The sequence below is a fragment of the Globicephala melas genome, chromosome 8 (genome assembly GCF_963455315.2).
Source record: "Globicephala melas chromosome 8, mGloMel1.2, whole genome shotgun sequence".
In the NCBI taxonomy this organism is placed as follows: domain Eukaryota; kingdom Metazoa; phylum Chordata; class Mammalia; order Artiodactyla; family Delphinidae; genus Globicephala; species Globicephala melas.
In genome coordinates, this window is record NC_083321.1 from 97,929,706 (window position 1) to 98,040,457 (window position 110,752).

The window sequence follows — 110,752 nt, forward strand, 5'->3', positions numbered from 1 at the left end:
GCCATTTTCCAAAGTGTCTGCAAGGCCTCACACTCCCGTCTGCAGTATATGGGGGGGGGGGGGGTCTTTGCTCTCCCTCCTCTCCAACCCTGGGCGCTGTCAGATATTTTAACGCATGCCCAACTGGTGAGTATGGAGCTATATCCACGGTGGTCTTAATTTATCCGCTTCTGATTATTAACGAATTAAGCACCTTTTCAATCAACAACAGACAGTTATTGGCCACTGGGTTTCTTTTGGGACATTCCTGTTCAAGTCATTTGCCCATTCTTTAACTGGATTCTTTGCCTTCCTAACTTGTTCTTCACATTTCCTAGCAGTATGTGTTGCAAATATCTCTTCCCACTCGGTGCCCTGTCTTTCCTTGCATTACAACTTTGGAAAAGCCAGTGTGACCTGCGTGCAGCTTCTTCGAGAGCTCCCGGGGTCCTGGGAGCTCTCCCCTGGCCATCCTCATCACAACCGTTCCCACCGTCTCCACCAGAACAAGACTGGGCACCGAGTGATCGGGAGGCTGGAGCCTGGACCGCACCGGCCCCGCCCCCCGGTGCGGCCCCACCCACGGCCGTGCCGGCCGAGCCGCGCGGGGTGGGTCCTGTTGGCCCCGGTCTCCAGGGCAGCGCCGGGCGACGCGGGGCGGGACTGGGAGGCGCCGGGCAGCCGGGCTGCGGAGGCGCTGAGGATGAGGGCCCACCGGGGTCGCGGCAGCCAGGAGCACCGGGCAGGTGACAGGAGGGGTGGGCGGTGCGCCAGAGGAGGGGATTGGGAGGGGTGGGACTCGGAGTGGGGACGGCAGGAAACCTCTCGAGGAAACTGGATCTGGACGGGGCGAACTCAAAGGAGCCCGCGCCGGGGAGCACTTGGGACCGAGGCGGGAAGGGCAGACGGTGGCCGAGGCAGGGACGGGGCCCAGGTGGCCGGGATCTGGAAAGACTTTGGCGCCCAGACTCCCAGAACAGCCCTAGCGTGGGTTGATTAGACCGGTCCAGGGCATCAGAACCACCGGACCCATCACTTCCTGGGCCTTAAAATGCTCCTGGTTGCCCAGTCTTGTCCATCGGAGAAAAGAGGGGTGGAGAAAATAAACCCAACTCCCCTTTGGGCAGCTTCGGGCTTGTTCCAAAACAGGGCACCTTTTCCTCTACCACTCATCTTGGTAGGTGAGTCCTTAAAGCAGGGCTCCTTTTCACCTACAGAAGGAAATGTGTTTCTCCCAGTACTAATGGGCTAGGCCCAAGGTCTTGAAGGGACCCCTAGGGAATTAGCCGTTTCTTAGTGCCACCGGTTTATCCCTGTCTGTCTTATTTAGGAGATGCGTCAGCCCCTCTTGGTCAGAAATTTCAGTGAGAAACTTTGTGCCACTAGGCAGCCACATTCGCTACATTTAAAAGGCCCACTTTTAATTTATTTCAGCTATCAGCTTTTCCTACTTTAATCCCATGCTTTCATAAAGTCACACCTTCCACAGACGACCCAACTTGGATGGTATCTGCCTTTGCTCTCTTCATAATCTCCCAAACTTCATTAATGACAAAAATTATATCTTCTTCTATGGACATTTTTAATTGATTAACTCCAAGAAATCCTAGTCCATGTATGTAAAAGAGAAATTGAAGGGACTGAATTATTTCATGAAGGAGCAATTCCAAATTGAAATATAATGATTATTTTAAGTTTTCTTTAAGATCCCAAGTACAGTGACTTGAACTCTTAAAGTAAGACTGGTGTTTATTACAAACTGTTTCAGTTAAAATGTGTTAGTATTTGAGGGATTTGACACTTTCTAAAAATATCCTAAAAGCAACAGTTGATCTGCTTATCAAAATTAAAATAATACGGTAGAATGAAATTCGTATTTTTAAAATAAGAGAATTAATACAGCAAACTGGTCTGTGCAGTTTGACAATAATATGTTAGTCTACCAACAGGGGGAACTTTGAATTAAAAAGAAAACCATAGATATTTAAATATCAGATGTATTTAAGTATGAATGTTACCTTTGGTCTGTTTTGTTTGTTAAGGTGCTTTCCTCCAAGGAGTTGAGGATGTTCCTTGGAAATATTAGCAACAAGGTCAACTAGGACTAGCAAGAAGGTCGTGTTATTTAATTAAAGAGAGGATTTGCCCAAAGAACAAGAGAAAGCCATTGAAACAAATTTTACAGTAATCTCTGATGAGAAAGGTTGTTTCTGTTACCTGACCTACAGAAAAACAACAACAACAACAAAAAAAAACAGCATAAAGGCAGTGAGATGGAAGACAGAGCAAATAGAAATGCCAAGTAGAGATGAAAGGAAGCACATCCAAAAACATCATTTCCTTTCAATCCTATCTGAACTCAAAGCATCCTTTCCGTAAACTATCTCGTGGGTCTTTATGACAGCCCTTTGAGACAGGGAGGGCTCACTTGGAATCATACTCTTAAGCTAGTTACAAGGGACCCGAGCTGTTATTCAGGCCAATCTTTCACCCACCCAGCATTCCCCAGAACTGCATTCCATTCAGGTAGGTGGACACCCAGCCTCTGCTATGAATCACTGAATGGCAGAATTCACAAGGCCACCAAATCTTTTGTTGAACAGTTTTAATCATTATCATGGGTTTTTTGTTTTTTCCTCTGAGCTGAGGTTGATCTCTATGTAATGTCCACCTAAATTACACATTCCTACCTAACAGCAATCTGGATATCAAAAAATCTTCCAAATGATAGAGTCAGCCAATATAGGTTTAGGAGCAAAACAGCTTCCATCAGTTTTACAGTTCCAACTGTGGAAACCATACTCTACTTCTCTCCCCCTCCTTTATTTTCCAAAAGGCAGACCCTGAACCTGTTTTACTCTGTCCATAAATACTACTGAACATGGCATATTTATATCAGTGCCCTCGGTCTTGGAAATAAGGCATTGAAGTACTGTCCCTGATTAGCCATTTCGCTTTGTCCGGGCTTATCTGTAACAGGCCCTTGGAAGCTCAAAAAAGGAATCCAGTCATTTAATTTTCTCAATAAAGCTGCATTTGATTACTCAGACTGTTTATGAGCTCTACATCAGATGTGTTTCTGTAGAGAGAAAAACATAATAGTTTTTCCAATAGACCTTTCTCATACACACAAAAGGGGGCATACAAAAGCCTGCAGGTAATAACAAGTTTCTCTTACTTAATTTTTTGATTAACATTGGAATTAAAGAGATTTCAGTAGTCACAGAGTAACATAAATATAATTTTTTTAGGCAAATTCTTTTGCGAACCACGACTTTAAACATTCAGCCAGCTGCTGCCATCCACAAGAGTATCCCTGTTCATTTTTGTATTTTCTCAAGATGATTCATCGTAAATTAATTCCCAAGCGCTCTATTCTGTCTCCTGTTCATCACACCAACTTAAAGGTCCAGTCCACAGAGCCGCCTTTTAAGAAAGAAGACTTACATTTGATTTCAAGAGACTCCTTGGAATCTGATTCAGAAAGCGTCACTCAAGAGATCAAGTCCCCGTCTAAACTTGAAGACCAAATTCAGGACAACGACATGGAGCCTGACAGCTTAGAGGAGGAGAACTTGAGTGAGACGGAAGAGGAAGCAAGCAGAAAAGCAGCTCAGAGAAACCTCCATACCCAAGATGCTGGTGCGAAGAACAGGTAAGGAATTGGCTTGTGTAAGAAAACAGTGGGTTCCGAAAGGCATTGTTACATAATTACTGGTACTGTCCCAAGTGAAAGTTAGGACAGGCTCTCGGTTTTCGTTTTTTTGTTTTTTGTTTTTTTTTTATATTGGAGTATAGTTGATTTACAATGTTGTGTTAGTTTCAGGTGTACAACAAAGTGATTCAGTTATACATGTATCTGTTCTTTTTCAGATTCTTTTCTCATATAGGTTATTACAGAATATTGAGTAGTGTTCCCTGTACAGTAGGTCCTTGTTGATTATGTTTTATACATAGTAGGGTGTACATGTTAATCGCAATCTCCTAATTTATCCGTCTCCCCAGCCTTTCCCCTTTGATAACCATAAGTTTATTTTTTAAGTCTGTGAGTCTGTTTCTGGACAGGCTGTTGGAATGAGCACCTTTGTAGTGTGTGTGAGACAGGTCTCCAAGCAGCTAACCACAGCTCGGAGCCAAGATTTTTGTCACATTCATTTCTCTTTTTTAAAAAAACGCATAAGATGAGAATAGTTATTAATAATAAGGGCATTTGCCTTTCTTATGCTCATTTCCTGTCCATATTCCAAGTATCCCCACTGCTGTGACCTCACCCTGGAGAAATCCCCGAAAGCCTGGTCTAGCAAATACCATGACTTGGAGCCGGGTGGCCTTGAGTTGGTCCAGGCACTGCCGTTTAGTGTATAATTTGAAATAAGTCCCTTCAGTCTTTCTCATCTGTCAAATGAGCCAGCCTGCTTCTCTCACAGGATTGCCATCACTGTCAGTAGAGTACGTTCTGGGGGTAGAAGCCTACCTGAGCTAGGAGAGGTCTACCTTCCTGGGCTTATATAATCACATAAAGATTTAATTTCTAATAATCAGTACTTATGGGGTATTAACTTTAGGCTAGAAGCCACCAAAACATCTAAGAGGATTTAAATGAGTACAATCTTACTCAGTTTTCATGAAAATATAAATGATATGCTAGAGTACTGAAGTTAAAAGCTATTGATTAGACAGGGGTCTTGGGATGGTGGTAAAGTACAGAGCATCTGAAGCAGACCATATGGGTTGGAACTGTGCCGCTGACTAGCTGTGTGACCTTGGCCAAGCCCGATTAAACTCTCTGTGCCTCAGTTCCTCCTCAGTAAAAATGGGATAGTAATAATAGTTACCTCACAGACTTACAGTGAGGCTAAAGTAAGTCTATGTATACATATATAAAAAGTGCTTCAAACAGTGACTATAAGTTCTATATGTGTTAGATGTTTTTTTAATTAGGGTTAAAGTAAATTGAGGAAAGTTTATTGGAAGGCCTAGAACTTGGGCAGGGAGGGTTTTGGAGACTAGGTAAGATTTGGGAAAAAAAGAATAAAATTAGAATGAATGTGTGTGGCACATTGAGCCCCACTTGATGGCAGAGGATTTGTTCTGAGTGTAGGGAAAGTAGACAGAGGAGGGGCCTGCTGACGGGGACTGTCGTGGAGTGCCCCCAGCCCATGCCGCGCGTAGGACGTGGAACACAGAACTCAGATGACGTGTCCCAAGAATGCAGTCACAGCGAAGACTTGTGTGGAGCCAGAATGAGAGCCCAGCCCTGAGTCTTTTTCTTCGTCTTTCCCTCTTTCTCTCTTTCACTGGAAATGTCAAGTTGAATCGAGCTCATTTGCTCCTTAGGGGATCTCACAGCACAGTACAGTAAATCCCCTACATACGAACCTTCAAGTTGCAAACTTTCAAGGATGCGAATATATCATAACCCTATTACAGTACAGTACTCTACAGCCGATTGTGTTAGTTGGGCACCTAGGCTAACTTTGTTGGACTTAAGAACAAATTGGACTTAACGAACGCGCTCTTCGTACGTCCACTGTATAAGTGATAAATGCTATAACTGAGGTGCAGCCATAGAGCTGGGGGGCAAAAGAGGGGCTTAGGAAGGCTTTAACCAGCCAGCCGCCCCTGACTGGACTGGGTTGGGCCACCTGGAGGAGAAAATGCAGGTTCTTGGGGAGAGCAGTGAGATGAAGCAGTGTTCAAGGAAGATTATTCTGCAAGCTGGTGCATTATGAATTAGAGGGTAAAAACACAGTGGACAAAGAGACTACCAGATGGTAATAATTACAATGACAACAATAACAGTAATGACGTCTCTTTTGAAAGGCCATCTCTTTTGAAGAATTTCACTCAATTCTTCATTGTAATCGGGCAAGAAAGTGCTGCTATTCCCATTTTACAGATTAGGAAGATGAAGCTGGCAGAGATAAAGTCACCCAACGTCAGAGTGCTTTGTTATTGATGTTGAGGTGTTTTTTAAAATACTTTTTATTTTATTTATGTATTTTGGCTGCGCCGTGCGGCTTGCAGGATCTTAGTTCCCCGACCAGGGATTGAACCCCAGCCACAGCAGTGAAAGCACGAAAGCGCCGAGTCCTAAGCACTGGACCGCCAGGAAACTCCCTGAGTTTTTTTAATCAAGAAAAAATTCTAACCTACAGAAAAGTACAGAGAAAAATACCATCTCACCCTTATTGCCATGTTTGTTTCAGATATATATTTTAAAACATAAAATGCTAGATAGTTTCCTGGATCCCCTTCTCAAATCCATCCCCGTCTTCCTCTCAGAGATAACCAATACATCAATACATACTCTTTTTTTTTTTTTTTTTTTTTGACTGCGCCACACGTTATGGGGGATCTTAGTTCCCCGACCAGGGATCAAACCCTCGCCCCCTGCAGTGGAAGCACAGAGTCTTAATCACTGGACTGCCAGGGAAGTCCCAACCCACATATACTCTTATATGAGTGTATATCCTTCGTAGCAATCTTTTATTCATTTACTTCATAGGTAATTTATGAATTAATTACTTCATAGGTAATTCTTTATGTTTATAAAGAACTGATAGGACTTGGTGACAGTTTAGAACTGGGGTTGGAAGGAACAAGAAAAGGCACAGATTACTTTAAGGTTCTAACAACAATAGCATTTATAGAATGCTCGTCCCGAGCCCATCCCTGTGCCAAACGCTTTACATGTATCACCTCATTTAATCCTTACGGCAGCCTCAACAGGTGGACACTATAATGCTCCCATCTTGTAGACTGCAAATGAGGCTTAAAGAAACCAGTTACGTTATACCCATTTATTCCACCGGGTGGGTGGTGGAACAGAAAACTCCTGCAGTCCGACTCTATGCTTTAAACCAGGGGTCCCCAACCCCGGGGCCGCACAGCAGGAGGTGAGCGGCGGGCCAGCGAATGAAGCTTCATCTGCTGCCCCCCATCGCTCCCCATGATTCGCATTACCGCCTGAACCACACCCCTCCCCAACCCCCACCCCCGTCCATGGAAAAATTGTCTTCCACGAAACCGGTCCCTGGTGCCAAAAAGGCTGGGGACCTTTAAACCATGTTTGTATTGTAGCTCTAATCTAGGAGAGTCACAGTCTCCTAGGTAATAAATGGTACTTTTATTTACTACGGGGGTGGGAGGGGCATCGGAAAAGAAATATCTTTTGTGGTGGATAGGTATTCTTGTCTGTACTTTTACGATGAAGAAACCAAGGCAAAGGATCCATTACATACATGACCTCATTTCTCCAATGTCGAGTTTTTCCTCTTTGAGTGGGGCTCAGAGACCTGACTTTAACTTTGCTTTTGACCCAAGGACAATGTAAATACCTCTCAGTATATTTCAAAATAAAAAAACCATACTTACAAAGTCAAAAGCATCATTAGGGCCTTGGCCTTCTGATTCAGAGATCCTTAAATAATGGTATTTTCCTTGGACGGATTTGCCTTGGAAATCCTTAATGATAGACTATAATCCCCAGGGTTAGAATGGGTTACAGCCCTAGTCATTGCTTGGCTGTACAGTGCTTCATACATTGAACATTTACAGGACCAGTTCTGTACTACAAAGGAAAGCTGAACTGAAGCATGTAGCCAAGTAATGCCTAAAAACATCCTTCAGGCGAGTGTTTTGTTACTGGCCCCTTTTCTCTGCCTCACTTTAGCCTTGGAAACCTTTCTTAGGTGTATTGTTACTTGGATCTGAGTAGTTTACTAGCCATGAAATAGACAAATTGATCTCAGGCTCTCAGTATGAAATTCAAGAAGACTTTCATTTCTGTCAGGTAGATGGCATTCTGGGAATTGTAGTTCAAAATAATTAGTCAAAGCCTTGCCTTAAGACGGAAGAAGATCTCTTTCTTCTTGCTTTTATGGGCAACCGTTTTAAAAGCTGCCTGACAAAATCACTTGAGCCCTACTCTTGTGTTTTGATGTTACTAGAAGCTCCTCAAAGCAATTACTCCCTTGTTCCTCAGCAAAGTCAAGCCACAGTTCGATGTATATGGATTAGAGAAAACCTTTTACTTAATGGAAATTGGAGCAGCATTGACTGCAGTGAATGAATCAAGAGTGGAAAGAGGATCTTCATATGATAATCCTTCAACCCCACTCCAGAACTAGCCCCATGACACTCGGCACTCAGAAGAAAGAGATCAATGTAATTCCTAGAGCATTAGAGATAACCTCTTCAGCTCTGGGGCCTTCTGAAACCTCATATGTTAAAGAAAAAGAAAACCAGAAAGCAGCAGTACAGTAACTAGTATATGTGTTTGATAAGGTCTTATTTACAAAAATACTTCAATCTAATTAGCTACCATTTGTAGGACTATTTGCTTGATATATATTATCTCATTTATCCTTACAAGAGGCTCTTAGATATCGACATTATTATCCCCATTTTGCAGATTAGGAACCAAGGCTCTGAAAGTTGTGTAGGTGTACGTAGCCACTAAGTGGCAGAGCCAGAAATTTAACTGAATGAACTCTCTTTTAACATCAAGATCTGAGCCTCTAATTATAAGTATCTAGATAGGTGATCAAGGGCTGATCTGATAAAGGATTCAGTTTTGCTCTCTAGCAAAAATGAAAGGTGTAACGACTTCAATATGGACTAAACTGAGGCCAGATTAAAATATGCATGTAAAATTATAAATTTTAGTAAAGTAATACAAATGTATAAAGGATCCTGTGCCCTCAGAATACTATAAATATTAACGGCATTTTACTCTGGGCAGTAAGGTCATAGAGCCTGTATTCCTCAGCAGCTCTCCTGGGAAACGGAATGTTTTCATTCATTGAGATCTCTCTCATCACCTGGGAAGTGTAGCCTTCACAAAAGATCCCACGTTCTGTCTCATAAACCACCGTGTGCCAGAAATTACTGGGTGGGAGACAGGCACAGTAAGGTATTCTTAGTTGAACTGAATTTCAGAATTGTCTGAAGGTAAGAAAAGGACTCAGGAATAATCATCTTCATTTTTATGGTGGTATATAATTTTTCCTCTCAAACACTTTCATATATAGTTGACTCTTGAACAAAATGGATTTGAACTGAGCGGGTTCACTCATAGAAGGGTGTCTTTCAATAAATAGTACTGCAGTAGTAGAAAATCCACAATTGGTTGAATTAGCGGATGTGGATCCGTGGATACAGAGGGCCGGCTCTGGGACTTGAGCACCTGTGGAATTTGGTATCCCCTGCCTGTCCTGGACCCAGTCGCTCGCAGATACCAAGGGGCCACTGTATGTTGTTTCTGCTTAATAATACAAGAATCAAGTGAAATATTGAATGATGATTTCTAGGACTTCAGTAGCAGTATGGGATAAGCAAAACAGAAAGTGGGTAAAGGGAGACTTAGTAAAAACTAAAACTCAGTATTTTAATTTCCCCGACTGTTTTGTAGGACACATTGGATATATTTAAGCTGAGGGGAGATTACTTCCTCTCATAAGTGTTGTAGAGTTTTGTTTTGTTTTGTTTTTTTGCTCTGGTTGGGAGAGTAAATGTGACACTTGAGGCTAGATCTAATATTCTAGTATAACCAAGAACATTCTGAGAGCTTCCAGGAGTCAACTCTCATTCCTGTTAGTTTCTAGCAGCATTCATCCGTGTTGATTTATACTGTCTTGATTAGGTAGATTTTCAATTTAAGGCCATTGGCTGGCCAACCTCTTTCAAACACATTCTACTATATACCAAATTCTAGGTATTTGGGGATAGCTACTAGCGTTTTGGTAATTTATTTCTGATCACATGGGTATAGTCATAGCAGAGAGGTGACTTGTCTTGCTGTCTTTTTTTATATAAATTTATTTATTTTTGGCTGCATTGGGTCTTCGTTGCTGCGTGCGGGCTTTCTCTAGTTGCGGCGAGCGGGAGCTACTCTTCGTTGACGTGCCCAGGCTTCTCACTGTGGTGGCTTCAGTAGTTGTGGCACACAGGCTCAGTAGTTGTGGCACGCGGGCTCAGTAGCTGTGGCATGGGCTGTAGGTGTGCAGGCTCGGTAGTTGTGGTGCACAGGCTTCAGTAGTTGTGGCTCGCGGGCTCTAGAGCACAGGCTCAGTAGTTGTGGCGCACAGGCTTAGTTGCTCTGCGGCATGTGGGATCTTCCCAGACCAGGGCTCGAACCCTTGTCCCCTGCATTGGCAGGTGGATTCTTAACCACTGCGCCACCAGGGAAGTCCCATCATTGCTGTTTTATGCTCACTTGCTCACAAACTGTGCAGCAGTCAAACCCTGATGCACTCCTCAGAGCAGGCATGGTGCCATCGTGACAGACAAGCAGAGGAGGGAGTAAGGCGTGTGCCTGGGCATGAATTGTGTCTACCAGAGGCACAGTCCCCGCCAGAAATGCTAAAGCCACTGTGACTCCTGGGATTTTATTGCCCTCGGAGATGACCACGAGTTCCTTTCTAGCTTATTTCCAAATGGGGATGCATTACTGTGTTAAAATACGTAAATAAATAGTGAGTTTGAAACCTCAAAAAGTGTAATTTAAATTTACATCACCTGCAATCCTGCAGGTTTATCAAGAGGATTAGGAAGGTTGTAACCAAGTAACTAAGGAGATAGTTTAATTCACGACCTCCACTGTATTCCTCTGTTTCTACTCCCTGACAAATGTGGAAACGTAGAAATCTTTGGTTACTATAATTTTTTAATGGATTGAATTTAAAATAAATGTTTTTTTCCCCAACACTTACATACATTGCTGAGTTTCGCATGATAGGTCCAATTCAGTTTGAAAATTAGTGAATTCTGAGAGCTGTGAGGACTCTTAAAGGTCAGTCTATTCCTTATTGTAAAAGGAGACACCTGAGGCCTGGAGTGGATAACAGATTCACCCAAGTTCACACAGTGGCAAAATCTGGACCAGGACCCAGGTGTCAAGACCTGTCTAGTGCTTTTTCCCATGAAGTCACAGCTACCTGGAAATTCTGTTGCTGTAAATATCTGGCATTTAAAATACAAGAGACTCTATCTAAAGACAGTGTATGCACCTGGAGATGTTGTAAATCTGGGTCCCTGGCTCTTAGCCATTGTTTCTGGAGAATGAAAAGAATATCCAAGCCTTCCACAGAAAACGTCTGGCTTGAGCACTGTAAACTCTCACTGAACGAGGGGAATCATGTTTCTAAATAGGTTCTGTGTCATACAGCATTTCCCTTGTGAAGATGCAGCCTTTGTTTCACATAAGATAATCTTAATTAGAAACGAGGTACTAGAATTTTACATTGCAATTACTAACACGCCCTCTTAAGATAATTTATTTTCATTTAACACTCAGATTGTCCTTGAATCAAGACTGGCACTAATAAGAACTTGGGGCAAATATCTGGTTATTTTGCAGCCATAAACCTGTTGTCAAAAAGAAAAAAAAAGGGACTTTAGTTGGACTTATCTAAACTCTATAATTGCGGTAAATAAAATTCACCAGCTAACAATCCAGTCCCTTCACTTGAGTGTGTTTCTAAAGACAGTCTTTGGCCTTCGGTTCATTAAACTACCTTTCTTCTATTAAGATGTTTAATATTTTTAGCAGAATAAATGCCTGCATTAAATGAAATTTTCTGGGCTGTAAATAGCCTCCCCAAAGCATTTCAATACACTTGTGGAACCATTTTATTTCATACTTGCAAAAGTGATTTTTTAATCCTTTGGATTTATTTACTTAAAAGCTGTTGATAAAAAGATTAAGATGAACACAGAACTCAGAAATCCTTGGAAACAATTGTCAGTTTTATAGCTCCTTAAAGAAGCATTAAAAACTTTACACTTAAAAATAAAAAACACAAAAAACACAAAAAACACTTTACACTTAAACAGAAATTGAATTTGCTGTTCATATGCATAAAAGATTTAATGGCATATAAATTGGGAATAATTGTTCTGTTTAAAAGGATTAAATTAAACCTAAATCAATAATAACATGTGCAGTTTCAATTTAACTGCCTACTTAAAGTGGCAAATAAATAACTGCTAAATGATTAATAGCAATGCTTTTATTCACCTCCTCGACAGGCAAAATGGCCAGTTATTGAATATTTTCCTGTGAGTGCAAAGGATGTTCATTGTACTAGAAACATGCTCTAATTTTAGTAATTTTTTGATTGAATACTAAACTGAATATGAGGCTCTTCGTCAAATGGAGATTTGATTTTATTTGGACTGAAGTTGTCCCAGTCATGCTCAAATATGGTCCATTAGAGCCAGCAGATAGGATGGCATATGCATATGAAACCACCCTCCCCTTCCTCTCTGCATCCATTTCTAACCTGGGCATCTGAACGGCAGACCTGGCATCTGTTGTCTGAACAGCAACAAAAGCACTGTATACTCATTGTCTGTATAACCTTCCTATCAAATGGGGAGGAAATGAGGTATGTGTTTTGTGTGCACAAGATTACTGATGAAGGAGCACTTCACACTCATTTTGTTCCAGTGTGTTGACCTGGACCACACAACACAATTGAGCTTCTCCGCACACAAGCTCAGAACAATGGGGTTCTTTAGTATCATGTTCTATTTCAACCATTAGATTTGTTTCTGTGAAGTATTACAGCTTTCCATGCTCGATAGTTTGCAAAACATAAACTCCCATTTGTCTCAACACATGGTTTCCATCAGAAAGGGAAGAAAGGGGGATGTTTTAAGATAATCATGGCAGGTGTACACGGTACAGTGTCATTAAAGCTCTTAGAAGAGCCACACTTTCCGATTCTCATCTTGTAAATACACATTATTAGAGTGTCTCTTCAAACGATCGGTTCAAAAGCATCTTTCGCAGCCAGAGCAGCTCATTATGTCTGATTTGTTTCAAACCCTTCTGTATTTTCCAGGTTTCACTTAAAATGTCCGTCTTCCCCAGGGCGTGTGAGATTGCTTCCGCGGGCATCTAAGCATGGCAATTTGTCGAGGCTGGAAATTACGGCTCTTTCTGAAGGTCTAAAGTAATTGAATTCTCCCAGTTTTATCTTCCTCATCATCTTCCAGCAGTTCTTAAAATATCTCATCATGTGGAAACACTGACATTTCTTAATCCCATTTCCTAAATTATAGTTCAAACAGATTCTCCATGCTGCCTAGGTCGTGGTAAAAAAAAAAAATTGGATTTTTAAAGATAAGTATTCATTCTTTCAGGCCACTAAGGTCCCACTTAGTGCGTCACGAGACAACTTTGTGTCCTGGAAATAACTTAAGCCCTAGGGAGAGAAGAATCCCTTGAGATCCATCAGGAGGAAGCATAGTACACACCAGTGTTGTGTCCTGGTGACAGAACACAACACACAGCAAGCAAAGACCAGTGATGGAGCTCGTTGGCATGTGCTTTTATAACCGGCCCTTCCTGGGACCTTCCTTACTCCATGCCAAGAACATAGTTCTAAACACATATACGTATATATATGTGCTTAATACTCTCAACGACTATGAGGTAGGCACTATGATTTTTTTTTTAGGTAGGTACTATTATTATCCTCATTTTATTGATGAGGAGCTGAAGCACAGAAAAGAACAATAACTTGCCCACACTCCCACGGTAACTGGTGGCACCAGGAATTGAGCACAGGCAGTCTGATTCTAGGACCCTCGTCCTTTGACTTTCTACGGTACCATTTCTCAGAACCAAAATATTCCATATCATTTATTCCATGAGACTGAGGGGTGTCTATAGCCCTGACTGTGGACATCATGCCATCATCAACTAATGCTAGTTAAGTCTGGTGACCAGTGTGAGTGCCAGTCTTCTTAGTATAACTGCAGAGACGGAAGTCAGAGACTCCATTTCCTTCCATCATCAAAGACTACCTAGTTGTTAAAAAGAGTGGGCATTCCTCGCTTATCGACTCTTGTGAGTTCATCATAGGATCACAGAACAAGAGAGTTGGAATGAACTTTGAGATATCATCTAGCAGTTGGATCTGGAAATAAGAGGTCAACATATTTTCATTGATAAACAAGGTCTGTCCTCCTAGTTTAAATGCCCATAACATTCTGTACTTCTGTACTGTTGGTGCATAAGATCCGTCCGCCTGTCTTCCTCACTCAGCAGCCAGTCCATCCGCCTGTTTCTGTTTCCCTCACCGCTCACCTCCAGTGCCTAGGACTTGGGGAGCCACTCAGTACATATTTGTTGACTGGCCAACTGACTGACCGATCGATTCACTAACTCCCCTAAGGCAGGCCCTGCAACAACACCTGCTTCACCACCACCTCCGGGATTGGCTGTGTGATACAGGGCGAGTTACTGGACAGGAGCCAGATCCCAGGGCCAACTGCCAGGGTCTATATCCTGGCTGCACCACGTATTAGCTCTGTGACCTTGGAAAAGTGACAGAAGCCTGTTTCTTCATCTATTAAATGGGCATAATAATAGTACCTCCCCATAGGGTTGCCATAAGGAGAAAACTAGAGATTCACTGTAAGCCTTCCCTAGATCAGCACATAGTAAGTAGTGTGTGCTATGTGCTATCTTCCCAAAGCCAGCACTCTACAACCCACCCAGAAAAGCAGCAAGACAGTGGGCTCCAATAACGTGTGTTACTTTTAAAGGTTGCCAACCCCTGCTCTAAATAGTGCAGAGGACAGGGCTACCTGTTCTAAAACTTTGCCCCCAAAAACCATATGGCCTCTGTACATAATCCTTTCCAAAAACCTCACTTTGCCTATCCAAAAGTATTTGTCTTACTATAACATCTTTGCTAATTAAATGATTTTTACTTAATTAAATAAATCCAAACTCTCAAGTTAATGTAGTTAAGCCAAACCCCTCACAGAGTTTACAAAGCCCTTCAAGATTTCACCTCTGCTTAACCCTGAGTTCTAATCCTCCCACCTTCCCTTTTTTTTTTATTTTTATTTTTTTTTTCTGTACCCGGGCCTCTCACTGTTGTGGCCTCTCCCGCTGCGGAGCGCAGGCTCCAGACACACAGGCTCAGCGGCCATGGCTCACGGGCCCAGCCGCTCCGCGGCATGTGGGATCTTCCCGGACCGGGGCACGAACCCGTGTCCCCTGCATCGGCAGGCGGACTCTCAACCACTGCACTACCAGGGAAGCCCCCACCTTCCCTTTTATCCACGTAGAATTTGTTCTTTGAAAGCCCCACGTTCTCTTTCCCCTCCATTCCTTTTTACGTGTTGTTTCCTCAGCCTGGCTTACACTTCCTGCCCTTCTTAGCCTTCGGTCTCAGCTAAGCCGTCACTTCCTTCAGAAAGCTGCCCTTTCCCCCAAGATGGGATTGGATGTCCCTCCTGAGCCCTGATGGCCACTCATCACTCTAATCACAAATAGCTCATTTCCTGGTCTGTATCCCCCACTAGGCTGTGGGCTCACCACTGTATCCCCCTAACTTAGTATGTGCTCAATAAATACAGAATCAGTGAACGAGCAAATGCATGAGGAAAGTTAAATTCTGTCAAATCAAGTGAATGAATGAACGAGGAGAGTTAGGCTCACATTTTCCTTTCAATATATCATAGATATGGGAAATGGCATGTTTCTTCATTTCAAAAAATCTTTATATCTTTATTTACTTGAAGATGTACTTTCATCTTTTCTTCCCCATCTAAACAACCACTGCTGAACCTTATACTTAAAGCAGCACAAGATAAGCCCTAAAATCATTCACTGATTTGGTCCAATGCAGGAAGTTTTTCTGCATGTTTAGATTCTAATTTACTGTTGTTGGTTTTTTTTTAATATCTAAATAAAAATAAAATAAATATCTAATGCCCAGTTATTGATGGAAGCATCACTTGTTGCCTCTTCTGCCCATAGCACAGGGTAGAGGTTAGGGAAGGAAGGATAACCCTCTGTCCCTGCTGCCCAGGACCTTAACCAGGTGAGAAGATGCGGTTGCCATAGTGAAAAGTGAAATAAGCACAAATACAGAACATGAAGTAAGCTATATTGTCTCATTTTGATTTTATGCAACCTTGAGAAATAAACAGAACAAATATAATTGATCCCTACTTACAGATGACAGAAACCAGCTCGGAGGTGACATGATTTGCCAGCTGATGCACAGATAGGTAGTGGCAAACCCAGAACTTAAGCCCAGGTCTGTCCAGTCCCAAATCTAGATTATGCCCTGCTGGCCCCCTCCCTGCCCCTGGGACACTACATGCCCAGTGACCCTTGGAGCCAAGTGAAAGGCAGGGCCCCAAACTCCTGTAAGTTCACATGAGGGGACATCACACGGAGAAACCTCCTCAAAGCCTCAGAGGCAGGCAGCCCTGTGGAGTTTCGGGAGCGGGGAGTTGCACGGTTTGATGTCAATTTCCTCACAAACGCGGACCATCTCCATTCAGGCACTTTGCTGGAGGAGAATATCATTTTTCTTCCCTTGGTGGAAAAGGAAGAGAAGGCTATCCCAAGAAGTCTTCTGTCTTAATATGCAAACTAAAAATTCAAAGTGACAAGGGGAATTCCCTGGCAGTCCAGCGGTTAGGACTCAGCGCTTTCACTGCCGTGGCCCGGGTTCAATCCCCAGTCGGGGAACTAAGATCCCATCCCGCAAGCCTCGCAGCGCAGCCAAAAAAAAAAAAAAAAAAGACACTAAAAATTCAAAGTGACAATTAAGCAAGACATAGGAGTTGGGGCTTTCTGCTCTAGTTTTTGCTTTACATCAAATCAAAGAACTCTAGGTCCACATTAAGAAGACGAAATTAACATTAGGGGCACCATTAGTTTGTTTACCCAGCATAAAATTATGTCCTCTATAAACGGGAATATCAAATAGCATAAAAAGCCCAGATGATTTACATTTTCTTTTTGATTAGAGGATTGCATCTACTGTACCAAGGAAGGAAAATCTCTCCCATTTAGCTTTTGAAGATCAAAGCAGCCATTAAATATGCCATATTACCAGCGTTTTTTTTTTCTTTTTTGGTTAAGACTAGGAGGTACTTTGCAAATTGTGATCGTCATAGAGAAAAGGGAGGACTTTATTTGGGGTCATATGTACTGATGACAGACCAGTTCACTCCCCTCGGGCTGGACCCTGTGCTTAACCTTTTATTCAGATAGGGCTGTCTACAGCTTAAAGCTCACACTGACCTGTCTACTGAGTTTTGTGTACATAGACTTGACCAAGAGAGTACAAACTGAGAGCTTTCAGAGGCACCATCTGATTCCAAAAGTTAGGGGTCTTTCTGTAGCACATTTGATAAAATCTACAAAGACGAAATGAAGTCACAAGTAAAAATCACTGATACAGGAGGATGAACCTATGTAGGTATTCAGTTGGGATAAGTCTTGCTTTCCTCCCACGAATGGCTCAGACTGAGTCGTTGTTCAGGCAACAGTCGAATTTCCCTTCCCAGATAAACAGCTACATGTGTAGATCACTAGCTAAGTGTGAAATCCATTTTATCTTCAGCAGCTTGGTACTTATTCAACTTATGGTGTGTCTTAAGTAACAGCATTCTTTGCATCAAGGCCATTTACTGGTTTAACATTATAGACATTTGTTTTCCAGCATATATAAATTAACCATCCCCCATTTTTTTAAAATCACTGAATTGTACACTTGATTTTTTTAAATTTTAAAAATAAATTTATTTATTTATTTTTGGCTGCGTTGGATCTTCGTTGCTGTGCACAGGCTTTGTCTAGTTGCAGCCAGTGGGGGTTACTCTTCATTGGGGTGCAGGGGCTTCTCATTGCGGTGGCTTCTCTTGTTGTGGGGCACGGGCTTTAGGTATGTGGGCTCAGTAGCTGTGGCTCGCGGGCTCTAGAGCACAGGCTCAGTAGTTGTGGCGCACGGGCTTAGTTGCTCTGCAGCACGTGGGATCTTCCCGGACCAGGACTCGAACCCGTGTCCCCTGCATTGGCAGGCAGATTCATAACCACTGCACCACCAAGGAAGTCCCCATCCCCCATTTTGATTCCATATTTCAATGAACTTAGATAATTATGACTTTTTGCCCTTATGTGTAGTGTGTAGGTCTAATTTGAGCCTGGGATGTGTCTTTCCCATGTAGATGGTAAAAGGAAAATTGTAGGAGAAAGATGGAGATTGATTTTGAATAAGATGATCAGCTAAAGAGAACGAGTAAATCTGTTTGGATAAAGGACTTGACATTTCTTTTCTGCTTTGGGCAGTCAACAACCCATAGAAGACAAATACTCAGACCTGCGCTATGACCCAAATTGGAAGAGGAAAAAAGAGGAGGGGAAGTTGTTGGCTGTGGAAGCACTGCCAGAGTCTGTGGACAGCTCTGCAGAAAATCTGACTTTGAATCCACTTTACCCTTCCAAGGAGACTTCGATGGAACTCTCAGGGGGGAAAGGTGAACAGAAGAAGAGCCCACCGAGCACAGCCTCCTTACTTGGGAGTGAATTTTTAAGCCCAAACTACGAACATGGTGCCCATCGCAGCGGGCCATTTTCAGTGCTGAGCAGCAGTGACCCGGAGGAGAAGTCCAGCAACCTCTCTCAGTACTTGAAGAGTTCAAGTTCACAGAGTGAGGTATTCCTGCCGGGATCACACGGCCCTCGGCGAAGGAAGTCCAAACAGTATTTTGTGGAAAAAAACAAACTGACTTTGGGATTACGCACTCCGAAAACGGACTCTTATCTTCAACTTCACAATAAAAAAAGGCGGGAAACTCACCCAGAACAGGTATGTAGCAGCTACCTAAAAATCCCTTCTGAGCACTAGACTGGAATTTGCCTTTGTTTGAAACGGCTAGGTATCACTTCCTCTGGGATGGTGACGTCATTGTAACCACCTGGCTGAGTAAAATGAACTCCGTGTCCCTCGCCCCTCTTTGAAGAATCAAGGGAATTATCCCACAAAGTCTTAAGAGCAAAATAAAAGCCGTCAATGGCTTACAGTGCTGTAATTCAATTATTATATTCAAAATGTTTCTATTCAAGGAACCGTAGAATTTTCTTTTTAACTGTATGCTCCATTAGATAAAATACAGGGCTGAGAGTTTGATTCCCTATGTTAGTTGCCTTGTTCCCACTAAGGCACTGGTTTTCAACCCTATTAAATTCCTCCAGTACATTGGAGGTGCAATGACACACTCATATCAATAACAGCAGCTCACTTACAGAAGTGATTCTCAACTTAGATTCTGTGTACATATTGGGTGGTGGTGCAAGGAGGGCAGGATACAACATGAGTATTTTTCTTTTATTATCCAGTCGATCCTATTATCTTTCTATTATCTTTCCAACTTCCATTGATAATCACTGTACCGTCTTTTATCCTGTGCAAATGATGTGATACCATTACAAACTTTAGTCTCCCCATCTATAAAATTGGAATAATAATAAGTGCCGTCCCTTTCTCATCTGATCGTTTTGAGGGTATATTCTATCCCAGATGATGGATTCAAAACCTGTTGGAAGGGGGCTTCCCTGGTGGCACAGTGGTTGAGAGTCCGCCTGCCGATGCAGGGGACACGGGTTCGTGCCCCGGTCTGCGAAGTTCCCACATGCCGCGGAGCGGCTGGGCCCGTGAGACATGGCCGCTGAGCCTGCGCGTCCGGAGCCTGTGCTCCTCAACGGGAAAAGCCACACCAGTAAGAGGCCCGCCTACCGCAAAAAAAAAAAAACCTCAAAAACAAAACAAAACAAAACAAAACAAAAACCTGTTGGAGGACTTCCCTGGTGGTCCAGTGGTTAAGACACCCCGCTTCCACTGCAGGGGGCACAGGTTCGATCCCTGGTGGGGGAACTAAGATCCTGCATGCTGTGCGGCACGGCCAAAAAACAGAAAAAAAAAAAAAAAGCCTGTTGGAGCCAGTAAACTTAGTTCTATTTCATGGGTGCACATAAAGATCACATCTGCCCACTTCCTAGTTGACATGTTCGTGAACATGGGAAAACTGGCTGGATCAGTGCATCCACCACCCTTATTGAGGAGACAACTTGAAATTCATCACCCACTAATGTGGGATCATTTTCAAATATGAAGGAGAGGTTATTACATTAAATAGGCATGCCCTTAGACCTCCCCCAAATTCAAACTGATGCTGTGTAGAGTACTCTCACCTGTTCTAACCTGTAAGTATTTCCTGATAGAACAAGAGGGGTGAGGTGGGTGAACATTTGTGATTTTTTCTTCTTAACTGAGAAACTCCTTATATGGTCTTAAAAGATTATGTCACATCCTTGCCTTTGTAACTAATAATAAAGGAATGGGTGTGTATATTTAGTTGATTATCAAAATGAATACTTAGCTGACTTCAAACAGAATTTTTAACATTTTTGACTCAGTTTTAGTTGTTAATGTACTTTTCCATAAAACTTCTGTGAAATTTTGAATTTTGCTTGGTTGCTCATTTTAAAATATAAATTCTGTGAAAAATGTTTATAGCCAATAATTTCTCCTAGACTAGGGCAATATTTTTCCTTTATTTTTAAATGTGTTCTCAAAAGAGAAGAGGCAAATAGTGAGGCCAAAAAAATTAGTTATATCTCTCATAATAAAAGTGAAAAAAGATTTACTATAAACTCTTTAATTGATTTTGTAATTGCTAATTTTTCTTAATAGTTATAACTTAATTTACAAACAATATCATGGTGTGTTGCCAGTGATTCCATAGCATAATTTTCTTCTCATTATGCCAAGGAGGAAACTTTGAAGCATTTTAGGCTTGCCCAGTCTTTAAGCTTGTGAATTATTCTTTGAAGTGGCCATTGACCTTGTCCACCACTTTCTCCAGGTTCAAATGTTTAAGGGCTGATTGCTAATTATATCCAAAATTGTTTCTTCACCATTTTCCAACCTATATTTCCTTCATTTTACTCCTATTCTTTTAAAAAAGAATACAAATTAGTTTGACCTTACAATGATAGAATGATAGGTATAACTTGTTTATTGAATTATAGTCAATAAACAAGTGTTTATTTCAAATCATTTCAAATCATGTGTTCCCTTCAAATCATTATTTATATATGCAGTATGTACAGGTTTTTCTACCAGTGCAGATTATATGTCCCCTGATGGGCAAGAACTATGCACCGTATTTATTTTTAATCTTCATGGTAATTAGCCTAACACATTGTAAGGGCTCAGTAAGTACATGGGAAATGCAACGCATCTGTCTTCCATCACCTCCAAACTATTTACCATCTCCTTCTCTTTACTGTGATTTGAAGTTTATGTGGGAGAAACGGTGTTTCTAGAGCAGTGGTTTGAAATTCTGGCTGGATATTAGATTCATCAGAGAAAAAAACCCAAAGTGATTCTCAGCTCTACCCAGACCAGTTTACATATCTGGGTGAGATCCCAAGCATTAGTTTTTTTTTTTAAAGATCCTCAAGCGGTTCTAACATGAAGCCAGGTTTGAGAAGCATTGCTCCAGACTAGAGCAGTGGCTTTTGTCCTTGGCTTCACATTGGAATCACCTGGAAAATGAAAAGAATACTGGTTCCTTGGCCTGCAGCCCTGAAACTCTAATTTAAGTCATCTGGGGTACACTGTAAGCATGGGGAGCTTTCAAAGCTCCCCAGGTATTCCTCGTGTTTCATTAAGACTGATCTAGAGCAGTGATTCTCAAACATCAGAATCATTGGGAGGGCATGTTCCTGGACCTAACCCAAGGATTTCTGATTCAGTAGGGGTAGGGTAGGGCCCAGGGATTTGAATTTTCTACATGGTTCCAGGGGACGCCACTTCTGCTACCAGGCCAACACTTTAAGAACCACTGATCCTTTTTTCCCTCAAACTTTAAGATACTCATGAATGCCCTGAGGATCTCGTTAAAATACAGATTTTGATCCAGTAAATCTGGGGTGAGACTCAAGAGTCTGCATTTCTATCAAGCTCCCAGGTGATGCCAAGGCTGTTGGTGCTTGGACCACACAGAAAGAACATAAAGGGTTTTTCAGAAACCTACAGGAACAACTGTGTAAGTCAGTACCCATTGACCCTTGATGTTTGCAATGGCGGATCGGATTATTGTGTTGATTTGGGGGGTGGGAGGTAAGAAGTTGGGGTGGCAGGTTTGGAGGCTGTTTTATATTAAGCAGCATCCACCTGGAAGGTTTTCATATTTGAAAGTCCGTTTTCCCCGACTCATTTCTTTGAAAGAGATGACAAATACCTTAAAACTAGAAATACTGAAAGGATAAATGACCTCTGTTGTTCAATAAATGAATAAATGTCAATTACCATTACATGGCCAAGAAAACCCAGCTTTTTAATATATCATTTTGTTGCAAGCCTCCATGCCCAGTTGAATCAGACAGGGTCTTAAGCAGTGTATTGTATTTGGGAAGATTTGAAAGTCTAAGAAGTTCACAACATCCCGGTAAAAAATGTGAACCTTTTAAAAAAAATAAAACTTGAAAAGTTCACATTAAAAAAAACAGGCAAGAATAATAAAGCAGGGATTTCCCTGGTGGCGCAGTGGTTAAGAATCTGCCTGCTAATGCAGGGGACATGGGTTCGAGCCCTGGTCCGGGAAGATCCCACATGCTGCGGAGCAACTAAGCCCATATGCCACAACTACTAAGCCTGGGCTCTAGAGCCCGTGAGTCACAACTACTGAGCCTGCATGCCACAACTACTGAGCCCGCATGCCACAACTGCTGAGCCCACATGCCACAACTACTGAAGCCCACTTGCCTAGAGCCCATGCTCTACAACAAGAGAAGCCACTGCAATGAGAAACCCGCACACCACAAGGAAGAGTAACCCCCACTCGCTGCGACTAGAGAAAGCCCACGTGCAGAAATGAAGACCCAATGCAGCCAAAAATAAATAAAATAAATTTTTAAAAAAAAGAATGATAAAGCAAACTCCGGAAATTAAGAGTCATGAGAGAATCTAGCCCCACTAGATAATAGAGTATATTTTAAGCCTCAGTAATTAAATAGTAGGGTAATATTTAATGTATGAACAGAAAAATAGAAGAACAGAATAGAAAGTCTAGAAATAGAACCAAATTAGTGTGAGAATATATGATCTGATATTGTGATTTGATAAAGGTAGGACCCGATTTGAGGTCCAAAATCTACAAAAGACTGATAGATTTGACTACAGTTGACCCTTGGACAACATGGGTTTGATCTGTACAGGTCCACTTATTTGTGGATTATTTAAAAATACATACTACAGTACTACACGATCTTTAGTTGGTTGAATTCACAAATACAGAACTACAGATATGGAGGGCTGACTGTAAAGTTATACATAGATTTTCAACTGCTTGGAGGGTCAGTGCCCCTAACCCCCACTTTGTTTGAGGGTCAACTATACATAAATATCAAAAGCTTCTGCAAGAAAAAAGGCATAAGAAAGCCAAAATACAAAGAACTAGAAAAAATATTTCTAATTCATATCACAGCCAAAACACTAATAGCTCTAATATATAAAGAGCTCCTCAAAATCAATAAGAAAAAGACCAATATCCCAATATAAAAATTCACAAAAGATATGAATAGATAATTCACAGAAAAGTTAATACATATGGCTATTAAACATACGAAAAGATATCCAACTTTGGTCATTATAAGAGAAATCCAAATTAATACTACATTGGAATTCCATTTTTCATCTATAATTAAACCAACAAAATTCCCAGTTTTTGCCCAGTTTACCTCTGGGCAAAAAAGTATAGTCAAGCTGATGAGAGAATAAATTGGATTAACTAGTATGGGGGACAATCTGTTAATATCTACTTAAAATACAAATACTACATACACTCCTTGAGAAAGCAAAGCATAATGGCCAAGAGTATAGGCTTTCAAGCCAGGTTGGTTGACACTGACACCTGCTAGCCATCTGACCTTGGGCAGGTTGCTTAACCTCTCTGTGCCTCAGTAACCTCATCTTTAAAATGGAGATAATACTAGTACCTTCCTCAAAGGATTATTAAGAAGATTAAATGAGTTAACATATGGAGAGTGCTTAAATCAATGCCTGGCTTATAGCGAGCACTATATACATGTTAGTAATTATTATTTTTTAAATCGACCCAACATCTTGCACTCCCAGGAATGTATCCTAGTTATATGTGTGCAGTTTTGAAATAACCCTTGAACAAAATCATTCATTTCGTCCTCATTTCTAATAGCAAAAGATTAGAAAGTACCCAGATGTCTATCATTTGGGGAATGTGTAATAAATTATAGTATATTCATATAACAGAGTACACTGTAGCTATTAAAAAAAAAAAGAGATGTTCTTCATGAACCATTATGGATGGACAACCTATCAGGATTTATTATTACTAAAAGAGAAGCTAAAGTTGTATAAAAGTGTATACAGGGGCTTCCCTGGTGGCCCAGTGGTTGAGAGTCCACCTGCCGATGTAGGGGACATGGGTTCGTGCCCCGGTCCGGGAAGATCCCACGTGCCGCGGAGTGGCTGGGCCCATGAGCCATGGCTGCTGAGCCTGCGCATCCGGAGCCTGTGCTCCGCAACGGGAGAGGCCACAACAGTGAGAGGCCCGCGTACCGCAAAAAAAAAAAAAAAACTGCATTGAGGTACCACCTCACCCTGGTCAGAATGGCCATCACTAAAAAGTCTACAAATAGCAAATGCTAGAGAGAGTGTGGAGAAAAGGGAACCCTCCTACACTTTTGGTGGGAATGTAAGTTGGTGCAGCCACTGTGGAAAACAGTATGGAGGTTCCTCAGAAAACTAAAACAGAATTTCCATATGTTCCAGCAATCCCACTCCTGGGCATATATCCAGACAAAACTATAATTCAAAAAGATACATGCACCCCTACTTTCACAGCAGCACTATTCACAATAGCCAAGACACGGAAACAATCTTCATCGACAGATGAATGGATAAGGAAGAGGTAATACATATATACAGTGAAATACTGCTCAGCCGTAAAAAAGAACAAAATAATGCCACATTTGCCTCAACATGATGCAACTAGAGATTATCATACTAAGTGAAGTAACCCAAAAAGAGAAAGACAAATACCATATGATATCACTTATACGTGAAATCTAAAATGTGACACAAATGAACTTATTTACGGAAACAGACTCACAGACACAGCAAACAAACTTATGGTTACCAAAGGGGAAAGGGGGTGGGAGAGGGATAAATTAGGAGTTTAGGATTAGCAGATACCAACTACTATATATAAAATAAACAACAAGGTCCTACTGTACAGCACAGGGAACTATTGGATTGGCCAAAAGGTTTGTTCTGTGTTTTCTGTAAGATGGCTCTAGTAGGGCTTCCCTGGTGGCGCAGTGGTTGAGAGTCCGCCTGCCGATGCAGGGGACACAGGTTCTTGCCCCGGTGCGGGAAGATCCCACATGCCGCGGAGCGGCTGGGCCCGTGAGCCATGGCCACTGAGCCTGCGCGTCCGGAGCCTGTGCTCCGCAACGGGAGCGGCCCCAACAGTGAGAGGCCCGTGTACCGCCAAAAAAAAAAAAAACTAGTGAGAAAAGATACATAGGTGGCTAATTGTAAGAGGCCGGAGGGGGAGCAGGTGGAGCAAAACTTTTCACTTTATACCTTTCCATATCTCTTATTTTTGAACCATGCCTATGTGTTTAGAATATACAGTGTTTTGTAGGAACCCTGGTAACTTTACACCCCCCTGATTGCTCAGGGTCACCTGAATTGCACTTTTGCTTGAAAATAATGGCTCAGAGTAGAACCACTAATTTTTAAATTCAATTTCTCCACAATCATTTCACCATTTTTCATAGACCTGTTAATCTCACATTAAAATGCACTGGAAAAATCACGTTTGAATACATTACAAGATCTTAGTCACATGATGTGTGAGGCAAGGAACTGATGTAAAAACCAACACACGCTAGACGGCACCTAAGTATCACAGTCAGCCAATAACTTCGCTGGTGAATATTCAGTGCTACTTTTATTTATGATTTGTTTCATAAACATAAGTATTTGTCTGAAACTCACTAGACTTTGAGTCAATTTATGATCTACCATTAAAGGAAACTGTCTCTTCAACAATCAGCTACCTTTTTTTGTTGTTTTTGGCTGCGTTTGGGCCTTCATTGCTGTGTGCAGGCTTTCTCTAGTTGTGGTGAGCGGGGTCAACTCTTCATTGCGCGGGCTTCTCATTGCGGTGGCTTCTCTTGTTGCAGAGTACGGGCTCTAGGCATGCGGGCTTCAGTAGCTGTGGCACGTGGTCTCAATAGTTGTGGTTCGTGGCTCTAGAGCACAGGCTCAGTAGTTGTGGCGCATGGGCTTAGTTGCTCCGTGGCACGTGGGATCTTCCTGGACCAGGGCTCGAACCTGTGTCCCCTGCATTGGCAGGCAGATTCTTATCCACTGTGCCACCAGGGAAGTCCTGAGCTACCTTTCTATCTTGATTCTAATGTGACTTTGAAGGCTGATGAAGGCGAAATTTAGTACAGGCTCAGAAAGGAGCAGTAAGCTTCATACATGTTATTCTGGTTTTTTCCTTGAAATTTCTTAAAGAAATCACAGATACTTTGCAGTGTGCATATAGAAAGGTTATTCAACTAGCTATGGCCTTCTAAACAATGTAAAGTCCTATATAGAATCCACTACCCATTCTGAGCATCAGCACATCTTTGAGACCGTTGCTGAGGCAGCAGGTAACTCAGCCAACAAGCATTTATTGAGCAACAGTGTGTGCTAGGTACTCTTCTTAGTGCTAGGGATGTAACAGAAAACAAGACATGAAGAGCCCGGCCTGCAAGGGACCTACATCCAGTCAGGTGACAGGAAACATGTAACAACTTCAGGAAGGGATAAACAACTCAAAGGATACTGAATCAACTTTCTTTAATAAAGTAATGAGCAGGGTGTAACTGGGATGTTTAGCGAGGTACTTGGGGAAGGGCTCTCTGAGGAGATATCATTCAAGTTGAAACGTGAATGGACGAAAAAGAAAAGACTGTGTAAGCTCTGGGACCTCAGCCTTGGAAGCAGCATTCTCTCCTAGGGGGCAACACAATATAGTGGGAGAAGAGATGAAATTGAAACAGAACACTGGTTTGGGAGTCAGACTATCATGGGTTAAATGCTGGCTTTTCCGTGTACTAGGTGGTACCACCAACTAGATATTTGAGCAAGTGACTCTTCAAACCTTATCTTCTTCGTCTATTGTATGGGGTCCATTTCTGCCTTGGAGGGCTACTGGAAGAGCTTATACAAAGCTCCTGACACGTGGCAGACACTCAGTGAAGGGAAGCTGTTATTACCACTGGTCATTCCTTAAGCCACGAGAAAGGAATCCACCCCGGGAACAGGTTCTCCTAAACAGCTTTTTTTTTTTTTTTTTTCAGGCTACAGTGTCTCAAAATGAAAGGGACATGACTGCAGGTAGAATAAGAACAAAGTGTTGTCAAAAGAATAACATCTGTAGGCTCTTGCAGCCCATTCTATGATGTGACTCCCAAAAGACTGTACACAACGGGGGTGGACACACCTCACACTCACCATGCTGTCTCCTGAGGGTCCCCAGTCAATCAAACACTGCCCCATGGATTATAGGACCCTACAGTCTTGTACCCAACTTGTTGGCAATATTTCTTTAATAGTTGCCTTTGGTCTCAGTGGTATTTCAAATATTTACACTTGGTGATAAGGAACGTATGAATATTTGACACTTTGAAGTGCAATTTCACATCATAACTCTTTCAAATCTATCTTCTCCACTGCCTTCACAAATGTTCTTCTTAGATACAAATCTGATATCAATCTCCTGCTTAATGAGAGTCCCTGTTGATTTCAAGATAAAATTCTGACTCTCAGAGTGGTACTCGAGGCCCTTTGTGACCTGGCTCCTTCCTGCCATTTTAGCCTCATCCTTTGTCACTCCTCCCTTGCATCCTATGCTCCAGTCGTACTCTGGGGACTCACAGCTCCCAGAGCGCAGTATTTCCCCTGGGCCTCTGTCCAGGCTGACGGATCACTTTTCCCTGTCTCGTTTGCTTGGGAAAATCTCAGCCTCCTTCTGAGATTCAACTCAAAATCCCCTATCTTTATGAAGACTCTCTGAGTTCCTCCCTCATCCTTGAACACCCACCGTAGAATCCGTACCACCACACTGCACTATTTACTGTATGTGTCTGTATGTCTTTACATGACTCTGAGCTCCTAAAGGCTCATCTCTGAACTCCGAGAGCCTGGCATACAGTAAGCACTTTCTACATCTTTTATGAAGGAATGTGATTTTTAAATAGTTTTGGGGGGGTTCAGAATTTTACCACTTTCAAAATGAAAAAATAAAAAAGACTAGCGAGCTTGTGCTCTTGACTTAAATAATGGAATGTGGCATTGAAAGACCAGACTTGAGCCCCGTTATTATTAGAGCCAATTATTACCTTTGGTAAATACAAAAAAACCTTGCTGAGCTTTGTTTTTCCCCATCAGAGTGAGGTTACAAATGTTTGCCTTCTTCTACAGACCCAGGATTATTTAGATGCCCAAATAAGATGCTGTACGTGAACACTTTGCATAATCATATAGCCCTGTATAAATATATTTATTATTGAACATTTGATTTGAATTTAGCCTCCCATTGGATAAGATTAATATCGAAGTGATGTGACACTCTCCTTTTCCATGGTTTTAAATTTCATGGTTTGTGAAACTTTTGGTTGCCTATAAAATTAAACTTTACCTTTATTTAAATTATGATCATCTTTTTCTAATTATGTTTGGCTAGAAACACAGAATTCTTTTTTATAGAATTCCTCTAGTCTGATGGTGTTTTTGAGTCCCATATCTCATATTATACTCATTAAAAATATGCTTCTACAGAGTAGGTACTCTGGGTATGTTCATTGATTGACCTTTTGTTTTTATTTTGCCCTGTGCAACCACAACAAGAACACTTACTTATGACAGCATAATTTAAACTGAACTTTATGGTTTTTCAGTACAAGAAGTTTCTTAAGGCATCTTTCTTGTATGCACTATTCGGCACTTATTTATCTCATCTGTAGAGTGACACTTCACTAATTCGACATCACTGAGGAGGGATCCATGGAAAGAAAACTTTCCCCATAACTGAAGCACGCCCTTTCAAAAACCAGAACTTGAACAGAATTAATCCTGTCTAAGGATAGGTGTCCAAAATGTGCCTGGAGAACCTGATAATTCTGTGCTCTCTAACCCAGGCCATAGTGCACTGTTGTGCAGTAAAGCCGAGAGCTATGGTGACGGGAACCATCCTTTGCCTCTTTACCAAATTCCCCCAGATGCTACGATCCTGTGGTCATTTTATAAACTGCTGTCAGTGTATATGCTCTTCAGGAGCTTCTGGCCAAGTGGGAAGCAGACATGTAAACAGTCAGAACCAAGTGATAACTGCTGTCCTGGATACATGTCTGGCCCCAAAGGAACCCAGAAGAAGAAGTACCCAAGTCTGTCGGGGGAAGTCAGAGAGGGCTTCACGGAAGAGGCAGTCATTGAACTGATTCTTTAGGGAGAAGTAGAAAGTAACAGGTGGAGGTGGACAGCAAAGTTACCACAGGCAGAGAGAGCATATGGGATGGCGTGAGGGTGAGAAAGGACACTGTTTAAGTAGAGACCTGTGGGTACAGGGGGAAGCACTTTGGTGCTGGTCATGACCTGGCAGTTGGTCAGTCAATCAAGTGAAGTGGTTAACGCAGATGTGGCAAACGACGACCTTAAGTACTTTACTTTCACTTAAAGTATATAAACACGCATTAATTCACCAACCTTCTACTGAGGGGCTGGGCCTTCCTGCCAGCGTATATTCAGTGGACTACAGATTTGTATTATCTTTCTCACGTCAGTTTGAAACATCTATGGTGTTCACTTCCGATTTCTTTGTCTTTTTTTTTGCAGTACGCGGGCCTCTCCCTGCTGTGGCCTCTCCCCTTGCGGAGCATAGGCTCCGGACACGCAGGCTCAGCGGCCATGGCTCACGGGCCCAGCCGCTCCGCGGCATGTGGGATCTTCCCGGACCGGGGCACGAACCCACGTCCCCTGCATCGGCAGGCGGACTCTCAACCACTGTGCCACCAGGGAAGCCCCCGATTTCTTGAAAGCAACGTAAAAACTTAAAAAGTGTTTAGAAACGAGCTAAGATCATAATCTTTCTAGATTTTTGTGACTCCTCCCCTAGTCTTTTACAGACACCCCTCCCCAGTTATCTTTCCATTTGCTTTATTGGGTCATTCTAAATTATTTAACTTATTTTTTCATGGAAACAACTCTCTATTCACACTCAGATTTCTCCAGATGATCTAACTTTTAAAAAGGAAGTTCATAATTTTAACAACACGTACAATAGGAATAGACAGGTTTGAGAACACTCATAAAAGACTCTTGGTAAATATATAACTCAACTAGTGGAAATAGACATACCAAGGCATACCACAGAGTAGCTGACCAGCCATGAGCATTTGGCCCACTATCTTAAGAAAGAACTGGAGAGTGTTACTTAATCTAGCAAGTTAGTTAAGCAGAACTTCCGTGTCGTGCATGACTAGATCATGAGGATGGGCGTGTGCGTATTTAGGCTAGAGAAATGGGCATGGGCCTTTCATGGAGGCCCCTGTGTGTCATTTTAAAGCGGGGGCTCTCAGGATGTGGTCCCCGGACCAGCAGCATCAGAATCGCCTGGTAACTCATTAGAAATGAAAATTCTCAGGCCCCAGCCCAGATCTCCTGAGTCAGAAACTCTGGGGTGACGCCTTCACCTCTGTGTTTCAACAAGCCCGCTAACTGATTCTGATACATGCTCAAGTTTTAGCCTACTGTGCTGGAGAGTTAGGCCTTTCCTCTACATGACATGGAATCGCTGAAGGATTTTAGTAATGGAGCAGTTTGCATCCTGTGACCAACCAGAGGTCACACCTACAATATTCTGAGTTGTGTTAACGGGAAGTTCAGACACATTCCTAAAAATCTCTTTCACGTTCTTGAAAACAGCTGATTGCTTCGTTCCTTTGCATATAATTATTAAGAGCTTATTAGGTGTCAGGCATTGTCCTAAGTACTTGGAATACATCCGTGAACAAAGCAGACAAAAATCCCAGCCTTTGTGGGGCTAACTTTCTATTAGGAGGAGACAGACAATAGACGGAACAGATCATCAGCGTACTAGCAGGTGATGTAATGGTGAGGAGAGAAATGAAGCGCAGCAGAGGGAGAGGGGATGCTGGGAGCGGGGTTACAACTGTAAATAGATCACAGGGGAGGTGGGAGAAACCGCCAGGCAAATATTTGAAGAAAGGGCTTCCTTGGAAAAGGGAACAGCAAATGCCGAGGGCTGAAGTGCTGAAGGGCCATTGGGTCTGGGGCCGAACCAGCGAGGGAAAGAACAGAGATGGGATCCCAGCTTCCACCTTGTTTAGCTGACAGCCTCCAGGCTTTAATATAAACCACAGATCTAGCCAGATAAACGCTAGATTAGATGTGTTCTGATGTAAACGGAGCGTCCAGTGAGCAATGTAGATTGATCTTCTCACTCAGTAACATTTATTGAGCACATATGCACCAGGCACATCCAGAACCACCACGTAGCTCATGGGAGTAGCGCCTCCGGGGCCGAACAGTCCAGCACGGAGTCCCTACTTTTCCTGCCCTCATGGGACTTAACATCTAGAGGCGAGACAAACATAATGACCAGGGTGAAACTTGTCACACAAGGGAAAGGACAGAGCACTAAGGCCGTGAGCTCAGGTGCATCTGTTATAACCTCCTCCGGGGTATCAGGGAAGGCTAACTATATTTCAGCCAAGGCTAGAACAGCGAATGGGATTGGTCAGAATAAGTGAGGTAAAGGGGACTTTCCAGTCAAAGAATGGCCCTGTGTGTGTGGACCCAGAGCATGTGGCCCAGCAGCAGACCTGAAAAAGTACAGTCTAAAGCGAGCAGGGAGGGGAGGCTGAAGAGTAGAGGATGCAGGGCCTTATGAACCTTAAAAGGCAAGGGCAATGGAAAAGCATCAAAGGGTTTTAAAGTAGGGGACTGGCATAATTAGTCTGGAGTTGTTAAAAGCTCAAGTACCTTATCTGGAAAATGAATGTAAAAATAATATATCCAGAGGTGTCAGTGTCATCCATTTCTTCCCGAGCCCGTACGTGCTAAATACTGGTACATTACGAAGTGTTCTACAGGATGGAGACGGTGGCCAGGCAGAGCCAAAACATTTCAGGTTTCAGGTGTTTTGTCTCTAAATAGCTGAATAATTAATACAAATCCCCAGATAGTTCAAACAGCTGTCCTAAATCCCCGTGTTGGAGCCTGACCGTGGCAGGCTCTGTGGGTTGCCATGCCTCCACCTCTTCTGCTGGCCGTTTGTCAATACAGGGGGCAGTACCATTGATCTTAGCAGGTGCAGACTGACACAGAGCAAAGTGTATTAGAAATAGTACAGTTAAAACTGCAGATCACTCATTAGCCAAGTTAACAAAGAAACATCAACTGAGTCCGCTGATTACGCCCCAAAGAGAGGGATTCAATAACAGCTGTGTTGGAATGATGGCAAGCAAATGCCACATTTAGAAAATTAGGACTCTCTGGCCTATTTTAACGGGGATATACGCTCGTTGTTAACACCATCAAGGAATGAGAACAACAAGGAACCTAATAAATTAATGTGCGACTCCCCAGGACATCTAAACACAAGGTTATTAACAGAAAACAATAGAGGGGAAAAAAGGACCCGAACCTCCCGCGACTGCAGGACCACACAGTGATATTCTATTTAAACATGTTTCAGTGTGTGTCTCTGCGGACACACAGTGATTCACATACAGCTCTTGGAAAAGCATCAACTTTTTTTGTGGCGCTGATTCTCCAAGAACCTGATGAGTTTCTTTGAGAGAGAAGTAGCTGCCCAATCTAGCTCAGCTGTACTCGATCTGAGTTGCTCTCCTACATATAAACCCTCACTTCAAAGCCAGGGACATAATGTACAATTTTTTAATGGCTCTAGACCCAGGCACTCAGGCGCTCTGCTCTGCGCCTTACCTCAGTGTAAACACCTAATCAAGATTGCCTGCGCTCCGACAATAGCAGCAAATGCAATTCGAGAACCACAAGCCTTTGAAGTCCTCCAAGGAAAGGCCGGTTTTCTAGTCTGGGATAATGACATGCCATGATTGCTGTCTTTGTTGTATCTTTTCAGTGGAGAAGCAATTATGGCCCCAATTTAACAGAATAGACATTACACAGCTTATGATGCTCAAAATGCAATTTCATTTGATCATTTTCTGGATTTGATTGGTATTAATAGAATGGTTCACCAAGGAAAAAAAATAAATAGCTAGCAGAGGTTGTGTCCCATTCCACTTTCAAAGAGATAATGTAGAAGTATGTTTTACTCACTCAGAGACTCAGTGGAGTGATTCAGACACCAAGTTCTACCAAAACAGCCTGTGGATGGAAATATTATACATCCTATGTTCTCTGGGGAAGGAAGCGTAGGACAATGTATTTTTCATTTGTAAAATTTTTATCAGAGCTCCATAAGGGATCCCATCGTTGTTAATCAAACAATTAATATCACCAGTGAAAAACCAAATTAACTAAGTCCCCTTTACAAAAGCCGGCATCAGACCCCCTAGTGGCAGATCTAGGAATAAACCCAACTTCTCCCAGGCTCCAGCTTGTCCAAGACATTGCGTGTTTGAGGTTTAAAAAAGGATGATTTCCTCGCCTGCTTAGGCAGCCTATTTAGATTTTTTTTCCTGCCCCGACCTTCATTTCTCCTCCAGGATGGAGTTGATTTTTCTTTTAAATGAGTTGTGTATCTGTTTAACGTCATGGCAGTAAGGGACTGAAGCCTTTGAGCAAATGATGACAGAAGCTGTGAAATCTAATACTTTTACTGTCATCCCATGTTTCTGGAACCAGTGAGGGACTGAGAGATGGAAACATGAGAAGTGGTTCCTGACCTTGGGCATTTATAACATTTACAACTCCAAACTTTCCATCTCAGCACAAGTTAAACTGTTCCACAGTATTGCAAAGTTTTCCATTTGCAGAGTAGGTAATCACTCAAAACCTGTTCATTACTTCCGTTTGTCATTTAAAAATTGCCATGATCCAATAGTACATTTTGTACCTTGTATTAGCGGTGAGAATTCAAACATGGAAAAAGTTATATTTTCATTTTTTCCCATTTTCAGATCCTTTAAGTACTGAAACTTTCACACTATTTCCCTTATTTGTATATATTAGTAGGGCAGTTGTGATGGGGAGGCATTCAGGGAGAGAGGGGGTTACATCCAAAACAAAAGGAACAAATAGTCTTTCTTGTGTCAGAGAAGCCACCTTGAGTGGTAAGGAATGAGGTTATCTTCACTGTCAAATGCCTGCTTACTAGTTAATATTTAACAAGTATTTTTGCCTCTTTCTGCATTGAATACTAGTCTGCATAAAAAGTCAGCAGCAGAGGGAGAATTTAAACGCAGCCATAACAGATTCTAAACCCCATGCTCTTTCCAGCGTTCCACCTTGCTACTTCTCACACCACACAGTCCACCAGGGGAAATTTAACAAAACAAGTATCAAATCCTGAATCTAAATTTTAAAATTAAGGACATCAGTTTAGAAATGGGGAGACCAGCATCTTGCAGGTGACAAAGCAGGGTGGCCACAGGACCCCATATGAATAATCTTTCCCAGGAGGAATGACAAAGATATCTTGAGAAGTCTTCTATATAAGAGAAGGCTTGGGGAAGGCATCTTAGGTTCTACCAGTTTAGGGCTGTTTTCCGACAGAGGGATTGACTTATTCTACGTTATTTCAAAGGGCAGAGGGATAGAAATTACAGACAGACCTATCACTGCTCTTATAAGGAAGAGCCTTATAGCATTTAGGTTTCTGGAAGATGGAAAATAATGTTTATCACTGATACAACAGAGATTCAAAGGTCTAACATTTTACTCCAGGGAGTGTTTGAAAGGACCAGGTCTCCCACAGAAAGGAACTATTCACAAGCCACCTTGTTCCTTCTTCCTCCGTCAAGATCTTTAAACCTATACGAATAGTGACAAGCAGATAACTCCTGCCTGGAGAAGGGGCAAGTGATTAGGCAGTGAGGGGAGGAACGTCTACCAGGTGTACTGGATAGACGTTGTTGATGGAGGGTGTATTGGATAATTACCGCCAGAATCTTTGCCAACATTACTATGGCAGAACTTTAAGTTTGTTTCTGAAATGCTAGCTGGTGGCTAGAATTCCGTATAGCACAGAAGACAATCTAATTCCTTGACTTAAAACAGGTAGCTAATGAGAGCCTCCGTAATTTGGGGACCTAAATCCATCAATAATTTGAGGACCTAAATCCATCAATAATTTGGGGACTGAAATCCCACACAGCTGCCTTCATCACTGGCTCCCAAACCTGTCTTCAGGTTAGACCCACCTGGGGAGCTTTTAAAGTACGAGACTTATATCTGGGGCCACTCCCAGAGCTTCTGATTTAATTGATCTGGGATGGGACCAGAACATTAATTTTTAAAAGCTTCCTAGGTATTCTAATATCTATCTAAAGTTGAGCACCACTAACCTACATCATTCCAATTTATGGGGTGTCAAAACTACAAATTCTGCAAGTCAAAGATGATATTTCCAATAAGTGAGTTAATTTAGCAAAATCGCTAAATGTGCTGTCTCTGGAGTTAGACTGCCTGGCTCCTCTGCTTACTAGCTGTTGATTCTGGGCAAGTTACTTAACCTCTCTGTTCCTCAGTTTTGTCATTTGCAAAAAGGGGATAATAAAAGGTACATACCTGGTAAGACTGTTGTGAGAATTAACTAATGTATACGAAGTGCTTAGGACAGCTATCATGAGCATTCAATGTATATTAGTTATTTTTGTTGTTCTTATCATCATCTTGGGGTATAGTGTTATTTCATAATTTGTTTGGCATACTTAAACATTAGTTGCAGCATCCGGCTCAGATAACTGTTCGAAAATCAGGTCCCCTGAGTATGTATTGAGCATTTAAAGTATTGGGTTGGCCAAAAAATTCATTCGGGTTTTTCCCATACTCTTACGGAACGAATTTTTTGGCCAACCCAATAATTAGTAGTTTGACCTCAAAACACCAATTCTCACATCATCCCTGCAAGAGAAAACGTTGTTTATTCCCATTTTCCTTGGGAATAATCCAGATACCTAAGGACTGAGATGAATCCTTGAAATGAACTATAAATAAAATGTAACCCTGCAGGACCTCTTTCTAGAGTACAGACTCGAGCCCCATGGCCATAAGACTAAAATGAATCCAGTTAACGTGCTGTATGTTTTACCCCCTTAGATCTCCTACCCCGTCAGAGTAACTGACAAGACGTCTATTCAGAACACCAGAGAGATTGGAAATGTCGCTATCGACCCTGAAGACAAATGGCATCAAAAAGCCCAACAGCTAAAGGTCACCTGCTAGATTGAATTTTAAGTGTGTTTCAAGGGTTACTGCTGGATCTAAGTGATGTTTGTGACTGACATCTTATCACTTAAGGGTTTATTCTTATGCCTGAGAATAGCTACCTACCTTCTGATGGGTAAAAGACTGCCTTCTGCCCAGATGGGTCATTACTTGCTCAGCGAGCCAACCCTACCCACTTTCCCAACGTTCCGATTCCTAGAGAAAAATCATCATATCACTCTTCAAACATTCAGAGGAATGGCATGGAGAAAATACAGGCAGGAAAAAAAAAATCACAGTTCCAAAATATTGTCCAACACTGTGCTGCTCCCAAGTCTGTCTCCTTTTGGAGTTATCAGTCATACAGTATCCCTAGGTGATGGGGGATATGGTTCCTAAAAATGGGTGGGAATCCCCAGAGCCTCACTGAGCCCTCGTTTGCAGAACATAAACGCCTACTACCTAGTAATTTAGCGTGATGACATCCCTTTTTTTGGCCATGGGTTTACTACTTTGAAATCACAATATGGTTTCAGGGAAGATTTTTATGAAACCGTCCCCACTGATTGTTTTTCTAGAAGAATCAAGAAAAGTTCTAGCAGTTGATGTCTTCTTAATCCAGTGTATAGTGTTACATGGGGCGGTTGCTCTTGTACCGGGTTTTATACCTGCTTCATAAGGGATAAAGCCCTTTGAAATCACCCAGCCTGTAGGGCCTGTTGACGTCATTAGTTAAAACTATGTACAGCGGAAAAGTAAGAAGAAGAAGAAGAAAATTCATTCCAGTTTCAGAAAAGTTAGAAAAGAGGGACGGCTCAAATCATCTTTTTGCCTCTGCAGTAGCCTCCAGGCTACTCTTAGAGTTGCCAAAAAAAAAACAGAAAGAAAGAAAGAAATGAAAACAGCCATTCACCTGAAGCTTCCTGAAAGCTGATGCCAGGGAGGCCACACCCAGAGGTTGGGAGGATGGGGACAAATGTCTCCTAGAAGTGGACCCAGAGGACAGGGTCTCCTACCAGACCTGATGGAGAGCCTAGGCAGCTCGGCCAACAGGATCGAGGGGACAAAGGAAACGCCTTAAGGCTTGTTACCTGTTGTGGGTAAAGGACTGGGCCAGAAGACAGGGAGCTCTGGCCCCTGACCTGCCATTTACTCAATGCGTGACTTGGGCAAATCTCAGCTTCCCCCGAGCCTTAAGTTTCTTTTTTCTTAAACGAAGCATTGGCCGAAATGAACTACAAGGTTCATCCCAGCTGCAAAATGCTATAAATCTATGATCCTTTATCTCTAGTTACTTAAATTACTATAGGAAACACAGTTGAAGCATGTAGGATCCTTGCAAACGCTAGCTTTCACACTTGTCACTAGGAGTCTCGGCCAATGATAAAATAATCAAGGTCAAATCACGGTGCTTAACGCATGGCATGGCCCTAGGCAGAGACAGTAAAAAACTTCGTACAGAAGAAACTCAGAAGAAAGCAAAAAGGATACTGTTTCATCTCTGAGGGTACAAGACTCATTTGTTTCTAACCCACTCCTGAGTAAAGGCAATAAGGAGCAAAGCATCTTAAGATTGTTGCATCTAAAATGACAGCAAGACCGAGCAGCCCAAGGGATGTTTCCCTTTCTTTATTCGGAAAGGATTTGTTAGGTGTTCGCTGCGCGTCCTGCATGCTGGCGGGTCACTCAGTATACAAACCTCCAGGCTGACTTTTTTTCTCCTCTTCAACTACCCACCTCGGGTGGCTTCTCTGTGGTCCCCCTCCTGCCTCTCCCACCCCTGTCCTGGTGTGCCTGTGGCTAGAACCACTCCGCCAGGGTTTAATCCTATTCGGCCATTGTCTCATTAGCTGTTGCCTGTGTTTCTTTTGTACCAACTACACGATAAGCTCCTTGAACCTTAGCATTGTATTCCTCTCCACCTCCTAGCACATTGCTTTACCCAAAGCTGATCTCAATATTTAATGGTTGATTAAAAAACCATTTAAAGGTCATTTAGTGAATCTCAAGTGAAAATGGGCCTCATTTGAAATCTTTTTCTTGAAAGATGATTTTCAAAGAATCTGCATATCCCTCAGTAAACTTACTCTAACAATGAGTAACTCACTACTAAGAGATACCTTTACGTGAAATCAAAATAATTCAGACAACAAATATTTATTGAGTACCTACTATATTCCAACCACCAGCTTTTAGGTGACTAGCCCAAAAGACATGTTTTTTTTTTTTAAAAAAACTCTTCAGAAAAGTAAATAAAACTTGACAAAAGATCCTTTTAAAAAAAAAAAAAAAGATTCCTACCCTCAAGGAGCTTAAAACTTTTGGTAGTGGGAAGACAGTTATGTAATCATTATAATGCAGTGATATAAAAGTAGGTAAAATTTAATTCTTTCTTTTAGTGTAACTAAAAGAGCACCTAATTCTGCCCTAAAAAGACAGGAAAAGCTTCCTGAAAAGAGATAGCACCTGAGCTGCCCCTAGAAGGATGAGTCAAAATACGCCAAGCAGACGAATGGGAGCAGAGGTGTAAAAATGCAGGGCAATCTAGCGTGTCCTGAGTATTACCCGGAGTTCAGTAGCTAAAGGGCAAAGCATGAGGGACACAGGGCTGGCCAGGTCAGCGAGGGGCCATGAAAGGCTTTTTATGCCAATCAAAAGATTTTCAATTTTATCCTACGGAGAGCAGGAAGCCATTGGCAAATTGTAAGCAGGTTAATGACATCATTGGGCTTGCATGTTAACACACTGCCAAGGTCTGAAGAATAGACTGGAAGAGAATAATAGAGATTGCAGAGACAGCGAAACCAGTCAGGCGACTTCTGCTGTAATTTCTGCAAGAGATGATGAGAGAACTGGAAAGGTGGCAGCATTTGCTCTGTTTGCCCCACACTCCACATGCCATCAGTTCACTTTGCCGGACGGTGGGTATATCTTTTTCCACTGGCTGGACTGAACTCCTGTCAGGTTAGGACAGCACCTGATCCCCCTCAGCCCCTGCCTTGAGGTGGTCAGGAAGTGGAATGAACAAACTTAGCAATTGCTTAAATAAAGGTGAATGTGGGAGAGAGAAAGAGAATAGTTTCTGAGTGTCTGATTAGTGGCACCAACACCACTGAGCAAGAAAAGGAGGGCTTTGGTTCTGGGAATGAAAGAGGGCTGCGTGAGGCCAGCAGTGGGCCTGACGTTGAGTTAGGAGGTGTCTGTAGGGAGGAGGACCTAGAACTCAGGAGAGACATCTGAGTTAGCCTGTATACATTTGCATCATAAGAATTCCCTGGTGGGTTACAGCCATGGGAATTGCTGAGCTGCCCCAGGAATTGTAGGTAGTGGGAGAAGAAAGGAAGGTCAAGAACAGGGCCCTGGAGAAATTGGTAAGAATATTTTAAGGGAGAGCAGAGGTAGAGAAGGTAAAAGATTACAAAGGGATTGCCAGAGAGGCAGAAAGCTGGCCAGGATAAAACAGTGTCATGGAACCTGAGACATGAAAACTTCAAGGAAGGGAAATCAGTGAACAGGGTTCAACTCTGCAGAGAAGACAAGTAAAAAGGTTCCACGAAAAGGGAGTGATGTATGCAACTCATATATGCAAGTTGCAAATGATTCAGACAAACTAAGTAATGATGATACAAACAATAATACTATAAATGATAGAATGTAGATCTGTTTCTCTACAAATGGAGAGTGGGAGATCTACAGAAAGAGAGAGAATGAAGAAATGCGGCTAAATGTTAAAAAGTGGTGGATCAGTGAGGATATTTGGGGGTTCTCTGTGCTATTCTTGCCATTTTTCTGTAAGTTTGAAATAACTGTGTAAGTTTGAAAAAATAGAAAGTTAAAGAAGATGGTACCATAGGATTTAGCACTCAAAGGTCATTGGTGGCCTGAGCAAAGCAGTTTCAGTGAGAATAAGGGCTCTCCTGCAGGGTACAGAGGTCAGGATGAGAGCTGGGGAAATGAAGACCAGCCTACATTTTAAGATGCCTGGCTGTGGATTAAGAGATGAGGTTTAACCAGAGAATGAGATCAAGTAAGGGATTGGTTTCATTTTTTTTTTTTAATAGAAGAGGTTTAAATACATTTATATGCTGAAAGGATCAGAAACTGGAGATAGAGGACAAGAAAAGAAAGGGTGATATGCTGGAAACAAGGTCCCTGGACCATTTAAGCCTGTGTGTTTTCACTTTAAAAATACTGAGAATTCAGAGCTCCCACCGCAGGAGCTTCAGCCCAACCCTGGGTTCATGAACCAAGATCCCACGAGCCTCCTGGGGCAGCCAAAAAAAATAAAATAAAATAAATAACAAAGTAAAAAATAAAATTACACTAGGAAACGAACAGATATGTTAGGAAGAATATAAAAATAAAGATGAATCAACGACCGGAAGGTACAACAATATCACAATAGTAAAAAAGAAGAAGAGAAAAAAAAAAAAAAAGGGTGGGGGGGAAGGCCCTGGCTGTGGAGGGTGGGGCCTAAGAAAGGGTGAGGTTTGGGCAGTGGGTGGGGCAAAATGCTCAGCACCCACAGGGCTGAAAAAGGCCCTGGGGGCTGTGGAGGGTGGGGCTTAGGCTCAAGGAACAGAAGGGGCCCAGGGTGCCCTCCACCCCTGGTCTCAGAGGGCAGGGGACCTCACCTGGGAGCCTAGCAGGCTTCCTGGGCTTGAATGGGCAGGGCAAACGCCCTCCTCTCCTCTCCTGCTCCTCCGTCTGGGAGGGCCCCTCCTGCCTGCCTCTCCTGATCTCCCTGTCCCCCCTCCTATGCCCGCAAGGAGCTATGCAGCCTGGAGAGGGCTTTGGAGAGCAGGGGATCGGCCTGGGAGGTCAGCAGGCTCCCCAGGCCCGAGTGGGCTGGGCAATTGCCCTCTGCTTCTCTCCTGCTCAGCTCCTCCCGGAGGGCCCCTCCCACCTGCCCCTCCTGATCTCCCAGGCCTCCCTCTTATGAGCCACTGAACTAACAGAGAAACTTAGACCCCAGGGAATATTCATCGGAGTGAGGTCTGACAGAGTTCCTCATCTCAGCACCAAGACTCAGCTCTATGCAATAGCCTACAAACCCCCATGTTGGAAGCCTCAGGCCAAACAACCAGTAAGACAGGAACACAATCACACTCATTAAAAAAAAAAAAAGAGACGGCAAAAAAAATATGTCACAGATGAAGGAGCAAGGTAAAAACCTACAAGACCAAATAAATGAAGAGGAAATAGGCAATCTACCAGAAAAAGAATTCAGAGTAATGATAGTAAAGATGATCCAGAATCTCAGAAACAGAATGGAGGCACGGACTGAGAAAATACAAGAAATGTTTAACAAAGATCTTAGAAGAATTAAAGAACAAACAACAGAGATGAACAACATAATAACTGAAATGAAAAATACACTAGAAGGAATCAATAACAGAATAACTGAAGCAGAAGAATGAATAAGTGAGCTGGAAGACAAAATGGTGGAAATAACTGCCAAGGAGCAGAATAAAGAAAAAAGAATGAAAAGAGCTGAAGACATTCTCAGAGACCTCTGGGGCAACACTAAGTGCACCAACATTCAAATTATAGGGGTCCCAGAAGAAGAAGAGAAAAAGAAAGGGACTGAGAAAATATTTGAAAAGATTATAGTTGAAAACTTCCCTAACATGGGAAAGGAAACAGTCACCCAAGTCTAGGAAGCATAGAGAGTCCCATATAGGATAAACCCTAGGAAAAACACACCAAGACACATATTAATCAAACGAACAAAAATTAAATTCAAAGAAAAAATATTAAAAGCAGCAAGGGAAAACCAAAAAATAACATACAAAGGAATCCCCATAAGGTTATCATCTGATTTTTCAGTGGAAACTCTGCAGGCCAGAAGGGAGTGGCAGGATATACTTAAAGCAATAAAAGGAAAAAAACCTACAACCAAAATTACTCTACCAAGCAAGGATCTCATTCAGATTCAATGGAGAAGTCAAAAACTTTTCAGAGAAGCAAAAGCTAAGAGAATTCAGCACCACAAAAACACCTTTACAACAAATGCTAAAGAAACTCCTCTAAGCAGGAAACCCAAGAGAAGAAAAAGACCCACCAAAAAAACCCCAAAACAATTAAGAAAATGTTAATAGAAACATACATATCAATAATAACCTTGAATGTAAATGGATTAAATGCCCCAACCAAAAGACACAGACTGGCTGAATGGAAACAAAAACAAGACCATATTATGCTGTCTTCAAGAGACCCACTTCAGACCTAGGGACACATACAGACTGAAAGTGAAGGGATGGAAAAAGATATTCCATGCAAATGGAAATCAAAAGAAAGCTGGAATAGCATTACTCATATCAGATAAAATAGATTTTAACATAAAGACTGTTACCAGAGATAAGGAGGGACACTACATAGTGATCAAAGGGTCAATCCAAGAAGAAGATATAACAATTATAAATGTTTATGCACCCAACATAGGAGCACCTCAATACATAAGGCAAATACTAACAACCATGAAAGGAGAAATCGACAATAACACAATAATAGTAGGGGACTTTAACACCCCACTTACACCAATGGACAGATCATGCAAACAGAAAATAAATAAGGAAGCACAAGCTTTAAAGGACACAATAGACCAGATATATCTAATTGATATTTATAGAACATTCCACCCAAAAGTGGCAGAATACACTTTCTTCTCAAGTGCACATGGAACATTCTCCAGGATAGATCACACCTTGGGTCACAAATCAAGCCTCAGAAAATTTAAGAAAACTGAAATTGTATCAAGCATCTTTTCTGACCACAACAACACTAAGAGATTGGAAATCAATTACAGGAAAAAAAACTGTAAAAAACACAAATACATGGAAGCTAAACAGTGTGCTACTAAATAACCAAGAGATCACTGAAGAACTCAAAGAAGAAATTTAAAAATACATAGAAACAAATGACAATGAAAACACGATGACCCAAAACCTATGGGACGCAGCAAAAGCAGTTCTAAGAGGGAAGTTTATAGCAATAAAATCTCACCTCAAGAAACAAGAAAATTCTCAAATAAACAATCTAACCCTAAACTTAAAACAATAGAGAAAGAAGAACAAAGAAAACCCAAAGTCAGTAGAAGGAAAGAAATCATAAAGATCAGAGCAGAAGTAAATGAAATAGAAACAAAGAAAACAATAGCAAAGATCAATAAAACTAAAAACTGGTTCTTTGAGAAGATAAACAAAATTGATAAACCCTTAGCCAGACTCATCAAGAAAAAAAGGGAGAGGACACAAATCAATAAAATTAGAAACGAAAAAGGAGAAATCACAACTGACACTGCAGAAGTACAAAGGATTATAAGAGACTACTACAAACAACTATATGCCAATAAAATGGACAACCATGAAGAAATGGAAAAATTCTTGGAAGGGTACAATTTTCCAAGACTGAACTAGGAAGAATTAAAAAATATAAACAGACCTATCACAAAATGAAATTGAAACTGTTATTAAAAATCTTCCAGCAAACAAAAGTCCAGGACCAGATGGCTTCGCAGGTGAATTCTATCAAACATTTAGAGAAGAGTTAAGACCGATCCTTCTCAAACTCTTCCAAAAAACTGCAGAGGGAGAAACACTCCCAAACTCATTCTACGCAGCCACCATTACCCTGATACCAAAACCAGAAAAAGATATCACAAAAAAAGAAAATTATAGACCAATATCACTGATGAACATAGATGCAAAAATCCTGAACAAAATACTAGCAAACAGAATCCAACAGCATATTAAAAGGATCATACACCATGATCAAGTGGGATTTATCCAGGGATGCAAGGATTCTTCAATATATGCAAATCAATCAATGTGATACATCACATTAACAAATTAAGGAATAAAAACCATACGATCATCTCAATAGATGCAGAAAAAGCTTTCAACAAAATTCAATACCCATTTATGATATTAAAAAAAGCTCCAGAAAATGGGCATAGAGGGAACCTACCTTAACATAATAAAGGCCATATATGACAAACCCACAGCAAGCATCATACTCAATGGTGAAAAACTGAAAGCATTTCCACTAAGATCAGGAACAAGACAAGGATGTCCACTCTTACCACTCTTATTCAACATAGTTTTGGAAGTCCTAGCCACGGCAATCAGAGAAGAAAAATAAATAAAAGGAATACAAATTGGAAAAGAAGAAGTAAAACTGTCACTGTTTACTGATGACATGATACTATACATAGAAAATCCTAAAGATGCCACCAGAAAACTACTAGAACTAATCAATGAATTTGGTAAGGTTGCAGGATACAAAATTGATGCACAGAAGTCTCTGGCGTTCCTATACACCAACAACGAAAAATCAGAAAGAGAAATTAAGGAAACACTCCCATTTACCATTGTAACAAAAAGAATAAAATACCTAGGAATAAACCTGCCTAAGGAGGTGAAAGACTTGTACTCAGAAAACTATAAAACACTGATGGAAGAAATCAAAGATGACATAAACAGGTGGAGAAATATACCATGTTCTTGGATTGCAAGAATCAATATCGTGAAGATGACTATACTACCCAAAGCAATCTATAGATTTAATGCAATCCCTAACAAACTACCAATGGCATTCTTCACAGAATTAGAACAAAAAATTTTACAATTCGTATGGAAACAAAAAAGACCCCAAATAGCCAAAGCAATCTTGAGAAAGAAAAATGGAGCTGGAGGAGTCAGGCTCCCTGACTTCAAACTATACCACAAAGCTACAGTAATCAAGACAGTATGGTACTGGCACAAAAACAGAAATATAGATCAATGGAACAGGATAGAAAGCCCAGAGATAAACCCACACACATATGGTCACCTAATTTATGGCAAAGGAGGCAAGAACGTACAATGGAGAAAAGAAAGCCTCTTCAATAAGCAGTGCTGGGAAAACTGGACAGCTACAAGTAAAAGAATGAAATTAGAACACTACCTAACACCATACACAAAAATAAACTACAACTGGAGGAAAACATACGAAAAACACTCTTACATAAACCACAGCAAGATCTTTTTTTGACCCACCTCCTCGAGTAACGGAAATAAAAACAAAAATAAACAAATAGGACTTAATTAAACTTAAAAGCTTTTGCACAGCAAAGGAAACCATAAACGAGACAAAAAGACAACCTTCAGAATGGGAGAAAATATTTGCAAATGAAACAACAGACAAAGGATTAATCTCCAAAAAATACAAACAGCTCATGGAGCTCAATATTAAAAAAACAAACAATCCAGTTAAAAATTGGGCAGAAGGGCTTCCCTAGTGGCGCAGTGGTTGAGAATCTGCCTGCCAATGCAGGGGACATGGGTTCGAGCCCTGGTCTGGGAAGATCCCACATGCCGCGGAGCAACCAGGCCCGTGAGCCACAACTACAGAGCCTGCGCGTCTGTAGCCTGTGCTCTGCAACAAGAGAGGCCGCGACAGTGAGCGGCCCGCGCACTGCGATGAAGAGTGGCCCCCACTTGCCGCAACTAGAGAAAGCCCTCACACAGAAACGAAGACCCAACACAGCCAAAAATAAATAAATAAATTGATTTTTAAAAAAAGGGCGGAAGACCTAAATAGACATTTCACCAAGGAAGACATACAGATGGCCAAGAGGCACATGAAAAGATGCTCAACATCACTAATTATTAGAGAAATGCAAATCAAAACTACAATGACGTGTCACCTCACGCTGGTCAGAATGGCACACCAGTCAGAATGGCCATTATCAAAAAATCTAGAAAGAATAAATGCTGGAAAGGGTGTGGTGAAAAGGGAACCCTCCTGCACTGTTGGTGGGAATGTAAATTGATACAACCACTATGGAAAACAGAATGGAGGTTCCTTAAAAAACTAAAAATAGAACTACCAGACAACCCAGCAATCCCACTACTGGGCATATGCCCTGAGAAAACCATAATTCAAAAAGAAACATGCACCACAGTGTTTACTGCAGCACTATTTACAATAGCCAGGACATGGAAGCAACCTAAGTGTCCATCAACAGATGAATGGATAAAGAAGATGTGGCACATATATACAATGCAATATTACTCAGCCATAAAAAGAAACGAAATTGAGTTATTTGTAAGTGAGGTAGAAGGACCTAGAGTCTGTCATACAGAGTGAAGTCAGTCAGAAAGAGAAAAACAAATACCGTATGCTAACACATATATATGGAATCTGAAAAAAAAATGGTACTGATGAACCTAGTTGCAGGGCAGGAATAACGAGATAGACATAGAAAATGGACTTGATGATGTGGGATGGGAGGGTGAAGCTGGGGCGAAGTGAGAGTAGCATCGACATACATACACTACCGAATGTAAAATAGTTGGCTGGTGGGAAGCAGCGGCATAGCACAGGGAGATTGGCTCGGTGCTTTGCGATGACCTAGAGGGGTGGGATAGGGAGGGTGGGAGGGAGGCTCAAGAGGGAGGGGACATGGGGACATGCGCATGCATATGGCTGATTCGCTTTGTTGTACAACAGAAACGAACACAGTATTGTGAAATAATTATACTCCCATAAAGATCTATTTTAAAAAAATACTGAGAATTGATGGTCATCCTCATCATTTTCTATTTAAGTGCCGTACACATGCCTAAGATTCTTACTTCAAGCCAAGCAATCCGTCGTCACTTTACCTGTCCACATAGGTCTTGCCCTGAATCGCTTTGTGCTCTCCTGTGAACCTTCACAGATTTTCCAAATCCCATTTCCACTGTGTGCTCAGAACCAGACACAGTACTGAGCTAAGGGTCAGACCCTTGCTGGCCAGTGCAAGAGGGTACACTCCCACCAGCAGAAGATCCTTCCCAGGAAAGGAGCATGCTGTCAGTGGGAAAGAAGAAAGTTCCCCAAATACATGAGTCTTCAAAAGGATGAAACAGGATGTTTCCTTTCTTGCCTCTAAATAAAATAACTCTTGCCGCTCTAGACAAGGAAAAGAAACGATAGCGCAAAAGATATGCAGCGTCTTTGACTTATCTATGTCAGCATCCTTGTGACCACATCCTAAGTGATCTTCCCACCTTTCCAAAGAGCTATTCATTTGGTTTTCCTCCAGCACTATCACCAGAGCTATGCCGCTTTTATTCACCTGAGCACAGAGTCCTTCTATACTAGCACTGAATATTAGAGCTACTGTGTTCTCTAAATTTTATTAATATTATCGAATGGAATGTATAACCCAGACTCAGAGAATGTGTGTTTTGTTGTTAGTAAACACAAAAGAAACTTCAGAGCTAATCTTGGAGCGCAGGCACAACCTCAGGACTCCAGGGTCGATCAGGGTGACTAAGAACAAGAACGGCTTTTGTTTTAAAGCAGATTAACATTTTGGCTGACATCAAAGCATGCATTCTCCCCTCTGCTTAGGTCATGTAAACGGAAAAAGTCGTGAAAGAGAAATAGCCAGATGCTGCCTGTCTCAGGGTTGGGGGCAGACTTCCCTTGGATGGCACAGTATGAAGGAGCATTAATAACTGAGCACAGATCTTACTGAGAAATTACCACCCCAGCATTAGGCATCAGGAGCCCCCGGTGCTAACGCTGCAGCCAAAGGACTCTGCTTTGTGTGTGCTGGGAAAACCTACTGCCATTAAGCAGTTATTCTGAGTGCTTGGTCCGGACTGATTGTGAGTGTTGGTAACAAAAGAACCCCAGTGAGAGGGGGATGAAATAGAGGATTTCGGTGCTGACGGAGATTAAATAGCCTGAGAATGGCTTTGTATATTAACTTCAGGGAACTAGGGTCTTGCCACCTAAAGAGTGACACCTGATGCCTCAATTGTAGGTAATAAACCTTTAGTAAACCTCAGATCTCAAGTAGGCTGCTCGGAAGGTGAGAGGGATCGCATCAAGCCCATAAACGTCTTTCTTTCTGGAGACTGAAATGCCGTCTCTGGGCACTTACATTTACGTGAACAGTGGATTTAACACTCGAGGCAAATGAAGTTTCTCATGAAATGATGAGTCCTTGGCCTTGTTGACAAAGCACCCTGTGAAGAGCACTACTGTCATCTGAATTGTCGGCTGCAAATGTATAACAGGATTAAGACCAAGCGGTAACCCAAGATTTTGGGTCTGGTACCCCAGGAAAGAACACTCTTGATAGGTTTTCTTGGTGGAAATGAGAGAGACAGAGCTGGACAAGTACAGTCATATGGCAGCAGAAAAAGAGTTCCTGGTCACTTATTTTTCTAGCAATTAAAAGGCTGAACAGGCATGGTTGGACTTAGAGATGATCATACTAAGTGAAATAAGTCAGAAAGAGAAAGACAGACACCACATGATATCACTTATACGTGGAATCTAAAATATAACACAAGTGAACTTATGCACGAAAGAGAAATAGACCCAAAGACATAGAGAACAGACTTGTGGTTGCCAACGGGAAGGAGAAGTGGGGGAGGGATGAACTGGGAGTTTGGGATGAGCAGATGCAAACCATTATATATAGGACGGATAAATAACAAGGTCCTACTGTATAGCACAGGGAGCTATATTCAATATCCTGTGATACACCATAATGGAAAAGAATAGACAAGAAGAATGTATATATGTGTTAACCTGAGTCACTTGTCTGTACAACAGAAATTAACACAACATTGTAAATCAACTATCCTTCAATTTAAAAGAAGGCTGAACAAATATTGAAAAGAATGACATTATCAGCATTAATAAATATCTCTAGGTCATAGCAAAGAGGGATCTTTTTTGACCTTCAAGAACAGTGATGACAGCCATGAAAAGAGCCGCTGTGTTTCATGGACACACCTACAAGAGTGTAGATAACAATGTTCTTCTGGATCCACTACAAGGAAGGATGCTCTTGGGCTGTCTGTTGGCAGCGCCGCCTTGCCCACATTTCTCCCATGCAGCTCAATATATTGCATGAAAAGAAGGACCCTTCTTAATTGAAATACAGACAGAAAAGGAAGTATTTTCTTTTCTGGAGCACCACAGGTAAAAACTTAAAGTTTAGAGGAGCTACTAAGAACCTGGCCAATCCTCCAAAAAGTTCAAATTCTAAGGAGAACTTACTCTACATTTTGAATTATAAGTCATTCTTACTTGAAAATCTGACATAAGAAGTCATATTGTGTATTACTGTTTTAAATTGAATAATCTCAACCTTATCGTTATAATGAGATTTCATGAGAAGTAGAATACCAGTAAATATTATACAGGAGCAGGATGAGCCTTAGCAATTATATCAGAAAAGTGAAATAAAAGTTGAACTATCCTTAAAACAATTTGAGCAAAAACATGATTTATTCAAGTTTTTTTCTCAAATGATCTGGGTAACTTGCATTTTTCGATTAACGTTGCATAGATACAGGCCACAGAGGCTTTTTATACGTGTGTTCAGCAAGGACGAATTATGTTGCAGTTATATAACACACTGAGGCATATGGTCCTCGGACTGTTTTCAGTAAGCATTTAATCATTCTTTCCAAAGGCCTCTTAACTCAGCTAGTTTTTCACAAAGTAATGAGCGCTTTATTCCTCGGGGAATATGTCTAAATGGCTTAGCACAATATAGTTACATAGTGCATCTATTATACCAGGAGTACATTTTGTTGTTATAAGACTTTGGAAAGCATAAAGACTGCTCTGAAATTGAAATATTTCCCCCAGATGTTTGATTGCCTAAGTACAGGCTATATTAAGGAACAGAAGCAAAACAACCCTTGTGGTTTCACAGATGTCCTATCACCGCACAGACTCTTTTATAATCCTCTGAATAAAATCTAATTTGTTTCATCTGGTGAAGAGATCATTTCTAGCTTCTGACCTATGTGAGTAAGAAGATCTGATAATCTGAATTGTATTTTGTATTAAACTTGTACTTGGTGGGCAAAGCAAATTGTTGATGTTCTTTCTGGATAATATTTTTAAAAATATTCATCTTAGTTAAGATAAACTTGCATATTTTGATGTTGATTCGCCCTTCCTTTGTATGCAGCTCTTTAGAGGTAAAGCTGCTTTTTTCCCCCATTTGGTAATACTTCATCTTACAACATTTTAAGTCAAAGACTTGCCCTTAATATAATGCCCATTCTAAGCTATTTCTTTCTAGAAAATTCATAACCTGAAACTGCCAGGAGGAACCACTCAGCTAATCACCCTTTCATTGCCCGAAATGAGGAAAGGACCCTCTGTTCTCCTTCTTTAGCTCTTTTCAATTCTGTGGTCACCTTCCTAGAAGTCTTAACTCCCAGTTTGAGAAACACTAAAATTGGTGAAGAGTGTCAATCTTTTAACTTTATATTAACTAAAAATATCTTTTTAGGATTACCAGGAACACTGGTCTCAATTTGAAAATGCAAAATCAATCAATGGACCCAGAGGTCAATCTTCAGAAACAACCAATGGCCAGCAACCTTCCAGAAGACCAGCCAAGCACAAGATTCAAAAACAGCATGAACACCGGCATGGCCCAAAGTCTTTGGTGACTGAAGAGCTGGTTGTCAGTCAAGGAAACCAGAATAATGCTTCCAGACAGCAGCAAACCCCAACTAAGCCTATACCTACGACAGTGAAACAGGAAACAGTCGTGGTTATGAATGCCCCAGACAATGATTTACAATACTCAGGTATACCGAGAAGCCAGGAACCCAAAGTAACCTCCAATAAATATGCTCCACCACACCAGGCTTCTGACAAGGTGTTATATAGAAATTCTACCAGGTGTCACTCCATGATGAACGTTAATACGGAAAGAGGACGCAAAGACCAAGAAGAGAAAAGATTTTCAAATCAGCAGCTACACATCGACACTCTTTCCAATACGGACTTGAACTATCTTCATGAACTGAATAAGAAGCACGCATCCCTTAGCCAGAAAGGCTCTCAGTCTGTTTCTAACATAAATGATAATGGATCCACTGAAAATAAGAAGCAACCCAAACGGACTTATACAGAAACAAAGTATAAGGACTTAGAAATATTATGGTAAGAATTTCCTGTTCTCAAGTGGTTTTCTAGAGTAATGAGAGGCTGCTAGAGAAAGACAGGACGGGGAGGACGGGGTGGAGGGGCGGGGGCTGTTCATGGCGATGGTCAGGCAAGAGGAAAAATTCTCCTAACGACGTTCTTGCCTTTGATTTCTGCAGAAAATAGTCCACTTTTGATGTATTTCTTCTTCCCTGTCTCCTCTACTTTTTTCACTGTCGTTAAACCAGAGGTTGGAGGGAGAAGGGCAGAGGGACCCAGTCAAAAAAGATCAGTACATTTTGAGGGTCGCAAGTAATGCTCAGAGGGAACAAATTCTCTCCAGCTCTGTAATGGTCTATCCTAAGAAAATAATCTAAAATACAGGAAAAAAACACTTGGGTATAAAAATATCATTTACAACCATATGATATTACTTATATGAGAAATCTAAAATATGGCCCAAATGACCCTATCTACAAAACAGAAACAGAATCACGGACATAGAGAACAGACTTGTGGTTACCAAGGGGGAGGACGGGGAGGGAGAGGGATGGACCAGGAATTCGGGGTTGGTAGATGCAAACTATTACATTTAGGATGGATAAACAACAGGTCCTACTGTATAGCACAGGGAACTGTATTCAGTATCCTGTGATAAACCACAATGGAAAAGAATACAAAAAAAGAATGTCTATATGTGGATAACTGAGTCACTTTGCTGTACAGCAGAGATTGTCACAGCATTGTACATCAGCTACACTTCAATAAAAAATATATATATATCATTTACAGAAATGACAACAATAATTGAATAGGAAATGTTTAGATTAATTATAATATTTAATATCATGTAACCATTAAAAACCATGTTTATGAGGAAATTCTTCTATAAAGAGAAAATAGTACAGTGCAAAAATTACACCTAAGGAGTATGAGCTCTATCTACTCTGTCAAAATGTGCAGAGAAGACGAAAAATGCACCAAAATGTCAATAGTGGTTATTTCTGGCAAGAGAGATTGGGATTATTTTTAATTTCTTCTTTATATTTTCTGAGTTGTCCAAGTTCCCTACAGTGTAGATGCATTACTTCTACAATTAGAAGAAAGAAAAGCTATTTTTAAAATCGGGGTATTTCTTGATATCATTCAGTCAAATGTGTTTATTACATACCTGATAGGGCTGAATATAGGACTAAAAAGCTATAAAAGATACAAAAGTAGTATGATGCATGGGAACCTTCAAGGAGCTTATTTTCAAAGTAGGGAGACAGTTTGACACACATGAATTAATGAGAAGACATTTAAGTGCTCCACGTGGAGGTATGGAATGTACAATTAATAAGATTCAGAATTTGCTTCCTAGAAGAGATAGTGATAGATAGATAGCAGGCATTCTCATCTTTTTTTCCTGACTTTAGAGGGAGTGAGTCTAACATTTTTGCCATTAAAAATATTTAATTTTTAGTAGTTAGGGAGATAAATAGGAAATGACCTCCTATTCCTATTTTTTTCCTGCAAAGAACTTCTATCATAAATAGATATTTAATGTTATCAAATTCTCTGCATCAATTGAAAATTTTTCTCTTTGAATCCTTTATGTGGCTAAATGTGTTAACAGATTTTCTAACATTCCATCGTCCTTTTATTCCTAGGACTAACCCAACTTGTCACACGATTTTAATATATTGCTTGATTTGATTTGTTAACACTGTTTAGGATTTAACATTCACATGCAGGAAGTGAGACTGGCTTAAAATTCTCCAATCTGCCATTGGCCCCCGCCTGGATGTGTTATCAAGATTATACCAGCCTTAAAATAATTCCCCCATTTTATATCCTCTGGGAGACTTCATGTACAACTGGAACTGCTTCTTGAAGATTTCATAGAATTTTCCAGTAAAACTATTTAGTTCTCATGTGTTTTTTTGTTCGGCTTTTCTTTTGTTGTTATTTGTGGGCAGATATTAAACTTTAAACTACTTACTTTTTTTGTGATACTCATATATTTGTATTAATTTCTACTATGTTAATTTGTCCTAGCCACCCTACTTTTTCCAATACATATTGTCTTTATTTTTTTAATACTGTCTGTTGAACTGATAGAACTTTCTGCTACTTCTTCCCTCTACTGATTTGGAAATGCATATTCTCTTTCTATTCTCTTTTTTTTTAAACTTACATTATTAACTAGTCTAGTGTTAAAATTTCTATTCTCCTGCAGACATACTCAAATCATTGGATTGTTGTAATCCAATCACCCTTTGTGTCATACATATTATTTTTAGCCAGCATCTTATAGCTCTAAAACTAATCATTGTTTTATTATTGTTGTATAGAGTCAGTGCTGTTTTAGATTTAACCAGTTGTTTATTATCGTCTTTGCCTCCCATTCTTTTTTCCATTTTACTCTTTCTTCCTGAAGTAGATCCTTTAGAAGTTCTTTCAGCAAGTACATTTCACTGGTAAATTTACCGGAAATTCCTTTACTTTCCTCTCTATCTTAAATTATGTTTAACTTGATAAAGAATTAACCTCTTTGAAAACATTGTTTTTCTATTTCCTGGCTTCTCTATTTCTTCAAAAAGTCTTTTATCAGTGTAATTATCATTCTTTTTGTCTTTGTCTTTGTTTCTCTTCTTGGTTTTGAGGTCTCTGTTTTTGGTGTTCTGAAGCTTTGCTGTGATGTATCTAGGTTTGAAATTTGTAATCCTGCTTGTGATTTTTCTGGGATTCCTAAATCTGAGTGTTCATTTCTTTCATAAATTCTGGAAAATTATCACCCATTTTTCCTTTGAATATTATGTCTCCCAAATTTGCTCTCATTTTCCTTCAGGAACACCAAGTAGATGTATATTTGATTCTCTTATTCTAGACTCTGTGTCTTTTTAACTGTTTCTTATTTCCATCTCTTATCCCTCTATGCCTCTTTCTGAGAAATTTCCTCTAAGTTTCTAAGTCTCTTCAGCCCCAATATGCTCTTTGGTGTATCCACTGAGTTGTAAATTTCAGTAATGGTGTTTTTCATGTCTAGGAGTTCTACATGGTTCTGATTAAAACCTTCCTGTTATTTTTTCAGAATATATTTCTCGGGGTTTTGATTTCTTCTTTCATGTCTTTAATCATTATAAACATGCTTCCTTATGAACGCTGTCTAATATTCAATTACCTTAAGTTCTTAGAAATCTACTACTGCTTTGTGTGTGTATCTGCTCATTCTCATACTTGGTAGGTTATTTACTCACATGTTCTAGGATTTTGGATTGTGAACTTATGTTTATCCATCTTCTCTGTAGACACCTAGGCAGGCTTGGGTGGGAATGTATCCTTCCAGAGAACTTGCTTCTGCCAGATACTACAGAGGTATCCTTCCTCTAGGATCACTTTATGTTAATTTCTTGGTGTTGGATTTCCATGATTATGTGGGGAAGGTAAATTTGAACCCCAAATGTTGTCCCGTAGATATTCACAGGGAATTTTTTTCCTAGCTCAGAGCCTACATTAAGACAGATAGTCTTGCTTTGTTGTTTCCCAAGGTTGGTGAATGAGTTTTTCACTAATTTGCCTTTTTATTGAGGGTGTAGCTCTTCAAGGGTTACATACAGCCTTCACACAGGCATCTCAGTTCTGATTCTCTGCCCAACACAGAGCCAAGATCTCACATATCCCATACCAGTGTTGAATGGTGAAACTCAAGCACTTAGGTCCAAACTCCCTCAAAGAAAGCCATAGCTTCATCTTATCTAAATCTGCTTTAGTTTTAGTTTCTGTTTAGTTTGTGGTCTCTGAAGATTCCCTGTCTCTCTTACAAATCCAACTATCTAATTAAAAGGGCATTTGTTTAATTTAATCCAACCTGTCCAGGTATTTTGTGGTGGGAATGCCTTTGAGTTTTCAGAATGATGTTTTTTCTATTCTGAATGCACTAAATGAAAGTTCTAAGTAAGAGCTAGAATATCCTAAAGAAAAAATAGAGGATATTAAGAAATTAATGTATTTATGAAAAGATTAAGCTAAAGAACATTAATTTGATTGGGGGAGTGATAAATACATCAAATTAATGGTTCATAAAGACTTCTATGCTAAAAGTCTTATGTATCTAGGTTTCATTAACAGATTTGTGCTTTTTTTTTTCCTTTAAGGAAGTTCCATTCTTCCTCTGAGAGCCAACCTGCTAGTGCCTCTCCAGACTCCCGGCTCACCCAGACAATGGAGCAGCATCAGCAAGCGCTGATGCATCTGACTGAGGTGCATCCCCACGAAGGGGCCTTACCCGGCGTCACGCTTCCACCCATACCGTCAAGGGTGGAAAGTGAATCCCAGCTCAGTCCAGAGAGAAGCCAAAGAAACCAAGTGAAAATTAGCCGTAGCAATTCTGAAGGCTATCTGTTTCAACTGGAAAAGGGGAAGAAGCATAGGAAAAGAAGCAGCATTAAGGTAATAAAAGCATCTTACTTACTTAACCTTTTATTTTGATAATACACAGGGACCTTGATTTTCATTCTCCTTATCACAGGCCTGGAATAGGGGTGCTGCTGCCCCTCCTTCTTCCTCTAGTCCCCACCCCTTCTCAGCCTTCATCTCACCTCAGCTCCTGCAGTAAAACACCCAGGACAGCCAATGACTGAGCTTTCTTCTGAAATGTTTGCTTTACTGAGTTCTGTGTTTACCTAAGATTCACCATGACTAGCACCTTTGTGCACTTAGGTCTTTCCCATCGGGTCTGCTTTGTTAAATAAGGGAAATGGGGATAGGAGGCAAAGAGGAAGGTTTCCAGGAAGAAATGAAGGAGCGTTGAAGGAGTCTTTTTATGTCCTTTGTGTTTCTCTACTGTTACAAACAATAAAAACCCCTCAGGAAAGATCACTTGTTTCTAGTGTCAAATAGTAAGGAAAAGGCTGGAAAATGCATTCTGCTTTACTGGGCAACAGGGAAGTAGTTGCTCAGTTTACTGGCTGGAAGCAATAGTCCTGTGGTGGATGGGCCCCGCCAGGAACAGACGCTGAAATGGAGATTTGTGAGCAAGAGAGTTACCGGGGAACCACCCCTGTCGGGGAGGGAGAGGGCAGGGCCGGGTGAGGGAGAAGGGGCGGCTTTGAGGCTGGTGCAAAGGACGCCTCCGCCAAGCCCATGAGGGTTCTGAAGTTGGGATGGCCCTTCAGAGGCAAGGAACCTGGATGTTCCCCACATGGAGCAGCCATTGGCTACTGACTGTCTCTGGGGGAGGGTTGTAACTTTGGGCACAGCCGCTCCATCTGACTGAGGTCAGTTCTTAGGGAGGGACTCGACTGTGAGCCGTAGCAGACAACACTCCCAGCAGCCGGGGAACCAGTGGACACCCGTGGGGCGTCCACTATAAGGCAGATTTAGGGAGCCATCCTTAGTTCAACTCAACATATATGTGTTGAATTCCCACCAGGAACTGTGTCAGGTGCTGGGACGTATAGCAAACGAGCCATGCCCTTTCCCCAGCAGTATCATGTTGAAATAAAAGAGAGAGAGATGCACAGTGAACACAGAGGAGCACAGAGGGGGACACATCCCCACCTGCGAGCCAAGCAGAGCTTCAGGAGGTGATCGTGAGGCATCTTAGAGGATGATTGAGAGTTAGCAAAAGAAGGAAGACTGAAAGCATTTTAGGCAGGGGGACCAGTGTAAGTGAATGTTCTGACGCTTGAGAGAACACAAAGCATGCTGGGAACTGATGCATTTTAGGGCTGCTGTCACTCAAACTGGGAGGTGCTGAGTGTTGAGAGGTGGCAGTGGAGAAGTAGGTCAGGCACCGGGTCTTCGAGGATCTTGCTCGTCATTGGAAGAAGGAGGGCTCTAATCCCTCAGCTGGTGTTGGGGCGGGGGGTTGGCGGGGTGCATGGAAGAATTTTAACCACAGTTAGATTAATGTTTTAGAAAGACTGCTCTGGCTGTGGTGTGCAGGGCAGGTGCAGGGCACTCCAGGAATAGGGGATCGTGAAGTCAGTGGACACCCACGTGCGAGCCTCAGAAGAAAAGGAAAGGGTGGCCTTGAAGAGAAGAAGGGAAAGCTGGACTAGAATGACAGTGGGTCCTATTGCAGAGAAGAAAAGGAGGACCATCTTGGTGTGTCCTCCTGAGATAGAACCTCAGAGGCTGGTGCACATGAAATGCCCCAGCCCACTGCCGCCACCTGCGAGCCTAGGCCTTCAGCTCACTCACAGCCCCGGGGTCCTTCCCTCTGCCCCTTCCCACATGCTGACCTGAGGGCTTCTTGAGCTCCTCACATGACCCTCCCTCACATCCTCCGTCCTGCCGGGGTACCTAATTCTTGCCCAGGCTGTGGAAACCACTCCTGGTTGTTTAGAGCTGGGATGATCCCCAGTTTCACAGTAAATAAGAAGAAATATGTTCCTGGCTTCATAAGTAACTTATTTTTCCACCAAAACATTATTACTTGACAGTTAATCGTACCTAATCTGAGGTATGATTAGCACTGTTTTCAAGTACTTCACAAATAGAATAGGGTTTGTAGGCTGGACTAGGAAGCCAGACACTGTGCGTATTATTATTTCTATAGGGAAATGTATTCAGAGCTCAGGAACCAACACATTCTCAAGGTGAGGGCGTGCTGTCACTCTGGAATTTACGAGTTACCAGGGCCTAAAAAAGAGCTCAAACTCACTACCTCGGAAGAGAACCTTCTGGGTTAGGGTTCTTGCCAACTATGGATTATTGTTGACAATGCAAGCTTTTAACAATTCCTAATGAGCAGGGTTTAGTGGAAGTCACGCACTCAGCCATTTCTAAATTCTCATCACCTAACCTCTCTGTGACTCGGACAAGTTATTAATTCACCTGAGCCCCTATTTCCTCATACGCACAATCAGAATTGTTCTTTTTGTAGATTTGGTTTGACAGTTAAGTGCAACAATGTATTAAAACCTTAGCTTAGGCTTCCCTGGTGGCGCAGTGGTTAAGAATCCACCTGCCAATGCAGGGGACACGGGTTCGAGCCCTGGTCCGGGAAGATCCCACATGCTGCGGAGCAACTAAGCCCGTGCGCCACAACTACTGAGCCCACTGCCACAACAACTGAAGGCTGCACACCTAGAGCCTGTGCTCCACAACAAGAGAAGCCACCGCAACGAGAATCCCACACACCGCAACGAAGAGTAGCCCCCTGCTCGCCGCGCGCAGCAATGAAGACCCAACGCAGCCAAAAATAAATAAATGCATAAATAAATTTAAAAAAAAAAAAACTTAGCTTAGTGCCTAGCAAAGAATAGACATCAACTAAATGTTAGTTTCCTTTCCCTTCCTTCTCCTTTTGGTGGTTCGAATCTGTGTTTTACCGAGGGAAGGCAGAGGACAGTACCCAGTGATGATGTGGATCATGACACATCTAAGATCGGGGAGGGAAGGGAAGAGGAAGAAAGAGAACTTCCACTTCCCACTTCCCAAGCCCTCTTTCCAACTTGGGAAATCCCTGCCTTCCTGCTTTCTCTCAGAGATGTTGCAATCCACACGTATCCATTTTCTCCATCCAAGACTTTCAGCCTACATCCGACAAAGACACAGAAGCACTCTTTGTCCGGGAAGCCATTCCAGAAGCTAAAATGATTTAGAACCGAGCTATTTGTATAGGACAGCAGGTAGCCGGGGCCCCAGACAGAGGGACTCATTCCCCAGGTCATGCCCATTTCCTAGTCAAAGCAAATCTCATGGTTGCCAAGGGAATCGACTCGAATCACATTAAAAATCTGAGGATTTGTCAAGATAATAGGCCCAAGCACCGTTCCTCTTCTCCTGGCAGTTCTGTTGTGACCAGTTTACGAACATTCAGCATTGTCCACGCCACTGAATGCAGACATCAGGCAGTGAGAGAGTAACACAAGTGATGACAAACAGTAATAAAAATATCTACCGCAACCGGCCACAAAGTAACTGCTTAAGGAGTTCTCTGACAGCTGTGTCGCGCTGAGCTGCAGTAATTAACCCGTGTGTTTGTTGTCACAGACAATCCGGGTATTGCTGCTTGACTGCTTCTAAGACGAGGTTTATTTGGATTAAGTTTAGCAACCGCAGAGCAAATTTCCTTCACTTGCTGTTCCGCAGTATTTGAGGCATTGTTTTCCGTCCGTCTCTGAGTAACTTTCTCACCCTTACACATCTGAGGAATGTTCTGGAGGAAAGCCCCGCAGTGTCCCCCACAGCGGGGCACGACCTCTCAGAGTTGAAACAAGTCCTCCCGGGACAGTCAATGTCATTTCCAAGTCAGGCACCTTTTGCCGCCCCCCCCCACCCCCACCCCCCCCCCCCCCCCCCCCGCTTACAATAAAAGTCACTCTTCCGGCTTGAGAAGACGTGTGATTGATGGCCGGCAGAAACCTTCCACCAGGAGATCCTATGCCAGACTCTGCCAAAGCCACGACCAGTGGACACCGATTCCAAGGGGTAGATCTGGTCTGGTCAGCCGTCAGCTAGAGCCAGGGTTGGCTGATGTCACCCTGTGTGCATCTCATGCAAAGAGTAGCAGCAAACCCCGCCGGGGATTTTTTGAAAACATGCTTTTATTTTCCCCGTGTTTGGAGACCTAATGAGACTATTATTGTTGATTTAATTTTTAAAAATGGGGGGTGGCATGGTGCTATTGTGACCTTTTGGTCTTGTAACAGCCAAAGAGAGGTAAATCAAACTAAATTCTAGGGATTATTTGACTATGAAAGCCTTTTGAAGAGACAGAAAGTAGTTTAGTGGTTGCCTAGGGCTGGAGGTGGGGGGAGGGAAGGGACTGCTAATGGGTACGGGGTTTCTTTTTAGGTCAATGAAAATGTTCTAAAATTGGATTGTGGTGACTTTCGCACAACTTGATGACTATACTAAAAACCACTGAACTGTACAACTTCAAATGGGTGAATTTGGTGGTGTGTGAATTTTATCTCAATAAACCTGTGAAAAAGAATTTTGATGGGAAGAGATCAAACAAAATTACAGCACTGGGAACCAATCAAGATTACTTGAAGCTAACAAGTAAATCCAGGATTTTTCATTGCCAGTCACCCAGAACAAACTCTGTTAGGAGCCATCGCTCTCCCTTGAGAAACATCTCTTCACTGGAAGCAGCTCAGCCTGTCAAGGAGTCAGTGGCATTTGGAGATGACCACTTCGGGCCACACTCTTTCCTTGTGTCAGTCTGCAGTGCTAGACCGTCGGCTCTGTTTTTCTGTGACAGCCACGATATTTATTCGAAGTGATAGTAAGAACTTCAACAGGGATGCAATAAGCAATTATTCATGCTTTACATTACATCTTTTGTGAGTTGGTGGAATGATTAAAGCTAAGCTGCTTCAGACTAAGGATGCGATTTCTGGGCACTGATCATTTCTGTCTCATCAGTTTTGGACAAACTGGATTTATGACTTGGATGTGAGTGGGGTTCTCTCCTTTTTCATTACTGGTTTACTTTGGCAAATGGTAACTTAGTGATTTCAAAACAATGGCGGAGATGGCATATGCCAGATAAAGAACAAATTTGCAATCGCAAAGTATAGGATATCTGAGTTCATTCACCTATTAAAAATTAGCAGAGGTTTTAAAACGTGATAATACCCAGTGTCATCGAGGTTTGGACAAAAAGAGCATTCTTCTACCTTGTTAACAGAAGTGTTCATGAATGGCCCTGAATATGTTCATGATTCTGTCTCAATAATCTCACTTCTCTTAATTTATCTCAAAGAAATAATCAGAGTAGCCCACAAAAAATGCTCATCCCTAGGACATCTTAAATGTTCAACATTTAGAAGAATCGCTAAATAATTCAACTATAACTAGACAATAGAATGTTATACATAAAAATCACATTTTCAGAAAACATGTAGTGACAGGGAAATACAGTGTAATGGTAACCTTCTCAGCAAAAAAAATAACAAAATAATTTGTAGCATAGGGACAATTTTATAAAAGTATGAACGGATACATCTAAAGGGCAGGAAGCAGCTGTAGTGGTTTTGCTGGGTGATGAGTCTATTCTCTTAAAGGAGATTTATGATTTTGAAATGCCTTCAATGAACAATATTTCTTCTATATACTTCTTCTATATATTATATTCTTCTGTATACTATATTTTAATTATTTTAGTCCAAAGACTTAAGAAAGGATCTTCTTTGACCTTTTAGAATTAGATGCACTGAAAGAGTTTTGACTACAAATATTTAGCATACTAATCAGGCAAATTCTGTTTACAGAACTTTTAATCCTTGCAGTGTAGAAGTGTTGCCTAAATGACACATGATTTTGGCCCTGTGAAGCGCTATGTACTATAAACATTTTGTAGGACCTTAGAAATACTGCCTTCAGCTACAAGTCACAGAACTACTCTTTACAGCAATTTCAAAAATAAGGGTTCATTCTTCTTACATACAGTTAATCCACAAGTAGGTAGTTGCTAGCACCGGTGGTTCTATAGCTCAAAACATCAGAACCAGTATTTGTACAATTCTCTTGTTCTTTTTTTCTTTCCTGGCTACAAGATTGCTGCTGTATCTCCAGAAATCACATCCACATTCAAGGCAAGATAAAGGGAAAGGGGGAGGGGCTGTGCCAATCCAATTAAAGGTTTTCCAAGATGCACCCTCTGTCTATGCCAGCAAACCTTCATTCATATCTCATGGGCCAGAGTTCAGTGCTGGGGTCTGGAGGAAAGAGCTTTTGGCTCTGAGCCTGGGAAATGGCAATGGAGAAGCTAAGTGGTCTGACCTCCAGGTAGTCGGTCAATAGGCCCTGTGAGCAGTAACAGTTGATATAAGTGTCTACGTAAGTTCATTGTTAAGATTTGAGAATTATATGCAGTAACTCTCTATATGATGAAATGTTCTGTTTTTAAAGTCTCTGGACTATCTCTGCCAAATTCTCTCTTAGGAAAGGGCACGTCAGATATATTGTATATTTTAGGACTTAATAATTAACAGGAACTTTCCAAATTTAGAAAAATACCATGCCTTGCCATTAGCATATAGACAGGTGGCACCATACACGGTTAGCTCAGAACTGCTGCCTCTGCGGTATGGCTGTTTACCCTAAGCACCAATTTTGAGGCACCCTAAGATCCCTGCCGTCACCCAAACCATCTCTTTGGTATTGTCCTTCCTGCCCTTCCCACGGAAGACAACTCAATGAACTCACAAATGCAAAGAAAAGAGGCCTTTGTTTCCCCACAAGGGTATCTGCTGCAAGTAGCAAGTCAGATTTCACGTCAAAAGTGGGAGTTTGGGGAGTATCTTAACCTATCCTACAGTCAGGAGCACGTTAGTATTTTTCCTGCCTGTTACTGTGCTCAACTGACATAATTTAGTAATTAAATAGCCTCGGTCTGTTACTCTGTCCCTTTATTTTATTTTATTTTTTTTGTTTTTTCTTTTGCGGCACGCGGGCCTCTCACTGTTGTGGCCTCTCCCGTCGTGGAGCACAGGCTCCGGACGCGCAGGCTCAGCGGCCATGGCCCACGGGCCCAGCCGCTCCGCGGCATGCGGGATCCTCCTGGACAGGGGCACGAACCCGCCTCCCCTGCATCGGCAGGCGGACCCCCAACCACTGCGCCACCAGGGAAGCCCATACTCTGTCCCTTTAAATATGCAATAGTAATAAGCATTATCGTGTAAAATTATTTGTACCTTTCAAAATATCCAAAATCACACTGAATAAAATGAGCTTCTCAGTGGGTCTTGCTTAGACTCTTAACCCTTAAATGTTTCCTTTCTTTTGAATATTACGACATTAGACAGGGTGCTCTCTCTTCGAAGCAGTGTGCTTACCTGATTCGCTTAGATCGCCTCTTCCAGGGAAATCAGTTGGTTCAGTGAACGGTACAAAACTAGACATACTACTCATAGCAGCAGCAGCAAATTAGTAATGGATCCGTTATGATAAAAATGTTAATAACAAAGCAGCACTTCACTCACTTGAAATTTTTTATTTATAATTTTCAGAATTTCAATGTTTTTTATTGCAGAAGTGGAAAAGTCCAAACATGTTAGCTCACCAGCTACAAATTACCAAGGAAACTGTTATCAATGACGACCACTAAAATGGAAGAATTGTTGGGAAACACACCCACTCTCCCACGGTCCACACAGGCTGCCATTCTTCATTTTGCTTCTTCCCTTTTTTATGTGGCCATGACAACTCGAGGGTGGGGGACATACAAGTCTTTAAAAGAAACTGTCTCTTTGATTGTATTTTTAGAGTTCCAAGCTGAAAGCTTATCAGAACAGAGACATGAAGCTTGGAGGCCTCGGACCTGACCTTGAGTCCATCAGAGACAAAGTGAGTGTGATGTACATACAGCAATTCCAGGATTGGATTTGCCTTTTGTCTTCCAGCAAAACTGTATAAAGATACCCCCAGAACCGAGGGGTAGGGTGAGCTGTGACAAAGCGAGAGAGAGGCATGGACACATATACACTACCAAACGTAAGGTAGATAGCTAGTGGGAAGCAGCCGCATAGCACAGGGAGATCAGTTCCGCAACGCCTGGAGGGGTGAGATAGGGAGGGTGGGAGGGAGGGACACGCAAGAGGGAGGGGATATGGGAACATAAGTATAAGTATAACTGATTCACTTTGTTATAAAGCAGAAACGAACACACCATTGTAAAGCAATTATACTCCAATAAAGATGTAAAAAATAAATAAATAAATAAAAACAAAGGTATGGACCTGAAAAAAAAAAAAAGATACCCCCAGAACCAAGTCCTAATTCAAATGTCTCCCTGTGAATAGAGACCCTTCTGAAGTAGCATTGGTAATAAGCCCCGGGCACTACTTCTACCATAAAATAAAAGTTACTCAGCCAATGTTGTTTTATGTATCCACCTTTTAGTTAGTTTTGAAGGCCCAAACAGAAAAGTGGGACACATGCACATGAAAAGAGATGTGTGTGTTATGTGGTCGTTGGTCTTTCCCAATAGAGTTATCTTGATAATATTGAGGAGTGGCTACAGAGAAGACACTCAGGGTAAGAGTTTCCCAAGCCATGAAAAGTACATCCACTTTATTCTCTTTCCTCTAGTGAAAGGAGATCTTCATTTAATGTGTTTTAACTGCAGCTGCACTCAAGGCATAAAAAGAGAGTAGAGTTCAAAGTTGGAAGCAAAAGTGAAAATAAATTGGGTAAACGCAACAAAGAAGAGGCTGAATGTGATTTAGCCACTGTTAAGTGAACACTGGGTGTGCTATTGCAGTGACATTCCGCCCCTCAAGAGAAACTATTTCTAGGAGAGACATTAACTTAACCATTTCACTGCTGTCACCTTACACGCGGTGATCCCATTTCCCCCGTGCCCAGCTCACTAAAATTAGTGTCAATTTAGATAGAGAACAGAGCGATCTAGCAGGACCTGTGAGTCACCCTCACTTTGTTTCTCTGAACAGATGCAGAAATTAATACAGCAAAAGGAATATGCAAGACAAGTAAAGGAATACAACATGAAGGCACTATCCATCCCGTCAAAGCCACAAATAGCAAAGACTGAAAATAAATCTGCTGTCCCTCGGCAGAAGGTAAGAAATTCTCACCAAGGCAGTTGTCTTTTTAATTACAATTAAAAGGAAACCTCTGTGACCTCACGACAATGAATTCCCCACATTATTTGAACACAGAGGATGTTTTAGCTACTACTGTTCCTGCGGCTCCCCATCATTCACAGATATTGATGTAAAAATGATATACACACATATGATGCTGGAAGGTTAGCCTCTTTTTTCCCCTGAAGTTCACTGTTATCTTTAGTCTTCCACATGTTTTCCTCCAAGTATAGTATTTTGAGTTGCTCACACAAAAATTCAATGGTTAGGTGATTTCATAGAAAAAAACTAATAATCCTGATTAACCGTCAATTTCCTTCTCTACCATTAAATAAGTTTTAAGAAATTAGCATCTTCTTGCCATGTCCGGGTGCTTATGTCAGAGGAAAGTCCTTCACTGTTTCTCTCAAGTTCATTCCCTATATTTCTCCTGAGGGATGGTACTATATAGGTTCCTCTACCCAATAAAAATGATAAATACAGGATGTTCTCCTTCTCAGAAGTCATCCAACTCTAAGTTGTGATGTGAATGAAATACGTTCTATGGAGACACCGAGCTTTGCAGTACAAGTCTCTGCCTCAGTCCCAGTAAGGACGTGGGACCCTTTGCACGAGGGACAAGTGACCCTTTGGTGCTTTTAGGAATTTGTACTTCGTGTTCTCTTTCACAGACTCTCATATTTTCTATCTATTGCCTTTCTTCCTCAGACCTTGAAGACCTCAATCCACTTGATTGAGTTTCCATGATGCCACTTTTTCTTTTTTTCTCCAATCCATTATTTGTTCATGAAGAGATTCAAGGCAACAAGTCTATAATTAGAAATTCCAATAGAAGTCAACTACACACACTGAGAAGTCTGGAGTTTTTGTGTTTTGGAGATTTTTCCCCTTCTAGGACCTACATATATTATCCATTCCCATTTTAGCTCTCAAGAAACCCTTATTAAACTGTAAAACTGGGGGTGGGGAGAGATAAATTAGGAGTTTGGGATTAACATATAACACTACTATATATGAAATAGATAAACAACAAGGACCTGCTGTATAGCACAGGAAACTATATCCAATATCTTGTAATAACTGTAATGGAAAAGACTCTGAAAAAGTATATATATATACATATACACACACATATATATAACTGAATCACTTTGCTGTACACCTGAAACTAACACAACATTGTAAATTAACTATACTTCAATTTTTAAAAATGGTTAATTTTAGAAAAGTAAAACATATAAAGGCAGATTTAGAAATCATATTCAGTAATCTCATTTTTATTGTAATGCCTGTCAGAACTGACATCACTGAAAAAAAGACTGCCTTTTTTTAGTATCCAGGTATCTATAGATATGCTAAAGAAAAGGAAAAAATAATTTTCAACCTCTAATAAATACTTGCAAGAGTTGCAAGAACCCAGAAACAAGAATAGTTGGTGTAATAATGGAGACTCAGTTTTATCTCAACTACAGTGATGTCTTTGGTCTCAAGCTGTAACAAGTCCTCTTTGGATGGAAAGGTCAGTTAATATCTCCTCAATAAAAGTTTGGTTTTAATAAGACTGCCAGAAGCTAAACAGATCAAACACATAAGAAATCTATTTTCAAGCACTTGAATAAAACTCAGTTTTATAAAGAAAACGTCCAGAGTCACAACCGTACATATCATTCTTCAACTCTTTTTTTTCCACAGCATTTTGTTACGTGGCTAATTGATTTTGTTTAAACTGTGCGTTATATTGCATTATTTGTATTTTCCATTTGGTCTCCATTTCCATCCATCCCTTAGTACATTATTGTAGCAATAGTCTCCAATTATATTATCAATAAACCTTTCCTAAGACTAGATTTAATTTAAGGAATCCAGGGTTCACTTCCCATCTCAAATAAAATTTTATCTTTATGCTTTTAGGCTTTGGAATATGCTAAGACCATCCCCAAACCCAAACCTGCAAATCTGAGTGGTCAAGCCTCAAAGGAAAAGAAAAATCCAACCCATGCTGGAAACGGAGACATTTTACCTGAAATCTCACTGCTGGAAGTACTGCAGAACAGACACGAAAGGGAAAAACAGGCTGTGGCTGCTTTTAAAGCCCTTCATATTGTATAGACAAGAGATGACCAGAGATGCCCAGGGGATGGACTTGGAGAAGAGAAACTCCAACCCACTGCTCTGCATTGAGAGTGATGACCTAGCATCGTCACCTAACTGCAGTCCACGTTTGCTTCGTACAGGGTTTAAAATATGGGGCCCTGTTACATTACGGCGCCATACTTTACTTTCCAGGAAGAAAAACTATTTTAATTATTTATTTTCAAATCAGTTAATATTGGGGCTGAATAAGAACTAGGGAATAAAGCCTTTTGGTTTTATCCCGGATCCTTTGATTTCTTTTTGGCTTTATATTGGCTCTTTTAATTTCTTAAATGATCGCTACCCTTTCTTAGCATAATGAAACTCTTAAAGTTACCCAGAAATAAATGTATCTACTTGTGTTTCTTTCTCATTTTTCTGATTAAAAAAAAACTATAAGCACTTCAGTTTCTATTGAAAAGAACTCAACTTGGACTAAACACCGGTAAATTTTGCAATATCATTTCCAAAATATTTCAGAAATCTCTAAATTTAGCCAAGGGTTTATATGTAAAATTTAAAAAATGAAAGTGCTTTTAGATGTGCTACTCAAGTAAAACAAATCTCAATGTTGTTCTAACAGAGCATCAGGATATTAATCAGAAATCCACCAAGTCCAAAAGCACTCAACTCGGGCACCCCTGAGAGAGACACTTGCTCAAAGCTGCTGACTCCAAGTACATAAATTTGCTGAACATCTTGCCCTCAAAAATATCTTAAAATATCATCAAACGTGTGCTTCCACACAAAAACATTAGGTAAGACAAAAACATCCCACAGAAATATCCTACTGAATGTCAATATTCATGAATATTTTTTCCCTTTTAAAGAATCTTTTGAAACTGCATAAACATTGTGAAATTCCCAGGTCTTAAAATAGTCCCTGGGACTATTTTAAATCCTATTAAATTAGGATTTAAATTTTACTTACTTGCTTGTACTAGATGGGCATTGCATTCTTAGATGGCTACATCCAGAAATGGACACATTTAACAATAATTTAGGGAAAATCTGTGTCTCTATACAGGTGGCATAAGGACTGGCTTTGGAGGTTTATATCTATATTGTATAAATTTTACATATACCACAATGTGGTAGAAAAGCTGCCTGTACAAAACTTTTTCTTAATACTGGAAACAGCATTGAAAGTCTGGAAAGATAACAAGTATCTGAACATAAACAGTAAACTGGAGAATCATGTTTCAGTAGTATTTGGAAAATCATAGCATATATGAGGAGTTAGTTCAGGAAAATCACAGCCCAAGGTGCTCCTAAAATGTATCTGTAAAAGAAGAGGACCCTTCAAGGTACATGTTTAAAGACTTTTCTAGAAACATGAGATAGAATGATTTTTTTCCCCCTATATTTTAAAACTTGCTCTGGAAGCTAAAAATAATGCATAAGAGACATTGCCATATTTTCATTTTTAAAGGGACAGGGTAAATTTTTTAAACATTCCATTTCTACTAAATTATCTTAAAGAAATTTAGAGCTTGGAAGGGGTTTATCTTGTTCAAGTGCCAATCTTTCAGAAGAGGAAATGGAGATCAAGAAAGGATAAGGGACTCTGAAGTCCTTCAGTCCTACAATGGGAGACTAGCCAGGTCTAAACTCCAATCTTTCAACAGCAAGGAGAGCACTGTTTGATTATTTGTTTGTGGGAAGAGAGTTCTTGTTTTTCTGTGTGGGCAAGGAGGATGTAATTATACATTTCAATTTGGGACATGAACTTCCAACATTTAAGTTCCATTTTTAGAAATATGCATTACTATCTACCTTGCATTTTTAACGTGTACAGTCTGGCAACTTTATTACTACACTGATGAAGTTGTAAGAGACATCTACAGTGCAACTCAAATGCTGACCAATAAAAGAGACACTATTTCAATTTTTTTTTTCAGAACATTTAAAAACCTCTCCCTAACCATTTCTCTCAGCCTAAGCATTAAATCCTTCAGGCACTTTCACACCTCCTATTAAGAACCCACACCCAGCTGAAGCAGGTTCAGAGATCCAGTTGATATCAAACAACATTTCACAGGAACTTTACACTCAAGGCAAAGCTTTACCATCCAGTATATATGACCCTACAGCAATCAAAATTCTTTGTACACAAACACGGAAAGTGGCAGGCAGCATCTAAAATGAGTTTGACTAAAGAAATAGAACATACTTGCTGAGAGCTTGGGGTTGAAATCAAAGAATAGATCAAAATAGGCTTCATCTGGCCCCAAGTCATCCCACAATGGTAAGATCCAGCAGAATGTCACTAAGGCACCATGATACTAAGACAGGGTAGACGTTCTGCAAAAGCAGTAAATGACAAACGCTTGTCTGGCTCCTCCTTTAAAGGCAATTGTACTATTAACAATAACATTGATCTTTTATAGACCTGAGTGGATCAGTGATCAATTTTTATCATATTTCTATTTCAGATATTTAGGAAATAAAAATAATCTGCCTATTAGAAGGAAAGGAACCATAAACTTGAGTGACGTAATGATGGAGGGCCTGGATTTGACCAGATGTTATACAAGCCATTGAAAGACATAGTGCCTAACTCCCTAATCTCTATGAACTGGTATAAAGGACCTTTAAATCATGTATTCTCTTATTATAGACTCCTTTTATGATGTTTTTCCATCTTGAGTTTCCAACAAGAGCATCCTCCTAGAGGCAGCTTTTGTACAAGTAGCTGAATTTAATGACAGCTGTCTTCATGATATTGCTTTGTATAGTAAGGAGTCTCTTGGGAGTTATCTAGAAACCAACTGAAGAAAAGACAATATTGAGGAACAAAATAAAAGGTCAGCCTAGCAAAGGCATCGATGTCTAATTGTTCCAATTGGGGCCTTATTATTGGTTAATGAATCATTGTCAAAACATCACAGTAAGCATGAGCGTGCACAGTCTAGTCTAGAGCGAGAAAATGACTCTTCATCCCAACAGTTATTAGCTGGGAGTTGCTTGAAAACACATCCAGTAATTAGAACAACACTGGAGCTAATTGAGAACTTTGAATTGATAGCAAATGGTCTACAATATCAGACTGGATAAACTCAGGAGGGATTCTTTTTTAATTACTTATTGAAAAATTGCATAAAATGAATTGAATTTGGGTGATAGTCTGCACATACCAGGACAAGTTTAACTAACTCTAACATGTGCTTCAAAACAGATATTACCATTATATTAGAAGTTGCACTTGAAAATATAAAGTTCTTAAGGAAAAATCAAGGTTGCTTTCCTAAATGTGCCTTTTTTTTTTTTTTTTTTTTTTGCGGTACGCAGGCCTCTCACTGCTGTGGCCTCTCCCGTTGTGGAGCACAGGCTCCGGACGCGCAGGCCCAGCGGCCATGGCTCACGGGCCCAGCCGCTCCGCGGCACGTGGGATCTTTCCGGACCGGGGCACGAACCCGGTCCTGCACGATGCGTTTCCTGCATCGGTAGGCGGACTCTCAACCACTGCGCCACCAGGGAAGCCCCTAAATGTGCCTTTTTAAAGATCATCTTTTCCTATCAGAGTAAGAATAGGAATCTTGAATCAGAGTAAGAATAAATCTTGAATAATACACATTTCCTCTAACACGCAAGTATTCTACAGGATGTGACTATAGGGCTTCTCCCTAATGCTAAGTGAGTTTTCATAACTTTTATTCCTAATGGGTAAAAACAGAAAGACGAAAGGCCACATAAATGCTGCATTGCCTCTTTAGTTGTTTTCCCAGTGAGACAGGATTTAAACAGTAGCACAAAGTCAGTTTTTCATTATTGTGGATTTTGTCTATCCAGGGTCTCCTCCCTCTGTGTCCCTCATTATAAGAAATGGTCTATATTGTCAGACAAAATTTCTATATTATAAAGGCAAAAAAGGAGAATTATGTATTCTAACAAAATTTTATTTAGCTATTTATTCCACTTTTTAAAATATACTGAAGTAGGATCTCAGAATAGCTAAAAATCTGATATTCAGAACTGTCCCCACAACTCACTGCCTCCAGACTAAGTACAGTATTTGTTTCTGCTCCCCCTCTCAACTTCATGAAGCAAAGCCACACATCTTTCTCACAGAGGTACAGAGAAAATACTAAATGTCTCAATTTCCTAAGCAAACATCCATTCAATGGAAAGCAAAAGGTTTTGGATGGCAGGGTTTTTTTTCATTCATTCAGTCATTCATTTATTCATTCATTCATTTTATTCTCTCATCTTAAAGATTCCCATTCTTCATGTTTGGTTACTTAATTTTGGTTCAGTGGAATAACTGAAAAGTTGGGGCTTTCCCAAAAGGTTATGAAAACATCACAGTGAGAGATGCAATAAGATGCAAAATGAACAGATTTTTCAGCTCTCCCTACCACTCGGTATAGGGCCTCTTTGGGTAAAATGAAGAGAAGAAAAAAGAATTTGGTGGGCAAGGTTTATCTCCCTTGCTGCCTCTCCACTGCCTTTTCATTGTCCCCTTGCAAACCTGGGCAATATAAGTAATTAATTTTCAATAAGCTGAATAAATGGTCTTCCGCTATTAAACAGCTCTAACAGGTCGAGAGGATTACAATGATATGAGCATTTCAGGCAAATAAATTTAGTGCAACCCTGAAAATATCTAGTAAGATTTCACAGACTTTCTTTACTGAGTTGACAGCTCGTAGAGACCAGACCTGATACCGGGGCTGCCAGACTGGCTTTTGAGAGTACCTCTTATGGCTAGAGTCCCAAGCTTTTGCAAGAGATGCTTAAATAGTAGATATGCTTATGGTGCGAATTTGACACTGGGAGAAATAACCTTCCGAAATTTAAAACCCACAAAGTATAATCAGTTATCCTTCGGGAAGCTGTCTATACAGGAGAAGGAAGTAGAGAACAGAATGAATGTCCAGTGAAAAAAACCACTGTAGATCTCTACACCAAATAATTTGGGCCCCAAATGGACTCTTTCCTCTGTGGCAAATTTGTCTCCTAAATTAATCCTTACGCTTTCTTTTTTGTCATGCAGACAGTGATCAAAATCACTATCATGAATCCTGGTTGGCCTTACCTTGTATCTCTAACCTGTCACCTGGCAGTGATGTCTTTTCCCATTTCCCCTGCTTCCACACAATGGTGACACTTTGAATCAGTACCAAGGATGCTGTCTCTACTTAAAATTGATAATCTATCATACAAGCCTCAAGTACCCATTTTTAATGAAACCTTTAGATGAATATCAAAGAACTATTTGCCGTGTCTAATGTTTTAATTAGATTATATTCTCAATTTAACCCATTAAACCTCCTTTGATGAGCCCCATATTTAGTGTTTAGCCTCAGATGCACGCGGTAATGAATACTGGACCTTTTGATTTAATGAGAATTTCGGCTCTTCCAGCCTGCGCCTCTTTGTGTACCTTTTATTTTGCCAGCTATAGAATTCAGTTAATTGAAGGAGTCTCTTACCCTCACACATCAAGGAGTATAAATTAGCATCCCCATTCTGATTGCAAAATGCAAGCAGACAGTTTTGCTTTGATCTGCGGATTGAGCTGAAGAAGGCAGCAGCCCTCTGAAAACGAGCTGATGGCCTGTTATCAGGGCAAAATGCAGACGCGTCCGTGCGTCACAAAACACTTAATGTCTTAACTGATCACCTTCCAATTCTCCTTGTCCTGTTTGCATCATTCTCTTTATAAGCGCTCGCGTGCATGTGTGTGTGTATTTCTGTGTGGCTCTGTTTTGCTTTCTCTGTTTATCTTTTCTGATTCTCAGAGAATTACGGACCCAGGTTTTAAATTAATCTGAGACCAAGGAAAATGAAATAACATAAATTCCCTCACCTTGAAATTTCTACGAATATCCTGCAAAACTATTCAGGACCTTTCACAGACAAAGATTCTTAAGGACTAACTAACCTCCAATGCTTTCAAATGGATAGATCCCAAGCCGTTGGTAGTACATCACTGAATATGAGGTAAGAAGGGCTATCCTGAGCTTTGGTAATGAAGTCAGCCTTTTAATATGTTCTAATGATAATGCAACTCTCTCGAACTTAACAAATTCAGTTACATAAAAGAAACATCAAGGTAAAAGATCAATACCTCCATCACTCATTGTAAAAGCCAGAATAAAATAATCTTAGATTCAAATTATGAGACATCTGGATAAATACGGTAGATTGAGCACCCACACACACATGCACACGCACGCACACATCTGTTTCCCTCCCTTGGCAAGCCCCCGCTAGAATCACAGTAACGGGTTTTTTTTAAGGCATAAACATATAAGAACAGGGAGAATAGGAAGAGGGATACCAGTAGCAACTTTTTAAAAACTGGAAAGCAGATGAATAAATTGCAAAATAATAATAATAATAATTGGAAGCCTCCAAAAACACTAAATTGTAACCAGGCAATGGGGAAATCCAAGAATCAATCTGATATACACTACAGAATGCCCAAAATGCTCTGGAACTGATGGTGTCAATTACTGCTGGAAGTAGGGGGGGAAGAGGGTGAGGGGGTTAAGTGAAGGATGACTTCCCTCCACCACCCTGGTAAAAGGCTGCTTGACCCTCTACAGAGTCTCAGGAGTGAGAAACAACGGGCTGTTAGGAGGCACCATCCTGAGAACAGAGACAACAGTGAGCACAGGTGTTCTAAATACAGAGACCTCTGGTCCTCCTCTGACACGTGGTCCCCAGAATGTTAGGCCTTCATCCTATAAGCAGGAATTTGGAAAACTCTTCTCTGGGGAATCTGACCAGCCTAAAAGAAAAGAGCTAAAAGTTCTGATTTCAGAGGTTCTCCAACTGAAGAACGCAACCATGTTATCCTATAGGAAAGTTCACAGTCAGCAGGTCGCACTGGGTATTCAGAGCTTCCTATGAGCTTTTTATTTCTCCTACTTAAATATGAGCACACAATCAAGGATTTCCAAACATCTGAGGATATTATATGCGATACCATTAAAAAGGAGGAGGAGGAAATTAAAGAGATCTTTGGAATTAGAAACATGATTGCTGAAATAAAAAATCCAAAGGTTAGAAAATAATATTCAGAATTTTTTCAGAAAGCAGAGCGAAAAGGCAAAAATATAGACAATAGGAGAGAAAGGAATAAATCTAGAGGATAAATCCAGGAGGCTGAAAAAAATCAAAATAATAGGAGTTCCGTAAAGAACATAGAAAAAAAGGAACAGAAATCATCAAAGAATTAATTCAAGAAATTTTCCCATAACTGAAAAAAATGAGTTTTCAGACTGAAAGGGTCTATTGAGTATCCAAAAGAGTGGGTGAAAACAGACCTCCAACTCAGGCATATCACTGCAAAATTTCAGTACACTGGCTCCAAAGAGAGTACCCTACAAGCTTCCAAAAAGGAAAACAAATGAATAAATGAAACAGGATATATCAAGAATCAAGAATCAAGAATCAAAATGGCGTTAGACTTCACAGCAGCAATTGGAAGCTAAAAAGCGATTGAAAGATGCCTTCAAAATCATTCAAAAGTATTCAAAAGTATTTCCAATTGAGAATTCTATACTTAGACAAAATACTAATAAAGCATGAAACTAGAATAAAGATGTTTTTATACAAGAATGATCTCAAAACATTGACTTTTCATACACCAATAAGGAAACTACAGGACCGTGTGCTCCACCAAAATGAGAGAGTAAACCAAGAAAAAGGAAGATAGAGGAAACAAGAGTAAAATGAAAGCAATGCCTGAGATGAAGAGGAAGGAAGATGCATTGACCCAGAATCCATAGGGGAGCAGACCAGGGGCCTCTGGGAGAAATCTGTTCAGGAAATCAAAATGTTAAGAGTACATGCACAGCAAAGGAAACCATAAACAAGATGAAAAAACAACCCTCAGAATGGGAGAAAACATTTACAAATGAAGCAACTGACAAAGGATTAACAAAATATACAAGCAGCTCATGCAGCTCGATATCAAAAAAACAAACAACCCAATCCAAAAATGGGCAGAAGACCTAAATAGACATTTCACCAAAGAAGACATACAGATGGTCAACAAACACATGAAAAAATGCTCAACATCATTAATTATTAGAGAAATGCAAGTCAAAACTACAATGAGGTATCACCTCACACCAGCTAGAATGGCCATCATCAGAAAATCTACAAACAACAAATGCTGGAGAGGGTGTGGAGAAAAGGGAACCCTCTTGCACTGTTGGTGGGAATGTGAATTGGTACAGCCACTATGGAGAACAGAACAGAGATTCCTTAAAAAAACTAAACATAGAACTACCATATGACCCAGCAATCCCACTCCTGGGCGTATACCCAGAGAAAACCATAATTCAAAAATACACATGCATGCCAATGTTCATTGCAGCACTATTTACAGTAGCCAGGATAGGGAAGCAACTGAAATGTCCATCAACAGAGGAATGGATAAAGATGTGGTACACATATACAATGGAATATTACTCAGCCATAAAAAGGAACAAAACTGGGTCATTTGTAGAGACGTGGATGGACCTAGAGACTGTCATACAGAAGGAAGTAAGTCAGAAAGAGAAAAACAAATATCATATATTAACGTATATATGTGGAATCTGAAAAAAAATGGTATAGACGATCTTATTTACAAAGCAGAAATAGAGACACAGACGTAGAGAACAAACGTATGGATACCAAGGGAGAAGGGGGCGGTGGGATGAATTGGGAGATTGGGATTGACATATATACACTATTGATGCTATGCATAAAATAGATAACTAATGAGAACCTACTGTATAGGACAGGGAACTCTACTCAATGCTCTGTGGTGACCTAAATGAGAAGGAAATCCAAAAAGAGAGGGGATATGTGTATATGTATAGCTGATTCACTTTGCTGTACAGTATAAACTAACACAATATTGTAAAGCAACTCTACTCCAGTAAAAATTTTTTTAAAATACATGAACATTTGGGAGGGAGGTAGTGACAAATGGTGAAGAACTGGAGTTAAATTAGTCACAAGTACACTAAAAATTAAGAATAATACAATGAGCCTTAATTCCAAGAAAAACAAAAAGTCTTGCAGAAAAAGTAAAGTAATCGCAGCTGACTACCTGGCTTAGCTGAGAATTACACATGCACATCATAATAAATTACAGTTTTGAGAGGAGAGATAAGAGAGGGTGCACGTATGTGGTGGGAACAGGCGAGAAAGAGAACTACGCCTTCATCTTTTATAGCATGAAGTACTAGATAATTTCTGAAATAGAAACACCAAAAAGCAGCAATGCAGTGAAGTCATTTAGAAACATGAAGGTGGATAAGATACCAAAACAATCAGCCCAAAACAGAAACTGGTTGCCTCTGTAGTGAAGAAAATAGGGAAGGGGACAGGGGACCGCTTCCTTTTTAAATAATCCTTGTAGAACTATTTGACTTTTTAAACACTGTGCACAGGTAAATGATAAAGCTCAAATCTTTAAAATTAAAATTAGAGAACTTAGGAACTGGAGGAAAAAAACAGATGAGAAAAGAGCAGAGCAAGCATAAAGTATTCATTATTTTGTTTTTAGCTTGTAAATTATTCCCATCTTAAACTTGGGATAAAGAGCCATCTCCTATCTTTATTCCCATTGCTTTCTATAGTTTGTTTCCCTTCCCAAGTGAAGCACTGAGAGGAATAGATTATTTGGTATGTGTATGTATGTACGTGGGTACTGATTGCCGCCCTGCAGCTTGCGGGATCTTAGTTTCCCCAACCAGAGATGGAACGCACGTCCTTGGCGGGTGAAAGCGCGGAGTCCCAACTACTGGATGGCCAGGGAATTCCCTATTTGGCCATTCTTTAACTTCTGGCTAGAAGTTAAGCTAAGTTAACTTCTGGCTAGAAGGCAAGCACACATGATTACTCCATTATCTGCAGCCCTGGAGGCTAGGGAGGGCACAGATGTTAGAAATGTTCAGCTAATTCCCAGGGACTATATTAGTTAATATTTCTAAACAACTCTTTTATTTATTCTTGTTACAGAGATATATGCAAAAGGTGTGCCTTTTTTAAGCTCAAAAAAATTTCTTAAAGGCTTCAGAAGGAAGCTTAAATCCTGGATTTCCATCGTACATTCTGTATTGGAATCATAGGCAATTCTTTCTAAATTGACTCCTTATATAACATCATGTCTGTCACCAAATGGGATAAGAGAAACCTGGGGCAGAATGGGGCTGGGACAGGTAAGGGGGAGAAAAAGGAGCTTTCCAGATAAAGCATCCTCAATGACACTTTCTGACTCCTATTTCATCCAGGGCTGTCTTGTCCCCTCAGTCCACATGGGAGGTCAGTGACAAAGAGAAATTAAGATGAAGTTATAAAAAAATAAAATTCCTTGGAAAGAGACATAATATCCCCTTTGTAATGATAGTGAAGGCACACAAGACTAATACTCATCTTTTAGGTAACCATATTGCTACAGTTGATGTCCTCTGAAGTTTGGTATCAATGAACAAACTGCTATGTTCAGATGTATACTGTAATTCGTCATCTTTCTCTAGCACTTTTCATCCAAGATATCACAGTATATACTTTTATAACTGTTATCTCACATCCCCTCCCCATTCTTAACTGATTTATAGGGTACTCTCCTCATGTTTTGGATGCCAAGTAAGAGAAATAATGTAATCATTAGCTAATGTAAGATTAGAATTGAAGTCTCTAAGCCATCTAGCCAGTGGCAATGATGCCAAATCAGATGTGGTTCCACAATATTATAAAGAGTAATAAGAGAGAGCTCACAGAATTATTATAAATGAAATCATGGAGGGACGGTTATCTAGTGTACACACCAGGAATTCTGAGAGGGAAGGAGAAACGTGTCTTTAGGAGGTGGGATTAAAATCAGAAAATACAACAGGGAGAATCTGACTGAAGAGAAAACATGAGGGTCATTTCAAATTTTCATCTCACTTCTGAATACTTATCGGAATTATCTCTGACCTCTGCATGTATTAATTCTGTAACTCACCAAATTAATAGCCTGTATGACATTGGGCAAGTCAGTCTCTGACTCTAAGTTGCTTTGTCTGTAATTAAAGGAGATTAAGCCAAAAATTTTAGAATAGAAAAGTGGGGGGATTTGAAGTAGCTGAGACATCATCTAGCTCATCCTACAAGAGGATATATGAACCTCTTCTAAGACACCCCGGCGCTATATGTTAAATGTATCCTATGATCATTCACAACATATATTAACATAGTAAAAGTTTGTAGTTAAGAAAAAAAATAAAACGTAAGCATAATATAGGGATTGGCATAAATTATAATAGTATAAATTTATTTTATGCCTTATTCAAATAAAACATCATTTTCAATTAAAAAAGAAAAATAAAGAAAACACCCCAGCAAGTGGTTATTCAACTGTGGCTTGGATGAAAACAGGGCTAAGGGATTCAGTACATCCTAGGAATGTCAATTTACGTTTCAGATTGCTCTTAATTAGAAGGTTTTCCATAAATTGATCTAAGAATTTGCTAGATAATTTCCAGGTAATTTTTAAAAATTTTACAACCAAAATTGCTATGCAAAACCCTCTCCTCCACATAATACAATGACAATAGCCCCACTGCCACCTTTATCACAATATGGATCAGTGGTAAGCTACGATAATTAAAATTGGCTTCTAGTCTTAATTCTGCCACTGTCTTTTTTTTTTTTTTTGGCGGTACGCGGGCCTCTCACCGTTGTGGCCTCTCCCGTTGCAGAGCACGGGCTCCGGACGCGCAGGCTCAGCGGCCATGGCTCATGGGCCCAGCCGCTCCGCGGCATGTGGGATCCTCCTGGACCGTGGCACGAACCGGGCGTCCCCTGCATCGGCAGGCGGACTCTCAACCACTGTGCCACCAGGGAAGTCCCTGCCACTGTCTATTTGACATTGGCCAGACATTCATTATATCTAGATCTTAATGTCTTCGTTTATAAAATGAAGGGCTTAGATTTTTGTCAAATGTCTCTTCTAACACTGACAATTCTTTCCTGACTATAACTTTGTCTTCAACTCAGTGGGATATCACCTTGTTTTCATTTACTTTCTAGAATGAGGTTTTGGGACTTCTTTAATGAATTAAAGTTAATATCCTTTTCTTCTTTTTCTTGTTTCCGTTAACTCTTCTAATTGTGATAGGTCTATTTATTTATTTAAATTTATTTTTGTTGACTTCTAGGTATCTTTTATGGGGGGCGGCCGGGCCACGTGGCACGTGGGATCTTATTTATTTATTTATTTTTGTCTGCGTTGGGTCTTCATTGCTGCATGCAGGCTTTCTCCAGTTGCACCACTCTTCGTTGTGGTGCGCGGGCTTCTCACTTCAGTGGCTACTCCTGTTGTGGAGCACAGGCTCTAGGCGCGCGGGCTTCAGTAGTTGTGGCACGTGGGCTCAGTAGTTGTGGTTCACGGGCTCTAGAGTGCAGGCTCAGTAGCTGTGGTGCACGGGCTTAGTTGCTCCGTGGCATGTGGGATCTTCCTGGACCAGGGCTTGAACCCGTGTTCCCTGCATTGGCAGGTGGATCCTTAACCACTGCGCCACCAGGGAAGTCCTGGTCTATTTATTTAAATTAGAGTGTATGAAGTAAAATCTTATTCTTAGTAAGATGACAAATAATTTTAAATGTTTTGCCTTCCAGCTTCTGATCAAACTTTGCTAGTGAAAAGTGCTTAGTGTTTTGTGGACTTAGCCTGTTCTACTGATGGACAACACAGTACCTGGCCTATAGAAATTGCTCAAATATTGTTCCAAAATCTGCTTGCCTGGAACCATCCATTGGTTCTGGTTCTGCCGTCTCTAGCAGGACAGACTAGACATACCCTCCCGATACGTAATTGCTCTGTAGCCATTGAAATACAGCTAACACAGCCAATCTCCTCTCCCAACCCTCTCTAAAGCCTTGCTTCTCCAAGCTGAAACGCTCATACTCCTCTGTTTCCTATACCTTTTACTATCTAGGTTCCTGTATTCATTCCTGGATGAATTTTAGTTTGTCAATATCCTCTTTAAAATGTGCTGCCAAGAATATAACATAAATATAAAATATTTCATTATTTTTGCACACACACTGAGCCCCATTCAAGAAGACCAGGGAGTCACTGCTTCAACTAAGTATGTTTATTGCACGATTCTTAGCAGAAGAAAGCATTCTGCTTGCTCTGTGCCTTCACACCTCTTTATCTCTAGTTATCAAATCCATCGACAAAAGCCAGTTCTCTGTCTTTTGAAGTGGTGTCATGGATTCCAATTAATCATTTCTTAGTGCCACTATCAGCTAATACTGGGCTGAATAACGTGTTGTCGATTTATTGTGTTCTTATGTCACGTGAGTAGAAATATTATCGAGTCCCTCTCTGAGACGCTATGAAATGAAGTCCATCAGATACAGCATTGAGAACAAATACCGAACAAATTAGTTACTACATTTGGGATTACATGTAGGATGACTTGTCCACCTTGGCTATTTTAAGATGGTTTTGCCCCTTCAGAATCAGACCTATGTATGTCTTTCTTTACTTTAATGCATCATAATGAACATGGTTTTGCAGATCTTCACCACCAATTGAAACTGAGTGGAGGCAAAAGCCTGGGTAATTCAGACAAAATATCTTTTCAGCCTATGGAGGCTTTGATCAGTATTGAAGGCCGAAACCAAAAAGTGCTATCATGTTACATTAAATTGAGACTAAATTGTGTCTATCCTCTACTATCGTCACTAACTCCCTGTGTATTAAAAAAGAAAGAAAGGAAGAAAGAAAGGGAAAAGAAAAGAAAAACTAGGAGAACTTTGCTATTGAGTTGTTGGCCGCCAATTTCAGGGAATACTGTCTGATGAGAAAATGATGCCACCGTCAGTGTGGCTGGCGCTGTGTATCTGAGCTCTTCCCTTCCTAACTAATCTATTCAGGAAGAGGCACAGAGGGAGACAAGGCGAGGCAGAATGAGCATCTTTTTGTGTTTGATGCTCATAAATGAAAGACACAGCCATTCCCTGAGCCCCAGGATTCATCCTGCCTCTGATCAAGCAGAGCTGTGCCTATGCTAACAGTGTTTCCTCTTTACCTGCCTTTTCAAGACAGAGAGTCTTAAAATGTTGCTAGTCTGCTACTCTGAGACCTAGAACAAGCCCTGCCATCTTCTTGTGAAGACAAGAGAAGAAGGAAAGAAAAGCCTGGTGCTTTGGGGTTTGTGTTAACCGTCTAATTTAACCGTTTTCATTTCTCCCAAAACACAGTATTTCTACTCACTTCAAAGATTCTCCCCCAAAATCCCTTTTAGTAGTTGTTCTTCCTGGGATTAGACGTATTGGAGATGTTCCCCTTGCGTAACAGTATCCACTTTCTCTCCCAGGTTACTAGGAACGTTCTTATTCACAAATTGCTTTCTTTATATAACTAAGTCTTTCACAAAGCATTTGCCAAAAACGCCTGCTTTAAAACAGTACTGTCATCATCTGAACAGGGAGAGAGAGGAGAAATCTGAACCTAGACTTGCTTTCGTAGCACATCTACACAATCTAAATAAATACAAGAGGGGTCCTTACAAAGTGTTAGAAGCAAAATGCCAACCATGTTACCAGAAGAAAGCAAAGTGTTTTGGGCAAAGAAGTGATCAAGGAGTCAGAAGAGATATTTTCTGTCCTGCTTTGGCTCTTAGCTAGTCCTGATTTCACGGGTAAATCCTTCCATCTCACCAAGCCTCTATTTCCTTGTCTATGAAGAGAAAAATAATCCTTGCCATGACTCACAGATTGTTGACTGACAGCACTTTGGCAAACCCAAATAGTATACACAATGCTTGTGTTTTTAAAGCAATAGCTTTGCCTCCTAAATGGTGCAGATTGGATAAAGTTCTCACTCTGACGATTATCTTTGCTTAAGTTAATGTTTCCTCAAACAAGCCTACTGGAAAAAAAAAAAAAATCTGCTGCTACATTAATAGAATCATAGAACTTTGACCCAGAAGGATCTTTAGGATTCATCCTCTTATTAGAGAAATAAGGGAAGGAAAAGCGTAATTAAATGTAACCCAAGCTCACATCTCTGTTATTTTCATAATTACTATTAGTCATTAGAACCCAAGAGTCAGTCCTCTACCTAGCCACAGACACTCTTTTCTGGCCTTCCTGGTCTCTGTTACCTGAATACACAACCAGGGCGAAAGGAAGATGGGAAACTGAGGTCGCCTCTGGCACGGCTGCTATACTTGATAAGTGTACTGGGTATGTAGTGTCGTCACACAATTCATTACCATAATTTCACACTCCTAATATCAAGAGATCTCTGTCCTTTCAGCACTTCAGAGTCAAAAAATACTATTTGCAGAAACCTTTTTCACGTAGGTGGAACTCTAGACTATTAAACGATTAAAAACAAAAATCGGCGACGGGGAGACGGGAATCTGTTAAGGAAAAGTTACTAGCCCTGCTCATTCCTGCGGGGGACAGGAAACTGGCCAGGGCGGAGGGGAGGGAGCGTGCGCGTAGGAGGTCGCGGTAACAAACGATTCCCGGAAACTCGTGTCTGTTCCCAGTTTTGCCCGGCGAGCCCTTTATCTAAAGAGAGTGCAAACCCGGGAAAAGAATAGGAGACCTCCCAGGGGGAAAGGGAGGGGGCAACGCGCAGAGCCAATAGGACTCCTGCCGCCCCTCAAGGGTCCCCAAACAGGTGCACGCCTGTAAGGGGATGCGTATTCCCCTTTAGGTTTCATTTTGCTAAAATTCCGAGTTCCCTAAAATGCGATGAGAATGAGCACTTCCACACACAACCCAAGGAACGCTCGCTTTTAAAATATCAGTAACCGGTGGGACATGGAAGAGTTGCTGGACAGGCGCGCAACAAGGCCGGGAAGCAAAATTGCTCGGTGGGTTTGCTCTGCCCAAGTGTCTCGACTCCCGTGAGCGCCGCTCAGAACGGGGGCGGAGGGAGAGGGAACCAGAGTAAAGAGCGCGGGTGCCTGGGGGACCACAAGCTCAAAAAGGGTTCCTGGGTGCAGAACCACGAGCTCTTGAGGGGAACTGTGACGCTAGAGGATGGAAGCGCCGCCCTGAGAAGGAGGGAGTCGCCTTTGTATTAGTTAGAGATGGGGGGGCGAGTGGGAGGTTAGTGGCGGGTGGCGCGCGAGTCTGTCCGGGAGTGAATGTGTTAAGGATCAGGTCCGGATCCGGATCCCCGCAGAGCGGAGGGCCCAGACACTCGGTCCCTTACCTGCAGCCCATCGGTCTGCCCAAGGAAGGGCAAGGGGTCCGGTGGAGAGCCTGGCCAACGGAGCGGGGACAGGTGGCTGAGGGGCGAGGGCCGAGGGGTCTGCAGTCGCGGCGGGGAAGAGGTCCCCCACCGAATTAGGGAGCCAAGAGCCCGTGCTCCCGTTTGCGCTGCCGAAGACGCGGGGCGAGCGGACGAGCCAAGCAGGCGCACACTCGCCCCCGCACGGGCGCTGCGAGCTGGCTGTCGGGCGGGGGAGGGGGTCGGGAGGCCGCGCCGCGCAGGCCCCGCAGGTATTGGAGGGTTAACAGGTGTGTCGTGTTTATCTTCCCGGAGCCGATGTCCGTGGCCCGCCCCTCTGCGTCCTCCCCGCCTTCCCCAGCCCGGCGGCTCAGAGCGCGTGCGGCCCTGAGCCCAGCTCTCCCTCGTCCCCAATGTCCACCTCGTCCTCCGGCTCGGTCAGCACGAAGGGACCCGTGGGCAGGCCCAGCCGAGCCTCGGCGGGTGCGGCCTTGGGGCCATGGGGGCTGCCCTCAGGGCTCTCGGGCCCATCAGGTGCTTTGGGCTCGTCTTGACTTTTCCTCAGCTGCTTTTTATGCTTCATCCGCCGATTCTGGAACCACGTTTTCACCTGATTCCGGGGAGAAACAAAGAAAATCACGTCATTCCTTCAGACCCATGGTTACTGAGCTAAGACAAAAGCGATTGCTGGAGTTTAAGAAAATAGACCGCAATCCACTGATGAATTATCCAGAAGTTGTGACAGTCCCAACCTTGGGTTAAGTCACACCTGAGTGGCTCACAAGTTATTGTCTTAGCTTGAATGAGAATCAAACATCCTAGCTCTCAGAAGTACTTGTCCTGAAATAACGATGAGGCTCAAAAGGGTGTGTTTAGTAAATACTAATAGTGCTATTAATTAGAATTTCTAATAGTAAGTGCTGCGTGGATAAGTTTCCTTTCTGTTCAGAATACGTTCCTCTGACTGTGACATCTAAATACCGGGTCCAGCAAGACTGCTGGACAGCAAGATGAGAAGCAGACTTGCTGCTTCTCATCAGAGAGAAAAATCACTGGGGCCTGGCAGGGCTATGATTTCACAGCAAGTTGGGTTTCCAGGTACAGAGAATAGGAAAGGGAGTGGAGCGAGGTATTTTGAGGTTGCATGTGAATAGCATCTGGTAGAAGATGAAAACAGTCCTTCCACTCAGGACAGGGCAATAGAAAGGAGGCTTATATTAGTGTGTGTGTGTGTGTGTGTGTGTGTGTGTCTGTCTGTCTGTCTGTCTGTGTCTGTGCTGGGAGGGGTGGCTATGAAGACTCGCGGCTGTGAGAGAGGTTAAAGAAGAAAAAAAATCTTGTGTGGGCTTCTCTCGGGTCAAGAACCCTCTTATCTCTTACCGATTTACGTGTGACCCGGGTTACTGCCCTGATCAGAAATGGGTGGGGAGGCACAGAAATGCTAGTTCTCAAGCGGGGAGTGAGCATCAGAATCACTCGAGGGGTTTTTCCTCCGTGTCCAGAACCCGCTCGAGAGATTTTGCTTCGGTGAGTCGACAAGAGATTGGAGGTGTCGGTACTTTTACTACGGGTCTTCGGAGAAGCCTAGAATAAAGGGGAGCGGGGTCGTTGCACGCAAGAACTCCGCGGCCGGTCCAGAGGCGTTAGGAGTCGGGGGGAGAGGAGCGAGCGGAGATGGGGCCTCCCCCTCCTCCGGCCCACCTGCGTCTCGGACAGGCTGAGGGCCGTGGCCAGCTCCACCCGCTCGGGCGTGGACAGGTAGCGCTGGATCTCGAATCTCTTCTCCAGGCCGGAGAGCTGCGAGTCCGAGAAAACCGTGCGAGCTTTGCGGCGGCGGCAGTGCTTCCCCGGCAGCTCGGGGTGCTGGGGGTGCGGGAACAGCGCCGGGACAGGCACCCCTGCGGAGAGAAGAGCGGTCAAGTGGGCAGAGCCCGACCTCCCCGGGCGACCCCCGCTCCACTCCCCACCCTCGTCCCCGGCACCCGCTCCACCTCGTGCCCCCGCCGGTCCCCGCCTCGCCCCACGGCTTCTCCAGGGCTTCTCCCAGGAATCGCAGGGCAGGGGGAATAAATCGCAAGAATAGCGCTTGGAGATCTTTATCAGAAAGGCCGTCTACACACACACACAATAAACAGTAAGTAAAACGGAAAAGAAAATTATAAAATAGATCCGGAGGCCTTAAATACTGTCTTCTTGGAGAAACTTCCGGAGAGTCCTCGGCTGCGCCTCCCGAAGTTTTCTTGCAAACGTCGGAGGGTCCAGCAGCTATCCTCCTCCTCACCATCCCCCCTCCCCCCAATCCTCCAGACCCCTGACGACAACCAGTGATGTCCTGGGGCTGAAGCATGAATGTGATCCGGCTTCCCAACCTCACTAAAAAACACCGTTCTCTTCCCTGAGCCGCCTCCACTCTCCCGCCTGCGGCCAAAGGGAACAGGCCAACACTCTCACGTGCGGGGCAGCTCCTGAGCGAGAACGGAAGGGGAATTGCCGCCTCGCACGTTTCCTATCAGTCTCGGCGTCGCGCTGGGGACCCATCTAGTTCTCATTCTTTCCCTCCAACCCCACGCAGAAGGATTGAAACGCTTTTCCCGGGCCGCAGGAGACTTCTCGTGTCTTTCCTGACCTTCGCAAGCTTTACCATGTCTGAGACGTACCAAGCGGACCAACCGCCGCAGACGTAAATATCGGCTGATCCCAGGGGGGGAACAGCAAAAACAGAAAACTAGTAGTTCCGGTATCTCTGGCTTTGGCCACTACTATTTGCCGGGAACATGGGTGCAGCGCAAAAGAGACTGTCTCTGGCCGGCGGTGGAGCCAAAGCAGAGAGGCGGACTTGGACGCAGGCTTCACAATTGCCCCTCCAACCCAGTGCCCCGAAGTCTGGGTTTTACCGCTTCACAAACGCTTTAGCTTTTGTCGTGGATTCCAGCGCCCACCTTTCACAAACTGGCTCACGTCTGTCCAGCCCCCACCCCGACTAGGGTTGTTTTTCCGGCTGCGCTCTGCATCTGGACTCAACGAATTATTCTATTCTGTCTGGAATGAAGATGCCGGAAAAGAAAGCGTGAATGTGGCCTTTCAGAGAGAGGCACAAAAGAAACCTGGGTATTTCCCCGCATCTCCCTGTCCCAACCAGACTTGGCTGGTCCCCGCTCTTTGCCGTGCCTGGGAAATCAAAATACTTTGGCTCTGGGCTCCAGAGATATCAGCAACAGGGGCAAAGGAGGGCAGCGCACCCCAAGATTGTGAATTAAATGCTAGATGTTGGGAGTGAAGAGGGTTAATGAGCAGCTGCGTCTCTCCCTCTTTTTTCCTTACCTTCTCTCCCTTATTCGGGCCAGCCCAAACCTTCAGTCCTCAGAATATCCCCAAACCCTCCTTCACTTCCAAACCCCCGCGGTGTCTACCTGCAAATGCTCAGTGCCTGGGAGGAGAGAGCTGGCCCCACTGGAGCCTTTTGAGCTTCTGGGCTGGAAAGTTGAGTTCCTTTCCGTGGGGTGGGATAGTCAGGGGTCTCCCTCAGAGTGGGAGAGGTAGGGATGGGGACCGAGAGATGGACCAGAGTGGCCAGGAAGACCAAGAGAAAGGAAACTGAACACTGCTCGTCAAGAATATCGACAAATCTGCAGCTACCTCTTGGCTCGGCACGTCTCCTCCGTTATAGAAAGTGAGGAGTGACCCTGGATTGGCCTCAAGGGAGCTCCCTGTGTTCTCAGCCATATCCCCAACCTTCCACTGTCACTTAGGGAAGGAGGCCCAGCCAAGCCAGGCCCAGCCAGCTCTGGCCTTTCCTCTCATCCGTCACAGGCTTAGGGTCTATGCTGGAAGACGTGCTCTCTCTCTCTCTCTCCCCATACCTTGAGACCCCTGTTACTTACCCGCGGTGGTGAGGAAATAAGGGTGGTGGTGGTCTCCCTTATGTAGAGGGTGATGGGGGTGAGGGGCCAGGAGGGTGGGTGTGGGCATGAGGGGGTAGCCATAGTCTAGCAGAGGCACCCGGGAGGCCAGAGAGCTGGTGAAGTGGTCAGAGGCCACCTCCCTTAGCGGCTTGGGCTTGTGCAGCAGGATGTCCTCGATGAAGAAGGACGTGGGCCTCTGAGATGACGCCGGGTGTAGAGGGGAGGTGAAGTTGAGATTCATCTTGAACCGAGCGCCTGCCACAGGGCGGGGGCCGGGGACGACGAGTAGGAAGCAGGCAGCGTCTCAGCACGCCTGGTCGAGAGCCAACCACCCTCGAGGCTCGGATCCCTGATGCTCTCTCCTCGGCCTGGGCTACCCCCGGCGCTGGAGAGGCAAGAAGATAAGCTCTTGGGTAGGTTGGGTCTAAGTGTAGGAGAATTGGCAGCTTGGAGAGGGGAGTCGGGACAGCCAATGGCAAGGCTGCCAGAGGCAGAGGGGAGGGTGCGGTGGGCGCGGGGCGGGGCGGGGAGCTGTCCGCGGTGCTGAATACGACCGGCCAGGCCCGGGGAGAGTGCAGCCGAGCGGACCGGGTCCTTGCTCCTACCAGGTTTCTCGACCTCAGTTTCTGCCCGCCACGGCAGGAGCTGCCTAGCTCCCGGCCGTTTTTTAAAGAAAACGAAAGAGATAAAGTCTCTACCCTCGGACAAACTCCTCTTTAGAGAGCAGAAGGCATTTAAAGGGCCCCGAAGCAACAGGAATAAAGCACTTATTTCAGCACTGGGGCCAGGGATTTAAAACTTTAGAGAAATGATAGCACAGGGGGAAGAGGAGAAGTGAGGAGAGAGTCCATATCCGCTAGACCCACCTTAAGTTGATGACTGAGGGATGACTGGATTGTCGAGGTAAATAAATAAAACGTTGATGATCATAACATTCTTTACCTCCGTTTTAGAGGATGGTGTGAGGAAAGTTATACCTACATTAGTCAATTAATTTGATCTGTGTAAATATGTCCAAAACTACCTCTTAAATGCCAGCCCCCACCTCCTCTCAAATTTCCATTACTTTCTCCTCATTCCGCTCACATAGGCTGCTATTTCTGCTATACTATCCTTTTCAGCCCTAGCGCCCCCCCCAAATAATTGTACTGTGTTTTTGTTTCCCATTCCCTTTTGCAGCCTTGCTTTTCATTTTCCTCCCTCCCAATCTTTTGTTTTCTAATGTTTGTCTTTTTCAAATCTGTCACATTTATTTCCCTGGAGTCAATTTGCTAAAATTAAGGTGATCATCTACAGCACAGCAGGGGTAATTTCAGCTCGCATCTCCGAAAATTGCTCTAATTATTGATGTTAAACTCAGGGAAATTAAAAGAAGCCACTTCTCTTCCATCTCCCCATTTTTAAGCTCTAATTTGTTGAAATCTAGTCATCATCACAATTCCAATCACCACTGCTAATAGTAAAAGTGTTTTAATAGAGACTGAGTCCTCACAACCCATGCTATTAGATAATTAGAGGAGGTGTTAGGAAGCCAAGTGCTAATCCTTGGGCGCACGGGTAGGATTTCCATCTGATCTAGCAGGTAGAACAAATTAATTACCAGAATCAATTAGGCCCCAAACTACAGAGCTCCAAGAAGTGGGAGCGTCGTATTCCATACGGATGAACTGGTAAATGGTAAACAGATGAGGAGAGCCAGAAGAAGGAGGATGAAGGGGGAAATAACTTTAAAATAAGCTCTTGGCAAGTAAGCCTCTAAACGAAGTCAGAACTCTTTGTCCTGGAGTGAGAAATGTGATCTTTTTAAAGTTTATCATTGTAAGAACTGAAGACCGGAAAGCAGGTGGCCACGGAGAGGGAACATAGAAGACTTCCAGGGGCGTTGCTTGGTCTTTAGTCCTGGTCCAGTCATCTCCCGCAGGACCAAAGGAAGACCCAGGAGACTCGTGAAGAGGGGACTGTCCACACTTTACCCACATCCACCCTGCTGCCAGCGAGCGCTTACTCTTTCCTGTGAGTGGAAACCGAGGCATCCTGTCTCCTAAGACCCTAAAGGATTAGAGGCTATTGAGGGCGTGGCGGGTTTACAACCAGAAGTAGCCTCTGTAGAGAGCCTTCCCGAGCCGGCGCGCGCTTACACTCCATCCCTACACAGACCGAGCACAGATTTGCACCCAGCCTTGGGGGTGGGATTTTAGCTTCACTCTGGGGGCAGGGACTAACTTCTGTCTCAGAAACAGAAATGACAAGATTACTGAATGTCCCTTGGGACCAGGGGCAGTAAAAAACGCCTTTGGGTAGCAGTTACCTTGGAGCCAAGGCGCTACAAACCCTTTCTCAGAATTCATCCTTACACGTCCCCCGGAGTGTTCGAGGGACCCGAGGAGGGAAGGGAAGGGGCGGGGTAGACAGCCTGCTCAGTCCTTACCCTCCCCCTTATTTCATATACTTTTATTTCACATTCCCTGCTGTCCCCCAAAGCTAAGGCTATCTCCCCAGGCCCTGCTCGCTGGCCAAGACGCGCGGGAGGAGGGGCCGACTGCCCACGCTCCCCTTTCTCTACTTCTGCTCATGCCAGAACCCGCCTGCCCAAGAGCCCAGCACTGCCGAGGGAGACTTTCCCTCGGGAGTCCGGCTCTCCAGCCTCCGCCTCGGCCCCAGTGGGAACCTAGGAAGTGAGAGACGGAGGGAGGAAGCTGGACAGCTCTGGGAAGTGGAAGGGCTTCCAGGACTGCGGGAGTTTTCCTTCCCTCTCCCCTTTCAACGATGCTGGGAAACCAAGCTACGTGGCTGAGAGAGTGCGACCCGCCGTCCGCACCAATGCAGGCCCCTGGGGGCGCGGAGGCAGGAACAGGGGGATCGGAAGTGAGGCAGAGACAGGGATTCCTCGGTCGCCACCCTTGTCCATTAAGGAGAACCCCTTATCCCAGCGCACTCAGATAATCCCAGCTGGGCTCGCCAAGGGGGCTATGGGGCCTGAGCACAGCGCAAGGGGCAGGCTGTGCACGCGGGGCTTGTCCTGGAGAAGTTCCTTTCGGGTCCCGGCCTCACATTCCTCTAAGAGTTACGACCCAGACCCTCGGGGAAATCGCGAGGTGAAGAAAGCTGGCACGTTTCTCTCTGATGCTGGCGCTCTGGCCTGGCCCATCCTTCTTCCCCGGTGGGGTGAAGGAGGCCCCCAAGGTGCCCAGCCCCATCTTGAGAATCAATTCGGGTAAGTCTTAGGGTAGAAGGAAAAGGCATTCCAGAGCCAACAGGCCTCCCTCTTCCCTCCACTCCCGCCAGCCCAGGTAAGGAGTAAATGTCATATTTTTATATAGCTTGCAAACAGTTTGCCCCTTAAAAGCAGAAATATTTCATTGCCTAGATTATCTCTAAAGTCTAGACCAACGATGTCTAATAAAAATATAAATCAAGCCACATAAGTCATTTAAATTTTTCTACTAGTCACGTTTAAAAAGTAGGAGGAAACAGGAGAAATAGTAATGTATTTCACTTAACCCCAATATATCAAAAATATTATTATTCAACATACAATCAATATAAGTATCATTGAGATTTTTTTTTGCATTCCTTTTTTTATACTAAACCTTCAAAATCCACTGTGTATTTTACACTTACTGCACATCTCAGTTCAGGAGTTCAGACTAGCCACATTTCAAGCGCTCAATAACCACATATGGCAAATGGTTACCTATTGGACAGCATGTGTCTAGTAAATTGCCATAATTCCTTTTACCCTTTTCCAATGTAGGTAGACACACATAGAAAACGGAAAGCAGGGCTTCCCAGGTGGCACAGTGGTTAAGAATCCGACTGCCAATGCAGGGGACATGGGTTTGAGCCCTGGTCCGGGAAGATCCCACATGCTGCGGTGCAACTAAGCCCGTGTGCCACAACTACTGAGCCTGCACTCTAGAGCCCGTGAGCCACAACTACTGAGCCCCCGCGCCTAGAGCCCGCAAGCCACAACTACTGAGCCCGTGCACCTAGAGCCCGTGCTCCACAACAAGAGAAGCCACCACAATGAGAAGCACACACACTGCAATGAAGAGTAGCCCCTGCTCGCCGCAACTAGAGAAAGCCAGCGTGCAGCAAGAAGACCCAACGCAGCCAAAAATAAATAAGTAAATTTTTAAAAAATGGAAAGCAGTTGCTGAAGCCAGCCTAGCACATTCTCAATACTTGCCCTTCATCTATCCACTATATTCTATTATTGTGAACATTCATTGAGCATCTACTATCTTCCAGGGTACTCACTACCTGTCTTTGCAAGCTTTCACCAAGCTTTAGGAGATTAAATAAATGCAATCTCGTTACATTTATTTCTCATTCTCATTTGACCGAAATTGATCACCTGGAGCCAGCAGGCTATAACCGTATGCAAGGCAGACACGTAAAACCAGATCCCCTTCACTGCTCTGAGCAAAAGTTAAGGATCAAATAAATTTCCCCCCACCCAACCCACAAGACCCGATCGAGCTCCTGTTTATGGTTTCATCTGAAGAATTATTAATTTAAAGAGAGAAAATACATGTTTTTCAGGGAACTGATAATTAAACAGGCCTTCTCTCTTTCATGTCAGCCTCATCTAAAACTGTCATCTGAACTGGGACTTAGTTTTCCGAAAAGATAACCCTGTTGATGATCAAAGGAAGAAACTGATTCCATTAGCCAAGGTGCCTATACTGCGGCCTTCAAAATAAAGGGAGAAATGTATTTTAGAAGGATCTGAGCAACACACTTTACTCATAACATTTTGTATTATATTGCTTGTTGTCTGTCTCAACTTACCTTCTATCTGAGTACTTTATTTTAAGCACTACCAAAGTGGATGCCATGCCTAGAAAAAGAACAGGAGTCACTGAATGCTTCCTGCAAATGCATCTTCAAATAGTGCTTTTACAGCGAAAATTAGAATGTGAATTCTATGAGAACACATTCAAGGATAGGGTATTCAAATTACAATATTCCTAACATAAGGAGGACTAACTCTATCCGGTTTGCTCGTTCAGGACAAGGTCAGTCTGAAGAGTTAAAAAACTTTCATTTTATTTCTTTCTTTAAGTTTTCTATGCTGCTGCCTTTGGCATCTCAATTCAAAACATGCTTCAAAAAGTGACAGAAAAAAAACACCTGAAGTTAAAGGTTTGAGATACGAGAGATTACCTATCATTTCTTAATACTCTAAGAGGCATATAGTGGAATAAGAATGATGTTTGAATAGGTTTCTTATTAGTATTCCACCATTTCCTCACTGAGTCCCTAGAAGAGTAGCCAAGTGTATTACCAGAGGAAAAAACCCAATAAGCTAACAAAATGTCTTTTAAGTATTCTTTTCTCCCATTCCAAACTATTCAAATTCTATGTCAGATTTTAAATTTAGCACCTACTAGCACAATGTACTTTAAACAATACAAAATTAGTATGCATAGTTTTAAAAATAAAAGTTCATGAATTGCTACCATAATACAATGTGAATTTCTAATGTTAGAGATTGTAAGACCCTTTCAAACTCTATTATTGGGTATAGAAATTTGTAAACATTTCCAAAAGGACTATGTACATGGAACTAAATATTTGGTATGTTTTGTTAAAATGCTGGGCCTTTTATATTTTGTTTGAGAATACTGTTCATGAAACAGATTGATATTTATGATATTTATTCTTTAAACTCTCATTGGTAATGCAATCAAGTTAGTGGACCAAAAAAATGGGAGGTACAAATGTTGTCACTATAAGAGAATAATATTGGGCTTCCCTGGTGGCGCAGTGGTGGGGAGTCTGCCTGCCAATGCAGGGGACACGGTTCGAGCCCTGGTCTGGGGAGATCCCACATGCCGCGGAGCAACTGTGCCCGTGAGCCACAATTACTGAGCCTGCGCATCTGGAGCCTGTGCTCCGCAACGACAGAGGCCGCGATAGTGAGAGGCTTGCGCACCGCAATGAAGAGTGACCCCCACTTGCCACAACTGGAGACAGCCCATGCACAGAAACGAAGACCCAACACAGCCATAAATAAATAAATACATACATTTAAAAAAAAAAAAGAGAATAATATTGAATTTGTCTTACAGTGACCAAGATGGTAGATAATCTGTGTATAACATAAAAACCTGGAAGTCAGAGAAGAAAACATTGATTAAAAAATTAACTAATTTTTAAAAATTCTGCATGGCAAAAGTTATCATAAGCAAAGGAAAAAGACAAACAATAAACTGGGAGAAAGTGTTTGCAACTCATATCCCAGACACAAGGATAATTCCTTATACATAAAAAGTTCCTACAAATCAATAAAAAAAAAATCAAGAGTACAATTTAAAAATGGGCAAAGGATTGAAAGAGTTCACCAAAAAGAAAATATAAATAAATGGCTGTTAAGCATTTTAAAAGATGCTAACAATAATACTAAAAATAAGACTAATAATAGATTACACTGAGACATCATTAACCTGTCGAATAAAAAATTTCTTAAATCTAATTGCCCACTCTGTTGGCAAAGCTGTGGGGGAAAGAATCACTCTCATATATTGATGCAAGGAATGCAAATTTGTACAATCTCCATTGAGAACAATTTAGTAATATATATCAAAATTACAAATGCACATTGTAATTTATCCAACAGATATGATTTGCACATCATGGCTAAATTACACAAACCCAGAACAAAAGGAACTCTAGGATGTATTTTTAAGTGAAAAGAGCAAAGTACGCTAACATTTGTTTTAAAGGGGGAAGGATGGGGAAAACTACACAAATTTGATTACATATTCTATATATACCTCTGGAAAGATACAAAAGAAACTCATAGCATTAGTTGCCATTAGGGACTGAGGTCCTGGGGACTTGATGGGAAGCAGGTTTTTCCCTAATTGCCCTTTTTGTATCTTTTGAGTAAGAATCATATGAATGTAATATTTATTCAAAAGTCATTTTAAAATTAAAATATAAAAGAAAAAAGAATTATTTTACTTTAACCCCAAAATGTTCAAATCAAAATTCACTACATTATTTTTATTATGATTTTAGCTTTTCTCCATAAGTTACTGGACCCAAATTAGAACATAGTTGTTTTTAATTGATATTTGCCTATAAGGGACATGAAACTTTTATTCCTTAGTAAAAGTTCTGCAAGTCTTTATTTTCATATAAACTATACGTGATTTCAAAGTTGATCACACACCTCACTCTCATCCATAAATTAAGAATAATATCGATTTAATCACTTAAAGAAAGTCTTTGAAGAATGTTTTTTAGCAATTTCAATGATGGCACTATGGATAATGAGGTGAACTTCTTGCATTTATATTATACATCATATATTTTGCTCTGCCTTCTCATTTGAGTATCACAACTCTTCCTTATTACATACAAAGAAACAGAAGATCACTTAGGTAGAGTCATGAGCTCAAGATCATTCAGCTTTGTACGCTAGGATTTGAACTCAGGTTTATCTGACCCCAGTGTCCATACTCTCTTCATTCCAACCACATTATCTTTGAAAAATAGACAAGTAAAGCAATAATAGGTGCTGCTTATTTCTCATCTGGAATGGAACTTGAAACTATCGCCCTTGATTTAAGAGTGCAATCTCCCCAAATCTTCTCATTGGAGGATTTATAAATTCATACCATGACCTGTAATAACTAGAACCAGAAAGGATGTTTTAAAGTTTTAACTTTGGAATATGAACACACACACACACACACACACACACACACACATATACACTTCAAGATGTTGAGGGCAGTATACATAACCAGTTGAAAATAGAACAGGGTTTAGAGTCAGACAGACTGAGATTAGAGATCTGGCTCCATCACTGCTGAATACTAGCTGTATGACTGTGGAAATTTTGTTTAATCCCTCGAAGCTCTATTGCTCTCCATTGTAAAATGGGGACAATATTTGTATCTCACAGGGTAGTTTTGGAGAGAATTTAAGGTAATGGGTATGTGTCACTTACGTCTCAATTTTATTTATTTATTTATTTAGGCTGCGCTGCTGCGTGTGGCTTGTGGGATCTTAGTTCACCGACCAGGGATGGAACTGGGGCCCTAGCAGTGAAAGCGCCAAGTCCTAACCCCAGGACCACCAGGGAATTCCTGCATCTCAATTTTTCAAAGGTAATATATGTAATGCATTTTGCTCAGTGCCTGGCACACAGCTAATGCTGAATAAGTAGCCCTGCTACTGGTGATGATGATGGTGATACTGCAGGTGGTGGTGGTTATGGTGACAGTCGTGCTGATGGAGGTGGTGATGGAGACGTTGGTAGTGGTGATGCTGGTGGTGATAAAAGCAAGCGCAGATGATCAATACTGGAACCCTAGGGCTACCACGGACATGAGTGAATAATGAATCCAACACCGTGTCGCTACATAAAAGCAGGCTTATGTAATCTTAGGAAGAGTTTCTTGTCAAGAAAAAAAAAAACAATGTATTGGAAAGGTGGTGATGAGTACAAGCTATGAGGGAGTGGTCTCCTAGATACAAATGGGGAATAGCTATTTAGCTCTAGAAGATACCTTGAAGATTATTTTGAGAAAGATGATGCCTTCTTATTGGATGGCTGCACTCTTCATGTTCCTACTTTCCCCCAGACAGGGTTCGAAAACATTAAATTAGAACATGATATCCACACCAGGTCTATTTTCTTCTGGTGGAGGGTGGGGAGAACCAATCATACAAAGACTACTTACTGAGTGTCTACCAGGTACCTTACCTTTGCTAGGCTCCCTGTGAGGTGGTTTGGAGAGATAGGGTAGAGAAGTGCAGGGAACAAAGACATGTCGGAAAAGCGTAAGCCTTATTTCCTCTTGAAATACACACACACCTCAACACATGAAACTAAAAACATGTAAAACGAACAACCAACCGAGAGATTCTCTGTGCATTTTACTTAATTAGCAAAATATTTTCATCACTGAGATGATGCAGGCTCAACTGTAACTAGGAGAGAAAATTATATTGGGAGACAGTGAAGCCAAGAGCTCTGTGATTTATTCCATTTACATCTGCAAACATTTACTGAACATGTACCTTATAAAAACGGGAGTGTGCATTTGGAGGCTTTTTCTCATACGTATATATCTTGCCTCCACTTTTAAGCCATGGATTTAATTTTATCTACTGTGTCTTTAATATTTTCCAGTATTGGAATCCCCCAAAATTGACACGAAAATATTTCTATAATTGACTGCAGTATTATTTGACAGTTACCAGGTAAGAGAATAATTTAGTGCAGGTTACCAGAGCCCTCCTTATTGGCTGGAAGGTGGGCAGCCCCTCAAGATGGTGTGGTAATACCATGTGCTTTTTAAACAAATACCATGTGATTTTTGGGGGGGAAAGAAATATGGACTGGCAAGTGTAGGGAAATCTCTTCAAAACTAAACTAAAACACAGCCTCCACTTTGTACTCTGAGGTCTTAGCCTCGCAAAACTTGATTATTAAAAATTGCTTTCATCTGTCTTCTTTTGGGAAGGATCACCCTTATCACCTCCCATCTACGTAGATAATTTCCATTCAAATCTAGATCCAGTTCATACCCTTTTCCCTCAGAAAACCACTCTGGTCCACAGTATTTAATCACCATGCAATTAGCAGATATTCTATTCATTGAGCTTTTGGAATAGGCTAAATACTACATTGATATGTTTTATCTCTTTTTACGGCCAGGTTCTGTTTTTCCAACTAGATTACGTATCATTTTTTTTCTATAGGAAATATATTCAAATAATGCAAAGTGAAAAATCATAGAAGTTACAAAGTGAAAATTTTTCCCATCCCATTCTTCCAGCCACCCAATACATTATTTTGTGAATTAATAAATAAATGTATAAGTGAAATATAAATATGTAATATATATAAATTTTTCCTCTCACATACACACATCCTTTCTCTCTTTTTTTTTTTTTTTGCGGTACGTGGGCCTCTCACTGTTGTGGCCTCTCCCCTTGCGGAGCACTGGTTCCGGACGCGCAGGCTCAGCGGCCATGGCTCCCGGGCCCATCCGCTCCGCGGCATGTGGGATCTTCCCGGACCGGGAAGATGTCCCCTGCATCGGCAGGTGGACTCTCAACCACTGCGCCGCCAGGGAAGCCCCCTTTCTCTTTTTATACAAATTCTTTTGCATTTTGGTTTTTCTACATAACTTTTTTTTGGTTGCACATTATAACATTTATGGACGACCAGGATTTTATTTAACTAGTCCCCTTCAATGATAATAAGATATTTAGGATGTTTCCAGTCTTTTGCTATTACAAACAATGCTGCAATAAATAACCATACACATATATTATTTTGCACATAGGCAAGTATGTCTATAGGAATTCTTAGATGATAAATTGCTGGATCAAGTTTGTAATTCTCACTGGCTTTGCCAAATTGTACCCCATAAAGATAGTATCAGTGTATACTTTTTTCTGTAGCACATCAGAGAGCCCCAGGTGATTCTCATGCAACTGATCTAAGGACAATACTCTTGTGTTTACTAGGTCACTTAACCCTTGAAGGCCTTAGTTACTCTATCTGCAAAGTGGGGATAATGTCACCTACCTCGGAGGACTATTGTAGGACTATTTTATGAGGAAAATATGCAAAAGATCTTTCAAAACTGTCAAGCAGGATGAAAATGTTAATTATTATTAAGGATAATAGCTTCTAGCATTTACTCTGTGATTGGCATTGTATTACATGCTTTAATATATTCTCTCCAAGTTATACAGCAAAGTAAACATAATTAGCTTAGTTTTATATTTCACAGGTGGGTTTGCAGAATTTCTCATTATGTTAAGTTTTTCACTTTATTCACTCAGAACCTCATGTGTCCATCCATTCGTTCATTCATACCTTCAACCAGTATTTTTTAATATGACTACATCTCTTCCTATGAGGTGCTGCAGAAAACAGGAAACTCTAATGCACATCCTTGGCTCTCACTTGCTGTGAAATAGGGAAACTGGGTTTTGTTAATGGCACCAAAGTAATACCCTTCAGATTACTTGCTGTTTACAAAGAAGGAAATGTAACTTTATATAGTGCCATCAGGCTGTCAACATTACAACCCAGTGATCCACCTTAGCATCCCTAATGGTGGGACAACCAGACATCACACGTGCCCTTGTTGTGATGCTACGTGAAGCACGCGTCATTGCCTGTAAAGTATCCCTTCCACATGTTGAACCTGAACCCAATCAGGCTTAGATCCAACTTTAAGTTACAGAAAATACGCAGGATACAAAAGCAAGCTAAACTCTACTGCATAGAAGCAGTGAGAGAAATCCAGGAGATCCAGGATTCCATGGGACAATTCCCCATTTCATTCAAAAAGGCAATGCCACAAGGAAAATAAAAATAAAGTGAGGACTGGAGACTTAAGACACAAAGTCAAACACTATGTGTGGTCCTTGATTAGATCCTGCTTTGAACGCACCAATCATAAAAAATACTTTTAGAATAATGGAGAAATGTAAGTAAATCGCAGGGGCTGGGTCAGGGGTATGAAATAAATATGACAAGAGGTAAATAATTGTTAAAATTTAGTGATCAGTACTTGGAAGTTACTTATACTATTTTCTTTGTTTTTCTATTTGTTGAAAATTTCCATAATGAAAAGAAAGAGCAAAAATACCATTCAACCATAAAAAGAAAGTTGGGCAACGGTAAGTTAGTGTATGCTCAGTATCAAGTGTCCAGAAAGCATCACAGAAACATGGACCAAAAGCTTTCTAGGAGTCTAGAAAAAAAAAGATCTCTTGGCCTGAGGTAGGCAAGGAATACTTTATGGGGGAGGTGGGACTTTGGGTGAATGAAACTGAAACATACACGAGGGTCAGTAATCCTAGCAGAGCCAAGACAGTGCCAGTTAAAGAAAGACACATTCACCGTAATACTCCTCTCACTGTGGGCTGCAGGAGGGACGCTGGCGGGTCTAACCCTCAGAGGTGCCAAGCCCTAGTGCTTAATTTGATGTTAAAAGTCCACTCACTGTTGTTCTATGGAGTGAACCCAGAGCCTGATCTCCCGCACAGCTGCAAGCCCCCAGCCGAATAATCAAAGCTAATTACAAACACAAAGGGATGCTCATTTGCAAAGAAATGACCTCCAGCTACTTGTTGCATCAGCCAGAGGTCAACTCAGTCCAACCCAATTAGTACTTTACCCAAGAGATTCCTGTGACATGCTCACCCATGCCAACAGCAGGCTCTCGTCTGAGCCCCAGCAAAACCACCCAGAAGCCTTTGAAAGCCAGAGGGGCATGTTTTCTCTGAAGTTCAATGCCGACCAGTTTTACCAACCCTTATCCCTGAAGAACAAACTCAGTGAGCCCGCATCAAACAAAACAACAGGCGAATGGATAATGTTGCCATTTAAATGCTCTGACTAATGCAGTTCCTGATTTCCCTTCCAAATTAAATGCATTTCGCTTAGTACATTTTCAACAGACGTTACTCATCTGCTCGATTAATGAGTTTGCTGTGAAAGCTACTTCGGTAGCAATTTGAAACAAAAGCATCTCAACGTGACTGAGGCCCCCTTCCCCTTCTCTCTCCATCTTGGCCTCCCTTCCCCCCTCTCCCGCCCCAGCGTAAATGCATCCCCAAACGAGGACGGCGAGGCTGGAGTCCGCGCGGGTTCTGTTCTGTGTCACTACACTACATTAGGAATAAAACCTTCCACTTAAACACTTAAATGAAAACATCGAGAAACTAATTTACTATTTGCAATCACATGATTTAAACCGAAGCTGCCTTCATTTCCTTCCCATTTTGCTTCATATTCAATGTGAGCACACACTAGATTGGTCTATGAAAAGGCTGTCTTCGAATCACAACACTTAAGACCTCTTTCATTTTCTTTTTGATTAAATAATTGAAATTCCTGTCAGGGCCTGCACTTTACTGACGCACAGATTTGGTGTGTGAGGATAAAGACCACTTTTTGTTTGCTGCCTGGGTCTTAAAAGCCAAGCGGGCTTTACTTCATTAAGGGGCTGATAAAATGGACCTACGCTATTCACCCATTTCGCAGAAGTTTCCTGCGCCCATTAAGTGATTGTTTGAGACAAATTATGAAAAGCGTCTCCTTTCATTTAACCATCCTCATTCATTGGGAGGCTTCTGCCTGCTGCAGAGAGCTCAGCTTCTCCCATGCCAACTTCGTCCATTAGGAAAATAAAAACAAGAACCCATGTGTATGTGCACATATGCACACAAAACACACAAAAACCAAAATGAAATAAGGCACAGAAAACTTCATTTGCTTCAACTAAAGAAACCTGAGGTTATTTCTATTCTGATGGGCCATGGCAGGGAAACCCCAGACCAACATCACGGCCCAGCCTGGCCAGCCCAGCCATGGGCCTTTGGGCTCCTTGAAGTTGAGGTACGCAGATCCTGAAGGAGGTGGGGAGAGCTCATCACTCAGAAGAGAAGCTACACCACCCGCTCTGCAGTCCCGCTGTCCCATGAGCCAATGACTAAATAGGGCGACAGCAGGTATGCATGCAGTCTCTGCAATAAATGCACAGCCTCAGAACGTGTGTCTGCGTTGAAATACAAATCACAGAGCCTCTTTTTTTTTTTTTTTTTTTTGCAATACGCGGGCCTCTCACTGCTGCGGCCTCTCCCGTTGTGGAGCACAGGCTCCAGACGCGCAGGTTCAGCTGCCATGGCTCACGGGCCCAGCCGCTCCGCGGCATGTGGGATCCTCCCGGACCGGGGCATGAACCCATGTCCCCTGCATCGGCAGGCGGACTCTCAACCACTGCGCCACCAGGGAAGCCCACAGATCCTCTTTTATGAGGCTGATCATCAGACGCTCCTGGATGTTCAACCCAAGTCTACCTGGCTGTGTGCCCTTGGGTATGTTATCTGGGACCTCTCAGAGTCTTTGTCCCATCTGTAAAATGGGGACATAAATAAATGGTCCCACCTCCTCACAGGATGGTTGGGAGCTTTAAATGAGACAGTGCATGGAAAGTGGTTAGTGAGTCCAGCACGTGGTGTTTAATAAAAATTAGGAAACACTGTTATGTGCTTCTGCATCTTTCCATGCATATCTACGTATGACCATACTCACATTCCTTTAAATAGTGTACTTTCAGAGAATAAATGGTCTTACCTACATTTACCCATTAATAAAAATAAACAGGGCTTCCCTGGTGGCGCAGTGGTTGAGAGTCCGCCTGCCGATGCAGGGGACACGGGTTCGTGCCCCGGTCCGGGAAGATCCCACATGCCGTGGAGCGGCTGGGCCCGTGAGCCATGGCCGCTGAGCCTGCGCGTCCGGAGCCTGTGCTCTGCAACGGGAGAGGTCACAGCAGTGAGAGGGCTGCGTACCGCAAAAAAAAAAAAATAAAAATAAACAAACAAAAACCTATGTCTGGGTACAGGAGACCCATATGCTACACACACACATATACATATATGTAGTATAATTTTATAACAGGAAAGGGAATTACCAGATATTTTGTCCAACCTCTACCCAAAGTAGGCCTCCCACCTAAAAGATCCGAGACAGTTCGATGACTCCCTCTTATGAAGGCTCAGTTTATTTCCATGTCACCTGTACTACGGATCCCTGTTCTGACCACCAGAATCACATAGAAGAAAACTCACTGCTACAGAGAAGCATTTCCAATATTAAACAAACAAACAAACATTCCAAAGCTCTACTGTTTTCTCTGAGTATTCTCTGTCCCAGAATAAATATCCCAGAACCTGCACTGCTCCTTGTAACACATCATTTTTTAGCCCTCTCACCACTATGGATCTCTGAACTTTAAAACAGAGCCTGCCTTGAATTGAACATAATATTCCACATGTGGTCTGAATAATGCTGGATAGAAATACAGATTGTATTCACTCATTGATTAACTAATTGATCCAACACTTATTGACAGCAGAAACTAAGCTCATCGCATGTTTGGACATATATATTAAATAGCATAATAAACGCTATATATAAAAGGTGACCTCTTCAGCATGGTGTCTATAGTTAATAACATTGTTTTGTACATTTGAAAGTTGCTAAGAGAGTAGATCTTAAAAGTTCTCATCACAAGAAAAACAATTTGTTACTATGTGTGGTAATGGATGTTAACTAGACCTCTTGTGGTGATCATTTTGCAATATATACAAATATGGAACCATTATGTTGTACACCTGAACTAATATAACGTAACATGTCAGTTATATTTCAATTAAAAATAATAAAATATTCTACCAAAAGAAATCACCTCTTGGTTGTGCATGTTGGAGATCATCCATGGCCAAGCATTCATTCCAAGGATGTTTCTCCCATCCCAGCCATGCTTCCTGGTATTCTTCATTTCATTTGCAGTTGTTATGGGCTCAGGAACCATGAATTCATTTTTAGCCTTTGCCTAAAAAACAAAATAAAAAGAGATGCATCTCCCTCAGAAAATTCCTTCACACTTCTCAGCACCAAACAGAAAGATCTTGGTATCAGGCACTGTTGTGTATGGTCACCCAGTCACCCTTCTCCGTGGCAATAGCACCAGTGACTGAGAATGAATTCCATACTTAAAGAAGAAAGTAGAATGAGTGTTAACAAGGTTAGGCCTGTGAAGGCCCACGCTCTCATCGGCCAAGGAAGCTTCCGTGGAAGGTCACTGGGAAGAGCAGGAGTTTGCATGGAGGGGGCTGAGGGCTTGCACAGCCCTGGCTGGAGGGAGGGGAGTGCAGTCCAATGGCACTCACCAGGACTGGTGCAACGCAGGCCTGCCTGGAGGCCAGAGGAGAGACAGGATGCTGCTTGAAGATCCCAGCCAGACTTTCCTTTCTCTAAAGCAAACTTAACCAAGCTCACACAGAGTAGGGGAAGCTCAGTGTTTATTTTCCAACTGTCAAGCTTGGCAAGGACCCTGGCCTTCTCATTTCCACCTTGAGGATTTTGGTGGCCTGGGGAGCTCCTTGAACAGCCTTCCAACCTCAGACTTTCAGGCCTGCTTCTCCTCCTTTGTTCCTACCTCTTCACTGTGCCCTCTCTCAGGGACACTTTTTCAGTGTGTTTGAGTTTTTTTTTTTTAATATTTATTTATTGGGATTTCCCTGGTGGTCCAGTGATTAAGAATCTGCCTTCCAATGCAGGGGACATGGGTTCAATCCCTGATTGGGGAACTGAGATCTCACTTGCCATGGGGTAACTAAGCCCGTGCACTCTAGAGCCTGCATGCCACAACTAGAGAGCCCACATGTTCTGGAGCCTGCGCGCTGCAACTACTGAACCTGTGCACCACAACTAGAGAGCCCGTGCTGCAATGAAAGAGCCCACATGCCATAACTAAGACCCGATGCAGCCAAATAAATAAATATTTTTAAAAAAAACACAAAAAACAGGGCTTCCCTGGTGGCACAGTGGTTGAGAGTCCGCCTGCCGATGCAGGGGACATGGGTTCGTGCCTCGGTCCGGGAGGATCCCACATGCTGCGGAGCGGCTGGGCCCATGAGCCATGGCTGCTGGGCCTGCGTGTCCGGAGCCTGTGCTCCGCAGAGGGAGAGGCCACAACAGTGAGAGGCCCATGTACCACAGAAAAAACAAAACAAAACACAAAAAAAACCCCACAAAAAACAAACAAAAAAATTTATTTGGTTGTGCTGAGTCTTAGTTGCAGCAGGAGGGCTCCTTAGTTGTGGCTCGCCAGCTCCTTAGTTGTGGCACGCATGTGGGATCTAGTTCCCTGACCAGGGATTGAACCCAGGCCCCTTGCATTGGGAGCATGGAGTCTTATCCTCTGCGCCACCAGGTATGTCCCAGTATTTGAGTAATTTTATTGCCATTTCCAAGCCTGCTGGATAGCTCAGCAAGTAAGAGATACTAGCCATGCAAACCCGTTACCCTGAACTCCTAGGTCACTGCTTCAGGCAGAGTGGGAAGGGTGATTTGGAAGAGGTAGAACCCAAACAGTTGGGGGGAAGAAACAAACAAGGCTGTTGGTACAGAGGCCTGGAGATGCTTCTGGCCTTTTCTATTCTGAACAGAGATAACTCTGACTTGTCCCATGAGTAGATCCATGGATGAAAAGCAGAAGAGCTGGGATTGGTCCTAAAGCCATCTCTGCCTTGCCAGGTGACCTCTTCCCGGGGCTCAATTTCCCTGTTTGAGAAATGAACTTAGCCTCCCAGCGCTGTTAATGAGCTTCAATGAACTGGGAGATGGAAAGGTGTTTGGAATGCTTTGGAGGGTTTCCAGAGTTATCCGTGAAGGTGTAGAAAAAGCAGGCAAAGTGAGGCGGACATCACCACTTTACCGATAAAACCAAAGCGTCAGAAGTTGCACTCGTGGAAACCTGGCTCATGCCACCCAGTGGTGTACAAAGCCATGCCCCGTTTCCCATTTGAGCCCTGTGAGAATCCAGACAGCATCTAAATTTTGATTTGATTTTCTTCTGTCTGAGGTAACTTCAGGGCTCTGTCCCTGGAAACAGACAAATGCATTAGATGCAGAATTCCCAAATGCTGGTCTGTGGACCAGTGCTGCCACACAAGGATTTTACTGATTAAGATGAAAAGAGAACATAAGAACACTGGAAGAATCTTTCATAGAGTTAAATTTATTTCACTTAAAGAACGGAGATTGTTATTGCAACGTCAGATCCAAGAGGACAAGGACTTTGCTATTCTCATTCTCTGTTTTTTCACCAACACCCAGAATACCTGTATGTAATGGGCACTTGATAAATATTTGTTGAATGAATGAATTATTTCCTTCCTATTCTCCTAGCATTAAAATATCCTTTCTTTGCTGAAATGGTATTAGTAGTGTCAGGTTTGGGGGTTTTTAAAAAAAATATTTTTCCTTGGAAAAAATCAAAGTATATAATTAAAATGTTCACGGATCTATCATGTTTAAGGTTGGGAATCTCTGGACCAGATGATCCACCAAAGAACATTCAATCCTATGATCCATCAGACGCTGCATGGAAACATGCTCACAGTCCTTAGGCCACATCCCGGAAGAGATGTTTCCTTTCTGAGATCTTAGAGGCAGAGAGATCTGGGCTCAGACACTGGAAAACATATGAGCCATATGACTTTGGACAAGTGGCTGAAGCGTGTTTTCTCCTCTGTAGAATGGGAGTCATGCTACTTGGTCTTTGTTTTGTTTTGTTTGGGGGAGGGCTGTACCATTTGTGGATTTTCAGCCCTGTGAAGGAAGGATGTCCCAGGGGCCTGGCTGCCTGAAGATTTTCTCCATCTTCTCTGGGAAAGATGGTCCCTTTTCTAGGCTGGTCCTTGGATCCAAGATACCCTTTAAAGAGAAAAAGAGCAACATCTCCTTCTAAATTGGGCACATTCTTGCCAGTATGAGGGGAAACTGGAGCAAATCGTAATGCAATGAGTTGAGGGGAAAAAGTGAGTTTTTTAAAAAGCTGAACATATTTTACTTAAAGGATCATTCTTATTAAATGTATTTGGTATTAAAGGGTCTTTCTTCCCTGGTGGTGCAGTGGTTAAGAATACACCTGCCAATGCAGGGGACACGAGTTCAATCCCTGGTCCAGGAAGATCCCACATGCTGTGGAGCAACTAAGCCCATGCGCCACAACTACTGAGCCTGTGCTCTAGAGCCTGCATGCCACAACGACTGAAGCCCACATGCCCTAGAGCATGCACACCGCAACTACTGAGCCCGCGCGCCGCAACGACTGACGCCTGCGCGCCTAGAGCCCGTGCTCCGCAACAAGAGAAGCCACCGCAATGAGAAGCCCGCCCACCGCAACTAGAGAAAGCTTGCGCACAGCAAAAAAGACCCAATGCAGCCAAAAAAAAAAAAAAAGTTGGGGGGGAAGAAATGTCTTTGGTATTAAAGATTTTTATTCAGTTACTATATGATGGTGATAGTGGATGGTAGTTGTTTCTTTTTAAAGGCAGGAATTAACAAAATTTAAAGTTTCCAAAGTAAAAACACCCCTGAGACTCTACATTGTTGTGTCAAACTGACCTAAGACAGCTTGGTCTTGCACAATTTTTAGGTTCTTTTTTTTTTTTTCATAAATTTATTTATTTATTTTTGGCTGTGTTGGGTCTTCATTGCTGTGCTCAGGCTTCTCTAGTTGCGGCGAGCAGGGGCTACTCTTCGTTGCAGTGCGCCGACTTCTCATTGTGGTGGCTTCTCTTGTTGCGGAGCATGGTATGTAGGTGCCTGGGCTTTAGTAGTTGTGGTATGCGTGCTCGGTAGCTGTGGCTTGCGGGCTCTAGAGCACAGGCTCAGTAGTTGTGATGAACAGGCTCAGTTGCTCCACGACATATGGGATCTTCCTGGACCAGGGCTTGAACTCATGTCCCCTGCACTGGCAGGCGGATTCCCAGCCACTGCACCACCAGGGAAGTCCCTATTAGGTTCTTTTTGACAGACATTGGTAACTTCCCTCCAACTTCACCAGCAGGTCCTAAATTACAGTGAAAGAGAGGCACAGACTAAATTCTGCCACACATGCAAGCATTAGCAATTAGCTACGAAAACAGTCCTACAGCCAGCTCTGTGGGCTCAACGAAGTTGAAGCTCTATCCTTTTCCAGGGTTTCTGGGCACTATTGACGTTTGGGGGTGGGTCATTCTTTGTTGGGGAAGGGGACTGTCCTGTGCACAGGATGTTTAGCAGCATCTCTGGCCTCTACCCACAAAATGCCAATGGCTTCCCACAAAACACACACACAATTGTGACAAACAAAAATATCTCCAGACATTGTAAATGCCCTGGTTGGGGGCAGGAGGTGCAAAATTGTCCCCAGCTGAGAATCAGTCACTCCATCAAGCATCCTGCAAGCAAATTTCACTCACAGTAGACTCAAATCACTTTTTTTTAAAAAACATCTTTATTGGAGTATAATTGCTTTACATTGTTGTGTTACTGTCTGCTGTATAACAAAGTGAATCAGCTATACATATACACATATCCCCATATCCCCTCCCTCTTGCGTCTCCCTCCCTCCCTCTCTATCCCACACCTCTAGGTGGTCACAAAGCACCGAGCTGATCTCCCTGTGCTATGTATGCGGCTGCTTCCCACTAGCTATCTATTTTACATTTGGTAGTGTATATATGTCCTTGCTACTCTCTCACTTGGTCCCAGCTTACCCTTCCCCCTTCCCATGTCCTCAAGTCCATTCTCTACATCTATGTCTTTATTCCTGTCCTGCCCCTAGGTTCTTCAGAACCTTTTTTTTTTTTTTCAGATCACTTTTTAAGCAATGCCAGGCAGCCAGATCCTGTATACGTTTCTTAAAATACGACCAGGCAAAATTCTGGGCCTAGGCACTATTCTGAAGGGTGCAGGCTACCGGGCTACACAGTTCATTCATGAAAAGTGCCTCGTCAATATTTCTAACCAATCCACATGTCTTGAACATCATTCCTTTCACCAGTAAAAAAAAAAAAAAAAAAAAAACATTTCTGACACCAACTGTGCGCATTAACAAAGCTCTGATGTTAACAGGAGACAGAGATCATTAAAGCGCTTGTAGCGACCACTTCAAGGGTATGGACTTTTGATTAGAGATTTTCAAATGCTAACTAACCAACTAAAGTGTGAGAGATACACAACATTCTTCATCCCGAAGTAATTTTCAATAAAGGCAATATAATAGCTCGATATGACAGCTATTTAGATATCCCAAATCTTCATTATTATTACTTTAAAGATATTACTGATCCATGAAATCCAAAAGGCTGAAAACCGCTGCCTCACATCAAACCTCTTCTTTGTGAAAGGCTATTCAGGTGGACACAAGTCCCCCCAAAGGGAAATGGGACTCTGGCACTCAGACTGTTCCTGCATGCAATTTGTAGCCAAATTTTAATGAAAACCAATGTCCCCAGCCACTTTTCCCAACTGACAGAGAGGATGGTTTAGAACAGAAGTCAGCCTAGGGTCCATCCTGCGGGTGAACTGCATGATTGCCAACCGGAGTTTGTTGCTCGGCGAGTTTGTGTGTATAAGAATGCACAAGTTGCAATTAATTCCCAGCGAAGTCACTCCTCAAGTTAATTAGAAATGCAAAGTGTGAGTCTAAATGTTATGAGATTATAAAATGGCTTTAATAATGGGAACAATGAGATTGAAGCATATGCATTCTGGCCATGTGAATATTTCACGACAGTGTCAATCTGATTTCATTTGCCTAATCATGCCATTGATATGCAGCCACCAGCCTGCAAATAGAAAGGCTGAATTGCAGCAGATCACCCTTCTAATGTCATAATTATTAATACTGGAGGGAAATGGAGCTGCTACACTTCAATGGAAACTGCTGGGCCTTTGGAATTGAGATGGGGATGGCCCAGCTGGGGGAGGAGGAGGGGAGAGGCGCACCGGCCTCAACATCCCCATCCTGCTTCTGGGCCAGAAGTATTTAGGTAATTAGGCAGCTCCACCAATTAAAGTGACGAGAATGCTGGGGAGAAGGGCTGCAGGGCGTAAATTCTCCAGTCCTCAATCAAAACCACGATGAAACACGCTGGCAACACGCTCGCGACTCTAAAGGAAGAGGAAGAGCCATTTTGCGGCCGTAGAGGATTCTGCGCGTGAGGGTCCAGCTGGCTGCTGGATGACAGGGTTGAGGGCTGACCAGGGCAGCAGGCTCTCTCCCTTTTGGCTTCCTCTAGTCGGTCAGCATGTTCCATATACTTTGTGCACAAATCTCTTTTATAGGCACAGAATCTGACTTCCTCCTTGACATTTGAGAACTGTTTTCCCTTTATTTCCGATTACACTGCTTTGGGACATTTCTCCTACCATATACTCAGTTCCCCGTGTGTCTTGCCTCTCCATTTGAAGCATAAGGAATGGCTAGTCCAGATGCTCTCTGATTCCTCCATGGCGCTTAGTACAGTGTCATGAATATGGTGGCTTGATTGACTGCACCAGCAGTGTTGCGAACTCTTAGGCAGCACAGTGTAAGGAAAGGCTGCTAGATGGAAATCTGTAAGACGTAGGATTGAATCCTGGCTCTGCACCAAACTTAGGCAAGTCACCTAAGCCCTCTTAGTCTCAGTTTCCCCATTTATAAAATGAGGGTCTCACAGTTGTTGTAGGGGACTCTTCAAGAAAAAGAATGTGACATCACTATTTATTTAGCTACACAATGCCTTGTTTCAAAAAGGATCTGGTACAACCAGAAAGCACTTAATAAAATGCCAAGTGCTGTGCACATTTTCCCACTTTCACATTTGCACAGTTTAAGATGTACATCTTCAGTCTTGAGTTTCTCTGCTTCCTTTTACTCCAAGAAGTCTCCTCCCAGCCTAACAGGTCATTACCTGGAAATAAGCACTAGAAGGGTTTCATTTCAAGGAATAGTTCTGGGAATTCCCTAGCAGTCCAGTGGTTAGGCCTGGGTTCAATCCCTGGTTGGGAAGCTAAGATCCTGCAAGCCACACAGCGAGGTCAAATAAAAAAAGAATAGTTCTTATACCCAGAATTTCTTGTCCATAATATTCACAGATAATGACATAGGATTATATTAAATCTAGGCAGCACATTTTTTGTGCTTTTAAAAAGTGAACAAATTAGTTAACTTCTCTAAACCTCAGGGACCTTATCTGTAAAATGGAGATAATAATAGTCCTTGTCACAGAAAATTAATGTGAAGACTGAGATGACATACAGAACACATATAGGATGGTGCCCAACTCACAGAAAGCTCTCTCTATATGTAATCTGTTACTATTATTACTTTTAATTACTTTTATTATTATTAAACATTGTATTATATAATAAATAATACTATTCCTAATTATTTATTATTAATAATTATAAAATAATAAGTAGTGAGATAATGGTGAACTCCAGGGAACCTGGGAAGTTAGAGACATCATGACAAATGTAACTCTTGATTACCTTCTTGCTGTCAGGCTGCATACAGAACTGTAGGTTGTCACTACATGTCCACAGCATCCAGAACTTGTGAAATGTGCACTATAGATATAATAATTGTTAACACTTATATGGCTCTAAATGCGTGTGGGACACTGTTCTAAGCACTTTACATGTAACTCATTTAATTCCTACAACGGCTTTCATGAAGTGGGTGAGTCCTACCATTCTCCCCATCTTACAGATGAAGACACTGAGGCAGAGGGAGGCATATAACTTGTCCGAGGTCACAGAGGCAATAAATAGCAGAGCCGGGATCAAAATCATGTAACCTGCCTTCGGAGTCCATCCATGCCTTTACAGTGTGGATGAACCACACTGTGCTGCTTCCTTACTATTAGGAATTCACAGGAAAGGAGAAATTCTAGGTCTGCTCCCATCACTCCTCCTCCTGGGGAGCTAAGAGCCTTGCACTACTCAGCAGTGTTTTTTAAATGTTTTTATCCTGAAAGCCATCAGGCAAAATGCACGCTCTTCAGGTTAAGGCATGCAGCACCACTCACTCACTATTGGATTATACCTCCCTTATTTCCCGAGGACATGTGAACGGGCAGCCCTGTGCTCTAAGAAATAGGATTGGAGCCTGGCATCTGGATTTGAACCCAAGCAATGCTATTGCAGTCGGGGGTGCTGGGCTTTGCCAGTAGGGTGGAAATGAGAAGAAGCTGTGACAGGAGAGAGGGGTTTCCTCTTCTCAGTCTTCATCCAAGGCAAACACCTGAGGCTGGGAGGTTGGCAGAGGTCACAGGGCGAGGGACCGCTCATGCTTTACTAGGGAGTTTGGGCTTAAGGTTTCAGGCTGTGGCCCAAATGGCAGGTATTCA

The 110,752-nt window shown here is 42.2% G+C and overlaps 2 protein-coding genes across 2 annotated transcripts; one reads left to right on the forward strand and one right to left on the reverse strand.

Moving 5' to 3' along the window:
* Positions 1-678: 678 nt before the first annotated feature.
* Positions 679-66,895, forward strand: JHY (junctional cadherin complex regulator). Its single transcript, XM_030835297.3, has 9 exons — positions 679-725; positions 3,231-3,634; positions 18,095-18,614; positions 36,183-36,296; positions 50,593-51,254; positions 55,376-55,670; positions 63,447-63,527; positions 64,634-64,762; positions 66,698-66,895. The coding sequence occupies exons 2-9, from the start codon at positions 3,321-3,323 to the stop codon at positions 66,893-66,895; spliced, it is 2,313 nt and encodes a 770-aa protein (XP_030691157.2). The 5' UTR covers positions 679-725; positions 3,231-3,320.
* A 16,595-nt stretch (positions 66,896-83,490) lies between these two features.
* BSX (brain specific homeobox) lies at positions 83,491-87,263 on the reverse strand. Its single transcript, XM_030839728.2, has 3 exons — positions 87,002-87,263; positions 84,822-85,018; positions 83,491-83,730 (listed from the first exon to the last, which is right to left on the reverse strand). The coding sequence occupies exons 1-3, from the start codon at positions 87,261-87,263 to the stop codon at positions 83,491-83,493; spliced, it is 699 nt and encodes a 232-aa protein (XP_030695588.1).
* Between the last annotated feature and the right edge of the window lie 23,489 nt (positions 87,264-110,752).

What these genes read in the sequence shown, in the direction of transcription:
- BSX (XM_030839728.2), bottom strand. Translation starts at nt 87,263, where the DNA reads ATGAATCTCAACTTCACCTCCCCTCTACACCCGGCGTCATCTCAGAGG. An exon ending in TTATTTCCTCACCACCGCGG is followed by an intron (nt 85,019 to 87,001) that starts GTAAGTAACAGG and finishes TTCTCTCCGCAG; the next exon opens with GGGTGCCTGTCCCGGCGCTG. An exon ending in TCAGCCTGTCCGAGACGCAG is followed by an intron (nt 83,731 to 84,821) that starts GTGGGCCGGAGG and finishes CCCCGGAATCAG; the next exon opens with GTGAAAACGTGGTTCCAGAA.
- JHY (XM_030835297.3), top strand. Translation starts at nt 3,321, where the DNA reads ATGATTCATCGTAAATTAATTCCCAAGCGCTCTATTCTGTCTCCTGTT. An exon ending in AAAAAGCCCAACAGCTAAAG is followed by an intron (nt 36,297 to 50,592) that starts GTCACCTGCTAG and finishes ATATCTTTTTAG; the next exon opens with GATTACCAGGAACACTGGTC. An exon ending in TTGAGTCCATCAGAGACAAA is followed by an intron (nt 63,528 to 64,633) that starts GTGAGTGTGATG and finishes TTCTCTGAACAG; the next exon opens with ATGCAGAAATTAATACAGCA.